At 46.6% G+C, this 144,179-nt stretch overlaps 2 protein-coding genes across 3 annotated transcripts; both read left to right on the top strand.

Annotated features, from left to right (window-relative positions):
- The first annotated feature begins 54,675 nt into the window (after nucleotides 1-54,675).
- Nucleotides 54,676-81,259, top strand: EXPH5 (exophilin 5). The gene is made up of 4 exons (XM_075337421.1): nucleotides 54,676-54,848; nucleotides 71,153-71,210; nucleotides 71,814-71,937; nucleotides 74,987-81,259. Exons 1-4 carry the CDS (start codon nucleotides 54,676-54,678, stop codon nucleotides 79,804-79,806), a joined length of 5,175 nt encoding a protein of 1,724 aa, XP_075193536.1. The 3' UTR covers nucleotides 79,807-81,259.
- Nucleotides 81,260-99,777: 18,518 nt separating this feature from the next.
- Nucleotides 99,778-140,353, top strand: POGLUT3 (protein O-glucosyltransferase 3). 2 transcript variants are annotated; one of them, XM_075337419.1, is made up of 8 exons: nucleotides 99,778-100,054; nucleotides 107,525-107,722; nucleotides 114,482-114,768; nucleotides 114,944-115,160; nucleotides 118,280-118,476; nucleotides 130,091-130,285; nucleotides 133,187-133,291; nucleotides 139,719-140,353. In XM_075337419.1, the coding sequence occupies exons 1-8, from the start codon at nucleotides 99,868-99,870 to the stop codon at nucleotides 139,845-139,847; spliced, it is 1,515 nt and encodes a 504-aa protein (XP_075193534.1). In that variant the 5' UTR covers nucleotides 99,778-99,867; the 3' UTR covers nucleotides 139,848-140,353. The 2 variants fall into 2 exon arrangements, with proteins under 2 accessions (XP_075193534.1, XP_075193535.1); XM_075337420.1 differs by lacking the exon at nucleotides 99,778-100,054 and adding an exon at nucleotides 104,157-104,175 and having other exon boundaries at nucleotides 139,719-140,351.
- The last annotated feature ends 3,826 nt before the right edge of the window (nucleotides 140,354-144,179 follow it).

Genomic DNA, 144,179 nt, shown 5'->3' with positions numbered 1-144,179 from the left:
AGTCATGTTCATGTAACTTGACCACAAGCTGCTGTGGGCACCAGTAGCTTCCTGCACATTTTGCCAGTTGACCACTGACCGACCACAGTTTCCTGGAAATATTGCAAGGAGCCGTGAATTTTACATGCCAGTTTCCTTACACCTGTTGTCAACTAACCACAAGTTTCCTGACTCTTGAACTGTAAACGTTACTTCCTCATAATCGTGGTTTGTTCAAGATCTGCTAACACGTACGCTTTGGTTATGGTGAAAATGGGTCAACCAGTGGACATCTCTCTCTGATACTGAATTATGGATGGATCAAATAATATCTGGGATCACTATATCTTTTGATTATGATCCCTATCTAATCACACTCATTCTTTCAGTCATATCACATTGGTATCACAATCGGTCCTTGATACCAGGGATTATTTTCCATCATCAGTATTCCACTAGAGGAAGATCACTCGGAAAACACCATACCATGACCAAGAGGTATTGTTTGCCACAAATTTTGTTTTCTTGGTTTGTTTAAATAAACGTTGAATCACAAATATAATCACTTTCACTACTATGTATATTAAAACTAAAAGCAATATTATCTGAAAAGCTCCCTTGAATATCATGTGTTTTGGCATTTGCTCGATATTCAAAGGAATCATTACACATTAAATTTCCCGATATGTTACTACAAGTTTCACTAGTCCCATTTATGAACATATTGGCATAACGCCATAACATATCATGAATTGTCCTTTCCACTAAGCTGGGTTTAAAGGCATCTACAGTATTTATAGCTGTCCAAAACTTATTTTTATATTCCCCATAGGGATGAATCCCAGCTTAGTCAGTCCAGTCTTATTTCTTGGTACCCAAATTCGGCCCTTAAAAGCCAGATATTGTAAATTGGTGACTGTTGCATTCAAATTGCCTTGCCACCATTGAAAATTGATCCATCCCACTACGGGAATGGGTAGTATTCCATAGACAAACATTTCGAGTGTCTTTATCAGCAAGATGATCAGAACAACTTTTCCACTTTAAGATTTCCTCCATCGATACCGGGATATCCAGATAAGGGATACTGGTGGCTGTAACCGGAGAATGTGTACAGATCCAACAATCTGTGTGTTGGCTACTGTTCAGCACATCAGTTAAAATGTGATGGTGCATCAGAAATTTATTCGCCATAGGTTCCTCCTGATGTAGACTTGTCCATCCAATGACCAAAGAGGCAAACATCAAAAACAGGAATTCCTCCATCTCATCACTATCGAGCTCTTCCCAGTAACCGATACCATGGATTCCGCTTATTTACAACACCATCTGTAAATAAAGATACACTATTATTCTCATAAATAACATTTTTCTTGTGAAACATATTCCCACTTCTCCACTCCTGGTCTCATTATCAGGAGAGTACGATCTTTTCCCACCGCTATTACCTCTGCCTCTGAGGGAGGTCCTTGGAGGTTTTGAATCCATATTTTTGCTCCTACATTTGTAATATTAGAGGATCCAACACCTTTAGTACCCCGTATTGTTAATTCTGCCGGGGCAGTTCCTTCTCTTATCTCAGACAAGTTTATTGGAATTATCAACATCTGAGCCACCTTCTGGTGTTTCACCAAGATCAAAGGTTCATTTCCCAAATTTAGCACCAGTACCTTGATTTCTCCCTGATAATCTGCATCTATTACCCCTCCCACCACTATGGCTCCTTTTAATGCTAGACTAGAACGAGTGGCTAGTTGATCATAATGATCCTTTGGCATCTGGCAACCCAATCCTGTTGAAATTGGTTTTACCTTACCTGGGGGTACCACGACAGTTTCCAATGTACTGAGGTCTAAACCTGCTGAATAAGGTGTCACTCTTTCTGGTGTGCCCAAACAGCTGTACCTTGCCTTGTCAACTGTAGGACTGACTTGTCTGATGGCTGCTGCTTTATCTGCTTCTGAATTAAACAAACGTTCAAGTGAGTTAGTAGGGACATGAGCATCGACATGAAATACAGTGGTCTTGGTAGATTGAATAATCTCTTCAATGTCTTGCCACACTTCCTTGCCCCAAATCTCTTTTCCATGAATTAACCATTTGTGTTTTTTCCATCCCATCATCCATGTGGCTAATTCATTTGCTACTGACCAAGAATCGGTATAAAGATGACACTCTTTTCCCTGTTCAAAAGATAATGCCAAGAATATGGCATATAGTTCTGCATATTGGCTACTTTTGCCTTCCCCTTCTACTGACAGAAATTTTTCCAATCTGGGATTATATGCAACACTTTTCCACAACCTTTTCCCACTCACATAACGAGCCAATCCGTCTGTGAACAATGCATGTGTTTGTTGTTGTTTGGTTAAATCTTCATATGCTTTCCCCCACTTCACCGAGGATTCTTCCTTCAACATTCGGGTATTAAATTCCAGAACTGTTTTCTGGCCACCTAATTCTATCATCTTTTGTTCCATCTGGGAACATTTCTTCTGCATCTTTAGATTACGCTCATGCATTGTGCGATATGCACTTGCCAAAATCCAGATACGCAGTCCTAAAGACACTTCACCTGCTTTCACAGTGACACTACAGAGTACATTCACAACATCAGTAGACTCATTACCCTTGAGCTTATCCTGCCATTGTTCTGCCAATCCATAAGGCACTACATCACCTGCTTTCACAGGGACACTACTGAGTACATTCACAACATCAGTAGGTTCACTACACTTGACATCACCTGCTTTCACAGGGACACTACTGAGTACATTCACAACATCAGTAGGTTCACAACCCTTAAGCTTATCCTGTCATTGTTCTGCCAATCCACAATTGACCAATTCTTGTGCTATAAGATTGTAGGGAGCCTCAGGGTACCTTCACACTTTAGCGATGCAGCAGCGATCCAACCAGCGATCTGACCTGGTCAGGATCGCTGCTGCATCGCTACATGGTCGCTGGTGAGCTGTCAAACAGGCAGATCTCACCAGTGACCAGCCCCCAGCCAGCAGCGACGTGCAAGCGACGCTGCGCTTGCACGGAGCCGGCGTCTGGAAGCTGCGGACACTGGTAACTAAGGTAAACATCGGGTATGGTTACCCGATGTTTACCTTAGTTACCAGCGCACACCGCTTAGCTTAGCGTGTGCAGGGAGTAGGACCTGGCACTGGCAGCGTGAGAGCTGCCGAGGCTGGTAACGAAGGTAAATATCGGGTAACCACCTTGGTTACCCGATGTTTACCTTGGTTACAGCTTACCGCAGGCTGTCAGACGCCGGCTCCTGCTCCATTCACATTCAGGATTGTTGCTCTCTCGCTGTCACACACAGCGATGTGTGCTTATCAGCGGGAGAGCAACAATAAAAAAACGAACCAGCACTGTGTGTAACGAGCAGCGATCTCACAGCAGGGGCCAGATCGCTGCTCAGTGTCACACACAGCGAGATCGCTAATGAGGTCACAAAAAACTTGACTCAGCAGCGATCTCAGTAGCGATCTCGCTGTGTGTGAAGTACCCCTCAGTCCAGCCTGGGATCTCCACAACAACCTCCTTAACATTATCCTTACGTTTTCTGAACATTTTGACACTATGCAAAAAGATTGAAAAAGTCTGGACATTTGCCAAATATATGGTTTTAATTTCTAAATTGCAAAAATTCATTAATTACTTCTTATAGAAGTAATCCTGCCGACTACGCCAATTTATGTCTTGTTAAATTCTCCTAAAAAGGGGCTGAAAGCCCGTACTTACGGAGCGCTCACTGATATCCTAATCAGGCATGAATACTAAGATTCTTTATAGCAAGATACTATTTATTTTAATAGCACATGAATAATCAATGGTACATAGGCATTAGCACTACTATATAGTCATAGAATCTTATACAATAACAGAAATATCCATCAACATTACCGTATGTTGTAGCACGCCTTTCTCATCGGAAGGACTCGATTTTTGAGAAGGAAAACAACCCGGCCTCTTGTATCACAGGAGTAGTGCGTACACTTCAGCGTCCTGGAAAGGTTCCCTATCTCATTAAGCGAGTTCGGTATTTTTATAGCAAAACTTTGTACGTCATGTGCACTGAGTGGTGAATTGGTGACCAGCATGTGACAGCTGAGTCATGTTCATGTAACTTGACCACAAGCTGCTGTGGGCACCAGTAGCTTCCTGCACATGTTGCCAGTTGACCACTGACCGACCACAGTTTCCTGGAGATATTGCAAGGAGCCGTGAATTTTACATGCCAGTTTCCTTACACCTGTTGTCAACTAACCACGAGTTTCCTGACTGTTAAACTGTAAACGTTACTTCCTCATAATCGTGGTTTGTTCAAGATCTGCTAACACGTACGCTTTGGTCATGGTGAAAATGGATCAACCAGAGAGCATCTCTCTCTGATACTGAATTATGGATGGATTAAATAATATCTGGGATCACTATATCTTTTGATTATGATCCCTATCTAATCACACTCATTGTTTCAGTCATATCACATTGGTATCACAGCGGAGGGCAGTCGCATTCACGTCACTCCCACCTCGTTGCCGGAGGACGCAGGAACGCTATTGTTCGTCATTCCCGGGGTGTCACACGTAGCGATGTGTGCTGCCTCAGGAACGACGAACAACCTGTGTCCAGAACGAGCAACGATATTTGGAAAATGAGCGACGTGTCAACAATCAACGATTTGGTGAGTATTTCTGATCGTTAGCGGTCGCACGTAGGTGTCACACGCAACGACGTCACTAACGAGGCCGGATGTGCGTCACAAATTCTGTGATCCTAACGATATCTCGTTAGCGATGTCGTTGCGTATAAAGCGGCCTTTAGAAAGCTTGTGAGCCTAAGTGAATTAAATCTTCACCCACTCAGCCTGCCTGACAGCTGCAGCTTGTACTGAGCAGGGTGAGATCTCAGGGAGGAGGAACACTGAGGAGCTGTCAGGTTAGGTGGCCAGAATATAAAATTACAGATAGAGTTACAAAGTAAGTACACCAGTCTAATCAGTTCTAAGATATCTATTCAATAGTGTATGTAGATTGTATTATGAAATGTAGAGACAGATTAATTTTAAGGATAAATAAATAAAATAGAACAGATTGAGTCATTTTGCCTCATTTTACAGATTTCCATCCATAAAATATAATGGGTAAAGTGCTTCAGTATATCACAGTACATGTTGGCAATCATGGTTCCCTCAATGAACTGTAGTTTCCCCCAGCCGGCAGCACTCGTGCAGCTCCAAACCATTACACTCCCACCACCATGCTTGACTGTAGGCAGGACACACTTGTCTGTCCTCACCTGGTTGCTGCCACACACACTTGACACCATCTGAACCAAATAGGTTTATCTTGGTCTCATTAGACCACAGGACATGGTTCCAGTAATCCATATCCTTAGACTGCTTATCTTAAGCAAACTGTTTGCAGGATTTCGTATGCATCATCTTTAAAAGAGACTTCCTTCTGAAATGACAGTCATGCAGACCAATTTGATACAGTGTGTGGCGTATGGTCTAAGCACTGACAGGCTGACCCCACCTCTTTACTCTCTGCAGCAATGCTGACAGCACTCATACATATGTTTTGAAGAGACAACGTCTAGATATGACGCTGAGTATGTGCACTCAACTTCTTTTGTCGACCTGTTCTGAGTGGAAACTGTCTTGTTAAACCGCTGTATGGTTTTGGCCACCGTGCTGCAGTTCAATTTCAGGTTGCTGACAATCTTCTTATAGCCTTGCCATCTTTACATAGAGCAACAATTCTTTTTTTATAAATCCTGAGAGAATTCTTTGCCATGAGGAGCCATGTTGAACTTCCAGTGACCAGTATGAGAGAGTGTGTGAGCGATAACACCAAATGTAACACTTCTGCTCCCCATTCACACCTGAGACATTGTAACACTAATGAGTCACATGACACCAGGGAGGGAAAATGACTAATTGGGCACAACATTAGTGGCTGTGTGTTGAGTTATTTAGAGGGCACCAAATTTACATTTATACAAGCTGCACACTGACACTGTACATTGTATCAAAGTGTCATATCTTAAGTGTTGTCCCATGAAGAGATATAATACTTATGACAATGTGAGGGGTGTACTCACTTTTGTGATATACTGTAAATGTAAAATCGGTTAAAAATAGTCATGAAGATTTCCATTTACTATTTACAATCAGAATGTAACCTTAAAGGGAACCTGTCATCAGAAATTTTGCTTTAAACCTAAATGTTTCCCCCTCTGCAGCTCCTGGGCTGCATTCTAGCAAGGTTCCTGTTGGTTTTTGCTCCCTTTTAGACCAAATATAATACTTTATAAAGGTGTACCTTTTGGGATGCTAATTTTCTAAATCGTCCATGGGGGCGGGCTCTCTGGTGTCCGTTATGTCCATCCTGCCGATTTACGCCGTCCCCCAACACAGCATTTCATACTTCCAGGATGCCGCCCAGTGAGCCCGTGGTCCGGCGCATGCGCAGTGCCACTGTAGCGGGACTGTGCACTGCATGCACAGTGTGACCGCTGATGACGTTTGCGCAGGCATGAGAATGGGCGGCGCTGTGTTGTCATCGCAAGTACCCGCGCTTTCCCCTCTGCCTCCAGCGTTCTGCGCAAGCGCTGGCCAGATGACCGCAAGTCCCCTCTTTCCCATCTTTCCCTGTAGCAGGAAATAGATGGGAGGATCGGAGCAGGACACCACCGGTTACGGCCAGCGCTTGCGCAGAACGCTGGAGGCAGAGAGGAAAGCGCGTGCACTAGATTATGGGTGGGCACTTGCAATGATAATCACAGCGCCGCCTATAATCTCGTTGGGGGACGTCGTAAATCGGCAGGATGGACATAACGGACACCAGAGAGCCCGCCCCCATGGACGATTTCGAAAATTTGCATCCCAAAAGGTACACCTTTATAAAGTATTATATTTGATCTAAAAGGGAACAAAAAACCAACAGGAACCTTGCTAGAATGCAGCCCAGGAGCTGCAGAGGGGGAAACATTTAGGTTTAAAGCAAAATTTCTGATGACAGGTTCACTTTAAAGTCTGGCATGCTGCAAGTTTACCCAGAAGCTGTACTAATTAGATGTCCTCATAGAAGACAATAGTTGCACGTAACGAATTGTTAGCTCTGGGTGTTGGTATGATACCAGGGGATTGAGCAGTGTTCAATATACAGTAAGTAGGACACAAATGGATTACCACAATGCCATTGCTTTGTCATGTGCAGAATATTTCTGACTTTTTTAAACTTTGAGAAAGTTCTTCTACTGAGTATTGCTTTTGTGTTTGTCTTGATTGTGAAGAAGACATCTTATTGGAATGTCCACATTGTAGAGTCAGATTGAATGCAACAAAACCACAAAGGAGAACCTATGGAATCAAGGAAAAATGAATGAAACAAAGCAGAATATGTGTTTAAACTTTAGAATCCTCACAGTACCCCTACTTTTACTTTGATTTCAGCTTTACACACACCTGGCATTCTCTTCACCTGAAATAGTTTTCCACTGTCCTGAAGGATTTTCCAGAGTTGCTGAGCACTTGTTTGCTTTACCTTCAATCTTCAGCCAACTTACCTCAAAACATCTCAATTAGTTTGATGATGAGTAAAGGTACCATCATACTAAGCGACGCTCCAGCGATCCCACCAGCAACCTGACCTGGCAGGGATCGCTGGAGCGTCTCTACACGGGTTGCTGGTGAGCTGTCACACAGGCAGATCTCACCAGCAACCAGTGACCAGTCCCCAGCCAGCAGCGACGCGTGGAAACGATGCTGCGCTTGGTAACTAAGGTAAATATCGGGTAACCTACCCGATATTTACCTTGGTTACCAGCGCACACCGCTTAGTGCTGGCTCCTTGCAATCCTAGCCAGAGTACACATCGGGTTAATTACCCGATGTGTAGTCTGGCTATGTGTGCAGGGAGCAGGGAGCCGGCACTCGCCGCGTGAGAGCGGCGGATGCTGGTAACTAAGGTAAATATCGGGTAACCAAGGAAAGGGCTCCTTGGTTATCCGATATTTACATTGGTTACCAGCGTCCGCAGAAGCCGGCTCCCTGCTCACTGCACATTTAGTTGTTGCTGTCTCGCTGTCACACACAGCGATGTGTGCTTCACAGCGGGAGAGCAACTACTAAAAAATGGCCCAGGACATTCAGCAACAACCAACGACCTCACAGCAGGGGCCAGGTTGTTGCTGGATGTCACACACAACATCGCTAGCAACATTGCTGTTACATCACAAAAGTTGTGCCTCAGCAGCGATGTTGCTAGCGATGTTGCTTAGTGTGACGGTACCTTAACTGTGGAGGCCATGAGATCTGACACAGCCTCCATCACTCTTCCATTTGGTGGCATAGCCCTTACGTAGCCTGCATGAGGGATCTATGTCATTGTTCTGTTCCACCACAAATGATGGTCCCACTAAGTGCAAACCAGATGGATGGCCTGCTGTTGCAGAATAATGGGATAGCCATGGGAATGTGCCTTGAATTTATAATAAATTACCAACAGTGTCTCCTTCAAACCACCCCAAACCATTAATCCTCCCCGTGCTTCACAGTGGACACCACACATGTAGAAACCATCCACTCAACGTTTTCTGTGTCTTACAAAAACATGGTGGTTGGTACCAAACATTTTGACTTATCAGACCACAGTACATATTTTTACTGGTCTAATTTCCAGTTTTGTGTTCTTTGGCCCAAACAATTCTATTTTGTTTGCAGTACTCAGTCGATGCTTCTTTGCGGCAATTCAACTATAAAGGCCTAGTTTATGCAGCCTCTCCTGGGCAGTTAATGTTGATGTGTCTGCTACTTGGTGTTTGTGCATCTTTCATGATGTCTGTTATCTTAGGTGCTGTCAATTTGTGGTGCCTGAGGCAGGCAATTCTGATGAACTTATCCTCTGCAGCAATGATAATTCTTGTTCATCCTTTCCTGGGTTCCTATGAGAGCTAGTTTTATCATAGCAATTAATAATTCTTAAGACTGCACTTGAGGATACCTTCAAGGTTTTAAGGATTTTCCACATTGACTGACCTTCTTGTCTTAAAGTAATAATGGACTATCATTTTTCTTTACCTGAGTGGTTCTTGACATATAACAGTTGTGATATAGGTCTCAGTATTTCGATTAAGTCCGTGAAAAAAACATAGCACTCTGATGGCATTAATTTTGCTGTCCAAATGTTTAATGCTTGGAGACGTTTAAGAAACCTCCATCAGTTTTTGTTTTTTTTTTGCATGTGAGAAATACAAATGAAACTCTGATAATGAAACCTGACACATGGCTTCAACAGTGAACAGGGTTGCCAATTTTAGTTTCTTTTCTTTCTGGACAACTCATACCAAACAATTACGGACAGATAATATTTTTTAGGGGCACATTGGAAAACCATACCAAATCATTATGATTATAAGGGATACATGCCTCATGTCTCCAGCCCATACGTTTGATAAGAAGACATCATCTGCATTCACTGTAAAAGGATAATGATTACTTTCTTCAGCTTGAAAAAAAATTACTGACATCTTCAATTTTTTTTTTTTATGAACAGGACAAAAATGTGCCCTATTTTTACGGACTGTCCTGGAATTTTTGGATGGTTGGCTACCCAAACATTGATGAATCTACATCTGATCTAAAATGCTGGTAAAAAATGGTCCACATTTATCTTGAATGAGAGCAATAACTGACATGTGAATAATGCGGGCGTCACATGAAACGATCCATTGTGCGATATGTCGTTGGGGTCACGGTTTTCGTGACGCACATCCGGCATCGTTTGCGACGTCGTTTCGTGTGAAACCTACAAGCGTCTCAGAACGATCACAAATCGGTTACAAATCGTGTATCGTTTACACGTCGTTTATTTTTAAAAAATCGTTTATTTTTCTTTGCGCCGGTTGTTCATCGTACCAGGGGTAGCACACATCGCTCCGTGTGACAACCCGGGAACGATGAACACAGCTTACCTGCGTCCCGCAGCTCCCGCCGGCTATGCGGAAGGAAGGAGGTGGGCGGGATGTTTACTTCCCGCTCATCTCCGCCCCTCCGCTTCTATTGGCCGGCGGCTGTGTGACGTCGCTGTGACGCCGGACGTCCCACCCCCTTCAGGAAGTGGATTTTCGCCGCCCACAGCGACGTCGCTCAGCAGCTAAGTACGTGTGATGGGGGATTAATTACTTTGTGCGACACGGGCAGCGATTTGCCCGTGACACACAAACGACGGGGGCGGATACGATCGCTCGTGCGATCGCACGATAGATCATATTGTGTGACAACCGCATAAGACTTAAAGGGAACCTGTCGGGTGCAATATGCACCCAAGACCACGAGCAGTTCTGGGTGCATATTGCTAATCCCTGCCTAACTGTCCCTGTATACACTAGCATAGATAAAGAGATCATTAGAAAAAGTATTTCTAAAGATCATATATTATATGCTAATGATCGCAGGGACCCCGATCGCCTTTGTACCCTTAGCTAGTCAGCCTACGTAGCATGGTAGTGTAACAGTGGGCAGGGGGCGCCTTAGCAGTAGTTGTGGTCCCAGCGCGCCACGGCCGTCACAGAAAACACAGGAGCACATGGAGCAAGCAGTAAGGGGAATATGGAGAGCTGGGAATCATCTCACAGGGAAATACCTGGTTTCTCCAGCACAGTGATCCTCTCTTGATCACCGGCATCGTCCTTAGCAACAAGGAATTGTCCAAGATAACCAGGCAACTTAAACAGGTTTTCTTTCTTAAAGTCCATCTTACAGCCCTACATTAGCTCCATCATTCTGTCTTTCTCACCTCTGGTAGGTGCATATTGTTAGAGGCTTTGAGACCGGTCACCATGACCTCACACAGGTTGTTCAGGGCCACCACCGAAATGAACTACTGGATTCAGTGCCCTCGGACACTACTCCACACTACAGTCCCAAAAAGGTGCCTGTAAGGCTTACCCCTATTTGTCGCACTGCTTCCCAGCGAGCCACAATCTTTCCTCAGACTTTCTCAGGCCCCCAGCTGCAGGATCCTGTGCCAGCCTCAGGACTCAGTAGTGTGATCCATATTGTGTCTCTTGGCAGCTCCCTCTATCCTGTGTCTCCTTCTTTAGGCTATGTGCGCACTAGAAAAGTGATTTTTCTCAAGAAAATTTCTTCAGAAACTTCTGGGAGTTTTTGCCGCGATGCTGCCGCGGTTTTTCCACAGGTTGGTCCCTGCGGTTTTTTTATGCTGAACAGAAATAAATAATATACATAATAGATAGATAATCGATAGATAGACAGATAATGGATAGAGGGAAAGATGGATAGATGAATAGATAGATAGATAGATACTGTAGATGAGAAAGACCTATATAATGTCCCACCCCCCTGCATATTCTAAGCTGGCACCCTTTAGTGACTTTCATGTGGCACTAAAGGGTGCCTAGCCTTGTATTTAGCCAAAAAATAAATAATTAAAAAAAAATGACGTGGGGTTCCCCCTATTTTTGTAGCCAGCTAGGGTAAAGCAGACGGCTGCAGCCTGCAAACCACAGCTGGCAGCTTCACCTTGGCTGGTAATCCAAAACAGAAGGCACCCCATGCTGTTATTTTACATTAAATAAATAATTTAAAACAAAAAAGTGGTGTCCCCCCCAAATTGGATGACCAGCCAAGGTAAAGCGGAAAGCTGGGGTCTGATATTCTCAGACTAGGGAGGTCCACTGTTATTGGACACTCCCCAGCCTAAAAATAGCAGGCTGCAGCCGCCCCAGAAGTGGCGCATCCATTAGATGTGACAATCCTGGCGCTTCGCCCCAACTCATCCCGTTGCCCTGGTACGGTGGCAAACGAGGTAATATATGGGGTTGATGCCAGATGTCTAATGTCACCTGGCATCAAGCCCTGGGGTTAGTGATGTCACGTGTCTATCAGATACCTGACATCACAAACCCAGTCAGTAAGAAATATAAAATAGACAACAAAAAAAGTTTTATTTGAAAAAAAAACCTCCCCACATTCCCTCTTTCACCAGTTTATTGATAAGAACAATCAATTCCACGTCCGGCGTAATCCAATAAGGGGGAGGGTCCCACGGCGATCCATACCATAGTCACTGTCCCAGTCCATGAAGAACAGAATGTTCCCCATTGGCTGGGAGAGCAATGCAGTGACCTGAGCTAACATCAATAGCTCAGGTCACTGCAGGGGATGACGAGCGCTGCTGTCAGGAAGATAGAAGAGATCATTACCTGCTGTGATGATCTCCTGCAGTCCTGCCATCAGCGCTGTCACTGACTTCTATGCCCGCCATGTTGGCAGCAGTATCGCGAGAGCCCGTGACGTCACCGCTAGTGACAGTCTCGGGCCGCTCGCGAGACGGGCATAGACGGCAGTGACAGCGGTGACGTCAGGAGGCAGGAGATCGTCACAGCAGGTAATGATCTCATCTAACCTCCTGACAGCAGAGCTCGGCATCCCCGCGGCTGCACACGCTGCTGTGTGTCAGTGTCTGCCTGCGCTGCAGGGTGACAAGCCGCTGACACTACGGGCAGACACTGACACACTGCGGGCAGACACTGACACTGCTGTGTGTGCAGCGGCGGGGCTGGAGCGGGACACAGACTGCACGGGCACCCGCCGGACGTCACACGGAAGCGCTTCTGTGCGGCGTCCAGGGAGTGTGACGTCTGTGTTTACTCTCTGCTCCGCCTCCTCTTTTTGGCATAATTACATTCCTCCCTGCAAAACCACAGGCAGCGATGAGCATTACCGCAGGTAAATCGCAGCTATACCGGGGGTATACCGCACATCATTTGCTACCTGCGGTATACCCCCGGAATTTCGCGATTACATTACAGTGAATGGAGTGAAATTCCGGGGGTATTCCACAGGTACCTGCAGAAAATAATGGACATGCTCATTTTCTCAAGAAAGTTTCTTGAGAAAATGTTCTCAAGAAATTTTCTTGAGAAAAATCCGCAGCGTGCGCACAGTTATTTTTTGTTCCCATAGGTTTTGCTGGGAAATGTCTGCAGAAAGATTTCAAACCTTTCTCAAGAAATTTCCGCAGCAAATCTGCGGGTAAAACGGCCTAGTGCGCACAGGGCCTTACTCCATCATCAGGGGTGTCCCACTTTCCTTCATTCTCATTTCATTCCCCTTGCTCCTGCTCTGTCTTGTGTCCCAAACTTAACTAACTTCAACCGCCTCTATCTGCACACCACTGTAACTTTTTCTCCACTTTCCTTGTTATAAGTTCCACATAGCCAGCGACTTTGTTGCTCCGTGGGCCTGAGGCCTGACTCCGACCCAGGCTGGGCCCCAACTGACGCTTCCACAGAAAGTCTCTCTACCTATGCACTAACTTCTCCCCTATAGGCTAATTTCAAAATCCCACCTGTCTGTCACCGGGCAGATTTACCGTAACTTTTCCCCTGCACCTATAACACTATTAATACCTTATTAAGCATTATACATTATATGCTACATAACATTACTTCTTATACCAATACACATACTGTACATTACATCTGCAATACTGCTACACCTCTACATAGTAACATTCTGTACTCTGCTACATCTTATACATTACAGTACCTTACACTATACATTTCTACATAACATTACTTTACATCTTATCACTTATGTATATATTTAAGAACACATTTAGTGTCTTCAGGGGTAGGAACTTGACCACCATCTCACAGTAGCACACTCCTGTGGGTATACTAACATGCTAATGAATGCGCAGCAACGGGCACATACCTCACTCTTCATGGCAGCTGGGTGAGGATGGATGCGCTCTGCGAATGATCCAGAGTCCCCTGGACATCCGATCATGCGCACTAAACTGATGAAGGGTGTCAGCTTCCCGGCTTCCATGAGGTTTAGTGCGCATGAGCGGAAGTGCTGAGGACTCCAGATCATGCACAGTGCGCATCCATCCTCCGCCAATCGCTATGAAAAGTGAGGTATGTGCGGCGTCGCTGCGTATTCATTAGTATGTTAGTACGCTCACAAGGACGTGTTACCATGCTATGTGGGCTGTGAGGCAAATCCCGGGATATGAAGATGAATTATGACTCCAGTCATAATCCCTCATCACTCCCTGGCAGTGCCCCCTCCCTTCTTGTTCTCAGTGTTCCACTTACACCTCCATGGCCATGTCCTGTGATATGGAAATGAGGTGGTGTGGGAACAATGGACACAGGATGACTCCCTGCCGTCACCCTGTAACAAGAGTTGTATCTCATTAGCAAGGCTATGGAAATAGCCAGACAGAACGACTCCAGTAAAAAATGGTTCATATCTCGCAAGCCATATTTCCGATAAATATGGCAACCATAAAAATGGTGTCTCCGCATGCGGACGATGCCGGCACACCCTTTTTATGGGAGCAGGACATTGGGAAATGCCCCAGGCGTGATATCAGCCAATGGGGAACTGGCAGACAGGTCATGAGTCCCCTCGTTCTGTAGCTAAATTCATAACTGTCACAATGAGAGCATTGGCGTCCGCCTACGACGCTCCCAGGCCAAGTTATGGCCATATTCCATGTTGTGGATTTTGTCCATAACTCCAGCCAGGGGTGGAGCAGTGCTTCCCTGTGAGGTCACTAAGGTAGGAGGGGACCTGGATCTGCCCAGGTTGATAACCCTACTTCGGCCATTTTCCAGTGTTCTTTCGCTGGGGGCACGTGTAGGAAACATCTGTGGGAAGGATCCTAGAAACCTGGCCTACAGCGCCCCCCTGTGGCCAGACGCAACAAGGTAACTGCTGGAACTGTGTATGCCTGTTTGTAACCCATGCTTTGATTGTAACTGTACTCTGACATATGTATATTCTGTAGATTCCCTATTGTATATATTGTAGTCTAGTGTGCTTTAGGCTGATTAAATTATATAATTAATCTTGGGCTGTTCTGTTATCTCGATCTTGAATCCCACGTCTGTGTGTTCGGCTAATAGTTACCGTAAATCGGTTGGTGGCAGCGAATTGTGCCAAGGATTATTGTGGGGAGGCCAGTGAGATTCGGGGAGATTTTATATATTCCGCCCGCGGAGGTCGGGGGAATATATACCTTACTCTCACCGGGGACCCTTCAATAATCGGCATAAGTAGTATAGCGGCCTCCTTGCTTATTGTCGGGCAATTCCATAATTGGCCTGACTATAAGAGGGGCGCTAGAGAGCGCGTCACGCGCTCTGTCTGTCGGTCGGGAGGTATGAAGGAGGGGTGACCCCCACTTGTTACCCCCCGATTGTGACGTACTGGTAGCCAGCGCGGGGGATTTCTGAGTGACCCCCCGGTGGTTTGTGACATATTGGTGGCATAGCGGTGGGATCGAGATAATAGTGTGTGTGAGTGTGAGACCCATACTCCCAGACACTAAAGACTGCCTGCAGCAGCTGTGGCTGCTGGGGTCTTCAGACCAGCTCAACACTAGAGTGTCAGAGTGCAGATACTGTAAGGTGTGTGGAGGCATCAGGTGTCAGTTCTGTGTCAGTGACCAAAAGTCTGCAAGAATGGCTGATGGCACCAGGAGCAGAGCTATGCAACTGGCCAATGCTAAGGCAGGAGCCGAAGAGAGGGAGGACGGTGCTGTGGACAGTAATGAGGAGGTTGCCCACGAGTCCTCCAGGAGCTCGACGCCAGAAAACAGCTCTGCAGAGGACATTGCACAACCTAGCAATTATGGACAAGATGAGGAGCAGCTCACCCAAGGTTCCTCAACGAGCCAGATGCCAGCCCTCCGCTCTGCAATGGACAGTGAAGCACCAGGCTCCGCAGCGGGCCGCAGATCACCACGTGCCATTCCACCGAGCCTGGGAGGCTCGGATAGCCTTCTTCAAATGGCTATGGCCCTTCTCCAGGCTGGAGACCAGAAGGGCTACAAGGAACTCCTGGCAGAGCGCAGGGCAGAGCGGCAGGCAGCGCGTGATGCTGAGGCTGCAGAGCGGCAAGCAGCGCGTGAAGAGCGCCAGGCAGAGCGTGAGGCTGCGGAGCGACAGGCAGACCGTGACTACCAGCTGCATCTAGCCAAGCTCCAGCCCTCATCAGCCACACGTGACCTTCATGACACCAAACTTCCAAAGGTCCGTGTTGAGGACTTCCCAGTGCTGGAGAAGGATGGAGACTTGGACTCTTTCTTGACTGCTTTTGAACGGACTTGCTTGCAGCACCATCTGGACAAGGACCAGTGGGCCAAATACCTGACCCCCCGTTTAAGGGGTAAGGCCCTGGAAATCCTTGGGGACTTGCCTGCTGAGGCAGATCAGGGCTACGACACCATCAAGCGGGCCCTGATCCAACAGTACAACCTCACCCCAGAGTCCTACCGCAAGAAGTTCCGGAGCCTACAGAAGGGACCAAAGGACTCCTGGGCTGACCACAGGCGGGCACTTGCCCGAGCTGCCGACCACTGGACCCAAGGCCTGCAACTTTCCACCGGACCGGAGATCCTGGACTTGTTCATCACGGAGCAACTCTTGTGGAACTGCCCTGAGGATCTCCGCCAGTTCATCCGAGACCAGAAGCCAAAGGGGTCCACGGCTACAGCTGCCCTTGCCGATGACTACACCAACAACCGGGCCCCTGAGGCCAGGAGAGCGGCCACCAGCAGCACCTGGAGAGGGGGTAAGATGAATTCGGCGACTGCCCCACCTGCCCCTAGACTGCAGGGGGTGTCCCCCTCAACTCCCCTCTCCAGGCCCGTGGCGGAACCAAGACGGTGCCACCAGTGCAACCTACCTGGACACTTCAAGGCCATGTGCCCTCAGCGTCCCAAGGCCCCGGCTCCGTCCCCGTCCCAAGGGCCGCCCAAGGTGTATTGTGTGGGTGGGGGTGGTGGTAGGTCCCTGGACAGCTTCCAACCTGTCACCGTCGGCCGGTCTGTGACCATAGGACTGCGAGACAGCGCCTCGGAGGTGACTCTGGTGCGGCCTGAGATGGTGTCCCCCCAAGACTTGATCCCTGGAAAAACCCTCGCTGTCTCCGGGATTGGAGGCACTGACCCGGCGCTGCCTGTTGCTGACATTTATGTGGACTGGGGCGCAGGGCGGGGGGTGAGGGAGGTGGGGGTAACTGATCGGATCCCTGCAAACGTGCTACTTGGGACAGATTTGGGGCAGATAACCTCCCAGTTTGGGCCCCAACCAAGGGCTGAACCTTCAGCCCGTACTGACATGACTCCTAACAATGTTAATGTGTTATCTATGAATGATGTAAGGGAGGAGGGAGTGAACTCTGATATTTCTGCTTGCATAGACACCATAGACACACACACAGCTGCAGCTGTGACAGGGGAGGGGGTCAGAGAAAGGTGTGACAATGCCTCTACAAGTAACCAGCCTGTGAGCTGGGATCTGCTGCCCTCTGCAGGGATAAGCAGAGAGCAGGGTGCTGCAGGGGGAGGACCAGTGTGTGGGGTGGGGGCTACCACAGCAAATGTGGGGTCCCCAGAGATTTCACAGCGGGGTTCTGTTGCTGCAGGAGGGGAACAGGCAGGTGAGATTGGGGCCGGTCCAGGAGCGGAAGTGCTCCCAGGTAAGATCTCGGTGCATGGTTCCCCCACAACCGGGGTGTCAGGAAGCCAGGTAGGTCTGCCTGAACCGGCGACTTGGTCAGGAACGGAGGAGGAGCAGGCACGACCCACGGTCGCAGCGGCTGTGGCCGCTGTCACCCGCAGTGGGAGTGCTGGAAGCCAAGGGGCCTCCCGGAGGTCCGATAGCTCTTCCCCTTCTGACCAAGTGGCAGCCGAGTCAGGTGGAGGCCAGGACACAGGTCCCGGGGTACTGACTGAAGATGTGACAGTCTCGTCGATTCTGGCCACATCTAGTCAGGGGTTTCAGGCAGCGTTAGAAGCTGACGACAGCCTGAAAGCTCTTAAGGAGCAGGCGGCACAGCCTCCCTCGGACTCGGACCCGGAGCGAGTGGTCTGGGACCAAGGACGGCTGTACCGGGCCACGGTCCAGCAGGGTTCACCGGAGGCGTGGCCCAGGGACCGACAGTTGGTGGTACCCTATCCGTTCCGGACGGAGTTGTTGCGGATCGCCCATGAGATTCCGATGGCCGGACACCTAGGGATCGCTAAGACCAAGGCCAGGTTAAACCAGCATTTCTACTGGCCAAAAATGGGGGCCGATGTGGCTGCCTACTGCCGTTCGTGTGAAACCTGTCAGAGAGTGGGGAAGGCGGGGCCACACCCCAAAGCCCCACTAGTATCTCTGCCAATCATCGATGAGCCTTTCAGGAGGGTGGCTGTGGATCTGGTCGGCCCGCTGGCCATCCCCAGCAGCTCCGGGAAACGCTTCATACTGACGGTAGTGGACTATGCCACCCGGTACCCAGAAGCAGTGGCCTTGTCGTCCATTCGGGCTGACAAGGTGGCCACCGCATTGCTGGAGATTTTCTCCCGAGTGGGTTTTCCCCAGGAAATGCTCACTGACCGGGGGACCCAATTCATGTCCCAGCTGATGGAGGCCCTCTGTAAGCAAGTCCAGGTGCGACATCTGGTGGCCAGCCCGTACCATCCACAGACTAATGGCCTGTGCGAGCGGTTCAATGGCACCTTAAAGCAGATGCTTAAGATGTTGGTCGACTCCCATGGGCGTGACTGGGAGCGGTATCTCCCACACCTGTTATTTGCTTACCGGGAGGTTCCACAGGCCTCAACAGGATTCTCACCGTTTGAGCTCCTGTACGGGCGACGTGTGCGGGGCCCCCTGGCTCTGGTGAAAGAGGCTTGGGAAGGGGATTTGGCCACCCCTGGAGTGTCGGTTATCGAGTATGTCATGCGCTTCCGGGACAAAATGCAGGCCTTGACGCAACTGGTACACGACAATATGGCTCAAGCCCAGGCCGATCAGAAGCGTTGGTACGACCAGAACGCTTGTGAGAGGACCTACCAAGTGGGTCAAGAGGTGTGGGTACTGGTCCCCGTACCACAGGACAAGCTTCAGGCAGCCTGGGAAGGCCCATACCTCGTGTACCAGCAGCTCAACCCTGTGACGTACCTGGTCACCCTGGACCCTGCCCGTGGAAGGCGGAAGCCCTTCCATGTGAACATGATGAAGGCACATCATGAGCGGGAGGCATGTGCGCTCCCCGTGTGCAACCTGCCCGAGGAGGGAGAAGCGGAAACCCTCTTGGATATGCTAGCCCAGGTTAGGGCAGGCGGATCCATTGAGGATGTGGAGGTTGGCCACCAGCTCTTGGAGGACCAACGGTCCCAGCTGTGGGCCACCCTACACCCCTTCCGGGGGTTGTTTACCAACCAGCCCGGAAGGACTGACTTGGCTGTCCATCACGTGGACACTGGGGATCATCCCCCGATCCGGCGTTCAGCATATCGGGTCTCCCTGGAGGTGCAGCAACACATGCGCCAGGAGATTGACGAGATGCTGAAGCTGGGGGTGATCCAGGCATCCAACAGCGCTTGGGCCTCGCCTGTAGTCCTCGTCCCTAAGAAGGACCGAACCACTCGGTTCTGCGTGGACTACAGGGGGCTCAATGCTGTCACGGTCGCCGATACGTACCCAATGCCACGCATCGATGACCTGCTCGATCAGTTGGCCGGGGCTCAGTACCTGACCATCATGGATCTGAGCCGGGGATATTGGCAGATCCCCCTGACTCGCAAGGCCAGGGAACGCTCTGCCTTTATTACCCCATTTGGACTATACGAGTCCACGGTGATGCCATTCGGGATGAGGAATGCCCCTGCCACTTTCCAGCGGATGGTCAACACCCTGCTCAAGGGACTTGAAGGGTACGCGGCCGCGTACCTAGATGACATTGCCGTCTTCAGTCCCACCTGGGAGGACCACCTAGAGCATCTAGCACAGGTGCTCAGGCGGATCCACCGGGCAGGTTTGACCATCAAGCCGGGAAAGTGTCAGCTGGCCATGAGCGAGGTCCAGTACCTCGGTCACCGGGTAGGTGGGAGAACACTGAAGCCCGAGCCTGAGAAAGTGGAAGCCATCGCATCCTGGCCCACCCCCAGGACCAAGAAGCAGGTGATGTCCTTCTTGGGGACCGCTGGGTACTATAGGAGGTTTGTTCCATGCTATAGTAGCCTGGCAAAGCCCTTGACGGACCTCACCAAGAAGAAGCTGCCCTCTGCAGTCGATTGGACAATGGACTGCGAGACAGCCTTCCGGGCCCTAAAGGACGCCCTGTCCAGCCCGCCCGTGCTACAGGCAGCCGACTTCACGCGGCCGTTTGTAGTACAGACCGACGCCAGTGACTTCGGCCTCGGTGCGGTGCTCAGCCAGGTGGACTCTGCGAGCCAAGAGCACCCAGTCTTGTACCTGAGCAGGAAGCTGTTACCAAGGGAAGTTGCCTATTCCACGATGGAGAAGGAGTGCCTGGCCATAGTGTGGGCCCTGCAGCGTCTGCAACCCTATCTATACGGGCGCCACTTCATCGTGGAGACGGACCACAATCCCCTCAGCTGGTTGCACACCGTCTCTGGGACGAATGGGCGATTGTTGCGATGGAGCCTTGCGCTCCAGCAATACAACTTCACCATTCGCCACAAAAGGGGCCGTGACCACGGTAACGCAGACGGGCTGTCCCGACAAGGAGAGGTCGCGGACGGGCGCACGGGGGAACACCGGAGTGTGCTGCCCCCTAGCGCCCTCAAAAGGGGGGAGGTGTGAGGCAAATCCCGGGATATGAAGATGAATTATGACTCCAGTCATAATCCCTCATCACTCCCTGGCAGTGCCCCCTCCCTTCTTGTTCTCAGTGTTCCACTTACACCTCCATGGCCATGTCCTGTGATATGGAAATGAGGTGGTGTGGGAACAATGGACACAGGATGACTCCCTGCCGTCACCCTGTAACAAGAGTTGTATCTCATTAGCAAGGCTATGGAAATAGCCAGACAGAACGACTCCAGTAAAAAATGGTTCATATCTCGCAAGCCATATTTCCGATAAATATGGCAACCATAAAAATGGTGTCTCCGCATGCGGACGATGCCGGCACACCCTTTTTATGGGAGCAGGACATTGGGAAATGCCCCAGGCGTGATATCAGCCAATGGGGAACTGGCAGACAGGTCATGAGTCCCCTCGTTCTGTAGCTAAATTCATAACTGTCACAATGAGAGCATTGGCGTCCGCCTACGACGCTCCCAGGCCAAGTTATGGCCATATTCCATGTTGTGGATTTTGTCCATAACTCCAGCCAGGGGTGGAGCAGTGCTTCCCTGTGAGGTCACTAAGGTAGGAGGGGACCTGGATCTGCCCAGGTTGATAACCCTACTTCGGCCATTTTCCAGTGTTCTTTCGCTGGGGGCACGTGTAGGAAACATCTGTGGGAAGGATCCTAGAAACCTGGCCTACAGCGCCCCCCTGTGGCCAGACGCAACAAGGTAACTGCTGGAACTGTGTATGCCTGTTTGTAACCCATGCTTTGATTGTAACTGTACTCTGACATATGTATATTCTGTAGATTCCCTATTGTATATATTGTAGTCTAGTGTGCTTTAGGCTGATTAAATTATATAATTAATCTTGGGCTGTTCTGTTATCTCGATCTTGAATCCCACGTCTGTGTGTTCGGCTAATAGTTACCGTAAATCGGTTGGTGGCAGCGAATTGTGCCAAGGATTATTGTGGGGAGGCCAGTGAGATTCGGGGAGATTTTATATATTCCGCCCGCGGAGGTCGGGGGAATATATACCTTACTCTCACCGGGGACCCTTCAATAATCGGCATAAGTAGTATAGCGGCCTCCTTGCTTATTGTCGGGCAATTCCATAATTGGCCTGACTATAAGAGGGGCGCTAGAGAGCGCGTCACGCGCTCTGTCTGTCGGTCGGGAGGTATAAAGGAGGGGTGACCCCCACTTGTTACCCCCCGATTGTGACGTACTGGTAGCCAGCGCGGGGGATTTCTGAGTGACCCCCCGGTGGTTTGTGACATGGGCCTTCTAGCTAAGGGAACAAACACCCTCAGGACTAGTCCCTGCGCTCATTGGCATATTGTAAAGGATCTTTAGAATTACTTTTTCTAAACATCCCTTTATCTATGCTAGTGTATACAGGGACAGTTAGGCAGGGATTAGCAATATACACCCAGAACTGCTCGTGGTTCTGGGTGCATATTCCACCTGACAGGTTCCCTTTAACGGGGGTATCTGGGAATTCGTAAAAAAAAAAAAGTACCTCAGTTTTAACAGGCAGGTAGTTGTTTTCACCGTAGTTCATTTTTCACCGGCACAGAGTGGTTACAGATTGCTCCAGCCGGTGATTCAGCTGCTTCTGCTGACTTCATGGCTCTGCTCTGTTGACAGGTCGGGCCTGCTGACGTCATGCTGATTGACAGCCAACAACCCCAGTTAAGCTGCGGTGAGCCGGCTATCAATCAACATGACGTCGGCAGTCCCGCCCCGTCTGTGACTACAAAGAACGGTGCCTGGCATAATAGCCTGGCAGCTAAAAACGTACATACTGCAGCTTGTGCGCAGCGATGGCCCATAGGTACATGGTTCGGACGCAAAGAAGAACGACCTTTTTTCAAACTTATTTTAAATTGGATTAGTTAAACAATTTTATAACAATCTGCAAATACATTTTCAAGTTTTAATCAATTTTTGGAGCTGTACTTCCACTTCTTGTGGATAATTTACGCCCATCAGAGCGAATCCGTTCCTCCAACCACAACCTACTACTTTAGTTATGTGGGCTAATGAAGTCCTTTTTGTCGCTTAACAATCACTTGCATGATATTGTTTGGTAAATTTTACTTTAGCTTTCAATGTCCCAAAAATCCCCTCTAAAGCGGGCTTTACACGCTGCGACATCGCTAATGCGGAGTCGTTGGGGTCACGGAATTTGTGACGCACATCCGGCCGCATTAGTGATGCCGTTGCGTGTGAACCGATAAGCGATTTTACATCGTTGAAAAAACGTGCAAAATCGCTAATCGGCGACATGGGGGTCCATTCCCAAATATCGTTACTGCTGCAGTAACAAAGTTGTTCCTCGCTCCTGCGGCAGAACACATCGCTGCGTGTGACGCCGCAGGAACGAGGAAGCTCCCCTTACCTGCCTCCCGGCCACTATGCAGAAGGAAGGAGGTGGGCGGGATGTTACGTCCCGCTCATCTCCGCCCCTCCGCTGCTATTGGGCGGCGGTTCAGTGACGTTTCAGTGACGTCGCTGTGACGCCGCTCAGACCGCCCCCTTAGAAAGGAGGCGGTTCGCCGGTCACAGCGACGTCGCCGGGCAGGTAAGTATGTGTGACGGCTCTGGGCGATGTTGTGCGGCACGGGCAGCGATATGCCCGTGTCGCGCAACAGATGGGGGCGGGTACCCACACTAGCGATATCGGGACCGATATCGCAGTGTGTAAAGTAGCCTTAAGGGGTACTTTGCACGTTGCGACATCGCTACTGCGATATCGTCGGGGTCAAATCAAAAGTGACGCACATCCGGCGCCGGTAACGACGTCGCAACGTGTAAAGCCTAGATGCGCCGATAAACGATTGCAAAAGCGTCGAAAATCGGTGATCTGTGTAGCGTCGGACATTTTCATAATGTCGCACCAATAGCCGATATGATGTTGTTCCTCGTTCCTGCGGCAGCACACATCGCTGTGTGAAGCCGCAGGAGCGAGGAACATCTCCTACCTGCCTCCACCGCCTATGCGGAAGGAAGGAGGTGGGCGGGATGTTTACGTCCCGCTCATCTCCGCCCCTCCGCTTCTATTGGCCGCCTGCCGTGTGACGTCGCTGTGATGCCGCACGACCCGCCCCCTTAGGAAGGAGGCGGGTCGCCGGCCAGAGCGACGTCGCAGGGCAGGCAAGTGCGTGTGAAGCTGCCGTAGCAATAATGTTCGCTACGGCAGCTATCACAAGATATCGCTGCTGCGACGGGGGCGGGTACTATCGCGCTCGGCATCGCTAGCGTCGGCTAGCGATGTCGCAGCGTGCAAAGTACCCCTAAGGCCTCACATGAGCATATGAATCGGACGAAAATCTGACATTGCACTCGGACCAATGTTAGTCAGTGAGGAAGAGCAGATCAGCCATTTTTTTTTTTTATTTATTTTTATTTTTTTTTTCTTATCTAGATTTGGGATGAGAAAAAAGTTGCAGCATGCTGTGAATGGATGCGTAAATCGCACAACACTCGCCAATGCAAGTCAACTGGGTGCAAAAAAAAAAACCAGACAGCACACGAACCATCAGTACTTGCGCTAAGCGATCATGATAAAAATGACCTATTGTTTTACCAGTTCAAGACAAGGCCATTTACCCCTGTTCCCGACCACGCTCATTTTTTGGAGTTTTTTCGTACATGTGATACAGAGAGGTATAAAAGCTTTTTTCTCTTTTGGATATTCAAGTCACCTTTTACGTCTTTTTTTCGTGATACATAGGACTTCATTTTTATGTCACTGTCATTTTTTCCTCCTTGTTTTTTTTTTTGCTGATATTAAGCAATATTAGTGGAAACATAAAAGAAGCGTTTGGGGTTTTTTCCCTTTTTTTTTTTTTATGACCACGCAGGACCACTAATATACGTTAAATATTTGTTCCCCATTTTGTAGCAAACATTTTTTGTATTGAATACTTTTTTTTTTCCGGGGACAGGGCTAGTGAGAGAAGTTTTGCATTGACAGTGCATTTTTCTTTTAAATTATTGATTTTTCTTATTTATTTTAAACATTGTGTTGTTCCCCATAAGATTAGAGAACACCTTTTGGGGGTATTTAACTATTGAAATATTTTAATTTTCATCTTATTTCCCTTGTAACTGAGGTTGATATATTAGCCCCAGTTACAAGGGAAATGCAGTCTGCCGGCAGCATAATACCGATAGAACTGTTGAGGTTTCCTATGCCCCAGCAATTCCTGCTTCCTCACTATACACAGCGATCATGTGACTGCAATGTATAGCTAACAGAGCTTCCTATACCTACACAGTGCTTGTTTAGCACTGTGTATGCAGCGATGGAAAAGGCATACACGGTAATAAACCATCTCTGCCTTCTCTACGGGGACTGCGACTGTCTCTTTGAGTGTCACTGCAGTGTAGGAGAGGGACCACCCAGACATTTAAAGTCTATGGGTGGCCCAGAAGTAGTTAATTCAGTAGTTCATGTAATTTTTTTAAATATTTTGTTCATGTCATCTATATTAAAAAAAATACATTTGTAAGTTTCACAGAATCTACTGGGGCTTTTCTAAACACATGTTTCCTGTGCATTCAGGAACAGTTTACAGCAGTTTACTTATCATCATAGACAGGATTACGGTGAAAACTAACATCTCTACGGAAAAAAAGGGATTCCAGCCAGAGGATCCTTTAAACCTTTAAAAACACTGTTATTATGACATACTAAAATAGAGAAAACTAGAAAAAATTCACCACCATTGTAAAAGCAGACACGTTTCGGACACAATCCTTAGTCATTGCTTCATACAAAGCAAAGACCAAGGATTGTGTCTGAAACATGTCTGCTTATTTCCATGGTGGTAGAAGGATTTTTTTTCTATATGAATTTTAATACATTTTTAAGGGATCCTCTTCATGGAATCTCGCTTTCTTCTGGATCTTGCAGTGCTGCAAGTCTCCATGCATTTGGTCAGGTGAGTTGACCTTCACTTTCTGTTTATCCTCTTTACGTAGCTCTAGGCACAGGACCCAATTATCAAAATAGGTGATGTCACAGCAGCTTCTAACAGAACAAAAAGTTCTACTTTGGTCTTATATGACCAAAACACCTTCTTTCACATGCCGTGTAGGTGAATCAGTTAGCATGTGGAAAAAGATGCTCTGGTTAGTTTACACAAGAGTAGAACTTTTTGGGCTGAATTCAAATCTCTATGTTTGGGTGAAAACTAACACTGCACATCACCCTGAAAACACCATCCCCACCGTCACACATGGTGGTGGCAGCATCAGGCTGTGGGGAGGCTTTTCTTCAGCAGGGACAGGGAAGCTGGTCAATTGATTAGAAGATGGATGGAGGTAAATACAGGGCAATCCTGGAGGAAAACCTGTTAAGGCTACAAAATACTTCAGACTGCGGTGTAGGTTCACCTTCCAGCAGGACAACAACCCTAAACATCCTACCAGACCTACAAAGATGGTTCACATCAAAGCATATTCATGTGTGTGAATGACTTAGTCACAGTCCATATGAAGTGAAAGCTGCACACCAAATTCAGAGTAATATGAACAAGCATAACTGCTTGAGGATACTTAAAGAATGAAAAATACAACTAGCCATATGAAAAATGGAAAAAAAAATTTTGGTGATATTGCATAACTGCTGAGGATTATTTTGAAAAAAAGAGATATTTAGCTAAAGTATTGATCAATTCATTACTGCCCCATAACCACGTCACGGTAATCGCTTATTTATGGGGTCCCTAACAAAATGTTACCTCTATATGCGGTTAAAACCTGCTTGTGTGCATGGGTACCTAACCAAATGTTACCGCTATGTGCGGCTGAAACCTGCTGTGTATGGGAAGCAAGGGACCTGGCTATATAGGAAGTTGAATAATCATGGCTAAAGGGCGGGACTGGGCTCTCAGACAGAAAAAAAACTGCATAACAATCAAAATGACTGCTGGAACTCCATTGTAAATGGGAACAGGGTGCTAGCTAATAAGAGATTACCGTGAAGTGGTTATGGGGCAGTAATGAATTGAGCAATACATTAGCTAAATATCTCTTTTTTTCAAAATAATCCTCAGTAGTTATGCAATATCACCAACATTTTTTTTTTCCATTTTTCATATGGCTAGTTGAATTTTTCATTCTTTATGTATCCTCAAGCAGTTATGCTTGTTCATATTACTCTGAATTTGGTGTGCAGCTTTCACTTCATATAGATTATGTATTTTTTGGCTAGCACCCTGTTCACATTTACAATGGAGTTCCAGCAGTCATTTTGATTGTTAGTCACAGTCCAGACCTAAATCCCATTGAAAATCTGTGACAAGACTGGAAAATTGCTGATCACAAACGTCTCCATCCAACCTCACTGAGCGAATTCTATTTTGCAAAGAAGAATGGGCACAAATGTCAGCCTCTAGATGTGCAAAGCTGGTAGAGACATCCGCCCAGGGCCGCCTCTAGGAATGTCAGGGCCCCATACTGACAACATTTTTGGGCCCCTTTGAGACTCCACCCAGGCTCCACCCCAGCTCCCCCTAGACCCCTCAAACATTCTACAGTCCCATCGCCTCGTCTCGGAAAAACTCCTACATTTGTGAGTACACAGGATGTATGTATGTATATATATATATATATATATATATATATATATACGGTACAGACCAGAAGTTTGGACACACCTTCTCATCTCTAGAACAACTATTAAGAGGAGACTTTTTGCAGCAGGCCTTCATGGTAAAATAGCTGCTAGGAAACCACTGCTAAGGACAGACAACAAGCAGATGAGACTTGTTTGGGCTAAAGAACACAAGAAATGGACATTAGACCAGTGGAAATCTGTGCTTTGGTCTGATGAGTCCAAATTTGAGATCTTTGGATCCAACCACCGTGTCTTTGTAGAAAAGGTGAACTGATGGACTCTACATGGCTGGTTCCCACCGTGAAGCATGGAGGAGGAGGTGTGATGGTGTGGGGGGGCTTTGCTGGTGACACTGTTGGGGATTTATTCAAAATTGAAGGCATACTGAACCAGTATGGCTACCACAGCATCTTGCAGCGGCATGCTATTCCTTCCGGTTTGCGTTTAGTTGCACCATCATTTATTTTTCAACAGGACAATGACCCCAAACACACCTCCAGGCTGTGTAAGGGCTATTTGACTAAGAAGGAGAGTGATTGGGTGCTACGCCAGATGACCTGGTCTCCACAGTCACCAGACCTGAACCCAATCGAGATGGTTTGGGGTGAGCTGGACCGCAGAGTGAAGGCAAAAGGGCCATCAAGTGTTAAGCATCTCTGGGAACTCCTTCAAGACTGTTGGAAGACCATTTCCGGTGACTACCTCTTGAAGCTCATCAAGAGAATGCCAAGAGTGTGCAAAGCAGTAATAAAAGCAAAAGGTGGCTACTTTGAAGAACCTAGAAAATAAAACATATTTTCAGCTGTTTCACACTCTTTTAAGTATTTCATGCCACATGTGTTAATTCATAGTTTTGATGCCTTCAATGTGAATCTACAGTTTTCAGAGTCATGAAAATAAAGAAAACTCATTGAATGAGAAGGTGTGTCCAAACTTCTGGTCGGTACTGTGTAGAAAACCTTATATCATTTTACACTTCACAAACACTTGCTACTCAATGTTAGTGTATCAAATAAAGCACATATAAGTTTGTGGGTGCAACGTGAAAATAAAAAGTGGAAACGTTCACGGGGTATGAATACTTTTTCAAAGCACTGTAGTTGCCCATATTTGATCTTGGCAATTTAGAAGTAATGACAAAACTTCGCTGTGTATGACAAATCATGCGCTCTACAGGAATGATTTACGTCGCCCGACTTATTATTGTTTATGAAAGAAAAGAGCAATTCGCCATAACCGGCCTTTAAAGAGATGAAACACAGGCGATGATCCGCACTTCCTAAATAATAATACGTGCTTACATCCACTTAGTTTTTCGGAATTAGCAAATTTTACAAGAATCAGGTTTCGGTTTTAATAGCTGAAGCCGAGATTTCATCTAGGTGTGTGTTTTCTTTAATTATTTTCTGTGTTTTTATGACCGGGTTGTGATTAATGCTTTTATACTTTGATCACTGTTGTATTTAGGTGACAGTTGATGCAAGTCATTATCTGTAAAAGGTGGATCAAACCATTATAATACAGCGCTGGAATTTATTGTGCAGGCTCATTATATGCATTCAGTACTGTAGATCTCCAGAGGCACGGCTCCAAGCTCCCGGGGCTCCATACATAACTGGGTTAACCACAAATCTTCTTGTGATGTTGTAGACTGCCCTAAATAATGTTGCACAGGATTTCAAAACCTGGAAAATAAAGAAAAAAATAATATAGATATAAAGTGAGACAGCGCCACCTTTCATAAATCTATAATTTCACAATGTAATGTTCCTGGCATAGCACTGAATTGGGATTTCAGCTCCTGCAGTTGGATATGAAGCTTCAGTCTCTAAAACATTTGATGTTTATGGCCTATTTTTAGGACAGTCCAACATCAAATCATAAAGATCTAGAGATCAGGTGCCATGCGATCGCTAAGTCGTCCTCATTGTTGACCAGACACAGTGCCACACATGCAATAGTGGCTGAGATTGATATTACAACTTAAGGCTACTTTACACACTGCGATATCGGTCCCGATATCGCTAGTGTGCGTACCCGCCCCCATCTGTTGCGCGACACGGGCATATCGCTGCCCGTGGCGCACAACATCGCCCAGAGCCGTCACACATACTTACCTGTCCGGCGACGTCGCTGTGACCGGCGAACCGCCTCCTTTCTAAGGGGGCGGTCCGTGCGGCGTCACAGCGACGTCACTGAACCGCCGCCCAATCGCAGCGGAGGGGCGGAGATGAGCGGGACGTAACATCCCGCCCACCTCCTTCCTTCCGCATAGCGGCCGGGAGGCAGGTAGGGAGACGTTCCTTGCTCCTGCGGCGTCACACGCAGCGATGTGTGATGCCGCAGGAACGAGGAACAACCTCGTTACTGCTGAAGTAACGATAATTGGGAATGGACCCCCGTGTCGCCGATTAGCGATTTTTCACTGTTTTGCAACGATGCAAAATCGCTAATCGATGTCACACGCAACGGCATCGCTAATGCGGCCGGATGTGCGTCACGAATTCCGTGACCCCAACGACTCCGCATTAGCGATGTCGTAGCGTGTAAAGCCCGCTTTAGTCCAATTCAATTGACTGAGGTTGGGGGCAATAAAATAAGGTAAGAAACCTGTCCAATTTATCTATGTCCCCCATTTTTCTCTGAGAATAGATGTTACACACATGTATGTGTGTGTGTGTGTATATATATATATATCTATATATATAATTGCCTTATTCTGTCTGTCTGTCTGTCTGTCTGTCATGCGCCGAAATTGTGTCCTTACGGTGACACAAAGCTGATTGGCCGCTGGGCTCGCCATGGCCCCGCCCCCCCACACGGATTGGCCTCTCGCCCCGGCTCTCTGCAGGCCCCGCCCCCCTCACGCAATGCACGCTCGCTGTGGCCCAACTGACACGGAGCCGCGACTCCCAGGTGAGTACACACACATCAGATCACACTCACTCTCACACACACCTCACACATCACATCCACACATCACAACATGCTGGGATATCGCTTGCTTCTACACCGGCTCCGTCAGGATCCCGGCAGCGCCACACATAACCTTGCGATGCTGGGATCTTAACGGAGGCCGTGAAAGCTGGTAACCATTATACACATCGGGTAACTAAGGTCCCTTAGTTACCCGATGTGTATCATAGTTACCAGTGTACACCGGCTCACACTCACTCTCATACACACCTCACACATACATCACATCGCATCCACACATCAAGGTCCTGCAGCTGCGGAACATACATAACATAACAGCACACACATAACAGCACACACACACACACAAATCAGATCACACTCACTCACACACACACATCACATCGCATCCAAATACTCACAACATCCTGGGATATCGCTTGCTTCTCGGCGGCGATATTGTGCTGTGAGCTTCCAGGACCTGACGGAGGATCACATGGCCAGAAGCATGTGATATCCCCGGATGTTGTGAGTATCAGCGCGTATGTGCAATATCGTCAGTGTCTGTGTGTGTGAGTGTATGCGATCCGGTGTGTGTGAGTGGATGCGATCGGTTGTGTGGGTGAGTGGATGCGATCGGTTGTGTGGGTGAGTGGATGCGATCGGGTGTGGGTGAGTGTCGGCAGAGGAGCACGGCGTGCTGGAGGAGGCTGGGAGCAGAGAGGCTGATCTTGGGGAAGGCTGGGAGGGGGAGGCTGATGCTGAGGGAGGCTGGAAGGAGAGAGGCTGAGCAAACGTGCTCCATCCGCCATACTGCGCACTCCCCATCGTGCACCATCCGGCATGCTGCGCACTCCCAAGCGGATGGAGCATGATGGGGGGTGCGCAGCATGGCGGATGGAGCACGTTTGGGAGTGCGCAGCATGGCGGATGGAGCACGTTTGGGAGTGCGCAGCATGACGGATGGAGCACGTTTGGGAGTGCGCAGCATGACGGATGGAGCACGTTTGGGAGTGCGCAGCATGCCGGATAGTGCACGATGGGGAGTGCGCAGTATGGCGGATGGAGCACGTTTGGGAGTGCGCAGTATGGCGGATGGAGCACGTTTGGGAGTGCGCAGCATGGCGGATGGAGCACGTTTGGGAGTGCGCAGCATGGCGGATGGACCACGTTTGGGAGTGCGCAGCATGGCGGATGGAGCACGTTTGGGAGTGCGCAGCATGGCGGATGGAGCACGTTTGGGAGTGCGCAGCATGGCGGATGGAGCACGTTTGGGAGTGCGCAGCATGGCGGATGGAGCACGTTTGGGAGTGCGCAGCATGCCGGATGGTGCACGATGGGGAGTGCGCAGTATGGCGGATGGAGCACGTTTGGGAGTGCGCAGCATGGCGGATGGAGCACGTTTGGGAGTGCACAGCATGGCGGATGGACCACGTTTGGGAGTGCGCAGCATGGCGGATGGAGCACGTTTGGGAGTGCGCAGCATGGCGGATGGAGCACGTTTGGGAGTGCGCAGCATGGCGGGTGGAGCACGTTTGGGAGTGCGCAGCATGGCGGATGGAGCATGATAGGGGGTGCGCAGCATGGCGGATGGAGCACGTTTCGGAGTGCGCAGCATGGCGGATGGAGCACGTTTGGGAGTGTGCAGCATGGCGGATAGAGCACGATGGGGAGTGCGCAGCATGGCGGATGGAGCACGTTTGGGAGTGCGCAGCATGGGGGATGCAGCACGATGGGGAGTGCGCAGTATGGCGGATGGAGCACGTTTGGGAGTGCGCAGCATGGCGGATGGACCACGTTTGGGAGTGCGCAGCATGGCGGATGGAGCACGTTTGGGAGTGCGCAGCATGGGGGATGCAGCACGATGGGGAGTGCGCAGCATGGGGGATGGAGCACGATGGGAGGTGCACACCTCCCCCCAACACACACACACACGCGCACTGCACAACACACACACACTAGGAATCACAAACAACGCCCTACACAGACACCCACACACACAGACAACGCTGCACACACAAATATACGCACATACTGCACAACACACACATTGCTCAAAACATACCTCCCCCCAAAACACACCACACCCACACAAACCGCACAACACACACACACACACACAACGCTACAGACACACAGCGCTCCACAAACAACGCAACACACGCAACACACATACAACACCGCTCTCACCCCCCGCGACACTCAGAACATGTACAGCGCCCTACACAAACACTTGGTAACTACACACAACAACATCTATATATATATATATATATATATATATATATATATATAACAAAAATCATACATGAACTACACAATACATAAATTCTAGAAACCCGATGCGTAGAATCGGGCCACCTTCTAGTACATATATATATATATACACTGTATATATTATTATTATTATTATATATATGTGGTAGTGTATATATAATATATAAAATACTGTATATATATATATATATATATATATATATATATATATATATATATATATATATAATATATATAAGTGGTGGTCATGACCCATCAAAATATTATACGTCATACATTTCATGTTCATTATTGAGGGAAAAATGGGAAGGGTTTTCAAAAAATAATAAGAAATACTAATGATTCTAGTGGATATCTTACCGTAAGATGATCTTCTCCCAGAGACATGCTCTACGAGTCATTTTATCCACTATATTGCGATTTGCAAAAGTATTCACTCCCTTAACTAGTCAGTAGATGTATTAGTTGATCCAGCAGTTGGATTAAAGGTGCGGCTACAATTTGTGGCAGGCCGATAGCCACAGCATGGTGATGTATAGTTACGCAGCCATAGGTTGTCGCGATGGGATGAGTTTCAGCTACATACAGCCATCCACTGAGTGTTATGTCGCCCTTATATCTGTTATAAGGGGCGACACAACATATAAATATTTGATATTTGTTCAACCAGGACTTTTATTACAAACTTATGTGGCCCAAAATGAGTAAATCAAACTTACAATTCAATTATTTTATTATTTTTAGATTTTCTAAAATTAAATAAAATGTAATGGCTGCTTCTTTGGGGGACAGGGGGACCATGGGTTGTAATGATCTCACCTGGAGTCTGACACTAAGAATAAATCTTACAAAATAAAAGCTGATTCCCCCCAACCAGACAATACTTGGGCCTGCTGATACCCACTTATTCTGATTAACTTTATTTAGTGTCATTTGGAGGCAGACATGGGTCTGAGGAGCAGCCCTGTCTTAGCCATGAGTTGGCATGGTAGGAACTAACTTATTTTCTCTATCTTTTTGCTCAGTGGAAGATTGTGCTTAGTTGGGTCACCCCTGCCAGGGCACGGCTCTTTCTGCCCTCAGGGTAGAAGCCTCTTAGGTCTTACTCCTCATGGTGTTGGTTCTTCTATTTCATAAGGCCGGTATTTAGTCTGCTATCAACACCTTTGTGGAGCTCTTACTTTTGTGTGTAGGGATCTAGGTCTTAACTGGAGGGTGCTACCAATGACATTTGCCAGGTAGTAACTGGAGTGATCACTATTCTTTCTTCTGCAGGACCGGTATTAGTTCTTCCTCCCAAGGTACACCTTTAGGATGTCCCATAGTTCCTTTGGCCCCCAATGAAGAGACTGAGACACTCACCATAAGGGACAGCTTTAGGACGTCCCATGGTTCCTGTGTTCCCCAATGAAGAGACCGAAACGCTCATCATAAAGGACACCTTTAGGACATCCCATGGTTCCTGTATTCCCCAAATGAAGAGACTGCAACGCTCAGCATAAAGGACACCTTTAGGTGGTTCCTGTGTTCCCCAATGAAGAGACCGAGACAATCACCATAAGGGACACCTTTAGGACTTCCCATGGTTCCTGTGTTCCCTAATGAAGAGACCAAGACATGCACCATAAAATCTCTTATTTCGTATTCTCCATTGGGGGACACAGCAACCTCTTGTTTGGGGGGAGGGTTTCCTTCTCCTACTGCCTTTATACTTACTGATTAACTTAGTGCTGACTGCACAGGTGTAGCCTAGTGGGGAGGAGTCTTTTTATGTACTCTTAGTGGCAGCCTCTAGGTGGCAGTATATTAGCCCATTGTTCCTGTGTCCCTCATGCAGCTACGATAAAGAGATTTTACCATGAGCACCAAAAATCATTATATACCTCTTGCATAAGTATAGAACCCCATGTGCTTTGAAAACTAGTACATATGTTCCGCTATCTTCATTTCCAACTCCCCGATTTCCTGTAACTCATAGACAAGAAGGGGCAGGTTTTATGGAAACTTCCATACAAAGAGGATGTTCCCTGTAGATCAGGGGCGGAGTTGTTGCATGGCTTAAATATCTCCAGAAAAGTTGGCAATTTGAGTCTGATAGTTGGGCTAATCAGTGAAAAGATTCAGCATTTTTTAATAAAGACCCCGCCCCCCATTCAATACCCATTGGTCAGCCTGTAAATCTTAAAGAAAGCTGTGAAAATGAAGATAAAAGAGCATTTTAGGGAAATATCTGATCATTTGAATGTTGATGAGTGTGTGTTTTTAATGGGGGTTGAATACTTTTATAGTACAACATTGCAACACATGGTATAATCCACATATTTGGTACAGTACAGCTGGTTCACGGCTAGGCTGACGTGCTTTCTTTTTTTAATCCGTGCCCTCCAGGGGAGTTTGTTCTTGCATGAGTTCTATCAAATTTCGACAACACTTATTCTTTTGGAAGCAAATGTAAAAAGTGAAATATTTTACTGGGGAGAGATCTGAAGACTGCATTGTTTGTTAGTTACTTAAAGAGGTAAACTGATTGTATTAGGAGTGTACAACTACAATCATCACCTCCCATAGGCAACTAGGGGAACCATAAAAAAATCCTAATTTCTCCTGCAGCACCACTAAAGTGAAAGGGCCCTGTACATACTTTTCAGAGGAGCCGCGTCCTGAAGAGCTGTTCTTTGCAAAAACTTTGTAGTCTGATGAGCTCTATATTGCAAAATATTAGAGTAAATGTAAACTTAACTTAAAGGAAACATGTCACCAAAGGGCCCATATATTGTTCTTGCACAGGGGCCCTTTTCTGTCTGTGTCCACCAGTGACCCAATTAATGGATAAGTAATAAGTGGTTTAGAATGGAATACCCCTAGTGTATGAGCTAATTCCACCACCTTCCTTAGCACCTACACAGCATTCTAAAAATTGGTATATTATGCCCTGACCCCCCTATATATATATAAAAAAAAAACTTTTTGAATATCTCCCACGCTGCATGCAAATATGACCAGTCCAGTCTGATGGGTGTCTTTGCCGTGGCTCCTGTCCCTCCTCTTCGCTGGTAATTGCCGTCCTCCCGATGTGATTGATGTATATGACGTGCTCTGCGTCATCAACATAGCCAGACATAGGCAATACAGGAAGATTGTGGTTGACGCAGGCGCACTTTGCTTTGCCCTTCTGCGCGCAGAGCCTGAAAACTAACTGCGCATGCGTTGGCAGCAACCCGCAGCAGGGCAAAGCAAAGTGCACCTGCGTGAACCACAATCTTCCTGCGCATGCTATATCCGGCTATGTGGATGACACAAGGCACATCATCATCTATATCAATCACATCGGGAGGACGGTAATTACCAGCGGAGAGGCTGCACAATAACCGCTACAATGATACCTGGACCAGTCACATTTGCATTCAGCGTGGGAGCTATTCAAAAGGTTTTTTTGGGGTCATGCAGGGGGGTCAGGGCATAATATACCACTTTTTAGAATGCTGTGTAGATGCTAAGGAAGGTGGTGGAATTTACTCATACACTAAAAAACTGGTGACAGGTTCCCTTTATAGGGGCATTACAGTCTAAACCACTTATTACTTATCCATTGATTAGGTCACTGATGGACACAGGCAGAAAAGGGCCCCTGTGCAAGAGCAATATATGGGCCCTTTACCGCCCAAAAGCCATCAAAGTGCACAATTCCATCTGCTTTGGAGATAGAAATGGGCCCCTGTGCGGCCACACAGATTGCATCAATGATATGTCCGCTCCTGGGTTAGGTGCTAACTAGTGATGGGTGAATAGTAACTATTCGTGTCTGGATTATTCATAACGAATCCCAAAGTACTGTTCTGGTATTTGTCACAAATAACAAACCTAATACAAGTCAATGGGGAACCCGAGCATTTTTCTTGTCGTGACGAATATTGGAATAGTACTCGGTATTCGGTAAGGATTATCCGAACATGAATAGTTACTATTTGCCCATTTATAGTGCTGTTAGATCAGTGTGGGTCCCACCAATCACCAAAACTATGTCTCCCTCTCTCTCCTAACTCCAAAACCTCAGCCTGGTGGAGGTAAAGGAACACTGGATCCCCCACTGATCTCCAAAATGAGGGAATATTTCTCCTCCTCCCTGATCACAAGATCATGGCCAGGCAGAGTTGAATGGAGTGGTGGATTGCAAATGCTGCCATCCTTTCAGCCCCTTATGGATGCCATCTTGCAGCCAGTGGAGAAGGGAAGACACGACTCCCTTGTTCCAGTGGATAAGTGATAAGTTATTCAAACAAACTTTGTTAGGGTGGTGCAAGAAGTAGAAATGTGCCCCACTTTTATCACATTTTTTTATTTTACTGTTTCCAAAATATATGCCTCTTACTACACCATTCCTCAGAAAGTTCAGGGTGGTGCACCCAGCGGGCAGGAGACCGGTTGGCGGTATTTGGAGTCCATAGAAGCCATCCTGTGATGCCTACACTTAGCAGCGATAATGTGAGATGTTATGTTGTTTCCTGCCCTAGAACTGAGACGCGGGAAAAGGTTCCAGATTACGCCTCCTCCTGCAGAAATGATAAGGAGTCGTCTGCATGTAAAAGCCGATAACCCTGTTCTTTTGCCAGGAGCCGCCTCCTGGTTCTGTCGTCACTTACAGTGCCGGCTGGGATTGTAGCAAACAATGGATTATAAAACCCAGAGAGGTTTTTATTTGAAATATTAATCCTTGAAATGAAATCACAAGATACCGGAGCTGCTGGTACACAGTCTATTACCTTCATTTACTACAGCAAACAACTGCAAAACAAAGCGATTTGTCACTGCTGAGAGGTTTTATGGCCAAACAGTCATTGTACTGAGTAAGTCCGGGCTATGACCTCCGTTCTTCCTGGAAAACCAAGATATTAATTTTTGTATATTATTATTTACTTATTTTGCACCAAAAGTGTATTTCTATTGCTTGCAATAGTGTGCGCTTAATTGCATCATGACCTTTGAAAGTACTACCTTTATATTGATGATTTATTCCAGGGATAGATCATCAATATCAGATTGACGGGGTCCAGCACCCTCCCAGGGTCACCAACCATCCAGAATTCCTGGACAGTCCGTAAAAATAGGGCAAATTTTTGCCCTGTCCATGAAAAAAAAATTGAGGCATCCATTATTTATTATTTATTTTTTTTAAGACTGAGGGGACTCATACTTATTATCATTTTACAGTTTACATTAAATTCTGCTGATGTCTGCATATCAGAATTATGGGCTGTAGACATGGATCACTTGGGATCATAATGATTAATTGTGGTTCTCCAATGAGTCCGTCCCAAAACGTTTTTGCCCATAATTTTCATAATCAATAAGTTGTCCAGAAGAAAAAGCAAAGTTAAGTTGGCAACCCTGACACCCTGACAATCCGCTATTGTCAGTGTTGGCCTTCGGTTAGCAGTTGTGGAACTGAGTGGTACAACTCCATGGTCAGGTTCTGGATCTGCAGTATCCGTTCGTGGCCATTACAAAGTTGATGGAACTTTACTGTTCAGCTCTGGAGCTGCTGTCATCCAGCCTTTACCAGCACTGAGAACAGCTGATCGGTGGGAGAGCCAGATCTAGGGCCCCCAACTGATCTGACATTGGTAACCTATTTTTAGGATAGGTCGTCAATATAAAATTAGTAGAGAAAGTCTTGGAGAAAAGCTAACATGAGTCAGGGGGCACCAGTACACATTAGATTGTCCAGTCCCACCAAAATCCTCAGATTCAGCCAACTTTAAAGGGGCTTTCCAAGTTAATTACATTCTCTTTTACTCCATAGATTTTTTTATATACGTAAAATAAGAAAATAAGCCTTACGTACTCCTTGCCTCTTCAGTGCTTCCTCTCCACCACCGGCTTTTTGTTGACATGGTTGGAGCAGTGACATTACTACAGCATGTGTCTGCTTAACCCAATCACTTGTGGTCTTGGGCCATCTACTTCGGCATGACCTTTCAGCCCAGTGATTGTCTACAGCGGTTACATGCTGTAGTCGTGATTTTGCTGCTTCATCCAAATCAACCATGTAAGTGAGGCTCATTTTCATTTATTTTTTACATAGATCCAGTCTATGGAGTAAAATACCTTGAGACGTTGAAACCGTTTGAGAGAATGGGTGTTCAGTTTGAGGAGGAATACTTGTAAGTTTTGACTTTTGTGCAAATTCTTAAATATAGAATATTTTGACAAAGAACTGGCACCAGGTCCAAATTCAAGAGTTCCTTAGTGATGGTAGATCTCCTTAGTATGGTATATCTAACAGATGATGTCTCATTAACAACTCATTAAGAAGCATAGTTAAGGATAATCTGTCATCTGAAGTATCTAAAAGATATAGGAACCATTGTCTCCTTTACAGGGTTACAGGGAACCTCTCATGGTCATATGTTACCAATGGTCGCCATGTTATATCATAGTTCATCGGTAGTGGCAGCTGATTTACTTTACATGTAACTTATCGAACCTTACTGGAAAAAAAGAACAAACATGTAAAAAAAAATATTTATAGATCATTTTTTATTTTGATCACATGTGATCTTGTAGGTCTTTCTTACAGAATACTCAGGAACCCCTTCTTTACAGTGAATGACTATACTAGAGATGCCGGGAGCGAGCCTGACCTAAGCCGAGCCTTGTTTTGTACATGTCTCCTTTTGTTTATATGCTCATTTGAACTGAACCTCTTTTTTTGTCATCTTCGTCCCCTCCTTAAAGGAGACGTTCACATCTGCAGCACTCTTGGCACAGCAGGAGTGTCATCTCCGAGCTGGGCCTGTGACGTCTCCAAACATCTAGTCAAACAGGTTTCTCTCTCCTGCGTTGAGAGACTGTCTAATTATTCTGATAGACATGCAGCATTGGGAGGTAGATTTTCCCCGTGTACGGTCGACTGAGAAATATTCTCTTGCTATTTTGTTTCAGCAAACTTAAGAATTGGAAGCGAGATGTGAAATGGCTTCACGCCGTGTCCGGAGAGTGGTTCGAAGAGATCCAGAAGAAAAAGTTTAAGGATGATCCAGACGTGAGGAGCTTAGTGAGGCCACCTCTGACCCATCGTCTGAAGAAGAAAACCCCTAAAGGTGGTGAGTCGGGAAGCTTTGATGTTGGAGGAGGTGGGTCGTCTGTCAACAACGATGTAAAAAATGAGTTTCACTTATTTAAACAGTAGTAAATCACAAAGTAGCCACATAGTGAGTGACAAAAAGAGTAAGAGGTCCTAAAAGGAACTGTAAGGGGGTGAAAAGAATTGACCTGTAGGTTACTTGCTTGGCTAAAACATGCTTCATTAGTAAAAGTAAATACTCAAGCTACTGTCAGACGTGCTGTCTTGTTGATTTTTTTTTTTAAGAAGGTCCGAAAAACTGGAAGATGTTCCCTTAGCATACTCCACGTTGAAGGAAGTTCTCATTTATGGGTCTGTGGTTATGACTGGGTTTATATAGAAATGATCAGGATATTGGTAATTAGTTGGCATTTATCCATATGAGCACACTAACAAGTTTGCACTTGTACTGGCCAAATGTGAAAAATCTGGAAAGATTCGATGTGCAAAAATACTCAGTCCTCCACTCAATGTTTTTTTGCCCTTCTTTTTATATACAAAATATACCAAAGATTATATTTAATCGGGAATGTTTCGTCTTGGTATTGAGAACACCGGCAGTATGGATAGTGTGAATGTAGGGTTGTTGACTTACAATTCTTAAAGAAGGTTGGCATTATAGAGGACAAGTCTTTTTACATTATAGAGGACAAGTCTTTTTATTGGATTTTCCATAAAACAGCAATCCCAGAAGATCTTTTCTAAAGGCCCCGTTACACGCAACGACGTATCTAACGATATATCGCCGGGGTCACGGATTCCGTGACGCACATCCGGCATCGTTAGCGACGTCGTTGTGTGTAACAGCTCCGAGCGAGTGTTTGTGATCAAAAATACACACCTTATCGTTGATACGTCGTTCATTTTCATAAAATCGTTGCTATTGCAGGACGCTGGTTGTTCGTCGTTCCTGCGGCAGCACACATCGCTACGTGTGACACCGCAGGAACAAGGAACAACCTCGTACTTGCGGCTGCCGGCAATGCGGAAGTAAGGAGGTGGGCGGGATGTTACATCCCGCTCACCTCCGCCCCTCCGCTTCTATTGGGCGGCCGCTTAGTGACGCCGCTGTGACGCCGCACGGACCGCCCCCTTAGAAAGGAGGCGGTTCGCCGGCAACAGCGACGTCGCTAGGCAGGTAAGTCCCGTGTGACGGCTCCTAACGATTTTGTGCGCCATGGGCAACGATTTGCTCGTGATGCACAAATGACGGGGGCGGGTACTTACACCACAGATATCGCTATCGATATCGCTACGTGTAACACCCCCTTTAGTCCTCTGTGATGTGTCGTTCCTCTGTTATTCCTGCTATAAATCTATAAATAAATTGACAACTGGGTGTTAATTATTGGGAGGAGGGATGTCCAGTTTGATATTGTCCTATCAGCACTGACTGCGTAAAGATACCTTTTTCTATGACAGATGGGTGTAACACCCAGTTGTCATTTTTTTTGTTAATGACTATAGGAAATAACAATGGTACAATGTAGAGTTATAAAATGGATGACCCAGAAAATAATTATTTAATATGTTTTAGAAAAAGAATGTTATAAAATAATTTAAAAAAAAGGAATACGCACATTACCTCCATATTTAGGTCACCGCAGATCATTGTTCCGTCTGTTCTAGAGATGAGCGAACCTGATTTTCAATGTTTGGACTTTTTTTATCAAAAAAAAATTAGGTTAGGTTCGAAGTTCGGATGCTTTACTTATAAGCTTCACGATTGTGAGCATCGCTGTGCTCGAGTATACTCGGTGCTCAACCCAGTGCGAGCCGCTTGCAGTGTTTGAACGAGTCGCACTGGGGGTGACAACAGCATGATCAGCTGTAGTGTGCACCCCCCACAAAGTGGAAAAACCCCGCCCATCTTCCCTCGGAAGTGATCTGTTTATGGCTGGCTGAATATAACTGAACTGCCTAATTAGTGACTTCCAGTGAGGTTCAGGTCAGGTTCCGATTCCCAACCGAACTTAATTGAAAGTCCAGCTGAACTCAAAGAACCAAACTTCTACGGGTCCGCTCATTTCTAGTGATGACTTATTACCACAGACATGTGACTGCTGCAGCCAATCACTGAAATCGGCTGTTGCGGGCAAATGTCTGTGTTGATATGTCATCACTGAAATGAACTGGAAGACAGAGAAGGGCAAATAGGGTCTTATCCTGGTGAGAAAAAGAGGGTAAGACACTGGAAAGGCTCACTTTTTAGGGTTGTGATAGTCACAAAACACCTTGGAAGACACATCTGCTGCAGTCGCACGTGGATGCAAACTGTAAGGCAGTGGTGGAAGGGGTTAACATCACGCTGCCATGAAGGAAAAGCAAGTCCAAAAGTGCCTTGTTGGCGATATTGTTGTACAAAACGTTTCGGAGATTTCATCTCCTTCATCGGGACAAAATCACATCTTGTTCTGATGAAGATGATGGAATCTCCGAAACGCGTTGTACAATACAATCACCATCAAGGCACCTTTGGACTGTCTTTTCCTTTGCGGAAGTGCAGCGTTAACCCCTTCCATCAATGCCTTACAGTTTAACATGACATCACTGAAGCAGTAAGAAAAGAGATCTGCGGGAAACCTGGAACATTTTGGACCCTCTAAATGGCTTCTCTAGAAAAACCCTTCAGAGTGGAATATGTTGTAGTAATTTACGTGACAGATGTCTGGTTCAGTTTAGAATATATTCCTGCCAGTTTTGGCTGAACGCCATATGAGTCCTCAGAACTGAATGCATTAGAAAAAATGGTTCCAGCCCCAGCAGATCTTTTACCAAACTTTTCTAATGCCTCTCTTTTTGAAAAAGTGTGTGAATGAGGGTGAGGGTTGACCCTGGAGTGGAAGAGGGGCTAGCGGATCATATGTCCGGTGTTTAGGTAATAAGAATTACCCCTTACTCAGTCACCATTTTCATGAGATGCAATTTTAGGCTGGCAATGGCCACCCCTTACACTCTCGGGTGCTACCGTCTTAGTTATGTACATGGTCTGTCACTGTGGAGAGTGTCTCACAATGTGCAGTAATTTTCTTGCCCCGGGGCACTCATACACTGTGTAGGTAGGACAGCAAATTCAGGCACATGATGTGTTTTGTATCTGTTCATCATTATTCATTGTTGACTTAGAGGAGATAGATCACTGGAACATTATATCATTATTTTGTGCATTTGCATAGAGCTATTGGTTGCAGGGAGTGCTGTCATGATGGTTTAGCCTAATTATGCTTTTCAGAAGGACCCGACAGCGACCATGACACTGTACGGAGCTGTGCTGATGACCGGATGGTACATTGTTTACATCTCGCTGCCGTCGGAGAAGATAACAGCTGATCTGTGGGGGTGTCGGTTGTCAGACCCCCATTGACCTTATATTGATCAATATAAAAAGGCTAGAAACCACTTAGGTCTTCGTACACCGAGTAGGAATGTTCCTTCCCAATCATTGTCAGATGTAAACCTCAATCAGCCGACAAAACACATCTTGCCTGATATGATCCTTCATGTGGCAGCGCAACAACCCATGTAACCAGAGCGGTGGTATCCATCCCCATACTTCTTCACTTTTATGTAACGGGAAAGCCGGTCATCATTGGCTCTACTTGTTCTGGTGCCCCTTACAGTTTTCCGAGCTGTGCCTTGTAATGAGCCTTACAACGCTGTTACCTTACATTCACTAAATCTTTTTATCTATTACAATTAAAGGGATTTTCTGCCCCTTTCTTTAACCTGACATCTATCCCTAGTGTGCTAAAAAAAAAATAAACAATAAATGCCTTATACTCCTCTACAGATCACTTGCCAAGTGCAGTGAAATGGTGAAAAATTCCCATAATTTGTCCATTGCTTCTTTGGGCTTTGTTTTCGCAGCGTTAATTTTGCAGGAAACATAACCTGGCAGCAGGCTGAAAAAAATTCTGAACTTCGGCAAAAAAATTTGGCTTCCCTCACCATTTTCTGAGATTTTCATAACTTTTTATTTATTTTTATGTCAATGGAGCTTTTTTTGCATGGTAAGGTGATGTTTTTTTAATGGTATCATTTTTATGTATACACTGTTATAATCACTTTTTTATGGGAGATGCAGTTCCTAAAAATGTCAATGTTGGCATTTTGATTTTTTTTTTCTTTATGTTTATCATATGGATTAAATAATTTTTAGATTTTGATTTTTTTTTGTATTTTTTTTTTATTTTTACCTGGGAAAAAGAGAATGAGATGAATTTTAATGTTTTTATTTTAACATATATTTTTATAAACTTTTCTACTTTTTTTTTGCCTTTTCATTTGTTTTAGGCCTCTTTTACACGTCCGTGAAAATCACGCACGTTTTTCACGGACATGTCAGAGGTGCGTTTTGCCCTCGGTGTGCCGTGTGTATTGCACACGTGTGTTCTCCATGTGTTATCCATGATAACACAGGGAGAACGGGAACTTTCTACTCACCTGTCCCTGGCGTCGCTGTCCGTGGTGCTGAACTTTGGTCTCCATCCTGCCGACTCCCCACTGCTGCTGCTTCTGGCTGCAGTGAAGTGAATATGCAATGAGCATAATGAGCGGCGGTCGGAAGCAAGTGACAGCAGCGGCAGAGACAGGAGGGCTGGAGAAGGTGAGTAGAGGTTTGTTTTTTTTTCTCGCAGATAAATGTATTTTCTCTGGTGCGTGTCACACGGAACACAATAGTGTGGTCCGTTTTTGTTACGTGTGACCCATTTGCGTTCCGTGTGACACCCGTGATGCCGGAGAAAACGTGGAAATGTCTACGTGTGGAGCACACGGGCACACGTATGCTCCACATGTACACACGATCCATGGCAGAACACACACGTGAACGCAGACCCATTGATTTTAATGGGTCTACTTGTGCCCGTGTCTCCGGTACGTGAGGAACCGGACCATACACGTACCGGAGGCACGGACGTATGAAAGAGGTCTTAGTCCCTATGGGGCACTGTAACTTGCAGTCATTTGACGCTTTGTTAGATCTACTGTAGCACTGCCCTATTGATCTATATAGTGCTAATCATGGCCTGATACGAAGCCTGTGAACGGACTTCTCAGGATAACCAACATGGCAGCAATTGGGGCCTTGATCAGGACTCCGCCTGTCATGGCAAGTCATCGGCACCAGAATTTCATCACCGGGTGTTGATTGGTGTCCGAAACTGACAGTTGAGGACGATTACACACAATGATTGCGGCAGATGCTGGCTGAGCTGGCTCCAGCCCGCACCTCCACCAGATGATTTCTGAGGCCGCCCCAGAAACGCTGATCGGTTCCATGGCACACACATGTGTTGTTGAGAGGTTAATAAAAATCAAAACCCAGATTTAGATTTGACAGAAATCAGTAGAAACTAACCCAAAAAGTTATACCTACCATATACATAGGATTTTTGATGACAGGAACTGATGGCAATCTCAGTTCTGTGCTGTCCTAGCTGATGTCCCTGTCCGGAGGGTGAAGAACTCGGACAGACTGGATTATAATCTGACTGATACTTTCTTACCTGGGGATAAGCTTTGACTGAAATGTCTAGCAGCCACATGTATCATGTTAAAAAATGCAAATCCGAGCTGAGCAAGCATGTTTTATGAAACATACAGGTAAAATAGCTTAAAGGCTATGGAAATCTTTGACATGGAAAAAATGATTTTTATGTAACTTAGTGTATAGCTTTAATGAATCAACTTGCAATAAGTTTCATTCTGCAATCTTTGTTCTTCCATTAATTTTCAGATTCTCTGATATGCACTTTGCAGGCTGATCCAAGTTTCCGACTCTTCTCTTCTGGGAGTGTCCCTCACTGTAATATAGGCTGGATGTGAGGTCTTTCCTCACTGTAATATAGTCTGGATGTGAGGTCTTTCATCACTGTAATATAGTCTGGATGTGAGGTCTTTCCTCACTGTAATATAGTCTGGATGTGAGGTCTTTCCTCACTGTAATATAGTCTGGATGTGAGGTCTTTCCTCACTGTAATATAGTCTGGATGTGAGGTCTTTCCTCACTGTAATATAGTCTGGATGTGAGGTCTTTCCTCACTGTAATATAGGCTGGATGTGAGGTCTTTCCTCACAGTAATATAGTCTGGATGTGAGGTCTTTCATCACTGTAATATAGGCTGGATGTGAGGTCTTTCCTCACAGTAATATAGTCTGGATGTGAGGTCTTTCATCACTGTAATATAGGGTGGATGTGAGGTCTTTCCTCACATTAATATAGTCTGGATGTGAGGTCTTTCCTCACTGTAATATAGTCTGGATGTGAGGTCTTTCATCACTGTAATATAGTCTGGATGTGAGGTCTTTCATCACTGTAATATAGGCTGGATGTGAGGTCTTTCCTCACAGTAATATAGTCTGGATGTGAGGTCTTTCATCACTGTAATATAGGCTGGATGTGAGGTCTTTCCTCACTGTAATATAGTCTGGATGTGAGGTCTTTCATCACTGTAATATAGGCTGGATGTGAGGTCTTTCCTCACAGTAATATAGTCTGGATGTGAGGTCTTTCATCACTGTAATATAGGCTGGATGTAAGGTCTTTCCTCACTGTAATATAGTCTGGATGTGAGGTCTTTCATCACAGTAATATAGGCTGGATGTGAGGTCTTTCATCACTGTAATATAGGCTGGATGTGAGGTCTTTCCTCACAGTAATATAGTCTGGATGTGAGGTCTTTCCTCACTGTAATATAGTCTGGATGTGAGGTCTTTCATCACTGTAATATAGGCTGGATGTGAGGTCTTTCATCACTGTAATATAGGGTGGATGTGAGGTCTTTCCTCACTGTAATATAGGCTGGATGTGAGGTGTTTCTTCATTGTAATATAGGCTGGATGTGAGGTCTTTCCTCACAGTAATATAGTCTGGATGTGAGGTCTTTCATCACTGTAATATAGTCTGGATGTGAGGTCTTTCATCACTGTAATATAGTCTGGATGTGAGGTCTTTCATCACTGTAATATAGTCTGGATGTGAGGTCTTTCATCACTGTAATATAGGGTGGATGTGAGGTCTTTCCTCACAGTAATATAGGCTGGATGTGAGGTGTTTCTTCATTGTAATATAGGCTGGATGTGAGGTCTTTCCTCACAGTAATATAGTCTGGATGTGAGGTCTTTCATCACTGTAATATAGGCTGGCTGTGAGGTCTTTCATCACTGTAATATAGGGTGGATGTGAGGTCTTTCCTCACTGTAATATAGGGTGGATGTGAGGTCTTTCCTCACTGTAATATACACTGGATGTGAGGTATTTCCTCACTGTAATATAGGGTGGATGTGAGGTCCTTCATCACTGTAATATAGGGTAGATGTGAGGTCTTTCCTCACTGTAATATAGGCTGGATCTGAGGTGCATCCAGTGTGCTTCTGTGTTAATTAGCTCATTTATCAGCACAGCTTCTATCCTGCACCTATTTTCCTTTGCTTTACTATTGTTCTATAGAGAACTGTCAGAAGAGCTCTGATCAACTTGTAAAATTTTTTGAAAATGCAGTGAGCTGGATAAAGTGCAGCAGTAAAGTTTCAAGAAGACTATGTATAAAGGCGCTTTAATATGGATTTAGGAAGCAAATTAGTAATAAGAAGGTCTGTGCAAAGTTGTACATAGGCTGTAAGTGTATGTATTGTTTGTTTAATTTCTAAATGCAGAATGAAGCAACTTTCTACATAGCCTTCATCAAAAATGCAGAGAATTTCACCTAGCTAGCTGGGCTGCAAAATCGGACATAAATCTGTCAGTGCTCTCCTCCTGGCTGTGACAGCTCGCTGTGCTCTCCTCCTGGCTGTGACAGCTCGCTGTGCTCTCCTCCTGCCTGTGACAGCTCGCTGTGCTCTCCTCCTGGCTGTGACAGCTCGCTGTGCTCTCCTCCTGCCTGTGACAGCTCGCTGTGCTCTCCTCCTGGCTGTGACAGCTCGCTGTGCTCTCCTCCTGGCTGTGACAGCTCGCTGTGCTCTCCTCCTGGCTGTGACAGCTCGCTGTGCTCTCCTCCTGGCTGTGACAGCTCGCTGTGCTCTCCTTCTGGCTGTGACAGCTCGCTGTGCTCTCCTCCTGGCTGTGACAGCTCGCTGTGCTCTCCTCCTGGCTGTGACAGCTCGCTGTGCTCTCCTCCTGGCTGTGACAGCTCGCTGTGCTCTCCTCCTGGCTGTGACAGCTCGCTGTGCTCTCCTCCTGGCTGTGACAGCTCGCTGTGCTCTCCTCCTGGCTGTGACAGCTCGCTGTGCTCTCCTCCTTGCTGTGACAGCTCGCTGTGCTCTCCTCCTGGCTGTGACAGCTCGCTGTGCTCTCCTCCTGGCTGTGACAGCTCGCTGTGCTCTCCTCCTGGCTGTGACAGCTCGCTGTGCTCTCCTCCTGGCTGTGACAGCTCGCTGTGCTCTCCTCCTGGCTGTGACAGCTCGCGGTGCTCTCCTCCTGGCTGTGACAGCTCGCGGTGCTCTCCTCCTGGCTGTGACAGCTCGCTGTGCTCTCCTCCTGGCTGTGACAGCTCGCTGTGCTCTCCTCCTGGCTGTGACAGCTCGCTGTGCTCTCCTCCTGGCTGTGACAGCTCGCTGTGCTCTCCTCCTGGCTGTGACAGCTCGCTGTGCTCTCCTCCTGGCTGTGACAGCTCGCTGTGCTCTCCTCCTGGCTGTGACAGCTCGCTGTGCTCTCCTCCTGGCTGTGACAGCTCGCTGTGCTCTCCTCCTGGCTGTGACAGCTCGCTGTGCTCTCCTCCTGGCTGTGACAGCTCGCTGTGCTCTCCTCCTGGCTGTGACAGCTCGCTGTGCTCTCCTCCTGGCTGTGACAGCTCGCTGTGCTCTCCTCCTGGCTGTGACAGCTCGCTGTGCTCTCCTCCTGACTGTGACAGCTCGCTGTGCTCTCCTCCTGGCTGTGACAGCTCGCTTTGCTCTCCTCCTGGCTGTGACAGCTCGCTGTGCTCTCCTCCTAGCTGTGACAGCTCGCTGTGCTCTCCTCCTGGCTGTGACAGCTCGCTTTGCTCTCCTCCTGGCTGTGACAGCTCGCTGTGCTCTCCTCCTAGCTGTGACAGCTCGCTTTGCTCTCCTCCTGGCTGTGACAGCTCGCTGTGCTCTCCTCCTGGCTGTGACAGCTCGCTGTGCTCTCCTCCTGGCTGTGACAGCTCGCTGTGCTCTCCTCCTGGCTGTGACAGCTCGCTTTGCTCTCCTCCTGGCTGTGACAGCTCGCTGTGCTCTCCTCCTAGCTGTGACAGCTCGCTGTGCTCTCCTCCTGGCTGTGACAGCTCGCTTTGCTCTCCTCCTGGCTGTGACAGCTCGCTTTGCTCTCCTCCTGGCTGTGACAGCTCGCTGTGCTCTCCTCCTGGCTGTGACAGCTCGCTTTGCTCTCCTCCTGGCTGTGACAGCTCGCTTTGCTCTCCTCCTGGCTGTGACAGCTCGCTGTGCTCTCCTCCTGGCTGTGACAGCTCGCTTTGCTCTCCTCCTGGCTGTGACAGCTCGCTTTGCTCTCCTCCTGGCTGTGACAGCTCGCTGTGCTCTCCTCCTGGCTGTGACAGCTCGCTTTGCTCTCCTCCTGGCTGTGACAGCTCGCTGTGCTCTCCTCCTAGCTGTGACAGCTCGCTTTGCTCTCCTCCTGGCTGTGACAGCTCGCTGTGCTCTCCTCCTGGCTGTGACAGCTCGCTTTGCTCTCCTCCTGGCTGTGACAGCTCGCTGTGCTCTCCTCCTGGCTGTGACAGCTCGCTGTGCTCTCCTCCTGACTGTGACAGCTCGCTGTGCTCTCCTCCTGGCTGTGACAGCTCGCTTTGCTCTCCTCCTGGCTGTGACAGCTCGCTGTGCTCTCCTCCTGGCTGTGACAGCTCGCTGTGCTCTCCTCCTAGCTGTGACAGCTCGCTGTGCTCTCCTCCTGGCTGTGACAGCTCGCTTTGCTCTCCTCCTGGCTGTGACAGCTCGCTGTGCTCTCCTCCTGGCTGTGACAGCTCGCTTTGCTCTCCTCCTGGCTGTGACAGCTCGCTGTGCTCTCCTCCTAGCTGTGACAGCTCGCTTTGCTCTCCTCCTGGCTGTGACAGCTTGCTGTGCTCTCCTCCTAGCTGTGACAGCTCGCTTTGCTCTCCTCCTGGCTGTGACAGCTCGCTGTGCTCTCCTCCTAGCTGTGACAGCTCGCTGTGCTCTCCTCCTAGCTGTGACAGCTCGCTGTGCTCTCCTCCTGGCTGTGACAGCTCGCTGTGCTCTCCTCCTGGCTGTGACAGCTCGCTTTGCTCTCCTCCTGGCTGTGACAGCTCGCTGTGCTCTCCTCCTAGCTGTGACAGCTCGCTTTGCTCTCCTCCTGGCTGTGACAGCTTGCTGTGCTCTCCTCCTAGCTGTGACAGCTCGCTTTGCTCTCCTCCTGGCTGTGACAGCTCGCTGTGCTCTCCTCCTAGCTGTGACAGCTCGCTGTGCTCTCCTCCTAGCTGTGACAGCTCGCTGTGCTCTCCTGCGCTGTGTGTGTGAAATAGCAGCAGATAGGATGAGGAAATAGGGGGAAGCATTCACATGAATTAGGGAGGGCAGGTCACTCAGTTTGTGGACAGAGGAAAGCACACACAGGTCAGTTTGTAAAGGGAGTGGGAGAATCGTGCACAAGTGCAAAGAGAAAGCAGAGCACTCACTGCAGACTATGGAGAAAAAGCACACATTCTTTACCATGACTGTCAGCACAAGTTGGAGGGAATTCTTCATGAGGATTAGCTGGTGAAATCAGTCCAATAATGAAGCTGTGCTGATACATGAGATCTAGTGATGTCCGCAGTCCAATGGACGCCCAAATTTCATTTTTTCATGTGGGTGTCCCGCTCTGGGGAGACCTCTGGCACGTTTAGGACGAGAAGGTTACAACAACTTGTATTGAGTAAATCCTCTTTCGTTTAGTGCTATAAGGGTTAAGGACTATTTCCTATCTGGCTGTCCTTTGTAGCCTTAATAGTAGGTGCAGCTCTTTTGTGACCATTCCACATCGCTATAAAAAGGCACTTGCCTTATCTTACTATCTGACTCCAGTTACAGATTCAGTCTCTGGAAAAAGCTGAGGAGTTGTGACAATTGCAGCTGTGGTGTTTAGCTGCATTAGAGTTGCTTGCAGTGTTTTCCTTTTTGTGTCTATTTCCCTCAGTCTGTCTCTCCTATCTTGTGTTGTATTATTGTAGTGGTGAGAGTAGTGTTCTCACCACTCTTCTCACTAGCCAGGGTGAGTTCAGGGCAAGCAATGGCCTAGGCGTGTGATGGTGACGGGGAAAGGAACGGTAAAAGAACATTAGGGAGTGTAGATAAATTGCAAGAGGTGTCCCCTCTCCTTATCGCCATGGCCTTCCTTCTATACTACTCTCATTGTTTCCTCTGTATCATGCTCCATGCTGAGCGTCTGTATACTCTGGGATGACACATATTTAGCATATATTACCAGGAGGGAAACTCCCACAAGAGAGACGCGTAAAATGGGAAGTAGGGTTCAAACTGTATAATGGTGGGTCTGAAAATAAATGAGGTAATAAAGATTCCAGCCTGAAACTTGCAATTTTATTAACTCATGGCCTCCATTAACCCTATAATGCGCAACCATAGAAATCAACCATAGAAAACAAGTAACCTAGCAGGCCTGCGGGCCCCAGGTATGCGTTCTAGGGTTAATATATAGTATGTAAAAATTATGATTTTCATGTAAAAGATGTCCATACACTTAAAGGAGTGATCTTTTTTCAATCAAGAAATAACATCTGGAACACCCTTCTGAGTCTGAACTGGGTGCAAAAACCTAAAAAATCTACATTATATGGAGAGAAGGTCTGCACACCAGTGACTATGTAAGGGGAATACATGAAATAGCAGAAACTGCTGTGTGAATACTGACATGAAAAATCCAACAGCTATATGTAAGAGTGAAAATATGAAAAATGGAATCTGCATTACTGCCATGAACATATGAAGTTATTGTCAATAGAGGACAAAACTCCACATGAGGACCACAACAGAGGGAATTAACCTCCACCGTGGTAATAGTTATGACAACATAAAACAGGTTGTCAGACACTTGTTCAGCAAGGTCAAGTAAATACAACTTACTACAATCTTAATAATAGAAACGAGGGTTATCCAATATATAGAGGGGGGGGGGGGGGCAAAAATTAGCCACACACTACCCCTCAATTGGTAACAGTCTGACCTTAGATGCTCCAAGACCTCCCGACGCGTTTCATAATTAGGCTTACTCCTCAGGGGATTATGGTCCTGAGGGAGCTTTAGTAAAATGGACCTCCAGCTCCCTCATGACCATAATCCCCTGAGGAGTAAGCCTAATTATGAAACGCGTCGGGAGGTCTTTGAGCATCGAAGGTTAGACTGTTACCAATGGAGGGGTAGTGTGTGGCTAATTTTTGCCCCCCCCCCCTCTATATATTGGATAACCCTCGTTTCTATTATTAAGATTGTAGTAAGTTGTATTTACTTGACCTTGCTGAACAAGTGTGTCTGAAAACCTGTTTTATGTTGTCATAACTATTACCACGGTGGAGGTTAATTCCCTCTGTTGTGGTCCTCATGTGGAGTTTTGTCCTCTATTGACAATAACTGGAGCTTAAAATCTGCTCCTTTTGGGTTGGTTTTACAACCGTTTATGTTGTGTGGTCCTTTCTTTTAGATATTTATTATTAAAGGTTACATTTTAATTGTTACCACAATTGATATACTCTTGCTCTGCTATTTATGGTGAATTGGTGGAGCATACGACACTTATTCCCATGAATATATGAATAAAGAGAAATGTAGCTATTGAATTGATCAATGCAACAGAGCCCCAACACTACGCCAAAGTATTTCTCTACGTTGGGGTCCCTAGCTTGTGTGTGTCCTCTCATGCGGTTAAACAACTTACCGTGTATGGGAAGCTGAGACCCCGGCTATACATGCGTATAATGTGGACTGGCAATAGGTGTGGGTGGGGCCAGGTTGCCAGTCCACATTATACGCATGTATAGCCGGGGTCTCAGCTTCCCATACACGGTAAGTTGTTTATCTGCATGAGAGGACACACACAAGATAGGGACCCCAACGTAGAGAAATACTTTGGCGTAGTGTTGGGGCTCTGTTGCTCTATTGCATTGATCAATTCAGTAGCTAAATTTCTCTTTATTCATATATTCATGGCAGTAATGCAGATTCCATTTTTCATACTTTCACTCTTACATATAGCTATTGGATTTTTCATGTCAGTATTCACACAGCAGTTTCTGCTTTTCATATATTCCCCTTCCATAGTCACTGGTGTGCAGACCTTCTCTCCATATAATCTTCTTTTTTCAGACAGTCACTTAGGGAAGAGCAAAACGATTCCCAGGACCCTGGCTGGCGTCCACGCTGGTACACTATGGCAGCCAAACCAGGGTCTTGTGAATGCCATTGGTAAGCAGATGAACATCTAGTAGTGACTGAACATGGCGTGAGGCTATGATGTTTCAAATCATTTTGCTCATCTATACCTGTTAGAAAGATCCCTAGAATCAGAAATGTGCTCTAGCCCGGTACATTTCTGCTGTCATTTATGGCACTTTTGTGGAGTATATTATAGTGTATCTGTCGGACTTCACTAAGGCACACATCTCTCTCCAAACTTTTTAAAAAAACTATTGGAGCCAGTATAAAAACACAAAAAACATCAAGCGAATCTGGTCGATTAGACATTGATGACCTCTCCTAAGACAGGCTTTGCACACTACGACATTGCAGGTGCGTTGTCGGTGGGGTCATGTCGAAAGTGACACACTTCCTGCGTCGCTCTCGACATCATAGTATGTAAATCCTTGATGATACGATTAACGAGCGCAAAAACGTCGTAATCGTATCATCGGTGGAGTGTTGGCGAATTCCATAATTACGCTGACGCGACGGTCCGATGTTGTTCCTCGCTCCTGTGGCAGCACACATCGCTGTGTGTGAAGTCGCTGGAGCGAGGAACATCTCCTACCTGCGTCACCGCGGCTCCCGTCGGCTATGCGGAAGGAAGGAGGTGGGCGGGATGTTTACATCTCGCTCCTATTGACCGCCTGCCCTGTGACGTCGCAGTGACGCCGCACGACCCGCCCCCTTAATAAGGAGGCGGTTCGCCAGCCAGAGCGACGTCGCACAGCAGGTGAGTGCATGTGAAGCAGCCGTAGCGATAATATTCGCTGCGGCAGCTATCACAATGATATCGCAACTGCGACGGGGGCGGGGACTATCGCGCTCGGCATCGCAGCATCGGCTTGCGATGTCGCAGCGTGCAAAGTACCCCTAAGGATAAGCCATCAACGTAAAAGTAGTGGACAACCTCTATATTTTCTTTCCAGTGCCACCAGAGGCAAAATAAAGCATTACACATTGTGTATTCATATTGAATGTCTATGTTATACAGGACAGGGTAGGTCCTCCATAGTGGAGGACACCCCTTGTAATTGCTTTCCACCGTGGTAGAGAAGTGTGCATCTTGAACAGAAGGCCCCAAAATTGACCCACAATTCCCTAATAGACGATATATGCATGGTGTTTCTAGATTCCACATCTTTTTTTGGCTCCCGGGTGATTGTTTCCTATTTCCTGGCACGCCTGTGCTATACAGTGCACACATGTGGAACGGCAGAGGCCATTACTGGGAGGCTCGGTGTGGTATACTGGTGTTTACTGGTAAGTAGTAGGTGCAGGGGACAGTCGGCACTTTCTCCGGAGTGACGATGTTTTTGAAGACTCTCTGTAATCACACCCCATTCCCCAGACACAGCAGGGATTGTGTGTCCTGGTTACTGGCGTGTATCTAAGCTGCAGTGTGTGTGTGCTGCCGTCACAGAGTAGTGTGCTAACAATAGACGCATACTTTGCACTTTGAACCTTTATGATTTTTATATGATAAGTACAGTTGTACATGTTGTGCACTGCGTGTCGGCAGATTATGCAGGAGGGGCCGCTTACCAACACCCTGGGATTGACCGAGGGACATGCATTTTTTGGAGGAGGCTAAGAATAAGCCTAATTTCTCAAGTACAGATTTCACTTTTCACAGACTGGATTTATCACTTCATCACTGTCGCTTCCAGTATGTGGCCAGTCCTGCCGAAGAGCGCCCGCTGATTGTGTGGGTAAATGGTAAACATGTCTTATTTGCTTCCAGAACCTGAATCCTCTAGAATGACAACATCTAGAAACTTTCAGTCCCAAAAGAGCTCTGGATCGTCTTTCCTCGGACTTCGCTCTCCTTTATCATCTTTATTCTCCTTCAGGAAATCTGCCAAGCAAAATCTAAAGCCGCCCCCCACGCAGGAGAGGTAAGGCTTTGAGTTATTGAATTTATTAATCTGCAATCTCTGAGTATCCCGTTTTATGGTTATACAAAACTGATCTGTCACCTGTGGTTCTCGGTATTCTTCTTTCCCCATATGTGCAGTGATTGTGGTAATCTGTGCAGATTGCAGAGCTTCAGTCTCAAGCCATGGCGGCTATATGAATGAACGCTTTGTAGGAAGATCGATCTTGTACAGCCTAGATAGGTCCACCAGGGTGTTTTCTGCCTATATAGGTCCACCAGGGTCTTCTCTGCCTAGATAGGTCCATCAGGGTCTTCTCCACCTAGATAGGTCCACCAGGGTCTTCTCCACCTAGATAGGTCCACGAGGGTCTTCTCCACCTAGATAGGTCCATCAGGGTCTTCTCCACCTAGATAGGTCCATCAGGGTCTTCTCCACCTAGATAGGTCCACCAGGGTCTTCTCTGCCAAGATAGGTCCACCAGGGTCTTCTCTGCCTAGATAGGTCCATCAGGGTCTTTTCCACCTAGATAGGTCCACCAGGGTCTTCTCCACCTAGATAGGTCCACCAGGGTCTTCTCCATCAAGATAGGTCCACCAGGGTCTTCTCTGCCTAGATAGGTCCACCGGGGTCATCTCTGCTTAGATAGGTCCACCAGGGTTTTCTCCCCTTAGATAGGTCCACCAGGGTCTTCTCTGCTTAGATATGTCCACCAGGGTCTTCTCCGCCATTAACTTGATAGCATCAATCCATTGAGTTGCTAGTCTTCCTCTTAGTGTACTATGTGTCCTAAATTGTCACCATTATGGATTATCGTATTTTTCGTTTTATAAGACGCATCAGATTATAAGACGCACCTCAAATTTAGAGGAGGAAAATAGGAAAAAATACTTTTTAATGTTAAAATGAGGGTCTGTCTTTATAATCCTAGTGCGTCTTATAATATCTCACCAGGTGGGAGCGGTGGTGGCGGAGTGGCTCAGGAAAGTCACAGAAGGCAGGGTTGTCGACGCTGTGGGCTTGGAGGAGGGGTTGTCACGGCACAGAAGGGTCAGTGGATGGAGGGTCGGCAATACTGCGGGCTTGGGGGTGTCGCGGCGGCAGGCGCTATTGATCTAACGGCGGACTGTGGGCTCCATTGAATCACCCGCAGTTGACGAGATTGACGTCAAGAAAATGGCCGCGGAGGCGGCACGTGCACAGATAGGCCTCCGCGGCCATTTTCTTGAAGTCCATTGAGAGAACGATTCAATGGAGCCCACAGCCCGCTGTCAGATCAATGGCCCCCCTCGCATCACAGACCCTCCATCCTTTGATCATCCTGAGCCACTCCACTGCAGTGACACCCCCTCCTCCGAGCCCTCAGTATCGCCGTCCCTGCTTCATGTGACCCCGCTCCACCACCGCCACTACGGTAAGCCATATCCAGACTATAAGACGCACCACTGTTTTACCCCCCAGTTTTGGGGGAAAAAAAGTGCATCTTAAAATCTGAAAATAGTTGCTTTAGATAAGAAGTGCAATGAAAAGGAAGGAAAATATGGGCAGAAGATTTAGCAAGGAAAGTGTCTAAATGTTTCATTTCCCAGTCTTGTACTAGCAGAGCGTTGGAGTTGGCTGCACCCCTCTTTTTTTAAACATCTTTTTTATTGAAACTTTTAACTTTACAAAGAAACAATATTGAAAGCACAATTTTGATATATTGAGCTTCCAAGTACAAAAGTCAAACCTCGTGTGGCAAGGGTAGCGAGAGATGGGGTAAAAAAGGGGGACAAAGGTGGGGGGAAGAGGGGAGAATACTTTATTTTCCATACTGCATTTTCCATACATCCATAATTGTTTTTATTTTAGACATTCCATCCCCAAAAAGTTGTGATTTTAAGAAACCCCTAAAGTCCCTCCTAGATCTTCCATAACAATACCATTCGGTGTGGTGAAACGGACCAGTTTTTTATTTCATCGGACAAATAATAAAAGGCAATAAAACATTAACAGATCGGGAAAACCGTTCTTGCCATTGTTTCTTGATGTCTCTCCGGTTGCAGAAGTTCTATTCCCAGTAAATGTTTTATTTGAAAGATCACCATTTCTATTGGTGTTTCTTTAAGCCAGTCTTTAAAGGGAATCGGTCAACAGATTTTTGCCACCTAATCGGAGAGTAGCATAACGTAGGGTCAGAGATCCTGATTCCAGCGATGTGTCACTTACTGGGCTGCTTAGTGTAGTTTTGATAAAAATCAATGTTTTCTCTGCTAGAGATCTAGCAGTTATACAGAGCTCATGAATATGCTGGACTACCTGGCAGCAGGCCAAGTAGTCCTGAAATGATAATTTCCTGCTTATTAAATCATTATTTTATCAAAACTACATTAAGCAGCTAAGTAAGTGACACATCACAGTAAATTATCATTACAGGACTACTTGGCCTGCTGCCAGGTAGTCCAGCATATTCATGAACTCTGTATAACTGCTAGATCTGCAGCAGAGAAAACATTGATTTTATCAAAATGACAGCAAACAGCTCAGTAAGTTACACATCGCTGGAATCAGGGTCTCTGTCTCTACATTAGGCTGCTCTCAGAAGGTGGAGCAAAAACCTGGTGACAGATTCCCTTTAAACAAACTTCATAATGCCACTATCAAGAATGCGTGTATGTTTCTCGGTCTCCTTTCGGTACATCTTTGCCCTTGTTCTTTTGGATGTCTCAATTGGTGAAAAATTAGAACTTGTGGTGTCTGTGACAAGAGGATTCCCCAGCAGACTTATAGTGAGCTATACCCCTTTCCCAGTATTTTATGGAAGCCTCCCATACCCCATGCCATAAATTTGTTGAAGGTGTATTATGTTTAGGGCGTGCTGTTATCCTGTCGGGAAAAGTAGGGGATGCTGGAATGCTGAAGACAATGTTCATTCAGTATATCTTTCCTCTCCCACCCTTGGTGAATCATCTCCGATATGACATTGGGCAGCCTTGATGGGTCCCCTTATGTAAAGGAGTGAAATCAAATAGAAAATCTGGCGTATAAACTCTGACTGTAGGGTTGTGATAACCCCCCCCCCCTCAAAAAAAAACTTTCTGAAATTACTTTTGATATTCAAAGAGTCCATCACTGCCCCCAGCTATTCCCAACTCACATCATCAAAAGCCTTTTCCTGATCCAGGGCCCAGAAAATTGGTCTTTCACCTGACGTACTACAGCCAACACCATCAGGACTTAACACAGGCTCATCACTGAAGCCCTCCCCTTTAGCAATGGAGGACATGGACGTTCTTAGCTTTGTTACCATACTTTACATAGCTTTATTACCATATCGGAACAATTCAGCTTCATGTTTAGATTGATGCACTTCTTCCCTCCTATCAATCCACATATCAGATTCCGGTTGAATGAGTTGAGTAGAATCTATCGTCGTCCCGTTCTTTGCTGCCTCTATTTCAACCAACTTTTCTTGATGTCTCAAAGTTGCCCAGGAGCTCATCCATATTCAACTCAGCATCTCTGGGTGACTTGTAAGTGATAGGGTCTCCACTTTCCTGAAAGTCCTTGCACAAACCTTTTTTTTGCCTGGAACAAGGTTTAACATACTTTGCATGTGTTTCGCAACATCAGTGGAATAGTCCTCAAATGGTAAGAGTATCATGCTTTTGATTTCCAGCGGGTAGGCCCTTTTCCTTTAAGCCCTCTATAACGCCTGCCTGGATCCACAGACTCAGATAGACTGTAATGGACAGGCTAGAGGGAAACCACTTCACCAAGCAGGACCCCCAGAACCCTGAAACCCTTTAACCCATATACAGGGATTTGGAATTACACAGGGCCCTGGAGATCACTACCAGTGGTAGGCTGCAGTCCGAGAGAGTAGTAGTCAGGCAGGGTCAAACCAGGAATTGCAGAATAGAGACAGAATCGGCAGACAAGGACGTAATCAGAAAACGTAGCAGAGGTCAAATGCGGATCAGGCAGCAAGGTACAAAAACAGCAGGCAGAAGGGTAGTCAGGAAACAAGCAGCAGTCAGAACACCAGAATCACAAAACAGAACAGGGCGGAACAGGAACCAGAATATCAGAACTATCTCTGGCATTGGTCAACAGACAGGAGGGGAATTAAGAAGGGTGTGGTGTCTTCCCATTGGCTGTAGCTGAATTATGGTAACTTCAGCTGGAAGACACACGCCACCTATAGTCAGCCAGTGGTACTGTAGATCCCAAAGAAACCCAGCCCAGTGGATGAGCGGAGCCTGCGCCCACCGGCGCCGCTGGCATCGACTCCTCTCCCATCACCAGCACCATCCACAACAGGAACACGGCATCGCCTGGCGATCGGAGTAGAAGTCGCTGGGGCGAACTCCTGTGGTGACATAACACCCTCATTATGTCAAACTTGTCATTGTAGTCTAGGAACTTCATTATTACTTGTCAGGGTCTTGATGACCAGTTTTCTGAACCGGCCTGATAAGAATGCAAGTCCGGCCACATATGGTGACCTCTCTCAACCCTGAAACTGTGACTTAGATCCAGACATAAAGCAGAAACGCTAGAGTCCTAAGGCAGGAGCCGACTCCATGAACCCCACTAGTCTCAAATTTCTGAGTCTGGAGCGAATCTTCAGGTCTTCCATCTTTTCATTGAGGCCTTTCGTTTTTGTAGAAGAAGTCTCTTTAAGATGGGATTTCATTTGTATATTTTCTCCCTTTAATTCCAGAACTCGCTGCTCCAGTTCCTTTTTCCTGCCTTTTTGTTGGGTTAATTCTCCCTGTGCACTGCTAAGGGAGGTTTGTTCCAGTGGCGTTAATGACAGGTTTTACTGTGCACCAGAAAATGAAATCTAGTTAGTAAACATTTGGCCTGTGATACATTACATTTGCCATTGCCATTTTACTGAGCATCATCCACCTTTACAAAAGTAACGTAACCAGTGCAAAAAGCTAACCTAGAATGAAAGCTAGCCTAGAAAGAGTGCTTTGGGATGAAGCCACCAGAATCCCGATATATGCAGCTGCTGATGTATTTACCTGACAGAGCATTGTCTAGACTGGGTACATAAGTAGCTACAACGTTTCCTGAAAAATAATACACTGTCTTATCTAATTTTTTTGCCCCCAAAAATGTGCTAGGGCTTAATTTTGGGGTAGGGTTAATTTTTGGGGAAACATGGGCTTGGAATAAGTTTACCCTCCAAAAAAGGCAGACACCTCCCCAGGAGAATCGTACTTACCAGACTCCAGACATCTGCATTGCTCCCACATCCTCCTGCGTTCCACAGCGGGTTCTCCCAGCAGGTCCTTGTGTGCTCCACAGCGGTCCTCCCCTGCTTTTAGCCGGCACTCACTTACATACACACACATCAGATTGCAGTCACACTCACGCAAACACATACACAAACATAGGGTGAAACCGTACTGCTTCCGGCCTGCAGGGGGACCTAGGCCACTGTAGAACATGTAGAACACATCGAGGACCAGCAGGGAAACACATCAAGGACCTGCAGTGGAACATATCAAGGACCTGCAGGGGAACACATCGAGGACCTTCAGGGGAATACATTGAGGACCTCCAGTAGAACAGATCAAGGACCTGCAGTGGAACACATCAAGGACCTGCAGTGGAACACATCAAGGACCTGCAGTGGAACACATTGGGGACCTGCAGTGGAATACATCGAGGACATGCAGGGGAACACATCGCTGTGTGTGTGTTTCACCCCAGGTCCTCCATGTATTCCACCATAGGTCCTCGATTCGTTCCACAGCGTCCCTTTTTGGGTCTGATGAATACGATTGCCGTGTCTGTCTTCTCTCTTTTTGGGGTGTCTGCTTTCTTTAAAGTTGTATCCTGCAGTATTCTTTAACTTTTTTAGCTGCATGGACGCTTCATTAATGAATGATAACTAGGGCTTATTTTTGGGCTAGGGCTTATATTCAAGCCTTAGTCCAAAAAGGCCGCAAATTCCAAATAGGGCGTATTTTCGGGGTAGGGCTTTTTTGGGGGGGAAACACAGTAGCTATGCACCAGTTTGCTGCTGTAATGCCTGCCTGGATCCACAGACTCAGACTGGCTGTAATGGACAGGATCAAGGGAAGCCGCTCACCAAGCAGGACCCCCAAAACTCTGAAACCCTTTAAACCCTAATCAGGGATTTGGAATTACACAGGACCCTGGAGATCACTACCTGTGGAATGCTGCAGTCCAAGAGAGTAGTAGTCAGGCAGGGTAAAACCAGGAATTGCAGAACAGGGACAAAATCGGTAGGCAAGGACGTAATCAGAAACAAGCAGAGGTCAAAACCGGATCGGGCAGCGAGGTACAAAAACAGAAGAGTTAGTCAGAACACAAGCAAAAGTCAGAACACCAAAATCACAAAACAGAACAGGAGCCAGAATATCAGAACTATCTCTGGCAGAGGTCAGCAGACAGGAGGGGAATTAAGAAGGGTGTGGTGTCTTCCCATTGGCTGTAGCTGAATGATGGCAACTTCAGCTGGAAGACACACGCCACCTATAGTCAGCCAGTGGTACTGCAGATCCCAAGATAACCCAGCCCAGTGGATGATCGGAGCCTGCGCCCACCGGCGCCGCTGGCATCGACTCCTCTCCCATCACCAGCACCATCCACGGCAGGAACACGGCGTCGCCTGGCGATCGGAGTAGAAGTCGCTGCAGCGGACTCCGGTGGTGACGTAACAGCTGCCTGTGAATAGAAACAAGACTGTCCTTATTCACTAACCCCAAGCACATTTCTTGAAATTGAAAATGTATGTAGCGATTAAGTTTTATTAACATAAAACCAAAATCCCCCTTTAATTGTCAAACGCTATCCATGGATGTAATGACAGTCCAAGAGAATAAAAACTGGAAAAGGCCATAGATATGATAAAAACCTCAACTAATAGCTGCAAGTCCTGATATCCTTAAGGTTGGCTTTAGCTATTCAAGGTATGTGCACACGTGACGGACGTAGATTTTCCCTGCTTACCTGCACTCTGAAAAATGGCAGCAGATTACTGGACCAGGCACATGAATCCTTTCCGAGCGGTGCTGATTTTTAGCTTTGCGTTGTGGATTTTCACTGCTGATTTCACTCCATTTAATGTTTCAGGATGAAATCCACATGATGCACAGAACCGTTTCACTGTGGATTTTTCCTTCCAGAGTAGATGCCCCATTAGTTCCTCGATCGTAAGACAAAACAGGGATGGAGCAATTTTTTTGGGAAACGGATATATTTTGATAAAAAAAATAAGAAAGTGATAGTGATCAGATAAATGATTGATATTTGCAATGCACAAGTGTCACCGCTGACGGCCATACCCTAGAGGGCTCTATAGAAATTGCATTGGTCTTGTGAATTGTCCTGACTGCTGAGTATATTGGTTTTATTATTCTGATACATAAAGTGATCCAGGACTACGATTCATAAGCTGAGTGCTGCAGAAAACATTTCTCTGTTTCCCTTATGGTATGCCTATTTATATATCTTCTTACGGTGTTCATCAGTGTATTATACAACTGTTAATAGAAAATTATAGTCATGATATCATATGAAATAATGAGGATTAAAGGGGTTGTTTGGATTAGAAAAAAAATCTATTAGCCAAAGTGCAGAGTACCTACAGAAAGTGCCTACTGCTGTGGAGGACCCATTGAAAACGTGTAATACTGGCTTTGCACTGTGGTGGCGCTGTAGAAAAATCTCGCACTTGGATATATAAATGCTTGTATGGGTCTTAAAGGGGTATTCCCATCTCCAAAATCCTATCCCAGTATGTAGTAGGTGTAGTAATAATAATAATAATAATAATAATAATAATAATATTAGCAAATACCTCTAATTAGAAATGTAGTATAGTTCTCCTGATATAGCCATGTCTCTTACCTCATCTGCAGGGCATTGCAGCTTAGATATCTATGGTTACAACCATTAGCAGCTAACTAACTGTCACTATATGAGTGGACATAACCATGAATACCCAAGCTGCAATGTCCACTCATATAGTGACAGTTAGTTGCTCATGGTCGTAACCATGGATATTTAAACTGCAATTCCCTGCAGATGAGGTAAGATACATGGCTATATCACTAGAACTTGTCACACGGGGTTTTGCACAAAGTTCGCCGTCTGTCATGGTAGCATTGGGTCTGTTCAGATTGCAGATTCTGACACTCCGTACAATGCTTTCTCTGGTGTCAGGATCACTACAGGCAGAATCGAGCATCAACCTGCTGTGTGCTGATTCATAGGCAGGCTGGCAAGAGTCTCTGCTAATCTGCTTGCTCCATTAATCACATGTTGTAGGGAAATCTATTGCATCTGCTCCCCTCCTATTTATGCTGGTAGAATCCTTCTACCCATGGCAGCTATAGATTAGTTTATATTGGTCTGTGAGGTGTAGTGTCCCAGACTCTTTGGTGAAAGCTGTGCTTACCTTGTGCCTATTGCTTGGTGCGACTGTGGAGTTTACCCCTGTTGTTTCGTAGCTTCCTTCCTGCTCTTATTTTTCCTCCTGAATCTTTTATTGTCTTTACCTTTGTGTGTTCGTGCTGTGACAAAAGTTTTGGTGTTACCTTGTTCGGCTTTGTGGGTTTCTACACACACCTGTCCTGTCCCTCCCCGGGAGAGGGGGAATCAGATCAGTAGCAGGGCCAGGAAGAAGACTCAGACTTTTCTACCTTCAGGAGTATCCCTGAGATTAGGGGGATAGCATAGGACCCCCTAGTTTGAGGGTCAGCTTATGAGCCCCGATTCCCCGCTATGCCATAATTGTCGTGACTTAAATATACTAAATTTCTAATTGGAGATATATGCTTATATTCTTATTATTAGGCCTAAGACACACGGTGAGAAAAATGGTGCGAGTGGAGTGCGATAAGACATCTCATTCCACTCGGACTAATTCTAGCCTGTGTGTCAGCGCACATGAGCGATTGTTTTCTCAGCCCTAATTGGACCGAGAAAACAATCGCAGCATGCTGCAGGTGTATTGCGAGACTTTCTTTCGCACCCATTCAATGGCGAGAAAAAAATCGCACTGCACCCGCGGTACACCGGTGTACTGCGAGTGCAGTGCGAGAATGGCAATAGCCGGCTACGGAGGTGAGAGGGAGAGAAATCCCTCCGTCCCCTCCTCAGTGCCAGCCCGCCCCCCGCAGCTGAGGTCCGCTCGCACAGTCGGACATCAGTCGCAGGGACACTGGCATGACACTCGGCTCTGCTGTACCGCCAGCGTGAGCCAAGTGTCATGTGAGGGGATCACAGTAATCCCCGTGTGGCCCCGGCCGTACACCTACTACATTTTGGGATAGGATCTTGGAGATGAGAAGAACCCTTTAACTCTTGGTGATTCATACTGGCTGGAGTGGACAGTGCTCCTTTGTTTAAGCTGGTCATACCTTATTAATGCTGCGGGAGACAATGACAGTGGCAATGTTTGTGTCCTGACAATTCTTCTAGGCCAGGGCTTCTCAAACTGTGAGCCACCCTCTAATTGATGATGAGGGACAGCTCCGGGAAGGTCTCAAATAGAAGCTAAATTGCGCCATACATTCAATTTTCCATTTTGCAAGCTGCTTTCATCTGTCCATTTTGCACCACCGGGCAGTGGAAGAGGCGACATCAAGGGTCAACAGTTCAAGACCAGATGACACATGGCTACTTAAAGGGGTTTTCCATCTCTGAATGGCTTTTTATTAAGCACACTAAATGCTAAAAAATTAATTATCTCTTTACCACTCTGGATGCAAATACTGCTTGGGTCCCCCACTGGTCTCTGTACTTGTTGGATACCAATGCAGGGAGTGATTGGTAGCAGCGGTCCCATGTTATGAATGAATGGGAATATCGGAGTCTCCAAGGGGAGCAAGGCTCTGCTGGAACGGAGGAGTATTATTTTATTTTTGCCACACTTTGGGGTGGGACAACCCATGACTGTCCAGGCAACATTGGTCATCAGATCTGTGCTGATGACAATGATGAGGCAAAGAAGAAGCTACCGTAGTAGCAGTCACACTATGTCCCAGGTATAAATTGAGGTGGAACTTTTTTTTTTTCTTTTTTAAGGTTAGGTATGCATAGTACCAGATATAGGGGGGGCAATAAAAAAAATCTTCCTCACACGCTGCAGTGAAAATCTTCAGTGTAAAATTGACAGGACCTGCAGATTCCAAATCAACATTATACAAATTTATGGTGCGGGTTTCATCATGGATTTTATACTGTGCAATGCAAAAGATGAAGTCTGTGGCAAATATGCAGCCTATACACCATTAAATCCATAGTGATTTCTATTGGAGCCAAGCAGAGGTGCGATCATTCTGATTTCCTGGGACTATACGGTAGACTACGGCTTTACATCTTCATAGTGCACCATTGCACAGTGTACCATGTACAGATACTATCAGCGGAAAAGATAAAAAGTTGGGAGCTCGTATAAAAGAGAAAAGATAATAGCAGTATGATACTAATGCCTGCTTTACAGGAGACGATCTATTGTGCAATAGATCGTCAGGGTCACGAATTTTGTGACGTACATCCGCCATCACTTGCGACGTCGGCCTGTGTGACACCTCCGAGCGACGCAGCATCGCTCACAAATCGTGAGTCGTGTACTCGTCGCTAGGTTTCATAAAATAGTTTATGAAACATGGCGCCGGTTGTTCATCGTTTCCGTGGCAGCACACGTTGCTCCATGTGACACCACAGGAACGATGAACATTGCTTACCTGCGTCCCGCGGCTCCCGCAGACTATGTGGAAGGAATGAGGTGGGCGGGATGTTTACATCCCGCTCATCTCCGCCCCTCCGCCTCTATTGGCCGGCCGCCGTGTGACGTCGCTGTGACGCCGAACATCCCTCCCACTTCAGGAAGTGACGTCGCACGGGAGGTTAAGTGCGTGTGACGGGGGTTTACGACTTTGTGCGCAACGGGCAATCAATTGCCCGTGACACACAAACTACGGGGTCGGGTACGATCGATCGTGAAATTGCATGATCGGTTGTCCCGTGTAAAGCAGGCTTAAGAGATATAACATACAGAGAACCTGTCGGCTGATGCATGGTGCCTGTGGATCGAGCAGCATGTATCAGACACTGGCTGCATGGTTTCGAACAGACATGTTTGACTCTGAAACGCTGCGACATTTCAGAGAGAAATAAACTTAAAAGCTGCAAGAACCAAGCTGCACAGCAGACTAATCGGACAGGTGGATCCCCTGCAGCTTCTTCTGTCCTTGGCCAGTAACTTTAAGGTCTTGCCCTACACACAGGGAGAGACCTGTCACTCAAGGGAAGTGGGCGGGGAGAAGGTGGGATGTAAAGTGTGTTTTTCTTTGAACCACCACAGTGTGTCAAACATACCTGTCTGAAATCATACAGTCAGTGTCTAAGGGTGGCTTTACACGCTACGAGATCGCTACAGCGATCTCGTTGGGGTCACGGATTTTGTGACGCACATCTGGCCGCTGTAGCAATCTCGTTGTGTGTGAATCCTAGGAGTTTGCAAAAACGTCCAAAATCGCTCCTCGTTGACATGGGGGTCCTCTCCCAATTATCGCTGCTATCGCTTGGGCGAAGTTGATCCTCGTCCCTGCGGCAGCACACATCGCTACGTGTGACGCCGCAGGAACGAGGAACCTCTCCTTATCTGCCACACGCCAGCAATGAGGAAGGAAGTAGGTGGGCGGGATGTTCATCCCACTCATCTCCGCCCCTCCGCTTTGATTGGGCAGCCGCTTAGTGACATCGCTGTGACGCCGAGCAAACTGCCCCCTTAGAAAGGAGGCGGTTCGCCGGTCACAGCGACGTTGCCGAGCAGGTAAGTGCGTGTGATGCTGCCATAGTGATAATGTTCGCTACGGCAGCGATCTCCACATATCGGCATAACGATAGGGGCGGGTGGTATCACGCTCGCCATCGCTAGCATTGGCTAGCGATGTTGCAGCGTGTAAAGCCCGCTTAATACTGAAGTCCCCAACTTTTCTGACCTAGAGAGCCACATCTAGCTCTTAAAGAGGGCCGTGAGCCAAATTCAGCTCTGAAGGAGGGTTGTGAGCCACATCCAGCTCTGGCCACCCTCACTGTAGAGACACCCAGAGCCCCGATTACCAGTATATTAGCAGCCAAAACTTTGCCACAGCAGTAACACCGAGGCAAGTATGCCAAGATCCATGGGTTCCTACCTCACTCTGCTCTTCTATGCGGTGCTACTCACAAAAGTCACCACCTGAAGACTATTCATAGTTGTTTACTAGACGTGGTGCTTATGCTTCAAGCTGGAAGACAGCTGCGAGGAACATATCATCGGCCTGCAAGCAACAGGTTTGGGACTCCTGGTCTAACACATGGTGACTGTGGTTTAGGCAGCAGTATCAGCTCTTAGGTCCCCTTTAAGATTATTTAATTTCAAGCCAAATACTGATGATTGCAAGCCAGGCCCTATTGCATACTTTACCTTACTGACAGGATGATTGTTACATGTAGGCCATGGTCAGCATTAACATGTAAGCACGCGGGTCTCGCCCTGTATCTAATGATTGTTTTGTTTCGGGTGCCGGCGTTGCTTGGTGACATTAAATCGCTTCTCTATGATTTTGTTCCTGACATTTCCACACATGGCGATCGGTTCATACTAGAGCAAGTAAGAACCTGATCACTTGGGTGACTGACAGCTCCTACGTGTCACTGCCTTTTCCTCAAGAACTTCTCAATTATTGAAGAAAAAAAAATTGGGGAGTGCTGCGAGGCAGGGTAGGACACCCATCATGAAGCACTTGGATTTTGTCTGTGATTTGGCTTTATTTCCTCTTTGTGATTTCATGACGGTAATTTGGAATGATTTATGGAATTACAGAAGACAGACTTACCTTCTATTCACCGAAAACCCTTTTTTTAAAAGAGCTTCTTCTGGCTCCAGAATGGAGTGGGGTGTAAAATGTGAAAGTCCTGAAGATTGATTTAGGGATATCCTGCTGTTTCTTTTTTTTTCTTCTGGAAGGATAAGTCCTAAACGTATGCTAGATACAGGTCCCAGAAAGCTTGACAATTATCAGAGTTCCTGTAGAAAAGAATGGAGAGAGCTGCAAATCTCTTCTGACAATGGAGCCACATTCTAATATTTTGGGTCGATTCATTCCCACAGCAGTCCCCATCTTTGCATTACTCTGGGTATTTTCTTCTTTTGAGCACTTTTTCTAGATGTCACATTGGTACTGTAGATTGTGGTTTCATGCTTTTTGAGGGTTTTGTCAATTGTTTGGGTTTTTTGGTTACTTGAATTTTAGATTTTAGGTGTGATGCTACCACTTGGGAGCCCAGGAATACAGGGAGGATGTAGTACTCCTAAGTGCAGTTTAACGCAAGCTCCCTAGGGGTCACTAGCCCCAGTACAGGGATATAATAGAATGGTCAGTAAGCTGAAGGTCAATGTCGAGATGTCACATCTGTACAGAGGAGCAAACGAAGCTGGAGTCAGGTGAGAGCCGAGGGTTGGAAGCCAGGAGGTCACGTCAAGAGCTGAACGGAAGCAGAGCCGTAGTCAGGAGCCGAGAGGACAAGTAAGTATAGAGGAGGGAACGGAGAGGCGATAACGCGCAAAGAGAGGGTAGGAAGACGGAAGTCAAACAAGACGAGAAGGATGGAGGTCAGGGGAAGGAGTACTGGGTAGCGGGACAAGATCATAATAAACTCACGGAAACCAGGAAGCGCACACTGCAAAGCAGAAACTATTACTGGTGGTGTTCTGAGAGAAAAAACTCCAAGATAAACCAACGTAACCCCTGGAATGAGGCAGAACAGAATAGGCTCCTCCCAAATGACTTTACCCCCGGAGGATACCGACAGCAGGACAATAAACACATACAGTGGCTCTGCAGGAGCAGAGCCATGAGTAAGTCATGACATTAGGTTTAAAGCATTTTAAGTTTTTTATTTTTTTAGTTGCATGCATTTGGAGATTTTTAGTTGCATGCATTTTGTAACCTGGCTCTGTCCAAGGTTGCGTGGTATCTGTAAATAGGGCTTACATGGACAGTCTTTGTATTAGCTACTCTATCACGTTCCAGGCCTTCAACCTTTAACCCTTGTACAGGGATATGGACTTACACATGGACCCTGGGTTGAGTCCTTGGAGTAGCTGCTGGCCAGTAGAGCTGGGTGGCAGGAATGGTCAGGTAGTTGGTCAGAACCAGGTGGTATAGATAGGGACAAAATCATTACTCAAAAGAATAGTCAGTAAATAACTTGAGGTCTAAAACAAAACAAGAATATTCACAAGAATCACTGGGACTGAAAACAACTGGTGTTAGACAGAGATAGTATAAACTATAACTGGGAGCCAAGGACTGAGTGCTGGAGGATTAAATGGGAAGGAACCTTGCCCATGGCTCCAGCCGAGAACTAGTTACATCAGACTAATGAGTTCACTGAAATGAAACAGAAAAAAATGTCTATAGGGACACAAGTCCCCCTTAGCTTATGTATTGTGTATTCCATAAAATTTAGTATCCTTGTTTCCCCAAAAATAAGACAGGATTTTATATGTTTTTTCCCCAAAAGATGCACTAGGTCTTATTTTCAGGGGATGTCTTAATTTTCAGGTGAACATATTTATACTTGAACAAATAAATCAACATTTATTCAAATATAATCCTGTCCTCACATTCTGGAACATCAACATTTTGTGTTACTCCTATTATTGGTTTACAGTAGTTGCACATTCTCTCATATTATCTGCTCTTTTCATGGTGCTGAACACCTCCTATAGTGGTGGGTACATACCATATTTATAATGTATGTATGTGCTAATAAGTTTACCTCCCAAAGAAAGCAGAACCCACCTAAAAGAATCGCACTTACCAGACCCCAAACAATTAGAGTTGGCAAGTGAATGGGCTTTCACATACAAATCTGTGTCGCTGTCAGGTCCCCTGCATGCTACAGTGGTTGGCTCCCCCTGGTGACTGGAAGCAGTATGTGATACTGATACCCAATCTGTTTGTGAGAGCTGCAGTACAATGCAGTTGAAACAGAGATGCACCTGACAGGGATGCAGATCTCTGTGTGAGAGCCCATCCACCATTGGCACTTGCCAACTGTAATTGTTTGGGGTCAGGTGAATGCAATTTTTTTTTAGGGGGGGCTGTCTGCTTTCTTGTGGGGGTGTTGCTTTATTTTGAAAGTGTCTGCTTTATTTTGGGGGTTTCATAAAAAGGAAATATTTTTCCCCCCAAAAAGGAGTACAAAAAGTCCAAGATAATAAATATGTAATTTTTTATTAGTGACAAAAATCAAAAGATAAAAACAAACCACTCACTTTACATAAAAGAGATAATTGCAGCAAAAATACAAGGACTAAGCGGTATCATATTGCACACACAAAATCGTTAAAGTGACCTGTGCTACCACATTATCAAAATCCCATATGTTAATGTTAACTAACTATTTTTAGCCATAGGGATTATAAAGTGTCTCAGTGCATCACATTGCACATATCCCTTATATGTCATAATAAAATAATCTTGTAACCACTATTAGGCTCAATAACAATATAGATGTGCACCATCGGTCAACGTAAATAAATTGTGTGCTGCCACCCAGTTGCTAAGTGGGGTGTTGTTGCGGTACTAATCTACTACTGAATGAGCTGCAGTGTTAGCATGCTCTATGCCGATCCACCATATGCCCGCAGACACGTGATGTTCAGCGTGGTACTAGACATTAGACCAACCATATAAATCTGAAGACCGCTCAAACACAACCCTCCGCAATAAGTTACCTGAGTGTAATGAAGTGGGAAAAGTCGCTCACGTCCTATTACCCCAACGTACGTTTCGCTAACCGGCTTCTACAGGGGATGGCTTCTACTTGCCAACTGTAATTGTTTGGGGTCTGGTGAATGCAATTTTTTTTTAGGGGGGCTATCTGCTTTCTTGTGGGGGTGTTGCTTTATTTTGAGAGTGTCTGCTTTCTTGTGGGGGTGTTGCTTTATTTTGAGAGTGTCTGCTTTATTTTGGGGGTGTCTGCTTTATTTTGGAGATGCCTGCATTCTTTGATGAAGAATGCTGCAGTATTCTTTAATTTCTTTAGCTACTTAGACACTTCCTTATGTAACGTCAACTAAGGCTTAGTTTTGGAGTAGGGCTTATTTTAAGCAGATTAAAAAAAGCCTCAAAAATCCTACTAAAGCTTATTTTTGGGGTAACAGGGCATATGATGGTTTAGTTTATGGGTGTGTGCATTTTTGGTACTGATTGTTGCTGTGAATCCATTTTTATTTATTTTTTTAACTTTCTGATTTTCTGCTAATCGTGGTAATGTTTTGTCCTTCTCTTCAGACACAGCATCTTTTCTATCAGTGGCCAGATACTGCCAAACACTGAGGTGAAGAAAAAGGTAACTAAATGATTTACAGAAATGTTTTTAATTTCCATGTACTGTCTTCGTTTTTTTTTCTAAAAATATAAAAGATGAGCATCAAATCCTGATTATGCAAAAATAAGTTAAAAAGAAAATGGAACAAAAATGTTTTGTCATACATTAATATATCACAATCTCCCAACAGACGTCTCTTCATGTCACCAGATAATTAATTACTTTTATATGAATAATAATGAAATAAAAAACAAAGTATAATGCAAGTCTTGACTATTAATTTACAAGATTTGATTTCAGCTTTTTTTACTACAGTTTAATTTTTTTTGAAAAATTGTCAATTAGATGTTCCTGTATCTGCTTAGTTTTGCCTCTTTTTCGCTTCATAATCTGTTCTTTATTTTTGAGAAGTTAATGCAAGAATGACAGTTGCAGCCGTTCGTCAATTATTCATTTTTGCAAAACTACAGTATAAATGAGAATAAAACAGAATTAATTGTAATGTGAATAACTAAAAATAGAAAAATGTTAATAAGGTTTGAAAGCAAAAGAAAGTAACTATCCATTAAAACCAGATTTTGTTTGTTTTAAAAATGTTCTTTTTTTTTTTTCTCTTTAATACAGTTTGAAATTTACCATTCTGCACGGAGCGTAAAACAGATTGCCAGTTTCTTTGAAGGGCAACATAAAACAAGGCACAATGAGGCCACAAAGGCCACCGTCCAGCTCGAGAAAGAAGTTTTTCAAGGTTAGTAGTTCTCTAAAGTTTGCTCCAAAAAAATGATTTGATGGATGACTTCAACACTCAGATGCCATATTTCTGCCTCTTGTATCAAAAGATATGACTTTGTATCCAATTATTTATGCACTTCCTTACCTTATTTCCTCCTTGGCCTCATCTTAAAAATACTTGATGCCCCCTACCTTACACGCTAATGCATATACACACTAATGCATACACACAGGCACGCTAGTGCACACACACACACGCACACCCTATTCCACACACACTCAAATACACGCCAATGCACACACATATATGCTAATAAATGTTAATGAACACACATACACAGTAATGCAAACACATACATGCTAGTGCACACACATACAAATTAATGCAAACACATACATGCTAGTGCACGTACAGACATACACGCTAATTCCCACATGCTTATACATGCTTATACACACATACTGTACATGCTAATGTACAGACACACACAGATACATAACATATTAATAGAGACAAGCAGTTTGACTTGCGCTGTCATGGCCTGGTGTCCTATCCGGTCTTCATCTCTGCACCTGACCTCCTCGTCCTTCATTGTGGGTGCCTCTAGCATTTACTAGGCCTTGCAAAATTATGATGTTGTCGAATTTACAAAGTGCAAAAACCACCCGAGATGCCTGGTGTAGAAATGAAGACTGGCTGCCACAGATAACCGGACCAGGGTCGCATGAATCATATTGCTCTTCCCTAAATATGAGGCAATTGCTGTTCATTCCATGTTCATTGACAAGTAAAAGGGTAACAATGTTTTGAAGTTTTGCCTTTCAGGCTCCATATCTCACCATCCACTACAGCTCTGAGCGTGAGACTACCTTCATTTTATAGACAATCATCTTGGTTATATCATACAACAATATGACTTGCAACTACAACATTTAGCATGTGATTAGTTATGCAGATTCTTGTCATGTTACTTCATTATTACTGTTTTGCTCCTGATGGTAGAAAAATCTTTTTCTTTATGTATACTACAAATTGCAACTTTTTCTCACATTCCTTAACTCCTTCAGCCCAAAATTAAATTATATATTTAATCACCTTAAGGGCAAACTAGATAATACACTATATACAAGATGGGATTTACAGATATTATGTCAGAAATACAGTTAGATATGCTATGGTTGCAAACCGATACAGATATGAGTTACCTTTTCTTTGTTCCTCATGACTAGGACTTGATGCTGGCTAAGCAGAGGGGAGGCACTGTGGAACCACGGGTTTTCCTGGGACTCCCCACATGTGTACCGCATGTGACCTCTCAGGGAAGAACACACTCAAAATGTCCACTCTGATTTTTATGAGCCTACATACCTCCCATGTCCCATCCCATCATGTGACCTAAGACTGTGCTGGACATGGGCTGTGCCTTTATTTCCAGAAAGTTATGAACTGGCTGTTCTCCCCATATCTCTACCTCTGAGTGTCCCACGCGGGAGATATGACCATCGTCTTTTTAGTTATGATTTGATATATGAATAGTTAGAAACATGATAGGTCTGTGGGCTTCCCTTGGAGAGTTATTAATTTTGAGCTGATCTGCACATCACACTATTAATAGAAAATATGTGTGACGTGCGTCTCGCCATTATGAAGCCGGAAATATGCCTACCCTATATGTGGGAGCAAAGTGCTCCCTAATATTGTAACTTTTACAAAGGAGCCTCAAAGTCTGAACAATCCTTTTTGAAGCTGCTTGTAAAACTTTTAGTTGCCCGCCCATCTCCCTTGACAGGAGGGAGCCCGGTTCTACTCAGGAGCTCTTCTTGAGTCTTGATTAACTTTTGTCATTTTGCCAGTTGGTGACCAGATCTGGGGGATTCCTCCTTGCTGCAGGGCAGGGGATGTGTAAATATGAAAAGTGGCTGTTGACTGACATGTATGAATTTCATATTCCTCAAAATATTCCTCACACGAGCGATGAGATAATAGTCAATGGACTAGGCTCGGAAAAGGGGCTAGCAGATCAAGAAATTAAAAGAACTGTCAAATTCAGTGGAGGACGTCTGTTGATATGGGGGTATTTCACAGCCAAAGGCATCGAATACTTGACCAGCATTGATGTTGGTCTTAATATTAAGCTATATGTGAGTATCATGCAAAAAAAGAATGACAGTGTTCCTGTAGGACAACAACCCAAAGCATACATCAAGATTGACAAAGAAATGGTTCAATGACAATGAAGTAGAGGTTCTGGATTGGTCTCCACATTCACCAGACCTCAACCCAATCGAACATTGTTGGGTAAAGTTGAAGAAAGAGCTGTATGCATACCCAAGTGAATGAACCAGTATACACCAACATTAATAACGTGAGGAAGAGACCAGGGATCAGATTTCAGTCGAGACATGCTTGAATCTGATCGAGAGCATACCAAAAAGAGTTCAAGCAGTGTTGATAGCCAAAGGGGGATTTACAAAATAAAATTTCGATTTTCAGGAGCAAGAGAGTGACATGAATCTGCATAACTAATCATATGCTAAATAGTTTCAAATCATATTTATGTATGAGATAGCCAAGATGATTGTCTATAAAATTAATGTAGTCTCACGCTCAAAGCTGTAGTGGATGGTGAGATATGGAACCTGAAAGTCAAAAGTTCAAAACATTATTACTTTTTTGCTCTTCAGTGTATCTAATGAGACATGACTGTCAGGCTTCATTGACCTTCTATACATTACTTCCTTAGCTAGATCTGTATTGTTGCACATTCACTTATCTATTAGGCTTGGCATACAAAGACAGCCACAATTATATGACCGTGACTCATACATTCCTTTTTATGTGGATAATTTCAATGAGGATTGCCATGTCTAGTGAATAGTAGCCAAGAGCGGTTTCGGAAAGTAATAATGTGTAGGTCTTTGTTCAATCCTTAACACCTAGGTTTTCCATAAGGTACAAGGATTATGTTAGAACTTGCCATCGTGGTAGTATTATTTCTTACAAAAAATGTTTAAGATCCTCAGAAATTATGAAACTTTTAAGTGAAATTGTTTATATGTTTTAGTTTTAGGAGATCTGGATCAAAAACTTGCCCAAGAACAGAGCCACAACCAAACATCCAGTAAGAGTAGACTTGCGGACTATAAGCATGGAAGGCAATATGGAAAAGAGGATTCCCTCCATAATACATCAGAAGCTACTAAAGTGTATAGCAGTTTACGTTCTCATGATGGTAACAGAACTGTGTCGCCTGAGGCGACTCAAACAACCTACGCCACATACCAACCCAAAAAATTCTCTGAAATGTACTTAAATAGAAAACACCCAGCTTCCAAACCAGAGACTTCCAAAAAACCTTTCTTCAAAAGGACCCCGTTGCTTTTTTCATCTACAAGCAACACGGCAGCAACTTCATCCTCTCAGTCTGGCTCATTTTCATCGAGTAGTTTGCAGCCGTCAACTAGAGGCATAGACCTGGAGAGGACAAGACCACAGAAGTCAAAGAGGACACCTGTCACTTCCATCAAATGGAACAATGCATTTCCTTCCGAGCAGTCTAAGGAGACCGGTAGACCGTTCAGGACACAATCTGCTTTGAATCTTACAATTGTTGATAAATACAGTCAACACAGCAGAGTGTCTGATATATTTAAGTACAACACACCGAGAGTATCGGTGTCTCCTACAAATGACTTTAGTGAATTCAGAAATGTCAACACTAAAGAAAGCACATCATCATATATGAATCCTGCAGATAGTCAATCGACTGGATATTACAAAGCCAGCTCTCTTAGTCCTGGGCCTGAAGTCAAATATGCCACAATATCTGAAAGGTATTGGGATGAGGAATCTAAAAATAATTATTTTAATAATGAAATGAGTAAAACGACTGAGAATTTGACTGGCAATGACATGCAAGGAGAACCAATGGAAGTAGAAAATGAATTATCTGTACTGAATGATAGCAGTGGGTATTATTTAAATGGACGAACAAAGGCGTCTAGTAATTTGCAAACAAAGGGCTGTTCTACAAAAGCAGATGTAATACTTACAGAGTCAAAAATGGCAGTAGACCATGAACGAAGCAGACATTCTAAACCTGATATCCATAAAAAAGATGTTCCAGTAGATAGTACGTTCCATCATCCTGAACGCACTGAAGTATCCTCCAGTCACACATTGCAACCCAAAATCATGGATGTTGATGATACAAATGTTTTCCTTAATTCTAGAAATACCAGTTCTTCCATTTCTGTTGACATTGGTTCCATTGCTCAAGAAGACAGTTTCTCACCAAAAACAAAAATGCCTGTTCGTAATCCATTAATAAATGCCGTTAAAAACTTTACTTCGCCTGAAAACAGAACATCATCTAAAATTGATACTCCATCTTTTAAGGATATAAAATCTTCAATTATCCATGATCGGGAAAACACAGCAGCTTATAATAATAGATCTAGTTTTTTAAGTGACACCACACATGTTGGAGGAAGATTTGCTTGGATGAATAAGAGGAGAGGATCAAAAGATAACCATACAGGTTTTCGGTCTGACACGCTGAAATTTCAAAGAAGAAACGCGTCTTCTCTCCCAGATTTAATTGACCAGGACAGTGATATTTCGTCTGATAATGTCTATGGTACAGTATTCAAAAAGAGTTGTGATAATTTAGACTTTGATGGCATCTCAGTATCGGAAACAAGAACTTCAAGAATACATGGTGACTTTCATGAAAGGTACTTAGAAAATAATTCAAAATATAAGCAACCTTCTGTCCAAAGTCCCAAATATCAAGCAAAAAATTTAGGTACCCAAACTTTTCAATATCCACAAAAGCCTTATATGTCAGTCGTAGATGGCACATTCAGATCCTTAGACACACCAGCACCATATTGGTTAGACAGGTGGAGTGAAAAGCAAGCAAAGTATAAACATATGGAAGGTTTCATTTCAGATACTCTGAAGTATAAGAAAACAAATGCATCTTCTCTGCCAGATCTACTCGACCAGGAGAGTGACCATTTTGGTAATGACCATGAAATTATATTACCAAAAAACAGTTATGAATCTGTTAGGGATTACCATCCCTCAAATGTTCTTGAAACAAAATCTTCAATGAGCCTTGACAAAAGGAAAGAAATGTACTTGGGTGAAAACACCCAACATACCAGTGTACAACATACCAGTCAGCTACCAAAAACAACAAGTTTGAACACTTTTCAGTCTTCACAAAATCTTCACACGTTATCTTGTAGTTCGGAATTAGATAAGGCTTCAATTAAAAATGAAAAAAAGGCAACTGACTCAGAAATAGCATATCGGACTACTCCATTTTCTCATGTACCTACAAAGTTCAAGTCTGTTAACTTTAACAGAGGTCGGTACAATGGACAGGGTGTATCTGACTCGAATAATAATAATAATACACACTTAATAGATGGAATACAGGCTACTAACGTAGCTAATAAAGAAGACAGATTGAAAACCCAAAATGAATATATTTACCAAAAACAAAATGATCCAGAACCCAACCAAGTAAAAGCCTCAATATGTGACACATCTCCCAAACCTAACCGGTCAGTACTTTATGGTCAGGATATTGTTTCATCGGCAAATCAAATACGTACTGACCAAGTTGAACAAGGTTGTAAATCCGCTAGAAACCTAAACCAAAATTCAATCTATCAGTTGGATGAAGAAACAAACAAATCCATGGACTATATAGAACCAACCAAAATCAGAGGCTCCTCAAGGTTTCCCGTTAGCCAAATTGTGAAGGAACATTCAGAAGGCAATAGCTTAAGCAGAGGTACATGTTTGCCACCCACAGAGAATAAGTCAACAAACATATTAAAGCAGCACTTACTTGTGACACCAGAACCATTCAAACGCAATGTTCACGTAAGTATCATCCCCAAGTCGGAGTGGAATCAGTCTACGAGTTTCGAAAATAGCCAAAGTCAAACCTCCCTGGAACATGAAATTAATAAAGATTTTGCACCTGAAGATGAAACATCCCCCGATGGTTTACAGCTTTACAATACATACACCTGTCAAGAAGTTGTTGAAAATACTGAAATTTATGAGAGCTTTACAAATTCTTCTTACCCAGAAGTAGATAAAATTGAGTATCGTAAAGTTGTCTCGGTCTATTATAGCCTTCCTCGCAAATTCTCAAGAAAGGTCTCCGACTTATCCAAGAATAACCTGAAAAACATTGATAAGACTCTAGAGCAAAATAGAGCACCTAGTGCAATTCTAGAAAAAATAAATAGTCATCACAAAGAAGATTATTCCGACGACCAGAACTCTAAAAATACGACTGTCTTTACGGAAACTGTACACGGTGATCAGGGACATTCAGTAGATGATGTTCCATGTAAAATGCATCTCTTAAATTTCCACATCATTCCTTTACAAACTAATCTCATGAAAAATGAGAGCAGGACAGATTCTGGAGAGGAAAGGGATGATTTGGTGAACAAATTTAGTTCTTTACACATTTCTAAAAATGAAGACAACTATACAGCAAAGGAAGAAAAACATAAAAGCGAATACAGCCCTTCAAGATCCTCCCCAAGGTGTTCTCCAACTACATATTATACATTACCAAATAGAAAATCTGGTGTCAAAGATCTGGAGAGAAATGTTCTAGAGAGAGACATTGCCATAGCACGGGACAGGTTTAACACATATTCAAGCAGCAGAAGCACGGACCCAAGTCCCGTATCCCAAGATGTTTTCACATCACCAACATTCTCCTATAATAACCTTAATTGTTCCCCTGGTTATGATTTTATGCATTTTCAGGAAAACAACAAAAAAGACTATAACATTAATAACAATTTTGCCAAAGATGGTTTGTATGAGAGAAAATCCATGGATGAAACTTTATTATTAAGTGAAGATTTGCCTTCAATCTATAAATCAAAAAGTTTCAAAGATGTAAGTAACCGCAAATCCTACAACACAGAAAACATTTCACCACACATGGAATTTAACACCAGCCCACAAAGTGACTATAATTACCCAAGTTTTAATAAATCCAATGATGTTATAAATCGGACCCGGCCTTCATACTGCTCTGAGTTTGTCCAAAAGAAAATGAAGCCAATTAATGCAAAAAAGTTCAACTTCTCCTTTGACCACTCAAGTCAAGAAAGTGTGAACCCAAGACAGACTAGATCCTATGGTGATAATTTTCGGACACCTGACGCCGATTCATCACCTGTATTCTACTCTCCGAACGACAACTATCCATCTCATGTAAACAAACATTTTAGCCAAAAAAACTCCAGAGATTACCGAAATCCTTCAAATTCCAACTTGTATAGATCGAAGAGCATGAAGCTCTTAAACACCGATGGCCAAGAGAGCGAGATGGACTACAGAAGGAGGAGCGATGGAAGTTTTTCTTCCAAAAGCTATGGTGGAACTTTGAAGAGCAAAAGTCCTACTTGTGGCGAGACCTGGAACAGGAAATTTTCAGATGAAATTTTAGATGAAAATGATAATTGGCCAATTTCTGAAGAAACCTACGAACGCAAACCTATTTGTACATCGAAGTCTCTTGATTATGGAATTTTTGGTAAGGAGCAGCAAGAAGCTATTTTAAATAATGTAAAACGGTCACTTAATGAGGGTAGACTATGGAGACCAAGCTTTCTGAAAAATCCAAGCTTCTTGAGAACTGAGGAATATTGTTCTTCTCAGGAAGTAAATCCGGTAGGTCAGGCTCCTGAAAATATCCCATCCCAGGGACCTGATTTGAAAGACCATCTAAATATTTATGAGGATGACCCTGTTCCATCAGATACAGATAGTGACACAACCACAGGGGATGAGTATTACTTAGATGAAAATGACAAGGAGTCAGAACTATAGGTCTCCTAAAATGATAACCAACACAGTATTGATGGCTTCATTGATGAGATACTGATTGTTTGTCTGTCTTGCTGTCCATCCTTTGATAATTTAAGTGCAATGTAAACACCTGAGATCTGGAATATGCAAGAATGTGTAACAATGCAAAATGTTAGAGGAGCTCATCACCTTTTCTGAAATATCTATTTGTGTACTTGTATTTTCCATGAAATAACCATTCTGGTGCAACATGTCTTAGAACTCTGCTTTGTGCTGTCTTGGAAATTGGATGTAACCATTACCTTTTCAATAAGGTCTTCACAAAGCCTGACACTGCGAGTACTGATTGGACATTGGCAGACCTCTGTGGCAAGGTGAATGATGACATCAAATTCCAACATTACCATAGGGAATCACAGAAATTGCACAATTCAGAGGTTAGGAAAAGATCCCCCAGAATGAATACTTGATGTGAATTACAAGTATTTACTAAAACAGACATGGAGTGCAGACACGTCCTTTACTCCCTCCATGAATGCTTCATAGGAGATGAATGTACACAAAAATAATTATAGCAAGGAACATTCATAAGATTTTAGCTATAAAGGGATGTATCCAGTAAATCATATGGTTGCCGTCTAATGAATAGTCTTTGTAGAGGTCCAAACTGGTTAATATTCAGTTGCCTGTTGTAGGAATTTAATGCGGTTGCAATCAAAATTAATCAACTCCCATTGCAAATTAAGTTATATTAGCAAAATATACAAACTTTCTTCCAATACAATTTGAATCTACATAGCTTGAAGTGTAGAAATTGGAGATGAAATGCTAATAGCCAGCAAAGGAAGATGCTGGTGCTGGAAAGAGTGATTTTATTCAACGTGTTTCGGAGTTGAGACTTCTTCATCAGGATAATCACAATTCATTCTTTGATTTTGATTATCCTGATGGAGTACCAACTCCGAATCGCGTTGATAAAATCTCTGTTTGCAGCAGCGGCATCTTCCTTGATGGACAGCAGCGCGGCTATTAACCCTTCATCTCCAATTTCTACACTTCATGCTATGGGGGCTACTGCAGCTGTCATCTTTGCTTTAATAGTGGTTGTGTCTCACACAACCCCTCCAAGTGAGCAGGCTTTTTACTGTGTCTTTCTTCACTATCTTCACCGATAAGATCCTATTTGCTCTTGTCCCTACCTTGTCTAATCTAAATAGCTCCACATGGCTAATTTAACAAGTGAGGGTTTTTTCCTCTAAAATTCAGCGCAAAATGGCACTTTTGTTTACTAATCTCAGAAATCTTCACTCCCTTCTTGACAAACATCTTTAGTACTTAAGGATGGGGCCACACGAGGACTACTGAGATCCTCGCATGACACTCGGCTCACACTGGCAGCACAGCGGGATCCAAGTGTCATTCGAGGGTCATTGCGACTGAGGTCCTATCGTGCGATCGGACCACAGTCCGGGGGGCGGGCCGTCACTGAGGAGGGGCGAGCCGTCACTGAGGAGGGGCGGGCTGGCGCTGAGGAGGGGCAGGTCAGCACTGCGGAGGGGAGGGCCAGCGCTGCGGAGGGGAGGGAGGGATTTATCTCCTATTGGCATTCTCGCTCTGCACTCACTTTCACCGGTGTAATGCGAGTGCAGTGCGATGTTTCTCTTGCCCCATAGACTTGAATGGGTGTGAGTGAAACAGGATCGTATTCCACCCTCAGCATGCTGCGACTGTTTTATCGGTCCGATTAGGGCTGAGAAAATAATCGCTCATGGGTGCTGGCACATAGAGTAACATTGGTCCGAGTGGAATGCGATGTTTTATCGCATTCCACTCTCTTCGATTTTCACGCTGTGTCTTAGGCCTAATAGAGCCTCTATGGCTGTTGTGACCTGCTGCAAATCTGATGCATTACCAGATACCAAACACTGTAAGCGTTCATGAGGAATCTTAGGCCATTCTTCATGCACAATGGCCTCCAGGTTGTCAAGAGAGTGGTCTAAATTGTTAAGATCATTAGCTTGCAGAGACAAGGAAAAAATACAGATAGAAAGGCAATGAATGTTCCTGGAGATAGAGTTGGAAGCAGAGTTTGCAAGTTCAAAGTTAAAAGTCCACTGGTTACACTACCTGGATGTGGCTGACAGTGGAAGGTGTGACTGGCTGGTGACTGCCTGCCACCACAATCCTAAGGTGGCAGGTGGCCAAAAAAGGTGACCGCAGAAGACCTGCAGTAAGGAGTGGTGGCAGCAGGCACTGAGGTTTCAGTTCGTACAGTAAGGTGCATAATAAATGTTGAAGGTCTCCATACCAGAATTCCCAACGGGACAGTGTTCCTAAGCATATCTCAAAGATTCTTGAGTGTCCATCACAGTCATCTGACTTGAACCACATAGACAATCTTTGATGGGATTTGTAGAAGGTGTTTGTAGCATGTAGACCTAAGAATGTGTGACCTGGAGTTCATTGCTCATGAGGAATGGGCTAATATTCCTCAGGAACGCTGCCAGAAGCTGTTTGCAGCGGGGTCCTAACAGCCAAAGGTGTTCTACTAAGTACTAAAGATGTTTCTCATTAATTGGTTGAGTAATTGTGAGACTGCAGCAGTCAGTTAACCCCTTCACCACTCGGTGATTTTCCGCTTTTTGTTTTTTCTTCCCCTTCTTCCAAGAGCTAACTTTTTTCTTTTTTTTTCTATTAATATAGCCATATGAGGGCTTTTACTTTTGAACAAAACCATTAATTCTGCCCCATATTGTACTGTACCGGGAAAAAAATCCAAGTTTGGTCAATTTAAAAAAAAAAATGCAATTTTTTTGGGGTGGTTTTTATTTATCATGTTCACTATATGGTAAAACTTACCTGGCAATATGGTTCCCCAGGTCGGTACGAGTTCGTAGATACCAAACATGTATAGTTTTGTTTTTATCTAAAGTGGTGGAAAAAAATTCAGAAACTTGTCAAAATAAGAATTGCGCTTTTTGTCACCATTTTCTGAGACCAGTACCGTTCTCATTTTTCGGGATCTTGGGCTCAGTGACAGCTTATTTTTGCTGCTTGAGCTGACGTTTTTAATCAGACAATTTTTGGGTAGATGTGATGTTTTAATCACCTGTTATTGCATTTTATTGCATTATTGGGGCGACATTAAAAGTGTAATTCTGTTAGTTTTTAAAAAAAAATTCACTACACCCTTTATCGATCAGATTACTTAATTTTATATTTTGACAGATTGGATGCTTCTGAACTCGGTGATACCAAAATATGTGTATTTTTTTCCTAATTGTTTTATTGTCAGTGGGGGTGATCTGAACTTTTGGTTTTTTTTTTTAATTTTTCCTTATTTTTTAAAACTTTTTTTTGTTTTTTTTACATTTTTTTTAATTAATTTTTACTATCCCCCTTAGGGGACTTGAAGCCTTCACTGTCCGATCGCTTCTGCTGACCAGAGCAGTGCTTCAGGAGATGTACTGATCTCCTGTGAGTGTCGGCGCTCTGCCAGCTTTCACAGGAAGTGAGTCATGACAGTGACAGTTGTTCGAGTGCGCTGTCAGATCGATGTCAGACTGACCGCAGGGTTTAACTAGTTAACAGGCGCAGGTGGATCTGAGATCCACCTGCGCCTGTTAGCTGCACATGTCGGCTGATCAGATCAGCAGACGTGTGCGGGCCCATGTTAAAGGGACAAACACGGCCTTGGAGCTACAGGTACATCCAAGGTTGTGAAGCGGTTAAAGTGGTATTTTGTGCTGAATCTGGGGAAACCACCTGTTTTACCAGTTGTGTTGACCTATTTATATTGTTCTTGTTTGATGTATTGCAGACGGCATTAAGTTTGTAGATTTTGCTGAAAAACCTATCTTGTGATCGGCGTGAACAGTTTTGATTGCATCTGTATGTACAGTGGCTTTTTTTCTGTTTTGCTGCTATACCCATTCTTGTAAAACTGACAGAAAATGCGGCCATATCGGTTGTCACTTCTGAACTATCAGCAACTGATTTCTGGAAATATCACATGTTCAGTGTTCATTATCTGTTTCTGAAAAACAAATTCTTACAGGAGGAATGCAGACAATATGATCTTCTGATATGTCATAGATGAGAAACTTTACCAGCGTGACCTTCTCATATGTATCCGATATCGGCACTGATTTCCCTGGAGGCCTCTGTGCACGAATGATCCTTTTTGAAACCGTTCATGGATAGGTGTCTCATACAACGTTCTGAGAAAACTTTCATTACGTTGAGAGAAGCTGTTGAGTTGTTTTACCTTATTATAGGAACTGATAATCTTTCCAAACTTGTTCTTTTGATTTTGTTTATGGACCTGTGAAAACTCAAGTGGGTGTGGGTGCCGTATGGAAGAGACAACCAGTCTGGTTTCCAACCTACATCGGCAAGCCCCTAGACACCCTTAGCCTCCTCCAAGACTTGTGCACTGTACGTCTTGAGCATACACAATGCCGCATGGTGTTTTATGAGGAAGCATGTAAGGCCTGAGTCACACTTGCGAGTGACTCGCAGGAGGCTCGCATCGGCATCACCAGGCACGGCCGCACACTCTCCTGACAGAAGTGGGTCAGCTTCGTGTTTTTCTATGCAGCTGAGACAATCCTGTCCGGAGAGTGTGCGGCCGTGCCTGGTGATGTGATGCGAGTCATTCAAAAGTGTGACTCCGGCCTACGAGTACACCTCACTTCACTGCATATGCTTAACCAGTACAACGCATGGACATAATGGTGACATATGGGGTAGGTTGAATACAAAAAATGGAGAGAGACTGGACGGTCAGGATAGGACTCCAAAGAATAAGACACCAAACTTAATTTTCCGCACAGCATCAACTTTACTGTGCAATTTCCATTTTACCAACCAACGTATCTGCGCTTGCAACAAAATCGTGACAGAAACGGTGAAGAAAAATTCTAATATTTCTGTTAAGAAAACCTGACATCATTACCGAACTGACGGCAGCTCTCATGGTACGATGCTTTCACACTGCATTCCTGTCCCCGTTCAGTAGTCCCGTTGGGTCTTCCGTTAGAACCTTCCACAAAACGTGATTTGAACGTATGCGTGACGGAGTCACCGTGTGCTCTGTTATGGATCATTTGCGGGCATATATGCCTATAGGAGGCGGATACCTAGACATAGTAGAATGTGTCTGGATGTCCGCCTCCAGTAAGTGTATACACCCAAAAATGGTGCAAAACAGAGCACACGATGACTCCATCTGCACCATTATAGTCAATGGCCTTGTCAGCGCATACATCCAAATACCGTTTTGCGGGAGGTTTGGAGAGAAGACCCGATGGGACCACTGACTGGGAAGGAAATGCAGTGTGAAAGCGGCCTAATATAAAGTGGCCAAACGTGCATTTTCCTGCAGCGAACCAGCCGCTGAGGTGGTGATCATGGAAAGGGCTGCTGGTCTGCATAGTGATGGCGACTCTGAAGGGACAGCGTACACTGGATGTTTCTTCTGACTTAATACTGCATAAGTTACTTTTGGTTGCAGACAATGTAATCGTATATGTATGACTACTACAAAAAATGTGATGTTTTATATATATGTTCTGCAGAATTAATCCCAAATGCATTTTGGTTTTATGTAAGAAAAAAAAGTCCTTACAAAATTAAAGGGGTTTCCATTTTTTGGAAAAATATACAGTGGAGAACTATGCTGATAAGGAAGAAAGGAAGCTACACTCAGTCTGGGAATCCATTCACCGCTTTCTGCTGCTAATGTTAGGACCCCCAGTCACCTCATCCCTGCGGCCATTGATTCGCTGTAGGATCTGGAGACTGGGGGACATGACATCATTAATTCTGATCCCACAGAGACTGTTAGGAGTGGCACCATTGGAGTGAGTAAAGCTTGTATTCTTCATTTAACTGCATAATTCCCTCTTTAAATTGGAAGAAAAGTAGGAAAACTCCTTTAATAACAAAATTTTCCATTGTGACCCTAGAGATGCTCCTCTCACTAACATAAAGCAGCTCTTGAGATAAGGACATTCAAACATCTTGCAATGGGTCAGTGATTTGCTTGGTTCTTGTAGCATGGATGCTCAGAAAACCAGCAACTTACGAGATAGACGTAAAGGGAATGTGTCATCAGGATTTCATCCTCGTAACTATTTATATGTGCATGTAGTTCTTTCAGAGACAAGTCCAGCACTACCTTTACATGGCCAGTTCACTCCTCCATTACTGAGAAATCCTCATTTGAAGTGATAAGTAAATGATACTAAAGTGCTTTTTGTAGATCTGAAGCCTCTGTCACTCCAGTTCTATTCCCCACCAAGTGATGCCTCCTTTGGGGCCAAATATCAGCGACTAAAAGCTCTAAACAACATTAAGAGACATCAAGAAATGAATCCACTGAATTCTGGGACCTGAATCTACTTTCAATGCTGCAGTTATTTCTCTAACACTGAATCCAGTGTATCCTTGGCGTTCGGCTGTAGGCCCCGCACAGAGGAGGGATTTATTTTTAGGGGATCAGTTTTGTAAATGTGTGTAAAAAGTGGAATATATTGTATATGCTGTTCTGGCTCCTGTGTCCCCTGATGTATATAGGTGTACATGGCCTTTCATGCACTTTCACGTATATATTTATTTCGTTTTTTGCCCCCCTGTAATACAGACGATGTCACACTGTAAATTATTGTTCGGTCTTTTGCTGTATTATATAATAAAAGTATTTTGTATTTTTGTACTGCACTTCTAGTTTTATTTTTACTAACGCAATACACTTCCAGAATAATTTCGGGTTGCTCATCCCCACTCACCGTGTGTACTTTCGCCTGTGTTTTTATATGTCTCGCGCATTATTTTAACAAGAAGAAAATAAAACTGGTTTTACTCGTTGATACTGGCTTTTCCTATCTTTGGATCAGCCCCGCTCATTACCTCTCTGCAGGAGCAAATGTGCAAGAAGACAATATGGCTATCAGAATGGACCAGAATTCACACGAGGCCGGACTAGACAATGCTGATGACATGCGGTCCAATTGGAAACTAGCCTATGTGATCTAAAAGGCTAACATTAGCTCCGTATGTTGTCTGTTCTCCACAGACAGCACTTTGGCCAAAGATATGTTAAGCCAAATGTACCTTAACTGAGTTGTCTGGGAGTATTTTATTTACTACTAGCTGTAGTACACGGGCGTTGCCCGAGATAGTAACTGTCCATCTGTCTCTTTCCCCCGTCTGTCTCTTTCTCATTCCCTATGTCTTTCCTTGTCTCTTTCTCTTTCCCTGTCTTTTTCCTTGTCTCTTTTCCTGTTTTTGTCTCTTTCCCTGTCTGCTTGCCTTTCTCTGTCTGTCTAACTCTCTCTATGTCTCTTTCCCCAGCTGTCTCTTTACCTGTCTTTTTCCCCGTCTGTCTCTTTCCCCATCTGTCTCTTTCCCCATCTCTTTCCATCTGTCTTTCCCTGTCTTTTTCCCCGTCTGTCTCTTTCCCCATCTGTCCCTGTCTGTCTCTCTGCCTGTCTGTCTCTATCTCTTTCTGTCTGTGCCTGTCTCTTTCCCTGTCTGTGTCTGTCTGCCTCTTTGTCTGTCTGTGTCTCTATCCGTCTCCCCACTGATATCATATTACCTCACACATAAGCTTCTTATACTATGAATGTCTTTCGTTCCTATAGCAACCAATCAGAGCTGCTATTAATAACCTGTGGCTTCCAGCTCCACTGACTTTAATGGAGGCAGGTTTTTTGGAGAGTAACTGTAAAGCGCGGGGCTAAATTTTCCTGTCAAAACATAGTCTATGACGTTCCCCGAGTCACATGAGGCGTCTGTGTAAAATTTCATGATTGTAAATGCGACGTTGCGGATTCCTTTAGCGGACATACATATATACACACATACATACACTAAGCTTTTTATATTAGATGGGCTTATGAATGAACAGGCTGGTAATTGATAACTTCCTGCCTTGTCTACCCAGCACCGTCTCAGAACGGTCACGGACGGATCCTCCCAGTAATTCTGCTGCTTCACCTCATCAAAGCTCATCACCTTCCAGGCTGCTCTGTTGATGGGGCGAGACTGCCAGCACCATGCTGATTAAGGCTATGTGCGCACGTAGCGTAATTACATGCAGTTACGCTGCGCTTTGTAGCGCAGCGTAACTGCATGCGTCCTGCGTCCCCTGCATAATCTATGGAGATTATGCAGGAGACGTGCGCATGTGGCGTATTAAAGCGCAGCGCTTCGGCTGCTGCCCGAAGCGCGCGTTCTAAGAAGTGACATGTCACTTCTTCCGTGCGCTTTGCCGGCAGCCCCTGCTCTGTCTATGGCAGGAGCTGCAGGCAGAGCGCATGGAATCGGCTTTTTTTTTTTCTCTACGGACATTTTCTGCAGCGATTTGAAGCGCACGTGTGCTCTTCAGATCGCTGCAGAAATTTCTGCAGGGCTAGTACGCAACGTGCGCACATAGCCTAACTGTCGGTGGGGTGTCGGCTTCATTCAGCATGACGTCTGTAGTCTCGTCCCATCAACAGAGCAGAACAGAAAGAGAAGCAGCTGCTCTGTCGATGTCACGACAACGGGAGCTTCAGAATCTTTGTCTGTGACTGCTCTGTGCTAAAATAGTCCACAACAACCTCATGTTCCCATGTTCAAAAAGGTTGCATTGTTTTCTACAAATGTCTGTATCAAAATACCCAATAATCATTTTTTATGATTATCTTTTTCTGCTTTTTTTTACCGTTTTATGCGTTTTTGGTGCAGATTTAATATATTTTATTTACACATTTTTTTTTTAGCAAAAAACACTGGGATTTTGCATCTTTTTCACACTCCACATAGAAACCTATAGGGAAAATACACACAAAAAGCACAATTCAACGGTAATTTTAACCTTTTAGTGACCAGAGAATTTTTTTTTCCTCTAAGAACCATAACTTTTTTTTCCCATTGACTTAGATGCATGAAGGCTTGGGGGTTTTTTTCCAGCACAAGGTGTAGTTGTAAATGACACCATTCAATTTATCAAATAATTTACTGAAAATTAGGAAAAAAAATCCAAGTGGAATGAAATGGTGTAAAAACATTTATTATTCCAGCTATTGGTATTTTGTTTTTACACCATTACATCATTGTGCGGTAAAAATTATCTGAAAACATAAGTGTCAATGGTAGTGCGATAGTGGAAATTCCAAACCAACAATTTATTTTTTTTACCTTTTGGTTTCTATTTTTTTCCATTATTTTTTAGCTTTTTTAGGAGACTTGGACATGTGGTCATTTTTACAATATACGGCAGCCCTATACAGACCGCACACAGGCATGCCGGGATAGCAGTCATGAGAGCCATCAGCAGGCACCTGGCTGACATGGTAACCCATCGGTTCCCTGTGATCATGTCTTGGCAGACCAATGGGAGACAGTGATAGCGAGCGGTGAAAACCACCTCATATAAAGAGGTTGTCTACTACTAGGACAAACCCCATTAAAATAAAAATGATTATACTGCCCTCCCTTATCGGCGCCATTCCGGCGGTGGCAACACTTGCGTTCCCGTGGCTCACATGAACTTATGTCATCATGCATACCCAATCACCACTGGCTTCCCTCTCCCCGCCTTAAGAAGTATAAATCAACAGTAAAGGGAGCTTTACACGCAACAACATCGCTAACAAGATGTCGTTGGAGTCACGGAATTCGTGACGCACATCCGGCCTCGTTAGCGACGTTGTTGCGTGTGAAACGTTCGAACGACCGCTAACAATCAAAATTACTCACCTAATCGTTGACACGTCATTCTAATCCCGATTATCGTTGCTGTTGCAGGACGCAGGTTGTTCGTAGTTCCTGGGCAGCGCACATCGCTATGTGTGACACCGCAGGAATGAGGAACAATATCGTACCTGCGGCCGCCGACAATGAGGAAGGAAGGAGGTGGGTGGGATATTCCGGCCGCTTATCTCCGCTTCAATTGGGCGGCCACTTAGTGACGCCGAACGAACCTCCCCTTTAGAAAGGAGGCAGTGCGCCGGCCACAGCGACGTCGCTAGGAGACTAACGATGTTGTGCGCCACGGCCAGCGATTTGCCCGTGACGCACAACCGACGGGGGCGGGTGCTTTCACCGTGTAAAGCAGCCTTAAGTGAGAACTGCGGCTGATGCTCACTTAGAGTTGATTACTTACACGTTTGAAGTTGGGGAGAGAGAAGCCGGTGGAGATTGGGCATAAGGCTCACGTGACATAACAAACTCAAGTGAGCCACGGGAATGCGAGCACCGATACTGCTTAACACTAGAAGTCCCAGAGAGGGGTCATTTAACATTTCTACCTTTGGAACCCAGAGACAGGTCGAATGACCGACCTGAAGGATTTTAGCTAACATCCTATAATCACCGTCTTTTGTTCTGTAATTAAGCCCATTACTGTCACACCACAGGAGGTTGTTGCTTTCCATTGAGTTTAGCCATTTAGTTTCTAGTTAGTTCTATTCAGTTTGGACTAAGGGTCATTTGACCCTCTTTCGGGACTTCAGGGGGGAGCTCGAAATTTCTGGGACTTCTAGTGTTAAATGGCACTAGGAAGGAAGGGGAGTATAAGCATTTTTTATTTTAATAAGAGTAAACATGGGGAATGGGTTGTCCTAGTAGTGGATAACCCCTTTAATAGCCACGGCTGTTAGACACAGATGTCAGCTGTGTAATATAACCAGCATCTCCTGACTCCCCACTCCACACTTCCCCCTCAAGTTTTTATGATAATACATCTGCTTTTCTTTCTTATACGCGGCAGCATGTGCGGTGTGTGGGATCATGGCTTGTGGTGGTAAAAAGGCACCACTGATATTTTAGCAGCACTGTCATTGATCAGACATAACATTAAAGAGGTTGTCCAACCCCAAAATCCTTTTTTTTTTAAAGCCAATCTGTGCTGTATTGTAATAAAAAAACGCCCCTACACATTTTGATTTTTGTTTCTACCTGTCATTCCTCCTATATTTCACTTCATTGCCTGTATAGTTTGTTTACCTGCAGCTCTACCAAACTTGGCAGCTAACCATTCTTTTTTACCTAACCTCACAGCCAGAGGTAACTGCGCCCTGCCTCAGTATCCAGAACCGCCCACTACACTCTCATTGGGAGTCAGTAATCTGCACCACCCTCTACCGTCACTCCATCATTGGGGCAGTGAGAGCAGTGATCCTGCTCCTCATCTGTGGAAGTGCAGCACAATCACTACACTCCAGTGATTTTTACGTTCTACACAGCAGCTTCGGCTCTTATATATAGCATGCTGTATATAGGGGATCACTGGTGGTGGCTGCAGCTTATAGTTGCCAAATCTGGTGACAAGTTCCCTTTTAATCGCAATGTCAAAATGTGACACAGCAATTAAAAACCCCACTGTGGTAAATCTTCACTTAGGCCGGTTTCACACATCCGGCTTTTTGCTGTTTTGCCGGATGCGGCGCTCTCCCGTACAGTTAATACAGTACAATGACAGCGCAACAAGCGCCGGTTACATGCTGTCATGTGACCGGCGCATGTGACCCGGAAGTTACAGCGCTGTCATTGTACTGTATTAACTGTACGGGAGAGCACCGCATCCGGCAAAACGGCAAAAAGCCGGATGTGTGAAACCGGCCTTATCCGGCCCCATCGGCGGTGCTGTGATCAATGTGAGCCGTTGGTTGCCATGGTAGCACAGCGTCGTGTGATGACTCCTGTAGCTAGCATGAGTGACTTCCTGTTTCACCTGACCGAGTGCTGCCAGTAACAAGAAGTGAGTATTTCTGGTGATCAGCGATGTGAAGCTGTGATTAACATAAATGAATGAGCGATCAGACTGCTGATCCTTATAGTCCCCTAAGGGGACTAGTAAAATAATAAAAAAAAAAAAAAAAATTAAAAAATTTAAAATAACTAAAAAAAATCTAAAAGTTTAAATCACCCCTCATTCGCCCCATTGAAAATTAAAGGGTATAAAAAAAAAATATATACACACATTTCGTATCACCGCGTTTAGAAATGCCCGATCAAAATATTAAATTAATCTGATTAGTAAATGGCGTAGCGGCAAAAAAAATCCAAACGCCAAAATTAAGTTTTTTGACTGCGAGAAATTTTGAGCAAAATGCAATAACAGGCGATAAAAATTGGTACTATTAAAATCATCTGCTTGAAATGCAAAAAATAAGCAGTCACTGAGCATTAAATCCCGAAAAATTAGAACGCTAAGGGTTGTGGATGGAAAATGACGCAAAATGTGCGCCACTTTTTTGGACAAACTTCTGAATTTGTTTTCTAAACCCATAGATAAAAATAAACCTATACATGTTTGGTGTCTACGAACTTGTACCGACCAGAGGAATCCCACTGACACATCAGTTTTACCATACTGTGAACACACTGAATAAAATATCCCAAAAACACTCATGCAATTGCACTTTTTTTTTTGCAATTTTTCCGCACTTGGAATTTCTTTGTCGTTTTCCAGAACACTATATGGTAAAACTCATGGTTTCATTTAAAAGTACAACTTGTCCCGCAAAAAAACAAGCTGTCATAAGGCAAGGATGACGGAAAAATAAAAAAGTTACGGCTCTCGGAAGGGAAGCAAAGAAACTCACCGAAAAACGGGAAATCAGCCAGGGGTGAACTAAACCATTCATGAAGGGTTATGGATGCTGCCCTGAAGAGTACAGTAAGTGTTGCACAACCTGCCATAAGCGGTCTACAAGAATTGGCTCTCGCTGGTGAAGGAGTGTGGAGCCCTCATGGCCCGGCGTCCGCACCTTCTTGTACGAGAGTCATTCACTGCGCTCCTATTCTCTTGCATGCAAGAATAGGATCCCAGGTGTGGAGAAGAGGAGATTAATTTCTCCATAGCCTGTCCTTGCATATATTGGCGTGCACTCAGATGTCATCAGTGCAGCCCGACGTTTCTCACGAACCCATATACTTGTATGGGTGCGCGTGAGCCAAAATACGCTGCCAATCGGAGCATGCTGATTCGGCATGAGATTTTGTGAGGCTTCCAATGACATTTTGTCACAAGATAAGGAACCTCACAGCCGATTCCTCCTGCACGACCCCCAGGATGCTTGAATCAGTCAACGGTTCAATTGTTGCAGTCGTGTACGTTTTACTATAAAAAAAAAAAACTAGTTCACATTAGAAATGTATTAAAAGGGCACAAAAAAAACAACAAATATTAGTATTAGGCTACATGTGCACTCTGCGTTTTATTTGCGACAGGCTCCACAGGTGGAGTGACTGAAGTGAGCAGCGCGATTAGCGGTGCCGTCACTCAGGTGTTTGCTGTCACAGCTCGAGTCCTTCACCTGTGACCACAAATCAGGCTGTGACTGAAGTGAGCCGCAGCTGGAGGACTCACGAGTGACGGCTCACTTCAGTAGCGGCCTGAACCGCAGTGAATCCGTGACGTCATTGCTGCGACACCCGCCGTACTGAGGGACCTGTAGCTGTGACGTCAGGGGTTCACCCCAGTTCATTCTGGTCGCTGCGAGTCTGTCTATACTCACAGCTGGCAGCCATGCTATATGACCGCTGGCTGTGACAGGACAGGGATGTAGCAGAGCTGGAAGTGTTGTGGGACCTCGTGTGGATTACTTCGGACCTAAACATCCAATCTGATCACTACAGGCATGTATAGACTCAGCCTGATAGTGCCAGTATAGCACTGGCTTTAGGTTATATACGAAAATCCTGATGATTGGTGATTAGTTAAAGGGAACCAATCTCTCGGTCTCTCTCCAAGCGCTTCATACTCACCGATAACCGTGGTGGCTGTCACACAGTTCCCGCTGCCTCTCATTCGGCTCATACATATTCACTGCTTCTCCCGACCACCGGCGTCTGTGATTGGTTGCAGTCAGACCCGCCCCCACCCTCAGTGACCGCTGTCTGACTGCAACTAATTACAAACACCGGTGGGCAGGTATAAATTTAAAAAACTGGCGTGCGGTTCCCCTAATTTGGACACCCAGCCAACATAATGCCCCACTGCTGGGATTCTCAGACTAGGAAAGTCTATGGTTATTAGGCTCTCCCGAGCCTAAAAATATCAGCCAGCAGCTTCCTGGAATTGCTGCATCCATTAGATGTGACGGTCTTAGAACTTAACCCAGCTCTTCCCGATTGCCCTGGTGCGGTGGCAATCGGGGTAATAAAGAGTTAATAGCAGCCCATAGCTGCCACTAAGTCCTAGCTTAATGATGGCAGTTGTCTGAGACCATTCCATTATTATTCTGTAAGTAAATAAACCCAAACCTCCAGCTCTATCACAGTACCCTTTATCACAAAGCAATTGCGGAATTTTATGTCCCGAGGTAATAAATATCTTGACTTGTCCTCCATTCCAGGCCCATTGACACCGGTCCATAGTAATTCAGATTTTCAGGCGGGTTTCCATAGATCAACATTCCTCCATAAAAGGAAGAGTGACCATCCTATTATTCGTGACTTTATCTCAGACACAGGTATTAAACCCCTAGATAATTACTCTTCAGATATCAACAAATCTCAAGATATGTGGTTCTTCTTCGAACAGCTGAAAAGTTTTATAGTGTCCACATCATTCCACTGAAACTGCCCTGACTAAAATCACAAATGACTTACTTACCGCCAAAGCTAGCAACCACTTCTCTGTACTCCTACTTCTAGACCTATCCTCAGCTTTTGACACTGTTGACCACTTCCTCCTATTACAGATCCTCTCTTCCCTTGGTGTCAGAGATCTCGCCCTCTCTTGGATCTCTTCATACCTCTCCAACCGCACTTTTAGTGTCTCCCATTCCCACACAACCTCTTCATCCCGTCCTCTCTCTGTTGGTGTCCCTCAAGGCTCTGTCCTGGGACCCTTACTTTTTTCTATCTATACATTTGGCCTGGGACAACTCATAAAGTCCCATGGCTTTCAGTACCACCTATATGCCGATGACACTCAGATCTACCTCTCTGGTCCAGATGTCACATCTCTGCTGTCCAGAATCCCAGAGTGCCTATCTGCTATATCTTCCTTCTTTTCCTCTCGCTTTCTAAAGCTTAACGTGGCCAAAACTGAACTGATCATCTTTCCTCCATCTCCCCTACACTCTCCACCTGACCTATCCATTACAATTAATAACATCACGCTCTCCCCAGCACCCAAAGTTCGGTGCCTCGGAGTGACCTTTGACTCTGCCCTGTCCTTCATACCGCACATCCAATCCCTCACCACCTCCTGCCGTTTTCAACTCAAAAATATCTCCAGAATCCGCCCTTTCCTCAATCCCCAATCTACAAAAATGCTAGTGCATGCCCTCATAATCTCCCGCATCGACTACTGCAACATCCTCCTCTGTGGTCTCCCTGCTAACACACTCGCCCCTCTCCAGTCCATCCTTAACTCTGCTGCCCGAATGATCCACCTCTCTCCTCAATACCACCCCGCTTCTCCTCTCTGCAAGACCCTCCACTGGCTCCCAATCGTCTATCGTATCCAATTCAAACTACTAACCCTGACCTACAAAGCTATCCATAATCTGTCTCCTCCATATATCTCTGAACTAATCTCTCGCTACACTCCAAAACGTAACCTCCGGTCCTCCCAAGATCTCCTTCTCTCCTCCTCTCTCATTCGCTCCTCATGCAACCGACTCCAAGACTTCTCCCGAGCATCCCCAGTCTCCTGGAACTCACTGCCTCAACACATCAGACTATCTACTACACTTGCAAACTTCAAACGGACTCTGAAAACTCATCTGTTCAGAAATGCCTATAATCTACAATGACGCCACTGCCCCACCACCGTGCGGAGCTGCCGCCCCACCACCGTGCGGAGCTGCCGCCCCACCACCGTGCGGAGCTGCCGCCCCACCACCGTGCGGAGCTGCCGCCCCACCTACACCCCACCTACTGTCTCCTCCCCAAAATCCTTTAGGATGTAAGCCCGCAAGGGCAGGGCCCTCTTCCCTCTGTACCAGTCTGTCTATTGTAACTTGTATATGTATTCTGTATGTAACCCCCTCATGTACAGCACCATGGAATCAATGGTGCTCTATAAATAAACAATAATAATAATAATAATAATAGGAGGGTAGACATCTATAGGGCACTCACACCCTTTGAGGCCCTTTGCCTAGCGAAGGATCCTCCAGGCCATACCATTTCGACCTTGTATGACTTGTTTCTCAGATGCAGAGGTATGAGGGACGGCTTGCCTGGGTACTTTGGGAAATGGGAGAGAGAGTGGGGGAGGTCATTCTCGGCTGAGGAGCGGACCAAAATCCTTCTCTTTATTGGTAAAACTTCGCTGAATGTGATATCACAGGAGAGGTGCTACAAGATCCTATCTAGGTGGTATAGGTGTCCTGTGAGTATCCATACTGCCTTTCCATCAGCCTCTGATGTGTGCTGGAGATGCCAAAAGGAGAGGGGAACCCTCACTGATATCTGGTGGTCATGTCCCCCGGTGAGATCATTCTGGGAGAGCATTTTCCAGTTACTCAATAAACTTTCCTTGAGGCAAATCCGGCCCACAAAAGAGTTAGCTCTCCTGTCCCTCGGGAATGTTTCTGCTTCAGGGTTTAGGAAAGGTTTATTAAGACATTTTTTAACAGCTGCCAGAAACCTAATTCCAAGATATTGGAAGCAAACTAGAATCCCATCACGGGATGAATTCATAGCAGAGTGCAACGAGATCTTCAGGATGGAGACCTTGATAGGTCAGACACTCGGCAACAAGGACAAAGTTGATGCTACGTGGGCCCCGTGGATCATGTTCAGGGACTCACCGGATATGGGTCTATGGATTCACGGGGGGGCAGGTATGTAGGTAATTTTCCATTCTCTTATTTCTGTACCTAGAAGGTTAGCCTTGAAAATGTGGTTTTGATAGGAGGGCGCGTCCACTCGGGTGGGAACTCTTTGTACCCTTCCCCTTTCATCTTACTTTCCCACGTTTCTGTTGTCTTTACTGTCTCTAAATTCTTCTTCCACCTCCTCTTCTTTATCTCTTTTTTTTCAACTTGTTCTTCCTATTTCAAACACATACGAATTGTACTTGTTATTTTTGGTCGCCAGTGGCGCAGGTGTAGTCAAAGAACTGTTGTGTTTTTAGCAGCTAGCTTGGATATATACCCTCTGCCTGCGCGCTGTGCAATTGATTGATTATCTTCTTCTATTCTAATAAACTTTGATTTGAACAATAAACACAAACACCCCAAAAATCCTTTATTTGAAATAAAAGACAAAAAATCCCCCTTTCACCACTTTATTAACCCTCCAAACACCCTTCCAGGTCGAACGTAATCCACACGAGATCCTACGACACTTCCAGCACTGTTACATCTGACGCTCACAGCGAGCACTATAGCACAAGACTGCCCGCTGAGAGCTCCACGCAGCAACTGAAGTGAGCTGCACAGTCAGCGGTGATGTCACCCAGGTTACCTGCAGGCACAGCTGGAGTCCTCCACCCGTGACCACAAATCACCTGAGTAACTGAAGTGAGCCACGTGGTCAGCAGTGAAATCACTTGGGTGATTTCAAGTCACAAATGGAGTCCTCCATCTGACTGCAAATCAGGCTGCGACTGAAGTGAGCCGCAGGTGGAGGATTCACCTGAGTGATGTCACCGCTGATCGTGCGGCTCACTTCAGTAAACCCATGACATCACTGCTGTGAGACGCCGTACTGCAGGGCCTGCAGCCGAGACGTCAGGGGTTCACCCGAGTTCATTCTGATCACACTGCTGTCTGCACTCCCAGCTGGCAGCCATTCTCTATGACACTCGCTGTGACAGGACAGGGATGTAGCAGAGCTGATTCGCAATGGGACCTCGTGTGGATTACGTCAGACGTGGAGGAGTGTCTGGGGGTTAATAAAGTGGTATAAAAGTGGGCTTTTTGTATTTTATTTCAAATAAAGGATTTTTGGGGGGTTGTGTTTATTTACTTTCACTTAAAGATTAGTGATGGGGGGGAGGGGTCTCAGACACCTGCCATGATTAACCTAGGACTTCGTGGCAGTTATGAGCTGTTACGAACTCCTTATTACGCCAATTGCCACCACACCAGGGCAATTGGGCAGAGCTGGGTCCAGAGCCAGAATTGTTGTATCTTCTGGGGCTGCTATTGTTAGGTTGGAAAGGGCCAAATAACGATGGCCATTCCCACCCTAATAAAATCAGTCCCCAGTTGTCTTCTGTACCTTGGCTGGTTTTAGAAAAAACGTGTGGGGGGGGGGGCTACGTCATTTTAAACAAAAATAAAACAACAAAGAATGAAATGAAATAAAAAAAATAAATAAAATAAAATGGGATCCCCCTTATTTTTCTTAAACCAGCCAAGCTACAGCAGACACTGAGGGTTGCAGCCTGCAGCTGTTCTTGTGCTGGATAAGAAAAATAAGGGGGTCGCCACATTTTTTTTTTACCTGCACAGCACTGCCTTGTAAAGTGCGCTCTGCAGACCATTACACAGTGTACAGTGCGCTCTGCAGACCATTACACAGTGTACAGTGCGCTCTGCAGACCATTACACAGTGTACAGTGCGCTCTGCAGACCATTACACAGTGTACACTGAGCTCTGCAGACCATTACACAGTGTACAGTGCGCTCTGCAGACCATTACACAGTGTACACTGAGCTCTGCAGACCATTACACAGTGTACAGTGAGCTCTGCAGACCATTACACAGTGTACAGTGAGCTCTGCAGACCATTACACAGTGTACAGTGAGCTCTGCAGACCATTACACAGTGTACACTGAGCTCTGCAGACCATTACACAGTGTACACTGAGCTCTGCAGACCATTACAGTGTACAGTGAGCTCTGCAGACCATTACACAGTGTACAGTGCGCTCTGCAGAGCAACAGTGTACAGTGCGCTCTGCAGAGCAACAGTGTACAGTGCGCTCTGCAGAGCAACAGTGTACAGTGCGCTCTGCAGAGCAACAGTGTACAGTGCGCTCTGCAGAGCAACAGTGTACAGTGCGCTCTGCAGAGCAACAGTGTACAGTGCGCTCTGCAGAGCAACAGTGTACAGTGCGCTCTGCAGAGCATTACACAGTGTACAGTGCGCTCTGCAGAGCATTACACAGTGTACAGTGCGCTCTGCAGAGCATTACACAGTGTACAGTGCGCTCTGCAGAGCATTACAGTGTACAGTGCGCTCTGCAGAGCATTACACAGTGTACAGTGCGCTCTGCAGAGCATTACACAGTGTACAGTGCGCTCTGCAGAGCATTAGTGTACAGTGCGCTCTGCAGAGCATTAGTGTACAGTGAGCTCTGTAGAGCAACATAGTGGTGTACAGTGAGCTCTGCAGAGCATTACACAGTGTATAGTGAGCTCTGCAGAGCATTAGAGGGTACAGTGAGCTCTGCAGAGCATTAGAGGGTACAGTGAGCTCTGCAGAGCATTACAGTGTACAGTGAGCTCTGTAGAGCAACATAGTGGTGTACAGTGAGCTCTGCAGAGCATTACACAGTGTATAGTGAGCTCTGCAGAGCATTAGAGGGTACAGTGAGCTCTGCAGAGCATTACAGTGTACAGTGAGCTCTGCAGAGCATTACAGTGTACAGTGAGCTCTGCAGAGCATTAGTGTACAGTGAGCTCTGCAGAGCATTACAGTGTACAGTGAGCTCTGCAGAGCATTACAGTGTACAGTGAGCTCTGCAGAGCATTACAGTGTACAGTGCACTCTGCAGAGCATTACAGTGTACAGTGCACTCTGCAGAGCATTACAGTGTACTCTGCAGAGCATTACAGTGTACAGTGAGCTCTGCAGAGCATTACAGTGAGCTCTGCAGAGCATTACAGTGTACAGTGCGCTCTGCAGAGCATTACAGTGTACAGTGAGCTCTGCAGAGCATTACAGTGTACAGTGCGCTCTGCAGAGCATTACAGTGTACAGTGCGCTCTGCAGAGCATTACACAGTGTACAGTGAGCTCTGCCCATCACACGGCTCTACCAGGATTGGCTGTCCAGTCGCCCAATCAGCAGCAGACAGATCTCCTGCCCCACTTCTCACGGACAGTGTGAATGAGTCCTGCAGCCGCCGGTGAGAGGGCGGTAGGTGCGGCCTGTGCTGCGGTCACTAGGGGAGGATGGCGCCGCTGCTGCTCGTGCTGCTGTGTGCAGGGAGCCTCCGTGCTGCCGGGGGTGAGGGGGCGGTGAGCCCGGAGAGGAGCCTGGTGTGGGGGCCGGGGCTGCGGGCGGAGACCACCCTGCCGGTCCGATACTTCTACATCCAGGCGGTGAGCGGCGCCGGCCGGAACTTCACCAACTCTCCAGGTAACCACGTGACCGCCGCTAATAATCACTGATCACAGACAGATGGAGCGGCGGCCAGACAGCCACGCCCCCTGACAGTCCCGCCTTCTGACAGCCCCGCCCCCTGACAGCACCGCCTCCTGACAGCCCCGCCCCCTGACAGCCCCGCCTCCTGACAGCCCCGCCCCCTGACGTCACCGCACAGACCTGGCGGTTAACCCTTCCACTGCTGCGCACCTCATTGTGACTATCACATGATGATAATTGTTATTTCATAACATATTCCAATCCGCAGCAGTTTACAATCCCCTGATCCCCCAGCCACAGTGTGTACATAGACTGGGCGTTATCTGTGCGGCTGACTGGGGTGATAGTGTGCAAGCAGGCAATGGCCACATTCACATGGAGTGTATTTGCATGAGCTAGTTCACATACTGCATCGTTTTTGGCGCGGTTTTGGCGCGTTTTTGGCATCACAAAGATGCACCTACATGCATGCATTTCCATCCCCCAGCAAAATCTATGGGTATGTGCGCACGTTGCGTTCATAACAGTGCGGAAAAGAACGCACCCTCTTAACTGTTAACACTGCGTTTGTCAAAAAAGAATGAACTCGGATAAACTTCACCCGACTTCATTGTCATACCGCGGCTCTGTCTGTGTCGCGTCCTGATTAGCGGTCACCCGTGAAGGACTCAGCAGTGACCGCTAATCCCCTGAGTGAAGTGAGCAGCGCGATGAGCGCTGCCGTTACTCAGGTTACCCGCGGCCAGCTGGAGTCCTCCACCCCAGACCGCAACTCACCTGTGACGTCACCCGGGCGACTTGCTGTCACGGAGGATCCAGCGGTGGCCGCGGGTAACTTGAGTGACGTCATTGCTGATCATGCGGCTCACTTCAGTTGCTGCGTGGCGCTGACAGAGGGCAGTCGTGGTCTGTGACCGCTCGTGACAGCTTCATGTAGCAGAGCTGAAAGCGTCGTGGGACGTCGTGTGGATTACGCCGGACCTGGAGGGGTATTTGGGGGTTAATAAAATGGTGAAAGAGGGTGGGTTGTTTGTCGTTTATTCCAAATAAAGGATTGTTCGGGTGTGTGTGTTTATTTTCTATAACTTACAGATTAATCATGGAAGGTATCTCGGGGAGACGCCTGACATGATTAACCTAGGACTTAGTGGCAGCTATGGGCTGCCATTAACTGCTTATTACCCCGATTGCCACCGCACCAGGGCAATTCGGGATGAGCCGGGTAGAGTTCCGGGACTGTCGTACCTAATGGATGCGGCAATTCGGGGCGGCTTCTGGCTGATATTGTTAGGATGGGGGGTTCCCCATAACGTGGAGGTCCCCATCCTGAGAATACCAGCCTGCAGCCGTGTGGCTTTATCTTAACTGGTATCAAAATTGGGGGGGACCGCACGCCGTTTTTTTTTTTTTTAATTATTTATTTATTTTACTGCACGATATAGACCCACCCACTGGTGGCTGTGATTGTTTGCAGTGAGACAGCAGTCGCTCAGCGTGGGGGCGTGTCTGACTGCAACCAATCATAAGCATCGGTGGGCGGGGAAAGCAGGGAATACCAGATTGAATAATGAGCGGTCGGCATTTTCAAAAGAGGAAAAGCCGTTGGAGCTTGTGACAGCCGTGCAGCGCCGCGCCGGTGATCGGGGATCAGTGAGTATGAGAGAGCGGGAGAGACTGACCAACGGACAGAGAGAGGGACAGACAAAACAGACAGAGCGACCAACTGACAGAGAAAGAGACCGACAGACAGAGATTGACCGACAGCGACAGAGAGAGACTGAAGACCTGCGTTTTGCTTCTCAAAAAAGCATGCGGAACGCAACAAAAAATACAGTCCAAGTGCATTTTGGTTGCGTTTTGACCCACATCATTGATTTCAATAGGTGGAGAACGCAGCTACAACGCACAAAAGAAGTAACATACTGCTTTTTTTTCCGCAGCGATTTTTGGCATCCAAAACGCAGCGTGCGCATTGAATTTTCGGACTTCTCATAGACTTTGCTGGGGAAGCTGAACGCATGCAATTTGGCACTGCAATGCTTCAGTTCAAAACGCAGCGTTAACGCGGGAAAAACGCAACGTGCGCACACAGCCTCAGAGATTTCTATTTTGCTGTCCACACTGGGCATCTTTTGTTGGTTGCATCTTGGCTGTGTTTTTGAAGATGCAGCAGGTCAATTATTTCTGCCTTTTTGAGCCCTAGATTTGACACAAAACGCATTGGGCAAAATGTGATAAACGCAATGTGTTTTTGCTGCGGTGTTTTTTTTGGTCCATTTTTAGTGCATTTTAGATGCACTCAAGATGCACTGGCAATAAGATGCCGCGCGTGATCATATAGGCTGTGCACAGTGCGTTTTTATCACTTTTTGATACTATTTTTTGTGTACTTTTGGTCACAAACCTGCAGACAAATCCTTATTCCAGCAAAGTGAGTGACAATCCTGACGTTTTGTGCAGATGTTGCTTTTTTTCTTTCAAATTGGTGCAAAAATAAATCTGCAGATGTCAATTTTTTCAGTGTTTTTGCAGCAGTTTTGTACCCCAGAATACATAGAAAACAATTGCAAAAAAAAAACCACCATGTGTGAACATAGTCTTATTGGGGGTCCTGCATGTGGCACTGTTATTGGGGTCCAGTGCGTGACACCATTATGGGGGCCCTGTATCTGACACAGCTATGGGGGTCCTGTGTCTGGTACCATTATGGGGATCTGATAACTGACACAGCTATGGGGATCCTGTTTCTGGCACCGTTATGGGGGTCCTGTATCTGGCACTGCTATGGGGGTCCTGTATCTGGCACCATTTTGGGGGTCCTGTACGTGGCACCGTTGTGGGTGTTCAGTACATAGCACGGTTATGGGGGTCCTGTGTTTGACACCATTATGGGGTCTGATAACTGGCACTGCTATGGGGGTTCTCTGTCTGGCAGTACTATGGGGGTCCTGTGTCTGCCACCGCTGTGTGGGGCCTGTGTCTGGCACCGCTATAGGGGTCGTGTGTCTGGTACTGCTATAGGGGGGTCCTGCGTCTGCCACAGCTATGGGGAGTCCTGCGTCTGCCACTGCTATGGGTGGTCCTGTACCTGGCACCGATGTAGGGGGTCCTGTGCCTGGCACCGCTATGGGGGTCCTGTGCCTGGCACCGCTATGGGGGTCCTGTGCCTAGCACCGCTGTGGGGGGTCCTGTGCCTGGTACCGCTGTGGGGAGTCATGTGCCTGCCACCGCTGTGTGGGGCTTGTGTCTGGCACCGCTATGTGGGGCTTGTGGCTGGCACCGCTATGGGGGTCCTGTGCCTGGCACCGCTATGGGGGTCCTGTGCCTAGCACCGTTGTGGGGGGTCCTGTGCCTGGTACCGCTGTGGGGAGTCATGTGCCTGCCACCGCTGTGGGGAGTCCTGTGCCTGCCACCGCTGTGTGGGGCCTGTGACTGGCACTGCTATGTGGGGCCTGTGTCTGGCACCGCTGTGTGGGGCCTGTGACTGGCACTGCTATGTGGGGCCTGTGTCTGGCACCGCTATGGGGGTCCTGTGCCTGGCACCGCTGTGGGGGGTCCTGTGCATGGCACCGCTATGGGGGTCCTGTGTCTGGCACCGGTATGGGGGTCCTGTGCCTGGCACCGCTGTGGGGGGTCCTGTGCATGGCACCGCTATGGGGGTCCTGTGTCTGGCACCGCTATGGGGGTCCTGTGTCTGGCACCGCTATGGGGGTCCTGTGTCTGGCACCGCTATGGGGGTCCTGTGTCTGGCACCGCTATGGGGGTCCTGTGTCTGGCACCGGTATGGAGGTCCTGTATCTGGCATCGGTATGGAGGTCCTGTATCTGGCATCGGTATGGTGGCCGTTCTCAGGTACTGCAGCACAGCTAATATTCACTTCACTGAGATGAGCAGCCACTACATCGTGACCTCGGACACACCTTGTCTATAAAGCCTGAGAAATGCCGATACATTGAAGGACAGCTGCTGGTGGGTCGGACTTGGCAGCCATTGTGGGAGACTGAGATGGCGCACGTTGGCATCCGTGTACAGTATGTGATCAGTGCTGGGTGTGTCATGCTGTCACAGCAGTGCGGTCACATACCGCTCATACTGGCTGGAAGGTTTATTTGATGGTTTGTTTGTTATTTCTGCCCTTTATTGCAATGTTCATGTGTCACTTTCTGTCAGCAGTAAAACAGCAACAAAGGAGTGTGAACCGCATGAGCCTGACACTGTTATGGGGGACACTATGGAGGATACTGTAGTCCAGGCTCTTATCAGGACACTGGTTGTCATTGTTATGGAGGAGAGGACACTGACTAGGGCTCTGTTCACACCTGCACTTTTGAAGTCTGTTTCTCTGTTCTATTCTAGGAGCAGAAAACAAATTCATTTGGAAAATCGATCCATTATGTAACAAGCAAATTAGCCTTATTGTCATAATGGATTCTGTCTGGTTTCCGAAATGTCTGTCTGTTTGTTTTATACAGGTTTCACTGTCATTGGAGGTCAGATAACACTGTTATGGGGGACAATTCAGCTCACATTATCAGGGCACTGATTTCTTTGTTATTGGGAACACTGACACTGCCAGGGGCGCACAGATTGTCACTGTTAGAAGGGCACTGGTTGTCATTATTTAGGGCGCTGTCATGAGGAAACAGGTTGACACTGTTATTTTGGGGTCACTGTATTATAAGGGCACTCGTTGTCGCTGTTATTTGGGGTCACTGTATTATAAGGGCACTGGTTGTCACTGTTATTTTGGGGTCACTGTATTATAAGGGCACTGGTTGTTGCTGTTAATTTGGGGGCATTGATATAAGGGCACTGGTTGTTGCTGTTAATTTGGGGGCACTGATATAAGGGCACTGGTTGATGCTGTTATTTTGGGGTCACTGTATTGTAAGGGCACTCGTCGCTGTTAATTTGGGGTCACTGTATTGTAAGGGCACTCGTTGTCGCTGTTAATTTGGGGTCACTGTATTGTAAGGGCACTCGTTGTCGCTGTTATTTGGGGGCACTGATATAAGGGCACTGGTTGTTGTTAATTTGGGGTCACTGTATTATAAGGGCACTGGTTGATGCTGTTATTTTGGGGGCACTGATATAAGGGCACTCGTTGTCGCTGTTATTTGGGGGCACTGTTATAAGGGCACTGGTTGTTGCTGTTAATTTGGGGGCACTGATATAAGGGCACTCGTTGTCGCTGTTATTTGGGGGCACTGATATAAGGGCACTGGTTGTTGCTGTTAATTTGGGGGCACTGATATAAGGGCACTGGTTGATGCTGTTATTTGGGGGCACTGATATAAGGGCACTGGTTGTCGCTGTTATTTGGGGGCACTGATATAAGGGCACTGGTTGTCGCTGTTATTTGGGGGCACTGATATAAGGGCACTGGTTGTTGCTGTTAATTTGGGGGCACTGATATAAGGGCACTGGTTGTCGCTGTTATTTGGGGGCACTGATATAAGGGCACTGGTTGTCGCTGTTATTTGGGGGCACTGATATAAGGGCACTGGTTGTTGCTGTTATTTGGGGGCACTGTATTGTAAGGGCACTGGTTGATGCTGTTATTTTGGGGTCACTGTATTGTAAGGGCACTCGTCGCTGTTAATTTGGGGTCACTGTATTGTAAGGGCACTCGTTGTCGCTGTTAATTTGGGGTCACTGTATTGTAAGGGCACTCGTTGTCGCTGTTATTTGGGGGCACTGATATAAGGGCACTGGTTGTTGTTAATTTGGGGTCACTGTATTATAAGGGCACTGGTTGATGCTGTTATTTTGGGGGCACTGATATAAGGGCACTCGTTGTCGCTGTTATTTGGGGGCACTGTTATAAGGGCACTGGTTGTTGCTGTTAATTTGGGGGCACTGATATAAGGGCACTCGTTGTCGCTGTTATTTGGGGGCACTGATATAAGGGCACTGGTTGTTGCTGTTAATTTGGGGGCACTGATATAAGGGCACTGGTTGATGCTGTTATTTGGGGGCACTGATATAAGGGCACTGGTTGTCGCTGTTATTTGGGGGCACTGATATAAGGGCACTGGTTGTCGCTGTTATTTGGGGGCACTGATATAAGGGCACTGGTTGTTGCTGTTAATTTGGGGGCACTGATATAAGGGCACTGGTTGTCGCTGTTATTTGGGGGCACTGATATAAGGGCACTGGTTGTCGCTGTTATTTGGGGGCACTGATATAAGGGCACTGGTTGTTGCTGTTATTTGGGGGCACTGTATTGTAAGGGCACTGGTTGTCGCTGTTATTTGGGGGCACTGATATAAGGGCACTGGTTGACGCTGTTATTTTGGGGTCACTGTACTGTAAGGGCACTGGTTGTCGCTGTTATTTGGGGGCACTGATATAAGGTCGCTGTTGTGCCTGACACCACGGCTGTTATAGGTGCGGTTTTAACAGTACCTTCACATACAGTGGTAATGGTGACGCAATAGAAAGAGCACAAATAAATGAGTGTGTACATTGTTATTATTACAACTTTCCCACGATTTTGGTTTTGAACACAATGAAAACTGTATGTGTAATAAAGAAAAGACCCTGTATAGTAATGCTGTAGTGACTGATCCTGGTGAGGGGTCACTGCCGCGGCTGTCACTGTTAGGACACAGGAGGACACTATATGAAGGAACGACCACGGCATGCCCTAGTTTCAGAGAAGAAAATGTCATCTATTGATGTGTCAGTGCGTCGTAGTCAGGGGCATCACATGTTCCAACATGGCCAACATTTCGCTCGGACCTTGATCACGGGCCTGGATCAAAATAGAAGCAGAACAACCATCAGTATGTGTTCTTATCAATACATTGAAGAACAAGTGGTATTCTGTCTCCGTGACCCCACTGTAAACCATAAATCAATACGCAAAAGTGACATATTGAATATGTATGTCCATACACAGTTTGTAGACGCTGAAACTAGGCCGTATCCCACCACAAGAAGAGAGGACGGTGTCTATACTGTGTATGAGTGAAAACTCAACGCAAGATACAGAGTAAGCAGTAATGTATGGCTGCCGTGATCGAGGTCCGGGCCGGTTGTAACATTGGCCTATCTGTAAAATGTGACATTCCAGACCGCAACACGAAGACACATCAATAAATGACATTTTCTTCATTAAAACTAAGGAGCTCTGTGGTCTTTCCTATTATTATTGGGATACCATTCCCACCGGTGATCACCACCTCCCCCCGCAGTGCCCACCACCATCCACTGACTGGCACTGTTACCAGTACAATGCCATGTTATGGGAATGGTCGGACACCAGTACTGAAATTCTTATACTTTTTAAGGTTTTATTTCCTAAAAAAAAGTAGGAAGACCTCATACTAATCTGTTTGCTCCATTACCCTATAGTCTGTGGTGATTCTCTTATGGCTGCCAGTCATGACTAATCATGTACATCTCTGTCTATTTACGTCAGTTTCTTCTCAATGATGTTGCATCATTTTATTTTTCTAGGCAGTAAACCCTTTAAGGTTGTTATTAAAGCTCTGTCACCGAAAGAATATATCCGCATTCATGTCCCGGATCCCCTGGACAGGAACGACGGCTCCTTCCTGATGAGATATCGCATGTATGGAAGCGTTAATGAAGGCCTGGTCATTGAAGTGCGCCATGAGGACAAGCATGTCGCCCAGTCTCCATATATACTGAAAGGTAATGTAAATGCCCTGGTGGTGCGAGGGCTCATAGGCTAGAGTAGGAGATGAGCCAAGTAGCCTGAATAGCTTTCCACTGGCCACAGTAGCCTGGAGTAGTTGTCAGCTACATGTTGCCGGCAGGAGACCCCATTCTCCTGATAGGTGACATCTCCCACTAGCAGACATATTGTGAATATAAAGTGAGAAAACGAGTTTTATGGTAATAATGGAACATGTACTTGTCCAGTGCACCGAACGCCTCCTGGTGCTTGATATAAATCAATGATGAAGACTCCGATATCACTCTGGCGCTGAAGGAACATCTGCCACATCCAGGTATAACATAATTTATTAAAAGAACGCGTTTCAGGGATGGTCCGTCCCCTTCATCAGGTATAACAAACTAAGAATTTTTAAAAATGGGGGGATTTGTATGTCCACTCACTTAAAAAATGTTAATAGTTATTTGGCATTTTGAGGGGACATTATGCCAAATGTATTAGGAATGTGCCATTTGACCAGTGTTGTTGAAACAAGAAGTTTACATACACTATCTAAAAAAGACATATGTAACTATGGTACACATAACCTGTCTGCTTCCTGAGCCGTATGATGGCTGGACGTTCCCATCTTGTTTGTACTTGTGTATTATTGTTTGTACAGATGAACGAGGCACCTTCAGGTATCTGGAAATTGCACCCAAGGATAAATCAGACTTGTGCAAGTCCACAATTCTTATCCTGAGATCTTGGCTGATTTCTTTTGACTTTCCCATGATGCTACACAAAGAAGCCGTATGTTTCAGGTGTGCATTAAAATACATCCACAGGTGTCTCTAACTCAGATGTTGCCAGTAAACCTGTCAGAAGCTTCCAAAGACATGACACCATCATATGGGCTGTCCCATATTGTATAAAGGCATAGTACACTAAGGCTATGTGCGCACTAGAAATGAGAAGTTTCTCAAGAAAATTTCTTGAGAAACTTCTGGGAGTGAAAGATTTCCGGACCTCCGGAAAAAATCCGCACCAAATCCGCATGCGGATTTGACGCGGATTTGCCGCGGATTAGCCGCGGAATAGCCGCGGAATTGCCGCGATTTTCCCGCGGGTGGTTCCCTGCGAATTTTTGCAGGCTGTACTGCCGAAATCCGCAGGATACCTGCGGAAATAATGGACATGTTCATTTTCTCAAGAAAGTTTCTCGAGAAATTCTTCTCAAGGAAATTTCTTGAGAAAAATCCTCACCAGTGCGCACAGCTATTTTTTTTTACCATAGAATTTGCTGGGAAATGTCTGCACATAGATTGCAGACATTTCTCAAGAAATTTCCGCGGCAAATCCGCGGGTAAATCCGCGGGAAAAACGCACTAGTGCGCACATAGCCTTAAGGCTACTTTACACACTGCGATATCGGTCCCGATATCGCTAGTGTGGGTACCCGCCCCCATCTGTTGCGCGACACGGGCATATCGCTGCCCGTGCCGCACAAAATCCCCCAGAGCCGTCACACATACTTACCTGTCCGGCGACGTCGCTGTGACCGGCGAACCGCCTCCTTTCTAAGGGGGCGGTCCGTGCGGCGTCACAGCGACGTCACTGAAACGTCACTGAACCGCCGCCCAATAGCAGCGGAGGGGCGGAGATGAGCGGGACGTAACATCCCGCCCACCTCCTTCCTTCCGCATAGTGGCCGGGAGGCAGGTAGGGAGAGCTTCCTCGCTCCTGCGGCGTCACACGCAGCGATGTGTGCTGCCGCAGGAACGAAGAACAACCTCGTTACTGCTGCAGTAACGATAATTGAGAATGGACCCCCGTGTCGCCGATTAGCGATTTTGCACGGTTTTGCAACGATGCAAAATCGCTTATCGGTGTCACACGCAACGGCATCGCTAATGCGGCCGGATGTGCGTCACAAAATCCGTGACCCCAGCGACTCCGCATTAGCGATGTCGCAGCGTGTAAAGCCCGCTTTAGTGTATGTAAACGTTTGACTTTGCAGAAAGTAATAAAAATTCTTTTAACCACTTAACGACCCATGACATACTGGGTACGTCATAGATCGTGTGCAGTTAATCCCCGCCCCCTGCTTAAAAAAAATTAGAAAACCCTAAAAGTTCAATTCACCCCCCTTTTGCCCCATTGAAAATTAAAGGGTTAAAAAAATAAAAAAATATACACATATTTGGAATCGCCGCGTGCAGAAATGCCCGATCTATCAAAATATAAAATCAATTAATCTGATCAGTAAACGGCGTAGCGGCAAAAAAATTTCAAACGCCAAAATTATGTTTTTTGGACGCTGCAAATTTTGTGCAAAATGCAATAACAGGCGATCAAAATGTAGCATTTGAGCAAAAATGATACCGTTAAAAATGTCAGGTCGAGACGCGAAAAATAAGCCGTCACTGAGCCTAAAAAAAATGAGAATGCTACGGGTTTTGGAAAATGGCGCAAAACATGCGCCACTTTTTTTGGACAAGCTTGTGAATTTTTTTAACCCCTTAAATACAAGTAAACCTATTCATGTTTGGTGTCTACAAACTCGCACTAAGAAAAAGGACCTAGCGTCACCTTCACGGGTGCTCAGGAAAAAAATTTTTTGTAGAGTTAAAGTAGCCCTGGCACACCGTTTATTTCCCAATAGTAATAACGAAGAAAAATGAAAATCTCTTTTGTATTTTTATTGAAGAAGATGATACAGATGCAGAAAGTCCGCCTATGACAACGTTTCGGCCTTCATTTCGGCCTTCATCTGGTCGGACAGACTGACTATTTGTGGATGGATTTGTAAAATCCTAGGATAATCGTGGAGTCCCGTCAATATTTCAGATTATACTTATAGACCTATTCTGTGATACAGAAGTAATACTTCGCTCTATGCGAGCGTCTGACCAATCTTAGTTCATATGCACAAGGCAGAAAGAGTGAATGATTGGAGTCCACAGGTGCCTGGGAACAGGAGCTCTATGCCTCAGAAATCCGGTTTGTTTGGGGGGTGTGCCCACCTCACCGGACGCACAGGGCACGCAAGCGGTCTTCACACACACTGATTTCCTTACCTGCCTCACCGCTGTATCCCCAAGCCCCATTGGCAACTAAACAAACCGGATTTCTGAGGCATAGAGCTCCTGTTCCCAGGCACCTGTGGACTCCAATCATTCACTCTTTCTGCCTTGTGCATATGAACTAAGATTGGTCAGACGCTCGCATAGAGCGAAGTATTACTTCTGTATCACAGAATAGGTCTATAAGTATAATCTGAAATATTGACGGGACTCCGCGATTATCCTAGGATTTTACAAATCCATCCACAAATAGTCAGTCTGTCCGACCAGATGAAGGCCGAAATGAAGGCCGAAACGTTGTCATAGGCGGACTTTCTGCATCTGTATCATCTTCTTCAATAAAAATACAAAAGAGATTTTCATTTTTCTTCGTTATTACTATTGGGAAATAAACGGTGTGCCAGGGCTACTTTAACTCTACAAACTCGCACTGACCTGAGGCGTCACATAGATACATCAGTTTTACCATATAGTGAACACGGTGAATAAAATATCCCAGAAACTATTGTTCGATCAAACTTTTTTGCAATTTTTCCGCACTTGGAATTTTTTTGCCGTTTTCCAGTACATTATATGGTAAAACTTATGGTTTCATTTAAAAGTACAACTCGTCCCGCAAAAAACAAGCCCTCATATGGCAAGATTGACAGAAAAATAAAAAAGTTACGGCTCTCGGAAGAAGGGGATCAAAAAACAAAAACGCAAAAACAGAAAGTGCCCCGGGGCTGAAGGGGTTAAACATTCTCTCTCTCATTATTCTGGCATTTGACAAATATGAATAATTTTGGTTCCTAATTGACCTGAAACAGGAAAGATTTATTTTGATGACATGTTAGATTGTGGGGAAAAACATGCAGATGTGTCTTTTTAGATAGTGTATGTAAACGTCTGGTTTCAACTGTGTGTGTGTATGTATATATACTGTATATACAGTATATACTGTAATATAAAACTACCTTCTCACCCCCTATGGATTTTTTCCCTAATTCTTGGGTCCTCTACCAGAGACCTGGCAGTTTGTGGGTTCTGCGCTGGATCTTAGTTGTTCACAGCACTGCATTTTTCAAGACAGAGAGTTCAGATGTTGCTCCTGGGATCTGTTGTGGACGTTCTTCCAACTTAGGAGCACTTGGAGCAGTGACCCCTATCACCACTGGAAATACTGTTGCCTTCACCTTCCACTTCTTCTCTAGTTCTTTTTTGAGGCCCTGGTATTTCTTTAGCTTCTTATATTCCTTCTTTCTGATAGTACTGTCATTAGACACTGCCACATCTATTATCATCGCTGTCTTCTGGTCCTTGACTGATATCATGATATCTGGTTAGTTAGCCAACAACTTCTTATCCATCTGGATCTTGATGTCCCACAGGATTTTAGCCCCTTCATTTTCCGCAACCTTTTCTAGGGTCACAAGGATATTTTTGCAGGCATCGCCAACTTTCATGGCAGTGTCAGGATCTGTGGAAACTACAGATTCTGGCACTCTGCCTGCTAACTTCTCTGATGACTGTGATGAGCTCAGGGAGATGTGGGCGTCGACCTACAGACTTAGGTAGGCTAATAAGAGTTAATATCTGCTTGGCTGCTTGTTAGTCTCTTTGATCACATGCTGTGGCAGAGCCAATCATATTCACTCCATTCCTATATATGCTGGCTGGACTATTTCATTAATGCCAGCTATAGCTTACCTATACTGTTCTGGTGTTCTGGTGAGGTGTTGTGATCCAGACTAAAGGCGGCGTAACACGGTACGATATATCGTGCGATATGTCAGCGGGGTCACAGAATTCGTGACGCACATCCGGCATCGTTAGGGATGTCGTACCGTGTGACACCTCCGAACGACTGTGAACGAGCAAAAATACTCACCTTATCGTCATTCATTTCAATAATGTCGTTCCTCCTTCTATGTGCCGGTTGTTCGTCGTTCCCGTGGCAGCACACATCGCTCCGTGTGACACCGTGGGAACGACAAACACAGCTTACCTGCGGCCGCCGGCAATGCGGAAGGAAGAAGGTGGGCGGTATGTTACGTCCCGCTCATCTCAGCCCCTCCGCTTCTATTGGGCGCTGCTGTGTGCTGTCGCTGTGACGCTGAACGTCCCTCCCACTTCAGGAAGAGGATGTTCGCCGCCCACAGCGACGTCGTTAGGGAGGTAAGTACGTGTGACGGGGGTTTAACGACTTTGTGGGACACGGGCAATGAATTGCCCGTGACGCACAAACGACGGGGGCGGGTGTGATCGCTCAAGCGATCGCACAATAAATCGTTGCGTGTAACGCCGCCTTTACTGTTGGTTGTTGTGCATTATTGTTGCAAGCGGTTGTTGTCTTAACCCTTGTTGTCTTTTTGTTGCTGCCTCCTTTTTTTGCTTTTATCCTTAGTCTCTGTGAGTTTGCAGTGTGTATGAGTTTTGGTTTTCCCCTGTCTGTCTTAATCTATGTTTCCACCTTACTCCTGCCCCTTCCTTCCCCTGCGGGGAAGGGATAGATTAGATATTGTCAGGAGAATAGTGAGGCATGGGACTTCGGCATCTTCACCTTCAGGGGTAATCCGGAGATCAGCGATAGCCTAGGGTCCCCTAGTGTGAAGGACAGTATAGGAGCCCCCTGTCCCTTGTTAGCCTGCGATCACACCGTGACATTGGGGTTGTTCTTCACTCTTCTGATATAATGTCATCATGATGTCAAGGCCTTCAAGAAACATATCTAGGAAATGTTCCTAGAACTTTATCCACAAGTTCAAAACGCCCTGTATACCTCCTACCTATATGCTAATTCCTATACACCACCCTGTAACAACATTTTTCCCTTATGATGAGCATGAAATTACCGGCTTTTGAGAACCTACATGAATGAAAGCAGTAAATGTGAAAGATTGGATTAACAGATAATGTGAAACTACTTTGCTAATGATTTCACTGATCTCTCGAAACTTCCTATTATTGGAAGGTGTGGTCATACATTAACGTTTCCTGCTGCCTAATGGATGGAGACGTGACGGCGGGCTTTGTCGTGGCTTGTCCTAGATACAGCAGAGGATACATTTGATCTAATCACCACTTTATCTTCATGTCTCCTCGTAAATCCTGAAATATTGTTTCCCACACGCCAGAAAATTCCGACCTGTTAAGGATCACATACATATAAGAACAATGGGAGCTCAAGATACCGAATTTGCATGACTGGGCATTATGCATACCTCACAACCACCTTCGATTCTGCAGGACTGTACCGATTTGAGGGCTCTCTCCCGCAGTCCGGCTGTTCTCAGCTCTTGTCCCGGCTCCTCCCCTCAGTGCAGTGAATAAATTAACTCAGTTCAGTACATAAATTAAATTCTCACCTGTTCTGGTTTACTGGGGATGCCGGTACTCGTGAACTCATTGTCCATATGCAGCAGCGCTACCATTGAGCTACTGCCTCTATTGAAAGACAGGAAGATTTGGTAATTTTGACCTGTGTTTCCAGCAGAAAAACCAGAAGTAGATTATTCTGAATACAGCTAAGCGTATTTGCTGGGCTGTTTTCAGATCTCTTATATCAATGAATGGAGAGAGTCGGTGCACGCGCTTCCACCTGTCCACTCCCTGGTGGTCAAACGCCGGCTAGAACGGGAGACCACTGTTGTGGAGATGGGTGCAGGTCCCAAGGTGAGAACTACACCTATCAGCCCCATTAAGTGTTTTCTTCTATTTCTTTTTTAGGACCAGTTTATCACGAGTACTGTGACTGTCTGGAGGAAGACCCTGAAATTTGGCTGCAGACTCTTTCATGTCCAAACAGTGAAGCTCAAATCACAAGAGACTTTGCCCCCTTCCCGTCCATAGACCTGGATAGGATGCTGGAGGAAGTGCCCAGGAGATTTGCAGAAAATCGTGGAGCCATAGTTCATTACACAGTCCTCAATAACCAGATCTATAGACGTTCTTTGGGCAAATACACAGACTTTAAAATGTTCTCTGATGAAATGTTGCAATCACTGGCAAGAAAGGTAAGAAAAATGCCTCGATTCATCAAGATCCAATAATCGGGGTGAACAAGGCTCGACATGCTGATACTTTCAGAACATGGAGGTTTCATTGATATGTTTCCTCGGGGCAGAGGTGCTTATGATTATTCTGATGTCTGTAGCCAGTGAAAGTAATAAACCTTGAGCCTTTCTTTAGGTTCGCCTACCTGACTTGGAGTTTTACATTAATGTGGGTGATTGGCCGGTGGAAACTCGAAAGGCGAATGCCACCCCTGGTCCGCTGCCTATGATTTCTTGGTGTGGATCTTCTGATTCTAGAGACATTATTCTACCCACCTACGACATTACTCATTCCACACTTGAAGCGCTTCGTGGTGTCACCAATGACCTACTCTCCATCCAGGGCCACACAGGTAAGTAGCCATAGGTTCAGGCTGCTCTGTGATTTCATATTTTTCTTTATGGTATCTACCTATTGCCATCCATTCTCAATGCTCCTCCTCCCTGCTGCTGCTGAGTCTCCACTCCACTGAGTCTAGGCTGATTGAAAGGACATTATTGTCCCTCTGCTGTTACTGAATCTCTGCCCACTCAGCATGATTAACAGCTCCTCAATTGCTGCTGAATCTCCCCTTACCTAGCCTGATTAACACCTCCTTAATGTACCTTCTCCCTACCGCTGCTGAATCTTTACCCACCCTATATGACAGCTCCTCAATATCTCTCCGCTCTCTCCTGATGATGATTACCCGCATAACATTATAGAAAGCTCCTCAGTGACCCTCCTCCCTGTGAGATCTCATACTGCTAAGTACAAGCTTCTTTCAGTCTGGGTGGGTGCAAACTGAAGACTTGAATTCATGAACTTTAAGCTGGAATCTTAAAGATGACAAGCACCAGGATTTTGCGATGTGAAGTAAAGGCAGTGCCATATAGGCCCTAAGATACTGAATCCAGGCATACCTGTTATAGAAAGATCTGATGCATGGTTGCATAAATATCTTTAATCAAAGTTGCAGAAATGCACTACACTTTGATTGACAGGTGCAACGGGGGCGGGCTTTTCCCTGTCAGCTCCTCGCTGTAAAGTCCTCCACCAGCTTTCTCTATGACGTGCCCCCTTTTCTTTATTTGAATCTCGCGCCGTGCCATCATTGCTGTTGTTAGCGGTGTGTGCGCATTGACATAGTAATGCTGTCTTCATTAAAATGGTGCCGGAGTCTGAGCATGCGCGAACCGATCTCCGGCGCCATTGTATTGAAGACACTGCAGTGAAGATTATGAGAGGCATCGGTGCGTGCGCAGATTTTTTTTTTTTACATCTGCACATGCGCCCTTGCCGCTCATAGTCTTCATCATAGTGTCTTCAATGAATTGGCGCCGGAGATCGCGATACATGCATGTGCAGACTCCGGTGCCGTTTTACTGAAGACAGAATCACTGTGTCAATGCGCATGTGCCACCAACAACAGCAATGGAGCTTGTTGTAATCACTTCAAATGGAGCTGCAACCTCTTATTTTGTGCCTTGATTATTATCTGTTGGGTAGGTTGGAAGTTTTGGGTTCTGATAGCCCTGTTTTCGTATGTTGTTTGTATATTGAAAAATCTTCAATAAAAACATTTTGGTTTAAAAAAAAAAAAAAATTAGCACATCATAGAGGAATCTGGAGGAGGACTTAGAGGCATTGCGCAAGCACCTCCCATAATGGGAGGGTGCCTTAAATACACAAGCGAGGATCTGACCCACAGAGACCCGCCCCCCATTGCACCTGTGAATTGAAGTGCAGTGCATTTCGGCAACTTTGCTTACAGATATTTCTGCAACCAAGCATCAGATCATTCTATAACAGGTATGCCTGGATTCAGCATCTTACTGCCAGTAAGGCACTGCCTTTACTTCAATTGCAAAATCCTGCTGGTTGACCCTCTTTAATTGTTCTTCAATCAAAATGATCTTCCTCCATCATAACTAGAGATGAGCAAACCCAAAGTTCAGTGTTTGGTATGTACTCAGACTTTTCCAAAAAAAACAAAGTTCGGATTCGGAGTTCGGGTGCTTTACTTATGAAAACCACTTGCATGATCATCGCTGTGCTCGGGTACGCTCAGTCCTCAGCCCAGTGCAAGCCGCTTTATGGCTGTATGTGGGCAGAGATCCAAACTTCCAATCAGTGACTTGCACTGGGGTTCAGGTCATGTCCGGGTCCAAAATCGAACTTAGTTCGGCTGAACTTCCATGGGTTTACTCATCTCTAATCACCCCTAATTACCCATCATCTATCACCATTTAATAATGTTTGCAGTTTCTATTGTAAAGCCGAGGACAAATTTGCTTTAATTTATATTGATCAATATTAACATCCTGTCTTTTACTCCAAAGCTGCATTCAAAGTTCTGCCAGTCATCATTGGAAGCTGTTAACCTTCTTATCATTAGGCCCAGACGTATCCACTTAGTAGACAGCTGTATCCTTCCCAGATTGTAAAGCTCCAGAGCTCTGTACAGACACTAAGCCAACAATGAAAACTGGGACATTTCAGCTCTAAAATCTGTATAATTGTGACATACGTGACTAGCAGGGTTTACCTAGTACCTGGCAAACCCCCACAAGATGTTACAACACACAGGGGTCACAATACAATGGAGGTCCCTGCCGCTAGGGAGAGGAGACATCTCCTGAACTCACTTCAAGTTGACTCTTGCGCTCCCTAGCGTTCCTATACAGGTTCTGTCAACCTGTCGGCGAGCCCGATACCTTAGGGTCCTCAGCTGGCCCTAAACTCACCCTGGCTAGTGAGCAGGCCAACGAGATCACTAGACTCGCCACTACAATACAGAAACACAAGGGAAGGAATACAAACAGGGGAAATAGACAAGCAAGGAAAAACACTCCAGGCGGCTTCCATGCAGCAAACACCACTGCTGCACACAACACCACAGACTTCTTCCAGAGCAGGCTCCTTCTAAAGTGGATCACATAGAAATGAAGAATCAGTTTCAGGTATCATCACATGACTTATATAGGGAAGGGGAGTGATCCCAAAGAGCTGCACCTGAGATTGGTGGCTACAGCCAGCAGCCAGGCAGGGAAGGATGCTTAACCCTTGCAGCACCACAAAGAATAAGATGTTATTAAATAATTGTGGTGCACCTGGCAGTGGCAAGGCGCTGTGACCTTCTGACACCAGTTTCACCCAAGGTCTCCCCCAAGCGAGATACACTCATGACAATAATTGTTAATGCAATTTGTTGAGTAAATTTCAGGATCAATACAAACTATGTAATACATTTTTTACAATTTTTTATTGCGACCTGTCTGGCTCTGCAGAAAAACTGAACCCTCTGCAAGGTTTTTCACCCATTCTAGCTGATTGCTGGGGGGCCGAGCAGAAGGAAGCTTTGGGATCAGTGTATTGTTGAGGCACCCTATTAAGAAGTAGGGTTAATCCAAAACCGAAAACCTCTTTGCAAAGCAGCGTTCTCATTAAAGTGTACTCTACATTAAAAACTCCAATTTTGTTCTCTTTCAGGTCCTTCATGGGATAATAAAACTGAACAGGCCTTCTTCAGGGGGCGAGACAGCCGAGAGGAGCGTCTGCAGTTAGTGCAGATGTCTAAAAAGAATCCCGAGTTGCTAGATGCCGGCATCACTGGTTACTTCTTCTTCCGAGAAATGGAGAAAAAGCTGGGAAAAGCTCCTCTCGTTGGATTCTTCGATTTCTTTAAGGTGAATTTTTAATTTTCCTTAGTGACTAGAGTTTACAGCATTTGTTAATCATTTTTTTTTATTCTTAAAGTGGATCTGCCAGCCAATTTGACAAAAGAAACTGCAAACATTATTAAATGGCTAATGATGGAGCTGGTGTACTTACTTTGTAAATCCATGTCCTAATGGTTGTATTACTCTGATATTAAAATGAGCATTTAACCCTAGAAAGCGCAACCATAGAAATCTACCATAGAAAAGAAGTAACCTAGCAGGCATGCGAGGCCCCAGGTATGCGTTCTAGGGTTAATGTGTACAGCTACAGAGTAAAAGATCTCATGATCCCAAATGTAATCGGTCACTGACCAGCCAGCCTGACAGGTGCAGCTTGTTGTGAGCATTGTGAGATCTCCGCACGGAGGAGGGACACTGAGGAGTGGCCAATCGCCTTAGGAGAAATTATAACCGCGCTATGTTATACTCTGCAAAAAGGTTGTAAAACATCACTGCATAGTACAGAAGCTGCTCGAGGTCTTGCCGGGGCTGGAAGCCGGCTATCGCACACTGCCGGACTCCCCATAGTGAAGGCCGATGGTTTACTGATTACCGGTAATTAAATTCCTGCATCATGGGAATTCACCCAAAATGTTGTTGTATGTTGGGTTACCTCAAGCTACGCCCATCCCTTTTGAACCACGTTTCTTGCAAATCAAAAAATACTGTCAAAAACACCTGGCACATGGCGTCTATGACCGACGCCTGACTCATTCTGAATACAATTAAATCAATGACTATAATGTAATAGATTTGTGATACAATTAATCACATAGCCTAAAATACCGTATTTTTCAGGCCATAAGACGCACCCTGGTTTTAGAGGAAGAAAATAGGAAAATAAAATTTTAAGCAAAAAATGTGGTCATGACACACTTATGAGGCGAGGATCTGCTGCAGACACTGTTATGGGGGTAATGTCCCCAAATTCTCTACTAAGATACCCCATCCTGGCAATGATCCTCCTGCCTTGTATATAATCCCCATCCTTCCTAAATGTAGAACTAGTGGAGGAAGGTTGAACTAGATGGACCTAGGTCTTTTTTTCAACCTAAGTAACTATGTAACTATGTATATATGTCCCCCATCCTGCTATATACCGCGATCCTGGTATAGCCCCCATCCTGCTACATAGCGTCATCCTGGTATATGCCCTCATCCTGCTATATACCCCCATCCTGCTATATACTGCTATCCTGGTATATGACCTCATCTTGCTATATACCCCGAACCTGCTATATACTGCCATCTTGGTATATGCCCTCATCCTGCTATATACCGCCATCCTGGTATATACCCCTGTCACAAACCACCGGGGGGGTCACTCAGAAATCCCCCGCGCTGGCTACCAGTACGTCACAATCGGGGGGTAACAAGTGGGGGTCACCCCTCCTTTATACCTCCCGACCGACAGACAGAGCACGTGACGCGCTCTCTAGCGCCCCTCTTATAGTCAGGCCAATTATGGAATTGCCCGACAATAAGCAAGGAGGCCGCTATACTACTTATGCCGATTATTGAAGGGTCCCCGGTGAGAGTAAGGTATATATTCCCCCGACCTCCGCGGGCGGAATATATAAAATCTCCCCGAATCTCACTGGCCTCCCCACAATAATCCTTGGCACAATTCGCTGCCACCAACCGATTTACGGTAACTATTAGCCGAACACACAGACGTGGGATTCAAGATCGAGATAACAGAACAGCCCAAGATTAATTATATAATTTAATCAGCCTAAAGCACACTAGAAACTACAATATATACAATAGGGAATCTACAGAATATACATATGTCAGAGTACAGTTACAATCAAAGCATGGGTTACAAACAGGCATACACAGTTCCAGCAGTTACCTTGTTGCGTCTGGCCACAGGGGGGCGCTGTACCCAGGTTTCTAGGATCCTTCCCACAGATGTTTCCTACACGTGCCCCCAGCGAAAAGAACACTGGAAAATGGCCGAAGTAGGGTTATCAACCTGGGCAGATCCAGGTCCCCTCCTACCTTCGTGACCTCACAGGGAACACTGCTCCACCCCTGGCTTGAGTTATGGACAATATCCCAACATGGAATATGGGCCATAACTTTGCCTGGGAGCGTCGTAGGCGGACGCCAATGCTCTCATTGTGACAGTTATGAATTTAGCTACAGAACGAGGGGACTCATGACCTGTCTGCCAGTTCCCCATTGGCTGATATCACGCCTGGGGCATTTCCCAATGTCCTGCTCCCATAAAAAGGGTGTGCCGGCATCGTCCGCATGCGGAGACACCATTTTTATGGTTGCCATATTTATCGGAAATATGGCTTGCGAGATATGAACCATTTTTTACTGGAGTCGTTCTGTCTAGCTAGTTCCATAGCCTTGCTAATGAGATACAACTCTTGTTACAGGGTGACGGCAGGGAGTCATCCTGTGTCCATTGTTCCCACACCACCTCATTTCCATATCACAGGACATGGCCCTGGAGGTGTAACACCTTCACAGATGCTGGACATTGAGAACAAGAAGGGAGGGGGCACTGCCAGGGAGTGATGAGAGATTATGACTGGAGTCATAATTCATCTTCATATCCCGGGATTTGCCTCACACCTCCCCCCTTTTGAGGGCGCTAGGGGGCAGCACACTCCGGTGTTCCCCCGTGCGCCCGTCCGCGACCTCTCCTTGTCGGGACAGCCCGTCTGCGTTACCGTGGTCACGGCCCCTTTTGTGGCGAATGGTGAAGTTGTGTTGCTGGAGCGCAAGGCTCCATCGCAACAATCGCCCATTCGTCCCAGAGACGGTGTGCAACCAGCTGAGGGGATTGTGGTCCGTCTCCACGATGAAGTGGCGCCCGTATAGATAGGGTTGCAGACGCTGCAGGGCCCACACTATGGCCAGGCACTCCTTCTCCATCGTGGAATAGGCAACTTCCCTTGGTAACAGCTTCCTGCTCAGGTACAAGACTGGGTGCTCTTGGCTCGCAGAGTCCACCTGGCTGAGCACCGCACCGAGGCCGAAGTCACTGGCGTCGGTCTGTACTACAAACGGCCGCGTGAAGTCGGCTGCCTGTAGCACGGGCGGGCTGGACAGGGCGTCCTTTAGGGCCCGGAAGGCTGTCTCGCAGTCCATTGTCCAATCGACTGCAGAGGGCAGCTTCTTCTTGGTGAGGTCCGTCAAGGGCTTTGCCAGGCTACTATAGCATGGAACAAACCTCCTATAGTACCCAGCGGTCCCCAAGAAGGACATCACCTGCTTCTTGGTCCTGGGGGTGGGCCAGGATGCGATGGCTTCCACTTTCTCAGGCTCGGGCTTCAGTGTTCTCCCACCTACCCGGTGACCGAGGTACTGGACCTCGCTCATGGCCAGCTGACACTTTCCCGGCTTGATGGTCAAACCTGCCCGGTGGATCCGCCTGAGCACCTGTGCTAGATGCTCTAGGTGGTCCTCCCAGGTGGGACTGAAGACGGCAATGTCATCCAGGTACGCGGCCGCGTACCCTTCAAGTCCCTTGAGCAGGGTGTTGACCATCCGCTGGAAAGTGGCAGGGGCATTCCTCATCCCGAATGGCATCACCGTGGACTCGTACAGTCCAAATGGGGTAATAAAGGCAGAGCGTTCCCTGGCCTTGCGAGTCAGGGGGATCTGCCAATATCCCCGGCTCAGATCCATGATGGTCAGGTACTGAGCCCCGGCCAACTGATCGAGCAGGTCATCGATGCGTGGCATTGGGTACGCATCGGCGACCGTGACCGCATTGAGCCCCCTGTAGTCCACGCAGAACCGAGTGGTTCGGTCCTTCTTAGGGACGAGGACTACAGGCGAGGCCCAAGCGCTGTTGGATGCCTGGATCACCCCCAGCTTCAGCATCTCGTCAATCTCCTGGCGCATGTGTTGCTGCACCTCCAGGGAGACCCGATATGCTGAACGCCGGATCGGGGGATGATCCCCAGTGTCCACGTGATGGACAGCCAAGTCAGTCCTTCCGGGCTGGTTGGTAAACAACCCCCGGAAGGGGTGTAGGGTGGCCCACAGCTGGGACCGTTGGTCCTCCAAGAGCTGGTGGCCAACCTCCACATCCTCAATGGATCCGCCTGCCCTAACCTGGGCTAGCATATCCAAGAGGGTTTCCGCTTCTCCCTCCTCGGGCAGGTTGCACACGGGGAGCGCACATGCCTCCCGCTCATGATGTGCCTTCATCATGTTCACATGGAAGGGCTTCCGCCTTCCACGGGCAGGGTCCAGGGTGACCAGGTACGTCACAGGGTTGAGCTGCTGGTACACGAGGTATGGGCCTTCCCAGGCTGCCTGAAGCTTGTCCTGTGGTACGGGGACCAGTACCCACACCTTTTGACCCACTTGGTAGGTCCTCTCACAAGCGTTCTGGTCGTACCAACGCTTCTGATCGGCCTGGGCTTGAGCCATATTGTCGTGTACCAGTTGCGTCAAGGCCTGCATTTTGTCCCGGAAGCGCATGACATACTCGATAACCGACACTCCAGGGGTGGCCAAATCCCCTTCCCAAGCCTCTTTCACCAGAGCCAGGGGGCCCCGCACACGTCGCCCGTACAGGAGCTCAAACGGTGAGAATCCTGTTGAGGCCTGTGGAACCTCCCGGTAAGCAAATAACAGGTGTGGGAGATACCGCTCCCAGTCACGCCCATGGGAGTCGACCAACATCTTAAGCATCTGCTTTAAGGTGCCATTGAACCGCTCGCACAGGCCATTAGTCTGTGGATGGTACGGGCTGGCCACCAGATGTCGCACCTGGACTTGCTTACAGAGGGCCTCCATCAGCTGGGACATGAATTGGGTCCCCCGGTCAGTGAGCATTTCCTGGGGAAAACCCACTCGGGAGAAAATCTCCAGCAATGCGGTGGCCACCTTGTCAGCCCGAATGGACGACAAGGCCACTGCTTCTGGGTACCGGGTGGCATAGTCCACTACCGTCAGTAGGAAGCGTTTCCCGGAGCTGCTGGGGATGGCCAGCGGGCCGACCAGATCCACAGTCACCCTCCTGAAAGGCTCATCGATGATGGGCAGAGATACCAGTGGGGCTTTGGGGCGTGGCCCCGCCTTCCCCACTCTCTGACAGGTTTCACACGAACGGCAGTAGGCAGCCACATCGGCCCCCATTTTTGGCCAGTAGAAATGCTGGTTTAACCTGGCCTTGGTCTTAGCGATCCCTAGGTGTCCGGCCATCGGAATCTCATGTGCGATCCGCAACAACTCCGTCCGGAACGGATAGGGTACCACCAACTGTCGGTCCCTGGGCCACGCCTCCGGTGAACCCTGCTGGACCGTGGCCCGGTACAGCCGTCCTTGGTCCCAGACCACTCGCTCCGGGTCCGAGTCCGAGGGAGGCTGTGCCGCCTGCTCCTTAAGAGCTTTCAGGCTGTCGTCAGCTTCTAACGCTGCCTGAAACCCCTGACTAGATGTGGCCAGAATCGACGAGACTGTCACATCTTCAGTCAGTACCCCGGGACCTGTGTCCTGGCCTCCACCTGACTCGGCTGCCACTTGGTCAGAAGGGGAAGAGCTATCGGACCTCCGGGAGGCCCCTTGGCTTCCAGCACTCCCACTGCGGGTGACAGCGGCCACAGCCGCTGCGACCGTGGGTCGTGCCTGCTCCTCCTCCGTTCCTGACCAAGTCGCCGGTTCAGGCAGACCTACCTGGCTTCCTGACACCCCAGTTGTGGGGGAACCATGCACCGAGATCTTACCTGGGAGCACTTCCGCTCCTGGACCGGCCCCAATCTCACCTGCCTGTTCCCCTCCTGCAGCAACAGAACCCCGCTGTGAAATCTCTGGGGACCCCACATTTGCTGTGGTAGCCCCCACCCCACACACTGGTCCTCCCCCTGCAGCACCCTGCTCTCTGCTTATCCCTGCAGAGGGCAACAGATCCCAGCTCACAGGCTGGTTACTTGTAGAGGCATTGTCACACCTTTCTCTGACCCCCTCCCCTGTCACAGCTGCAGCTGTGTGTGTGTCTATGGTGTCTGTGCAAGCAGAAATATCAGAGTTCACTCCCTCCTCCCTTACATCATTCATAGATAACACATTAACATTGTCCGGAGGCATGTCAGTACTGGCTGAAGGTTCAGCCCTTGGGTGGGGCCCAAACTGGGAGGTTATCTGCCCCAAATCTGTCCCAAGTAGCACGTTTGCAGGGATCCGATCAGTTACCCCCACCTCCCTCACCCCCCGCCCTGCGCCCCAGTCCACATAAATGTCAGCAACAGGCAGCGCCGGGTCAGTGCCTCCAATCCCGGAGACAGCGAGGGTTTTTCCAGGGATCAAGTCTTGGGGGGACACCATCTCAGGCCGCACCAGAGTCACCTCCGAGGCGCTGTCTCGCAGTCCTATGGTCACAGACCGGCCGACGGTGACAGGTTGGAAGCTGTCCAGGGACCTACCACCACCCCCACCCACACAATACACCTTGGGCGGCCCTTGGGACGGGGACGGAGCCGGGGCCTTGGGACGCTGAGGGCACATGGCCTTGAAGTGTCCAGGTAGGTTGCACTGGTGGCACCGTCTTGGTTCCGCCACGGGCCTGGAGAGGGGAGTTGAGGGGGACACCCCCTGCAGTCTAGGGGCAGGTGGGGCAGTCGCAGAATTCATCTTACCCCCTCTCCAGGTGCTGCTGGTGGCCGCTCTCCTGGCCTCAGGGGCCCGGTTGTTGGTGTAGTCATCGGCAAGGGCAGCTGTAGCCGTGGACCCCTTTGGCTTCTGGTCTCGGATGAACTGGCGGAGATCCTCAGGGCAGTTCCACAAGAGTTGCTCCGTGATGAACAAGTCCAGGATCTCCGGTCCGGTGGAAAGCTGCAGGCCTTGGGTCCAGTGGTCGGCAGCTCGGGCAAGTGCCCGCCGGTGGTCAGCCCAGGAGTCCTTTGGTCCCTTCTGTAGGCTCCGGAACTTCTTGCGGTAGGACTCTGGAGTGAGGTTGTACTGTTGGATCAGGGCCCGCTTGATGGTGTCGTAGCCCTGATCTGCCTCAGCAGGCAAGTCCCCAAGGACATCCAGGGCCTTACCCCTTAAACGGGGGGTCAGGTATTTGGCCCACTGGTCCTTGTCCAGATGGTGCTGCAAGCAAGTCCGTTCAAAAGCAGTCAAGAAAGAGTCCAAGTCTCCATCCTTCTCCAGCACTGGGAAGTCCTCAACACGGACCTTTGGAAGTTTGGTGTCTCGAAGGTCACATGTGGCTGATGAGGGCCGGAGCTGAGCTAGCTGCAGCTGGTAGTCACGGTCTGCCTGTCGCTCTCGCTCTTCACGCGCTGCCTGCCGCTCTCGCTCCGCAGCCTCACGCTCTGCGTGCCGCTCTGCCCTGCGCTCTGCCAGGAGTTCCTTGTAGCCCTTCTGGTCTCCAGCCTGGAGAAGGGCCATAGCCATTTGAAGAAGGCTATCCGAGCCTCCCAGGCTCGGTGGAATGGCACGTGGTGATCTGCGGCACGCTGCAGAGCTAGGCGATTCACTGTCCCTTTCAGAGCGGAGGGCTGGCATCTGGCTCGTTGAGGAACCTTGGGTGAGCTCCTCCTCATCTTGTCCAGCAGTGCCAGGTTGCGCAATGTCCTCGGCAGAACGGTTTTCTGGCGTCGAGCTCCTGGAGGACTCGTGGGCAACCTCCTCATTGCTGTCCACAGCACCGTCCTCCCTCTCTTCGGCTCCTGCCTTAGCATTGGCCAGTTGCATAGCTCTGCTCCTGGTGCCATCAGCCATTCTTGCAGACTTTTGGTCACTGACACAGAACTGACACCTGATGCCTCCACACACCTTACAGTATCTGCACTCTGACACTCTAGTGTTGAGCTAGTCTGAAGACCCCAGCAGCCACAGCTGCTGCAGGCAGTCTTTAGTGTCTGGGAGTATGGGTCTCACACTCACACACACTATTATCTCGATCCCACCGCTATGCCACCAATATGTCACAAACCACCGGGGGGGTCACTCAGAAATCCCCCGCGCTGGCTACCAGTACGTCACAATCGGGGGGTAACAAGTGGGGGTCACCCCTCCTTTATACCGACCGACAGACAGAGCACGTGACGCGCTCTCTAGCGCCCCTCTTATAGTCAGGCCAATTATGGAATTGCCCGACAATAAGCAAGGAGGCCGCTATACTACTTATGCCGATTATTGAAGGGTCCCCGGTGAGAGTAAGGTATATATTCCCCCGACCTCCGCGGGCGGAATATATAAAATCTCCCCGAATCTCACTGGCCTCCCCACAATAATCCTTGGCACAATTCGCTGCCACCAACCGATTTACGGTAACTATTAGCCGAACACACAGACGTGGGATTCAAGATCGAGATAACAGAACAGCCCAAGATTAATTATATAATTTAATCAGCCTAAAGCACACTAGAAACTACAATATATACAATAGGGGATCTACAGATTATACATATGTCAGAGTACAGTTACAATCAAAGCATGGGTTACAAACAGGCATACACAGTTCCAGCAGTTACCTTGTTGCGTCTGGCCACAGGGGGGCGCTGTACCCAGGTTTCTAGGATCCTTCCCACAGATGTTTCCTACACGTGCCCCCAGCGAAAAGAACACTGGAAAATGGCCGAAGTAGGGTTATCAACCTGGGCAGATCCAGGTCCCCTCCTACCTTCGTGACCTCACAGGGAACACTGCTCCACCCCTGGCTTGAGTTATGGACAATATCCCAACATGGAATATGGGCCATAACTTTGCCTGGGAGCGTCGTAGGCGGACGCCAATGCTCTCATTGTGACAGTTATGAATTTAGCTACAGAACGAGGGGACTCATGACCTGTCTGCCAGTTCCCCATTGGCTGATATCACGCCTGGGGCATTTCCCAATGTCCTGCTCCCATAAAAAGGGTGTGCCGGCATCGTCCGCATGCGGAGACACCATTTTTATGGTTGCCATATTTATCGGAAATATGGCTTGCGAGATATGAACCATTTTTTACTGGAGTCGTTCTGTCTAGCTAGTTCCATAGCCTTGCTAATGAGATACAACTCTTGTTACAGGGTGACGGCAGGGAGTCATCCTGTGTCCATTGTTCCCACACCACCTCATTTCCATATCACAGGACATGGCCCTGGAGGTGTAACACCTTCACAGATGCTGGACATTGAGAACAAGAAGGGAGGGGGCACTGCCAGGGAGTGATGAGAGATTATGACTGGAGTCATAATTCATCTTCATATCCCTGGCACATGGCGTCTATGACCGACGCCTGACTCATTCTGAATACAATTAAATCAATGACTATAATGTAATAGATTTGTGATACAATTAATCACATAGCCTAAAATACCGTATTTTTCAGGCCATAAGACGCACCCTGGTTTTAGAGGAAGAAAATAGGAAAATAAAATTTTAAGCAAAAAATGTGGTCATGACACACTTATGAGGCGAGGATCTGCTGCAGACACTGTTATGGGGGTAATGTCCCCAAATTCTCTACTAAGATACCCCATCCTGGCAATGATCCTCCTGCCTTGTATATAATCCCCATCCTTCCTAAATGTAGAACTAGTGGAGGAAGGTTGAACTAGATGGACCTAGGTCTTTTTTTCAACCTAAGTAACTATGTAACTATGTATATATGTCCCCCATCCTGCTATATACCGCGATCCTGGTATAGCCCCCATCCTGCTACATAGCGTCATCCTGGTATATGCCCTCATCCTGCTATATACCCCCATCCTGCTATATACTGCTATCCTGGTATATGACCTCATCTTGCTATATACCCCGAACCTGCTATATACTGCCATCTTGGTATATGCCCTCATCCTGCTATATACCGCCATCCTGGTATATACCCCCATACTGCTACATAGCGCCATACTGGTATATGGCCTGCATCCTGTGGCACACACAAAAAATAAACGTTTATATTCACCTTTCCTCACTCCAGCAGCATCGCTTGTCTTCCTGAGTCAGTGTCAGCAGCGCCACTGACCTGTGTGGAGCCGTCATTGTTGAATGCAGCATCGCGATGTCCTCATGTCTGCCGGCCGCTGATGTGTGTGGAGAGCGGTGCGCACAGGGATGACGGCATCGCTGTGCTCACCGTTATCTACACAGATCAGCGGGCCGGCAAACAGGAGGACATTGCGACGCTGCAGGGAACGGTAAGTATACCGTACCACTGTCTCGGGCTCTGATGATGATGCGCGGGGCAGTGAATACAGCCACACATGATCACTCCATGCTGTAGTTGCCAGGGGTGATCACGCGGGCCGGCTGTTAATTATGCTCACATCCCCCGCCCATCATCCCACCCACCTGTCAGCGCCTGCTTCAGCGCTGAGAGATGATGGGCGGGAGGATGGGTGTGCATATGAAATGAGCGGGCCCACGTGGTGACGGTAGGCGCTGCAATAGCCTGCGCATGCCGCCGATGACCCGCTCCACCGCAGCACCCTCATTCCCCGCAGCCATGCATTCAGACTATAAGACGCACCCCCCACTTTCCCCTAACATTTAGGGGAAAAAAGTGCGTCTTAAAGTCCGAAAAATATGGTACATTAAAATAATATACATATATTGATAAACACTAACAATTTTGCAAAGTATGAATGATTTCAAAAATGTATGTATATATTGTCACACATGGACTTAGGGAAGGTCTGGCGTGCAGGTGAGACACACAGCAGATGGGGGTTTCACCACAACAAACAAGGGGTACACCGAGGACACTTTAACAACGGTGGTCCCTAGTGCTAGTGAGAGGGAAGATTGACACTTCCTTCACTTACCTGCAACTGTACCCTGCACTCCTAGCCAGTTTCTATACAGGCTCCTTACCAGTCGCCGAGGAGGAACCTGAAGCCCTGAGAGTCCCTGCAGTAAACCCTGGCTAGTGAGCTGGTAGGTAAGGGATGCTAGTCCCACCACTGCACTAATACAACAAGAAAGGGAAGGTACAAAAGTAAAAGGATAAAACCCCACTTTACGGCTGTAGTCAGACACCAAGACTACAATGCTTCACAGAAATGAGGGCTTAATAGCTCCTTCCACCTCAAGGCCTAGCTTCAGAATGGATTCAGAATAACGTGCGCCCTCTACTGGGAGATGTGACCTTATACTGGGGAAAAGAGACACCTGAGGCTAGGAGTCAGAAGCTGCTGCAAAGCAAGATTGACATTAACCTTTTCATCACCAAAGAAAAGGGAATACAATTAATGTTAAAAGTCTCTGATGGCAAAGAGAGACTCTGGCCCAGATGCTGTCACAAGTATCTAGTAGCAGAGAGACGGCTGTGACATACCTGTACGGTATATAGTTACTTCAAGGGTTTCAAACACTTCATTAAGCTTTATTACAAGTTTACGCTTAGTATATTAGTTACAAATACTTTGTTTCATTTTTTTGCTTCTTTTATTTTTTTTACTTCAGCTCGTTTTCCTTAAAGTCAGGAAAGTTTTCTGGGCCGCGTCTGGTATTGCAGCCAAGTGAATAAGGCAATGGAGCAAAGCCAGGCGCAGCCCATAGTCAGGAGGGGCTCCTTGTCAAGAAAAAGTAAAAAAAAAAAAAAGATGTTTTCTATTTTGTCTCCTGTTTTATTGAGAGTTTTGATAGTAAAATAGTTTTTGCCTTTCGCAGTACAAATACCAGGTGAACGTGGACGGCACTGTGGCTGCGTACAGGTTTCCGTATCTCATGTTGGGGGACAGCCTGGTCCTGAAGCAGGAGTCCCAATACTACGAACATTTCTACAGTCACCTAAAGCCAGAGCAACACTACGTCCCCATAAAGCGCCACCTGGGGGATTTGTTAGACAAGATAAAGTGGGCGAAGGTAAGGTGCACTTGTGTGTAAAGTTTATTTGCTTTTTTAGAACCTCATTGTCATGTTTTTAGCAGCTAGTATACCTGCTTATATCATGGTTGTGTCTATTCGGGTCTCCTGTTTGCGTCTGTCATATCATATGACGCCTTTAGTTCACAACCCCTGACTAGTAGTAGAAACCAGTTCAGAGCTTATATTGGAGGGGATCTACATTCAAGTCGATGGTTTTTCCTATAGTATGTCGCATGTTATGGTACTTAGTGCTGGTAACTTTTGTAAGGTCCACAGCCAAGAAAGACTTGAAATGTAGAATAGCAAAAAAATAAGTTCTGACCTGCAGTTAGGGACGACAAAGAGCACATACACTGCGGCGAAGAGGCATCGGCGCATGCGCAGATTGGGTTTTTTGGTTTTTTTTGCTTTTTTTTTAACATCTGCGCACGCACCCCTGCTGCTCATAGTCTTCACCTCAGTGTCTTCAATAAAATGGCTCCGGAGATCGCGGTACACATTTTAATGAAGACATCATTAATGTGGCAATGCGCATGCGCCGCCAACAACAGTAATGGCAGTGCAGCATGGTATTCAAATAAAGAAAAGTGGGCAAGCCAGGAGGATGCTGGAGGAGGAATAAACACGCAGGACGGGAGCCACAAAAACCCGTCCCTGTTGCAACCATCAATCAAGTGCATTTCTGCAACTTTGATTAAAGATATTTCATTAAAGAGAACCTGTTACCACTTTTTCGGCCTATAAGCTGCGGCCACCACCACCGGGCTCTTATATACAGCATTATAACATGCTGTATATAAGAGCTCAGGCCGGGGGTATAACATAAAAAACACTGTATAATACTTACCTAACGGTCGCGCGGTGGGCCTTATGGGCGTCTCCGTTGTCCGGTGCCGCCTCTTTTGGCCATCTTTGTTCTCCTTCTCTAGCCGCGGTGCATGACGGGTCTAACGTCATACACACTCGCCAGATCAAATTATTGTAGTGCGCATGTGTGGGACCGGTGAGTGTGTATGACGTAGCCGCGTCATGCACCCAGGCTTCAGAAGGAGGACGAAGATGGCCGAAAGAGGCGGCGCCCGCACCGGACAACGGAGACGCCCATAAGGCCCACCACACAACCGTTAGGTTAGTATTATAAAGTGTTTTTTATGTTATACCCCCGGCCTGGGCTCTTATATACAGCATGTTAGAATGTTCTATAAGTGCCCGGTGGTGGTGGCCGCAGCTTATAGGCCAAAAAAGTGGTGACACGTTCCCTTTAACCAACCATTCGATCTTTCTACAAAAGGCATGCCTAGATTTAGTATCTTAGTACCAGTATGGCACTGCCTTTATTTCATACTAGCTGTAGTACCCGGCTTTGCCCGGGTTAATAACTGCTGTTAACAAAATAGAATGTATTAACATTCCCGGGATAGAATGTATAAATAGAATATATTAACGCCCGGGATAGTAACTGTCTCTCTGTTTCTCTCCAATTCTCTGTCTGTCTCCCCCTCTGTATATATCTCTCTGTCTCTCTCTCTCTCTTTGTCTGTCTGTCTCTTTCCCTGTCTGTCTCTGACTGTCTCTGTCTCTTTCTCCGTCTGTCTCAATCTCTTTCCTTGTCTGTCTATCTCTGTCACTTTCCCTGTCTGTCTCTTTACCTGTCTGTCTCTTTCCCTGTCTGTCTCTTTCCCTGTCTGTCTCTTTCCCTGTCTGTCTCTTTCCCTGTCTGTCTGTCTGTCACTTTATCTGTCTCTTTGTCTGTCTCTTTGTGTCTTTCTCTTACCCTGTCTATGTCTGTTTCTTACCCTGTCTGTGTCTGTCTCTTTCCCTGGCTCCATTGTGACACACCAACATTCCATATAAGGGTGTGGCTGCGCATTCTTCTGAAGTTCTGGCTGCACTGTGGCTCCCAGCTCCATTCGCTTTAATGGAGGCAGGTTTTTTGGCGAATAACTGTAAAGAGCGGGGTTAAAATTTCCCCTGGAAAAATAGCCTATGACGCTCTCGGGGTCCAGAAGTGTGAGTGTGCAAAATTTTGTGGCTGTAGCTGTAGCGGTGCGGATGCTAATCCCGGACATACACATACACACGCACATTCAGCTTTATATATTAGATTGCAAAATCCTGGTGGTTGGCTCCCTTTAAAGGGAATCTTGGTGCTTGGCACACTCTTGGGGTGCCGGAATTTTTTTAGTGCACCTTTTACACCTCTTTGTTTTCCATCTTTCTCTGCTTTCCCCTGGCTTTTTTAAAGCCAGAACTGGAAGTCAAGGAAGAAGAGGGTGGAGATGGATGGAAATCAAGAAGGTGGAAAGGTGCAGAATGGTTTCGCTACACCGCGAGTGAGCCGAGCTCCCGTGCTTGGATTTAAAGAGTCATTTTACTAACTACTTCTAGTAGAGAAACTTCTTTCTTCTAGCTGATCAAGACCTAATAGGCCTGGGACCGACACCCCGCAACCCCGCTGATCAGCTGTTTTCGGTGCCGGTGACCGCTGCAGGCCGGAGCTGCTCCGTCTTCTGATAGCGGCCGGGTACTGCACATCCACTTCCTATTAATTCGAATGGGAGGTGGATGTGCAGTACCCGTATGCGGCTACTATCAGAGGACGGAGAAGCTCTTTAACTGAGCATTTCCATCTGGCGCCAAAAACAGCTGATAAGCGGGGGTGCGCGGTGTCGGACCCCGGCCGCTTTAGACATTGATGACCTATCCTAAGGATAGGCCATCAGTGTAAAAGCAGTGGACATCCCCTTTAACCTAGGGCCTCCTTCTGTGTAAAGAGAATCATTATTTTGCCTTTCAGCCTGTAAAATTCTTTTTATCAGCCTGTGACTCATTTACTCATCTCGAGTTTAATATGAGGTTTTTTTAATTTTATTTGCCAAAAACTATTTCATTTTCAAGGAAAACGATGACAAAATGAAGAAGATAGCCAAGGAAGGCCAGTCTCTCGCCAGGGAACTCCTGCAACCTCATAGACTATACTGCTACTATTATAAAGTATTACAGGTAAGAAGTACAAAAAGAAACAACACTTTATCTATTTCATGGCTTTTGAAGCCTGAAGTGGTTAAAAAAGGTAGAAAAAAGATGAAATATGAGCACATCAAGAGGTTTACACATTACTGTGCATATGTTCATTATTTCAGTTTCCTCCGTGTTCGCTCGCTGTCAGTTTTTACCATCAGTTATTTTCTAATATGAAAAAATAAATAAATTGCATAGCTTCTCCTATCCACGACAATGTTAGAAATGGACCGCACTCAGATAGCAATATGTGCTATGTGCCAGATTTGTATTGCAGCTTGCGATTTAATAAAATCTCACTTTGCTTTCTCTGTAAAATGCAGCAGATTTTCCCCAATTGAATATACAGCATAAAATTGTGTTTTGACACTGTGGAATATAAATCTTAGGCCCCCTTCACACGTCAGTGATTCTGGTACGTTTGTGCCTTTTTTTGAACGTACCAGACTCACTGACATATGCAGACCCATTATAATCAATGGGTCTGCTCACACATCAGTGATTTTTCACTGAATGTGTCTCCGTGCAGCGTGCACCCGTGGCCGTGATTCTGCGCGGGGACAAGTCAGTTTTTTTATGGCATCACTGATGACCCACGGACCCCACTATGGTGTGATCCGTGTGTGATCAGTGAAACACGTACCATAAAATCACGGACATATTAAATATTTTCAACTTACCTTGCCTGCGATTCGCTGTGCCTGCTCCGCTCTCGGCAGCTCCTGCCTGGCTCAAGAATATTCATGAGAGCAGGAACTGCCGACTAGGAAGTAGGTGCTGAGAGCGGTGGGCGGACGCTGCAGAGCGGAGGAGTTCAGCACCATGGACAGCAGCAGTGAAGGCAGGTGAGTAATGTCCATATGCAATCACGGATTGCACATGGAGAACCCACGTGTGCCGTGAATCACGGAACACGGAGGGACATGTGCGTGTTTTACACGTCAGTGAAAAACGTCAGTGTTTTCCACTGAAGTGTGAAACGGGCCTTAGACACTAGCAATGTCATGCGGTGTTCAGGTCCAGACTCATTAGGTGTCACAGCGGCATCAGGTTCTGTTCACACTGAAGAGCTTAACAGGCAACCTGATGTCTCCTCATTGTTCGGCCAGAGCCGGGCGTTGGCTGTTTCATGTGCTGTGTTCCTCAGTCCTGCAGGAGTTGATTCCAGCTGACCTGGGTAACTCTGCTAGGAGCTCAAGTTTCTATTTACCAATCAAAGTCATGTCCTTCTTATATAAGATTCTGGACCTTACTACTCAGTGCCGACTATAGCTTCAGCGATTACGGTCTTTATGGTGATCCAGTTCGTGGTGATCTGTAGCTGCTATTTTGAGTGGTGTGGAAGTTTCCTTGTCTTGCGTTTACTTCCTTCCTTTTTCTTTATTCCCCTATACATATATTGTCTCCCCTTTGTGTTTGACTGCAGTGTGTACGAGTTATCATTCTCCCTTGTCCGTTACTGTGTTTCCGGCCCTCTCCAAGGAAGGAGGAGTAAGATTAGGGCTCGGACAGGAGTCAGGGTCATACTAGGGGCTCGGACCTGACTACCATCAAGCCTACCTCCGAGATAAGGGATAGCGTAGGGTCTCAATTCTGAAGTCCAGCCTAGGAGCCCCTGATCTGTCATTTTATACCCTGTGACAAGTGTATAGCATCTCATGAGCGAGAATCGGATGCTATATACTAATGACACTCGACTCAGTCTCTGAGGAGTGTCATTACTGTGATCTCATTCTCTGACATGCGAGAATCCGATTACAGGTGGGGAGAAGATGGAGAGATTAATTTCTCCATATCCATTGTCTGTTGACGTATTTTGGACTGGATGTCATCCATAGACTTGTATGGGTGCGTGTGATCCGAGATACGCTGACGTTTTGTTTTGGGTTTTTTTTCTCATGCAGAATCGGTATGAGAAAAAATGCTGATCTGCACTGCCCCAAACATAGCATTGGAGCGAGTGCTATCCGATAAAACAACGGATAACACTTGTCCGACTTATTAGAAAAATATGAGCGTACCCTAAAAATGCCAAAAAATGGTCATTGCAAATAATGTGAATAATCCTATGGCTTTTGGTTGGATTTTTGCACTATTTAGAGATTGAGGAAATTAGTTTTCCAATCGCTTAAAGGATATAACAGATCATTTAAAGGGAATCTGTCACCACTTTTTTGGCGTATAAGCTGCGGCCACCACCACAGGGCTCTTATATACAGCATTCTAACATGCTGTATATAAGAGCCCAGGCCGCTGTGAGAACATAAGAAACACTTTATAATACTGACCTAATGGTCGCTCGGTTGGCCAGATAGGTGTCTCCGTTCTCCGGTGCCGGCGCCGCCTCTTTCGGCCATCTTTGTCCTTCTTCTTCTCTAGCCGTGGTGCATGACGCGTCCGACGTCATCCACACTCGCCGGCATTCAGGTCCTGAGCAGGCGCACTTTGATTTGCCCTTAGCAGGGCAGATCAAAGTATTGTAGTGCGCCTGCGCAGAACCGGTGAGTGTGTATGACGTAGACGCGTCATGCACACAGGAGTCAGAAGATGGCCGAAAGAGGCGGCGCCGGCACCGGACAACGGAGACGCCCATCTGGCCAACCGAGCGACCGTTAGGTAAGTATTATAAAGTGTTTTTTATGTTTTCACAGCGGCCTGAGCTCTTACATACTTAAGCAAGCATTGTTGACCTTAGGGAGATCAACATATCCACTGCGGAGACACCATCATGTGTTTCTCAACGCAGTGATTCTAGAGCATTGCCCCCTGGGAAGTATGCAAATAAGAAAGCCGCGGAGACACCATCACGTGTTTCTCAACGCTGGCAGGAAACTAGCCAGGTCTTTCACCGGGAAGGAACAACCACGGGAAGGGCAGTCTCCAGTCAAGGAGACCACCTATACCAAACATGGTATCCATCCACAGACAGCCGTTTCGGGGTATTTGCCCCTCATCAGTGTGGAGTAGGAATCTGGCTAGTGGGGGCAATGCCTAGTATAAGACTACTTAAGCAAGCATTGTTGACCTTAGGGAGATCAACATATCCACTGCGGAGACACCATCATGTGTTTCTCAACGCAGTGATTCTAGAGCATTGCCCCCTGGGAAGTATGCAAATAAGAAAGCCGCGGAGACACCATCACGTGTTTCTCAACGCTGGCAGGAAACTAGCCAGGTCTTTCACCGGGAAGGAACAACCACGGGAAGGGCAGTCTCCAGTCAAGGAGACCACCTATACCAAACATGGTATCCATCCACAGACAGCCATTTCGGGGTATTTGCCCCTCATCAGTGTGGAGTAGGAATCTGGCTAGTGGGGGCAATGCCTAGTATAAGACTACTTAAGCAAGCATTGTTGACCTTAGGGAGATCAACATATCCACTGCGGAGACACCATCATGTGTTTCTCAACGCAGTGATTCTAGAGCATTGCCCCCTGGGAAGTATGCAAATAAGAAAGCCGCGGAGACACCATCACGTGTTTCTCAACGCTGGCAGGAAACTAGCCAGGTCTTTCACCGGGAAGGAACAACCACGGGAAGGGCAGTCTCCAGTCAAGGAGACCACCTATACCAAACATGGTATCCATCCACAGACAGCCGTTTCGGGGTATTTGCCCCTCATCAGTGTGGAGTAGGAATCTGGCTAGTGGGGGCAATGCCTAGTATAAGACTACTTAAGCAAGCATTGTTGACCTTAGGGAGATCAACATATCCACTGCGGAGACACCATCATGTGTTTCTCAACGCAGTGATTCTAGAGCATTGCCCCCTGGGAAGTATGCAAATAAGAAAGCCGCGGAGACACCATCACGTGTTTCTCAACGCTGGCAGGAAACTAGCCAGGTCTTTCACCGGGAAGGAACAACCACGGGAAGGGCAGTCTCCAGTCAAGGAGACCACCTATACCAAACATGGTATCCATCCACAGACAGCCATTTCGGGGTATTTGCCCCTCATCAGTGTGGAGTAGGAATCTGGCTAGTGGGGGCAATGCCTAGTATAAGACTACTTAAGCAAGCATTGTTGACCTTAGGGAGATCAACATATCCACTGCGGAGACACCATCATGTGTTTCTCAACGCAGTGATTCTAGAGCATTGCCCCCTGGGAAGTATGCAAATAAGAAAGCCGCGGAGACACCATCACGTGTTTCTCAACGCTGGCAGGAAACTAGCCAGGTCTTTCACCGGGAAGGAACAACCACGGGAAGGGCAGTCTCCAGTCAAGGAGACCACCTATACCAAACATGGTATCCATCCACAGACAGCCATTTCGGGGTATTTGCCCCTCATCAGTGTGGAGTAGGAATCTGGCTAGTGGGGGCAATGCCTAGTATAAGACTACTTAAGCAAGCATTGTTGACCTTAGGGAGATCAACATATCCACTGCGGAGACACCATCATGTGTTTCTCAACGCAGTGATTCTAGAGCATTGCCCCCTGGGAAGTATGCAACTTATTTGCATACTTCCCAGGGGGCAATGCTCTAGAATCACTGCGTTGAGAAACACATGATGGTGTCTCCGCAGTGGATATGTTGATCTCCCTAAGGTCAACAATGCTTGCTTAAGTAGTCTTATACTAGGCATTGCCCCCACTAGCCAGATTCCTACTCCACACTGATGAGGGGCAAATACCCCGAAACGGCTGTCTGTGGATGGATACCATGTTTGGTATAGGTGGTCTCCTTGACTGGAGACTGCCCTTCCCGTGGTTGTTCCTTCCCGGTGAAAGACCTGGCTAGTTTCCTGCCAGCGTTGAGAAACACGTGATGGTGTCTCCGCGGCTTTCTTATGAGCTCTTACATACAGCATGTTAGAATGCTGTATATAAGAGCCCGGTGGTGGTGGCCGCAGCTTATACGCCAAAAATGTGGTGACAGGTTCCCTTTAACTTGACTCCCAATCAATCTGAAAGTGATACACCACCTGTTTCTCAAGATCGTTGAGAGTCCTGGGACATATTTGCTCTTAAAGAGGTTGTCCTCGACTTTTAAGATTGATGGTCTATCATTAGGATGGGTCATCCATGTCTGATCGGTGGGGGTGCTGGGTGTCGCAGCTGTTCTGGTGTCAGAGGCAGTTGGAACGGCTCAATTATGGAGCTACAAAGCACTTCTCTGCCAACGGAATAGTGACCATGGCTGGGTACTGCACATCCACCCCTTGTTGATTTGAATAGCAGTACCCGGCCGCTGCCATTATACAATAGACGGAGCAGTGCAGCTCCGTATTTGTGCAGTTCCAGCCACCGCTGACACAGAGAACAGCGGAGGCGCCAAGTGTCACACCTCCACCGATCAGAAATTGATAACCTATCCTAAGGATAGGCAATCATTGTTAAAGAAGTGGACAACCTGTTTAAGGGCCACAAGAGGTTTTGGGGTATTTAATTGCATTCTTTTAATTACCGTAATTCATTTGTATTTGAGGGAACATGCCAACTGCACGCTCCCGCAAACTTGCGACATCTGTGGCATTGTGCTGTGTGATAAACTGCACATTTTAGAGTGGCCTTTTATTGTGGCCAGCCTAAGGCACACCTGTGCAATAATCCTGCTGTCTAATCAGCATTTGATATGCCGCACCTGTGAGGTGGATGGATTTTCTTGGCAAAAGAGAAGTGATCACTAAGGCCTCCTTCACACATCTGTGTCTCCAGTATGTGTGACGTCCGTTTCCACATGTACCGGCTGGAGATACGGACACGCGTAGACCCACTAAAATCAATGGGTTTGCGCACACATCCGTGTTTGGACACTGACTGTGTGCTCCACACGACGACATGTCCATTTTCTGCTGGCAACATGGATGTCACATGAACTGCACACTGATGTGATCCGTGTGACATCAGTGTGACATGTACAGGAGAAAACACGTCACTGAGAAATAAATGTATTTTTATACTTGCCTGTCTCCAATGCTGCTGTCACACTTGCTTCCGGGTCCCGCTCATTATGCTCCTGAATATTCACTGCACTGACTACGCACCCGGAAGTAACAGCAGCTCCAGAGAAAGGTAAGTATACCAGCTCATGTTGTCCGTGTGCTATCCGGATGTCACACGGATAGCACATGAACAACGCACAGAACACACACACACGGACGGACAGACATATGTACCTACACCGCAGCCCATGTAAAATGTTTGTTTTTTACATGGATGTGAAGGGGGCCTAACACAGATTTAGACAAATTTAGAAATAATATTTGAGGCCTTTTCTGTACATAGAAAAAGTCTTAGATCTTTGAGTTCAGCTCTTGAAAAATGGGAGCAAAAACCAAAGTGTTGTGTTTATATTTTCAGTGTATTTTTTTGTCTGATGTCTTAATTGTGTGAGACAAATTGTTTTTTTTCTTTGTCCCATTGTGTTGTCTATATACTGACTGTAGACCTAATTTTCTTTAGATGTATGCCAAGCGCCAAATCGGCCGTCCCGAAATCCGTGATGGGATGGAACATGTTCCTCAGCCGGACGACAACTCGACCACCTGTAACTGCCACAGAAGGAAGACTGATAGTAAAGATGAGTTATAGTCTATGGTGAGCACTGAATGATGGAAAAGTGGTACTGTACTTACGTGGCCAGTGACGGGCATTATCGGCTCCTGGACAACTGGGCTCTTCAGCCAAGCACAATTGTTCCTTCATTATTTTATCTCAGAGATGAGGTCCAATCTCTTACACCCACTGACGTGTGTGATATTCCAGCAAATGGGACACAATGCCCTGCAGAAAAGCCTGACCCGGCACTCACAGTGGGATGTATACAGGTACACATACTGTACGTAGCTGCTCCTGCCATGATTGATGAAACTGTGAACTACGTCTCTACTGACGAAGCCGATCATCATATCTTGCCACAACACGACTCCTTGTAAAGCTCCAAACACTCCATGTTTAAAAGGGAAGGAAAAATGCATCACAAAGTCATAATGAAGATGGCGACTGTGTATGATAATCAATGCTGCAAATGTATAATTTTATATTTACTGTTTTGTAATGAAGATATAATAAAATATGGTTTTATATGTTCTTTATATCATAATCCTCGCTCAGTTGTTTTACCGCATGACGTCATCATGACCGTTCCCCTGTAGAAAGTTTAGCAAGTTCTTCCAAGTACTTCCATACTCTTTTGTTACTTTACAGGAAACTCTACAGATTCTGTTAGAGAAAAACTAAACTTATGAACTAAATAAATTAAAAAAAAAATATTTATACACCATCCAGATACGCACCTGTTCACATTGTAAAGGTGCTGCCAGTACGGTTTGAACTCAGGTTAGTACCAGCGTGGGAAACCAGCAAGAGAACCCGTTTCATTCTGATTTTTTCTATTGTACAATGCATATAACAGGGAGTGGTGCTGTTTGCTGGATTTGCACCCCAGCTCCTGGCTGCTTCATTACCCTCTTTTTTGTTCACCAGCTGATCTTGTAGGTTTTTAAAACCCAGAGAAGATGCAGAGTAGTGTAGGACCCAGCAAAGGAGGGTGCCGTGAAGGGCGCTGTGCTGGTATTGCAATGGCCATTATAATATTCTAAATACCTCCATTTATGTTATAAGGTAGAATTTATTTTGGTTTTTCACAGTGTGCGGCTGGAATTTTTTCTCATATATATATATATATATATATACTAGAAGGTGGCCCGATTCTACGCATCGGGTATTCTAGAATTTACGTATTGTGTAGTTCATGTATGATTTTTGTTATATATATATATATATATATGTTGTGTGTAGTTACCAAGTGTTTGTGTAGGGCGCTGTACATGTTCTGGGTGTTGTCTGGGTGTGACGGGGGTGAGAGCGGTGTTGTATGTGTGTTGCGTTGTTTGTGGAGCGCTGTGTGTCTGTAGCGTTGTGTGTTGCGCGGTTTGTGTGTGTGTGGTGTGTTTTGGGGGGAGGTATGTTTTGTGCAATGTGTGTGTTGTGCGGTATGTGCGTATATTTGTGTGTGCCGCGGTGTTTGTGTGTTGGGTGTTGTGTGTGTGCAGCGTTGTCTGTGTGTGTAGGTGTCTGTGTAGGGCAGTTGTTTGTGGTTCCCAGTGTGTGTGTGTGTGTGTGGTGTGTTGTGCACTTCCCATTGTGCTCCATCCCCCATGCAGCGCACTCCCCATCGTGCTCCATCTCCCATGCTGCGCACTTCCCATGGTGCACCATCCGCCATGCTGCGCACTCCCAAACGTGCACCATCCGCCATGCTGCGCACTCCCAAACGTGCACCATCCGCCATGCTGCGCACTCCCAAACGTGCACCATCCGCCATGCTGCGCACTCCCAAACGTGCTCCATCCACCAGGCTGCGCACTCCCAAACGTGCTCCATCCGCCATGCTGCGCACTCCCAAACGTGCTCCATCCGCCATGCTGCGCACTCCCAAACGTGCTCCATCCGCCATGCTGCGCACTCCCAAACGTGCTCCATCCGCCATGCTGCGCACTCCCAAACGTGCTCCATCCGCCATGCTGCGCACTCCCAAACGTGCTCCATCCGCCATGCTGCGCACTTCCAAACGTGCTCCATCCGCCATGCTGCGCACTCCCAAACGTGCTCCATCCGCCATGCTGCGCACTCCCAAACGTGCTCCATCCGCCATGCTGCGCACTCCCAAACGTGCTCCATCCGCCATGCTGCGCACTCCCAAACGTGCTCCATCCGCCATGCTGCGCACTCCCAAACGTGCTCCATCCGCCATGCTGCGCACTCCCAAACGTGCTCCATCCGCCATGCTGCGCACTCCCAAACGTGCTCCATCCGCCATGCTGCGCACTCCCAAACGTGCTCCATCCGCCATGCTGCGCACTCCCAAACGTGCTCCATCCGCCATGCTGCGCACTCCCAAACGTGCTCCATTCCCCATGCTGCGCACTCCCAAACGTGCTCCATCCCCCATGCTGCGCACCCCCCATTGTAATCCATCCCCCATGCTGCACCAGCATCAGCCTCTCTACCCGCAGCATCAGCCTTCTGTCCCCAGCATCAGCCCGTCTCTGTCCCCAGCCTCAGCCCCTCTCTGTCCCCAGCCTCAGCCCCTCTCTGTCCCCAGCCTCAGCCCCTCTCTGTCCCCAGCCTCAGCCCGTCTCTGTCCCCAGCCTCAGCCCGTCTCTGTCCCCAGCCTCAGCCCCTCTCTGTCCCCAGCCTCAGCCCCTCTCTGTCCCCAGCCTCAGCCCCTCTCTGTCCCCAGCCTCAGCCCCTCTCTGTCCCCAGCCTCAGCCCCTCTCTGTCCCCAGCCTCAGCCCCTCGCATCCACTCACACACACCCGATCGCATCCACTCACACACACCCGATCGCATCCACTCACACACACCCGATCGCATCCACTCACACACACCCGATCGCATCCACTCACACACACCCGATCGCATCCACTCACACACACCCGATCGCATCCACTCACACACACCCGATCGCATCCACTCACAGACACTGACGATATCGCACATACGCGCTGATACTCACAACATCCGGACATACCACATGCCTCTGGCCATGTGATCCTCCGTCAGGTCCTGGAAGATCACAACAGCACAGTATCGAGGCCGAGAAGCAAGCGATATCGCCGGATGCTGTGAGTATGTGGATGCGATGTGTGTGTGAGGTGTGTGTGAGAGTGAGTGCGATCTGATGTGTGTGTGTATGCGTGTGTGTGTGCTGTTATGTTTGTGCGTGTGGAAGTCGCGCCGCTGCAGGACCTTGATTTACTGGTAACTATGCAAGCATGGTTACCAGTGCAACACGTCCCCCGCTCGCACGGGAGCCCACACCAGCATACGGCGGCGGCGTACGCTGATGTGGGCTCCCGTTGGTGAGGGGGGAAAAGGGGGGGGAGTACAGTACTCACCTGGGATTCGTGGCTCCGTGACCGTGTCAGTTCGGGCAATGCGGGGGGGGGGGGGGGGGGGGGGGGGCGAGAGCTAACGTCTATTGCGTGAGGGGGGCGGGGCGTGGCGTGGGCGAGTTGCCAATGCCTGCAGGGTGCCGGGGCGAGAGGCCAATCTGTGGGGGGGGGGCAGAGCCTGGGCGAGCGGCTGGCCAATCCGTGTGGGGGCGCAGCCGGGGCGAGAGGCCAATCCGTGTGGGGGGGCGGGGCCATGGCGAACCCAGCGGCCAATCAGCTTTGTGTCACCGTAAGGACATGTCACGGTGACACTGTCACCGTGACACAATTTTGGAGCATGACAGACAGACAGACAGAATAAGGCAATTATATATATAGATATATATATACTAGAAGGTGGCCCGATTCTACGTATCGGGTATTCTAGAATTTACGTATTGTGTAGTTCATGTATGATTTTTGTTATATATATATATATATATATATATATATATATATATATAGAGAGAGATGTTGTTGTCTGTAGTTACCAAGTGTTTGTGTAGGGCGCTGTACATGTTCTGGGTGTTGTCTGGGTGTGACGGGGGGTGAGAGCGGTGTTGTATGTGTGTTGCGTGTGTTGCGTTGTTTGTGAAGCGCTGTGTGTCTGTAGCGTTGTATGTGTGTTGCGCGGTTTGTGTGTGTGTGGTGTGTTTTGGGGGGAGGTATGTTTTGTGCAATGTGTGTGTTGTGCGGTATGTGCGTATATTTGTGTGTGCCGCGGTGTTTGTGTGTTGGGTGTTGTGTGTGTGCAGCGTTGTCTGTGTGTGTGGGTGTCTGTGTAGGGCAGTTGTTTGTGGTTCCTAGTGTGTGTGTGTGTGTGTGTGTGTGGTGTGTTGTGCAGTGTGCGCGCGTGTGTGTGTGTGTGTGTGTGTGTGCATCAGCCTCTCTTCTCTCAGCCTACCTCTCCCAGCCTCCCTCCTCCCAGCCTCCCTCAGCATCAGCCTCCCTCTCCCAGCCTCCCCAGCATCAGCCTCCGCCAGCA

The sequence above is a fragment of the Anomaloglossus baeobatrachus genome, chromosome 2, assembly GCF_048569485.1.
Source record: "Anomaloglossus baeobatrachus isolate aAnoBae1 chromosome 2, aAnoBae1.hap1, whole genome shotgun sequence".
NCBI classification, from domain to species: Eukaryota; Metazoa; Chordata; class Amphibia; order Anura; family Aromobatidae; genus Anomaloglossus; species Anomaloglossus baeobatrachus.
This window is presented reverse-complemented; position numbering and strand designations above follow the sequence as displayed.

Coding starts and splice junctions, on each gene's coding strand:
- EXPH5 (XM_075337421.1), top strand. CDS start 54,676: ATGTCTTATTTGCTTCCAGAACCTGAATCCTCTAGAATGACAACATCT. Junction 54,849..71,152: donor CCGCCCCCCACGCAGGAGAG/GTAAGGCTTTGA, acceptor CCTTCTCTTCAG/ACACAGCATCTTTTCTATCA. Junction 71,938..74,986: donor CGAGAAAGAAGTTTTTCAAG/GTTAGTAGTTCT, acceptor TATATGTTTTAG/TTTTAGGAGATCTGGATCAA.
- POGLUT3 (XM_075337419.1), top strand. CDS start 99,868: ATGGCGCCGCTGCTGCTCGTGCTGCTGTGTGCAGGGAGCCTCCGTGCT. Junction 115,161..118,279: donor CTCCATCCAGGGCCACACAG/GTAAGTAGCCAT, acceptor GTTCTCTTTCAG/GTCCTTCATGGGATAATAAA. Junction 118,477..130,090: donor GATTCTTCGATTTCTTTAAG/GTGAATTTTTAA, acceptor TGCCTTTCGCAG/TACAAATACCAGGTGAACGT.